The 126,740-nt window shown below is 41.3% G+C and overlaps 1 protein-coding gene across 1 annotated transcript; it reads left to right on the top strand.

Moving 5' to 3' along the window:
- Positions 1-19,828: 19,828 nt before the first annotated feature.
- C1H9orf135 (chromosome 1 C9orf135 homolog) lies at positions 19,829-114,492 on the top strand. Its single transcript, XM_038317774.1, has 6 exons — positions 19,829-19,980; positions 52,006-52,111; positions 73,319-73,437; positions 74,275-74,343; positions 96,744-96,801; positions 114,310-114,492. Exons 1-6 carry the CDS (start codon positions 19,829-19,831, stop codon positions 114,490-114,492), a joined length of 687 nt encoding a protein of 228 aa, XP_038173702.1.
- Positions 114,493-126,740: the final 12,248 nt, after the last annotated feature.

Here is a 126,740-nt window from a genome sequence, read left to right as displayed (position 1 = left end):
AGTACAAGACCTGATAAATGAAATGGAGGTATTGAAGAAAACACAATCTGAGGGACGACTGGAAATGGAAACTCTGAGTAAACGAACAGAAACTTCAGAGACAAGTATTTCCAACCGAATACAAGAGATGGAAGAAAGAATCTCGGACTCTGAAGATACTATAGAGGAAATAAACTCACAGATTAAAGAACTAAACAAATCTAACAAATTCTTAACACAAAACAATCAGGAAATCTGGGACACCATGAAAAGACCAAACCTAAGAATAATTGGGGTAGAAGAAGGAGAAGAATTACAACTCAAAGGCCCAGAAAACATATTCAACAAAATTATAGAAGAAAACTTCCCCAACCTAAAGAAGGATGTTCCTATGAAGGTACAAGAAGCCTACAGAACACCAAATAGACTGGATCAAAAGAAAGCATCCCCACGCCATATAATAATCAAAACACAAAACATACAGAATAAAGAACAGATATTAAGAGCTGCAAAGGAAAAAGGTCAAGTAACATATAAAGGGAAACCTATCAGAATTACACCTGATTTCTCAATGGAAACCATGAAAGCCAGAAGAGCTTGGATAGATGTGCTACAGACACTTAGGGAACATGGATGCAAGCCTAGACTATTATACCCAGCAAAGCTTGCATTCACCATTGATGGAGAAAACAAGATATTCCAGGACAAAAACAGATTTAAACAATACGCAGCCACAAATCCAGCCTTGCAGAAAGTAATAGAAGGAAAATCACAAACCAAGGAGTCCAACAACGCCGACAATAACTCAAGCATCTAGTGACCCTTCACCAGCACAACTAGAAGAAGGGAAACACACAAACTCTACTACTAAAAATGACTGAAGTTAACAACCACTGGTCATTAATATCACTTAATATCAATGGACTCAATTCACCTATAAAAAGGCACAGGCTAAGAGACTGGATACGAAAACAGAATCCAACATTTTGCTGTTTACAAGAAACACACCTCAACCACAAAGACAGGCACCTACTCAGAGTAAAGGGTTGGGAAAAGGTTTATCAAGCAAATGGCCCTAAGAAACAAGCGGGTGTGGCCATACTAATTTCCAACAAAGTTGACTTCAAACTAAAATCAATCAGAAGAGATGGAAAGGGACACTTTATACTCATAACAGGAAAAATCCTTCAGAATGAAGTCTCAATCCTGAATATCTATGCCCCTAATATAAAAGCTCCCACTTATGTAAAAGAAACACTTCTAGAACTCAAGGCAGCCATCAAACCACACACACTAATAGTTGGAGACTTCAACACTCCTCTCTCACCAATGGACAGGTCAATCAGACAGAAACCTAACAGAGAATTGAAAGACTTAATGGAGGTAATGAACCAAATGGACTTAACAGACATCTATAGAACATTCCACCCAAATAGGAAAGAATATACCTTCTTCTCTGCGGCTCATGGAACCTTTTCGAAAATTGACCATATACTTGGTAACAAAGCAAACTTCCACAGTTACAAAAAAATATTAGTAACCACCTGTGTCTTATCGGATCACCATGGATTAAAATTAGAATTCAACAACAATGCTACCCCCAGAAGGCCCACAAACTCATGGAAACTGAACAGTCAACTACTGACCCACACCTGGGTCAAGGAAGAAATAAAGAAAGAAATTAAAGTCTTTCTTGAATTTAATGAAAACAAAGACACAACATACTCAAACCTATGGGACACAATGAAAGCAGTGCTAAGAGGAAAGTTCATAGCACTAAGTGCCCACTTAAAGAAAACGGAGAAAGCACTCATTGGTGACTTAACAGCACACCTGAAAGCTCTGGAAAAAAAAGAAGCAGACTCACCTAGGAGAAGTAGAAGACTGGAAATAATCAAACTGAGGGCAGAAATCAACAAAATAGAAACACAGAAAACAATCCAAAGAATCAATGAAACAAGAAGCTGGTTCTTGGAGAAAATCAACAAGATTGACAAACCCTTAGCCAAACTAATCAAACGGCAGAGGGAGAACACGCAAATTAACAAGATCAGAAATGAAAAGGGGGACATAACCACAGACACAGAGGAAATTCAGAAAATCATTAGATCTTACTACAAAAGCCTGTATGCCACAAAATTGGAAAATGTAAAAGAAATGGACAGTTTTTTAGATAAATACCATATACCAAAGTTAAACCAGGACCAGGTAAATGCTCTAAATCGTCCTGTTAGTCGCGAAGAATTAGAAACTGTTATCAGAAACCTCCCTACCAAAAAGAGCCCAGGACCAGATGGTTTCAATGCGGAATTCTACCAGAACTTCCAAGAAGACCTAATACCTATACTCCTTAAGGTATTTCATAATATAGAAACACAAGAGTCACTTCCAAATTCCTTCTATGAAGCTACAGTTACCCTGATACCTAAACCACACAAAGACTCAACCAAGAAAGAGAATTACAGGCCAATCTCACTCATGAACATTGACGCAAAAATTCTCAATAAAATACTGGCAAACCGAATCCAAGAACACATTAGAAAAATTATCCATTACGATCAAGTAGGCTTCATCCCAGAGATGCAGGGCTGGTTCAACATACGAAAATCTATTAATGTAATCCATCATATAAACAAACTGAAGGAAAAAAACCATATGGTCATCTCATTAGATGCTGAAAAAGCATTTGACAAAATTCAGCACCCTTTTATGATAAAGGTCTTGGAGAGATTAGGGATACAAGGGTCATTCCTAAATATAATAAAAGCTATTTACAGCAAGCCGACAGCTAACATCAAATTAAACGGAGAGAAACTCAAGGCTATCCCACTAAATTCAGGAACACGACAAGGCTGTCCACTCTCTCCTTATCTCTTCAATATAGTGCTTGAAGTTCTAGCAATAGCAATAAGACAACATAAGGGAATCAAGGGGATTCAATTTGGAAAGGAAGAAGTTAAACTTTCATTATTTGCAGATGATATGATAGTATACATAAGCGACCCCAAAAACTCCACCAAAGAACTCCTACAGCTGATAAACTCCTTCAGTAACGTGGCAGGATACAAGATCAACTCCAAAAAATCAGTCGCCCTCCTATACACAAAGGATAAGGAAGCAGAGAGGGAAATCAGAGAAGTATCACCTTTCACAATAGCCACAAATAGCATAAGATATCTGGGAGTATCGCTAACCAAGGAAGTGAAGGATTTATTTGACAAGAACTTTAAGTCTTTGAAGAAAGAAATTGAAGAGGATACCAGAAAATGGAAGGATCTCCCCTGCTCGTGGATTGGGAGGATCAACATAGTAAAAATGGCAATTCTACCAAAAGCAATCTATAGATTCAATGCAATCCCAATCAAGGTCCCATTAAAATTCTTCACAGAGATTGAGAGGACAATAATCAACTTTATATGGAAAAACAAGAAACCCAGGATAGCCAAAAAAATCTTATACAATAAAGGTACTTCTGGAGGCATTACCATCCCTGACTTCAAACTCTATTACAAAGCTACAGTATTGAAAACGGCTTGGTATTGGCATAATAACAGAGAAGTTGACCAATGGAATCGTATAGAAGACCCGGATCTTAAACCACAAACCTATGAACACCTGATTTTTGATAAAGGAGCCAAAAGTACACAATGGAAGAAAGAGGGCATCTTCAACAAATGGTGCTGGCATAACTGGATGTCAACCTGTAGAAGAATGAAAGTAGATCCATATCTATCACCATGCACAAAACTCAAGTCCAAATGGATTAAAGACCTCAATATTAATTTGAACACATTGAGCTTGATAGAGGAGAAAGTGGGAAGTACTCTACAACAAATGGGCACAGGGACCCGTTTCCTATGCATAACCCCAGCTGCACAGACTTTAAGGGCAACATTGAATAAATGGGACCTCCTGAAGTTGAGCAGCTTCTGTAAAGCAAAGGACATTGTCACTAAGACACAAAGGCAGCCTACTGACTGGGAAAAGATCTTCACCAACCCTGCAACTGACAAAGGTCTGATCTCTAAAATATATAAGGAACTCAAGAGACTAGACGGTAAAATGCCAATTAACCCAATTAAAAAATGGGGCGCTGAACTGAACAGAGAATTCTCAACAGAAGAAGTTCGAATGGCCAAAAGACACTTAAGGTCATGCTCAACCTCCCTAGCTATCAGGGAAATGCAAATCAAAACAACTTTGAGATATCATCTTACACCTGTCAGATTGGCTAAAATCCAAAACACCAATAATAACCTTTGCTGGAGAGGTTGTGGGGTAAGGGGCACACTCATCCATTGCTGGTGGGAATGCAAACTTATGCAACCACTTTGGAAAGCAGTGTGGCGGTTTCTCAGGAAATTCGGGATCAACCTACCCCAGGACCCAGCAATTCCACTATTGGGAATCTACCCAAGAGATGCCCAATCATACAACAAAAGCATATGCTCATCTATGTTCATAGCAGCATTATTTGTAATAGCCAGATCCTGGAGACAGCCTAGATGCCCTTCAGTGGAAGAATGGATGAAGAAACTGTGGAATATATACATGCTAGAATACTACTCAGTGGTAAAAAACAATGACATCTTGAATTTTGCAGGCAAATGGATGGAAATAGAAAACACTATTCTGAGTGAGGTAACCCAGACCCATAAAGATGAACATGGGATGTACTCACTCATATTCGGTTTCTAGCCATGATTAAAGGACATCGAGCCTATAAGTTTGGGATCCTTGAGAAGATAATAAGAAGGTGAACTCCCAAAAAAGATATAGTAATCCTCCTGGATATTGGAAGTAGACACGATCGCCAGGCAAAATTGGGAACTTGAGGGTTGGGCAAGACTGGGCCAAGGGAAGATGGGGAGAGAAAAGTGTGAAGGGGAGAGCGGGGGGAGCTCGGAGGAATGGGGTGCTTGGGATATAGGAAGGGTGGATATGAGAGCAGGGAAGCATATATCTTAATTTAAGGAGCTACCTGAGGGTTGTCAAGAGACTTGACCCTAGAGGGGTTCCCAGGTGTCCAGGGAGACGCCCCCAGTTAGTTCCTTGGGCAGCTGAGGAGAGGGAGCCTGAAAAGGCCAGTTCCTATAGCCATACTGATGAATTTCTTGCATATCACCATAGAATCTCCACCTGACGATAGATGAAGAAAATGACAGAGCCCCACCTTGGAGCACCGGACTGAGCTCCCAAGGTCCTGATGAGGAGCAGAAGGAGAGAGAACATGAGAAAGAAAGTCAGGACCGTGAGGGAACCTCCAGCTGGCGACAGATGGGGAAGGTGACTGAGCCCCACATTGGAGCACTGGACTGAGCTCCCAAGGTCCCGATGAGGAGCAGAAGGAGCGAGAACATGAGGGAGAAAGTCAGGAACGAGAGGGGTGCGTTCACTCATGGAAACGGTGGGACAGAACTAATGGGAGATCACCAACTCCAGTTGGAATGGGACTGATGGATCATGCGACCAAACCCGTCTCTCTGAGTGTGGCCAACAGCGGGGGCTGACTGAGAAGCAAAGGACAATGGCTCTGGGCTCTGATTGTTCTTCATGGACGGGCTCTGTGGGAGCCTTCTCAGCTTGGTTGATCACCTTCCTGGACCTGGGGGGAGTTGGGAGGACCTTGGTCTTAGCGTAGAGTGGGGAACCCTGATGGCTCCTTGGCCTTGAGAGGGAGGGAGGGGAGGTATGGGTGGAGGGGAGGGGAGGGAAGGGGGAGAAGGAGGGGAGAGAAGGGGGAGAAGGAGGGGAGGGAGGGGGGAGGAGGAGGGAAGGAGATGGAAATTTTTAAATATAAAAAAAATAAACCATGAGAAAAAGGAAAAAAAAAACCCCCCAAAAAATAAAATAAAACTCTTTCCTTTTCTCTCAACCATAAAAAAAAAAAAGAAAAAAAAAAACAGAAGGAAAATATTGTTGGAGAATGGATCAAGATAAGGAGAAAATGCAGAATATAGTCCAACTGGGTTAGAACATTGACATTTATTGTTGATGACATCAACTGACATCATAATTAAAAACCCACAATTGATCAAGTCAAACACCAACAAGAGCAATGCATCATACAACTTGTTTTCCTTCAAAGAAAGATAGAGTGGTGATTTGGCAAGGGGTCTGGGACATAGACGATAGCACAACACCAGAAGAGAATGATCTCAAGTTGTCATAGAAACTTCTTGTTGAAGTACAGTCTTCTTGATTCTCTTGATAATGGAGGTTTGATTCAGGCAATAATTAATGCTCTGTGACTCTGTTGCCTCGCCTGTTCTGGGTGTGGTCAGTACGCTTGGAGGAGACTCGTGGGCCTGGCAGCTGTTTTGCAACTTCTCTTTAGGGAGATGTTTTATATCAATACTGTGCCAGGTGTTCTAAGACAAAGTGGAGATGCAGCGTGTCAGCAAAAAGTAAGTCTCACATGATTCTATGTTATGGAAGAAGACGGTAAAGAGGTAAGCAAAGAAAGAAAGAGATACACTTACCTTTCTGACAAAGGATAACATAGGGTTGTGTAATGGAGATAAGAAGCTGGTGCATAAGGACAACCTGACATAGGACAGTCAAGGGTGAGCTTCTGGGGATAAAATGTGATAGATGAGAAATGTCCATTCAGAAAGTGCAGGGCTGTGGGGTCCAGAAAGCTCGCTCAAAAACCATGGCACACTAAAATCCAAAAAAAAGTCTAATATGGAAACAATCCCAGGGAACTCTGCAAGCAGAAAATGATAGAACTGTGTGGTGAGAGAATAGAATAATCTAAAAGGAGATGTGGAAAATACACAGCCACATTCATATAAGGCAATGTTAGCTTACAGTGACTTAGACTTGTATTTCAAGAGCCACAAGAAGCCATTGCATTGTGTTATGCTGAGATATATTTGATGTGACTACCATTCTCTGGCTTCTACAAGGAAAATGAATGGTAGCAGAAAAAAATAATGTAGAGCCGAGCGTCCGATTGAGGGTGCCAAAAATGGAAGTAATTGGAGAAAAGTGAACAAAAGCGAAGACTCATTTTGAAGAAAGGATGAATAGGTGTTTTGTTTGTGTTTGTAACAAACAGTGGGTTGGCAGAATGGAGATGAAGGCGCTATCCAAAATGAGAACATATGAAAATAGCTAGCTTTTAGTGTAGAATATTAACTATAGCTAGTGCAGTGTGGCATGCTTATTCCTCTTACCTGAAATTTTACATAATTTGAGAAACATTTCCTTAATTCTCTGTCCATCCTGGTAACCACACTTCACCTTTGCTTCTGCTAGAAGATACCTTTGAAGATAACACATATGGCACACAGCACTATGTAGTTTGGAAACTTTATTAGCCTGTTTTCTGTTGCTGTAACATATGCCAGAAGCTGGGTACTTAAAAAAAAAAAAAGATATTTGTTTGGCTCAAAATTCTGGGGGTTCAAGCTCTGGTGAGGATAAGTCTTCCAGCTAGAACACAGCATGGGAGAAGTGAGTGGAAGGAAAGTCCCGTGTCAAGACAGGATGCCAGATGATTTGGGGGCCAGACTGGTTCTATTTATAGAGCTCATTTTTTCCAGGAATTAGCTCACTGTGTGAGATCAGCAATAGTGCTTCCGACCATTGTACCCCCTTCCCTATCTTATATTTAGTTCTATCTCTTAAGGATTCCAATACTATCAACATTACCACACTGGTGGCTCATGGACCTTTGGGGAATCTCTCAGGGTATATTGTCAGAGAAAAGGTCCAATAGAATCATGATACCCTCTTCTCCCACAGGACATCTGCCACTACACACTTAGCTTTTCTTAATGGAATTTTGAAGAGATGATGTTTATTTTCTTCATTGGCATCAGAATCTCCTCTATAATGCCTCTTGTTCAAGTCCTCCATTTGTCCTGAAGAGACGGCATCAGTCATATCCTTCCTATGACACGGATGATGAGCACCACAGGTTTTCGGGGTGTTTCTTGGTGAAATGTGTATGAGACAACTGTATCGTTTATAAAAACTCTAGTGTGTTATTACACAAACACATAGAAATGTGCACACACACATACAGAGAGGAAAGACAGACAGACAGAGAGAGAGAGAGAGAGAGAGAGAGAGAGAGAGAGAGAGAGAGAGAGAGAGAGAGAGAGAATAGTTGACGAGAGGTAGGATGAAAAGCAAGACCTAAAGGTGACAAGGAATGAACCTGAATGTGGTGCCCATGATAAAGAGAAGGAAGACGGGGCAGTTGGCAAACTAAGACACTGCTAGAGGAAGAATAAATCTTTACAAATTTTCTGAGGAGCTACTCAGTATAGAGAGCAAACACACGAATGCATGGCCAACTTTTAATCCACAAGTTTGTAAATTTAGTCATTGCACATGCACACACAGATTTAGTTACATGAAAGTTAAGACTTTTTTATAGTGATGATGAATAGTAAATAATAATCACCTAACAATGTCAGACACTTTGTGAACCACTCAGTAAAATGTTCTCCTGTTATTAGCTATCCCATTGTAGAATATTTCATGATATAAAAAATGTTTTCACTGCTGGGGATGTAGCTTGCTTAGTGCAGATGAGACCCTGGCTTCCATTCCCAGTGCTACATTAGACAAGGTGTGATAATGCACGTCTGTGATCACATCACTGGGGAGATGGAGACAGAAGAATCAGAAATCAAATGCACAGCAAATTTTAAGGCAACTGGGATATACAAGACTTTATCTCAAGTAAAGTTAATGTTGCTGAGCAAAACATCCCTTACAAATAGCATATACATGGTGATTAAGTAACAATACAAAAGATTAGGTTTTATTAATAGTGTTGGTATTATGGTTGTCCTTCTATTGTTCATCTCCTCCTTTCTTTTCTTTCTCCTTTCTTTCTTCCCCTATAAATTTAAAAAATTAAGGAAAAAATTTCTACTGTTGATGATCGACTCCATCAGGACTTCTATGGCAGGTGATGGCATACATATGGGCAAGTCTAACAACAAATAGGGAATTAGCCATGCAGAGAAAATAGACATTCATATTTAGCAAATAAATGCTGTGTAACATTTGTTCTAAAATGTGTTTTCTTACTTAGATCGCAAAAGATTATAAGTAGAGATTCGGGCTGCACTGAGGTTCCCGTTAGAGTCCAAACTGACTCTGCTCTTTGCTCAGGCAGAGTGAAGGACAATATACAGAAATTTGACTGAGGGGTTCAATTGAGCCTATGTGCATATTGTTTGTCTACATTAGTAGAAAAGAACACAGAAATTAGAGGTCTAAAACCCCTCCTTGCAAAGCAAAGGTGATGCCTTCAGTTTTCTATCCAAGTGTCTTGTAGAAGCTGAAATTCTGTTTAAGACTGAATGTAAACATGTGGCATACTTAGGGAACCTGTGAGGTGTATCATTTCACACTCATTTCCTGCCTCCTGGCCTTTCTTTTTCTGCCTCTCTTCTCTGAATGGTACCTGGTCCCAAGTCTTCTAGGGAAAAAAAGAACAAAAACAAGTGAGTCTGTTAAAAGTTACCACATGGACAGAAGATAAAAATCTCTATATTCATCTATCTTCCCAGAGTCTAGAGAGATAGCTCAGTTGGTAACTGCTTGCCTTGCAAACATAATGTACCCACGTTAAAAAAAATGTTTCTGGAGAGACAGAGACAGGCAGATGTATGGGGTTTGCCTGTCAGCCAGCCTAGCCTACTTGGTAGGGTTCCAAGTTAGCGAGAGGTCCTGCACACCTCCAAAAAGGTACACAATGCCCGAACAACATCTATGACTCTGTTTGGCCCTATACTTTATACCTGCAGGTATATACACAAGAGAGAGAGAGAAAGAGAGAGAGAGAGAGAGAGAGAGAGAGAGAGAGAGAGAGGGAGGGAGGGAGGGGGGGAGAGAGAGAGGGAGAGAGAGAGAGAGAGAGAGAGAGAGAGAGAGAGAGAGAGAGAGAGAGAGAGAGAGCCTACTCACCCAATCAGATAATATATTACACTGTTGTTCATTACAGTCACGTCAACCTTTGTCTTTGGTAAGCTCCAATTGATGGGATGAGCAGACACATGCACCTTGGGTAGATCAAGCATGGTTGAATTAACCAACGGCTCTAAAAAAAAACCCCAACACAATTATAACATACCTCAGCGAAGAGCAGATTCATCCCCAAAAGTTGCAGGTTCGATCTTCCAAAATTCTTACCACAAAGTTCTTCTTGACAGTGGACACGACTGCGTAGGGATTTCAACCAGTCCTCCTGGAGGCAGGAACCTTAGACTTGTGTAACAAGACTGGAGGAGCTCTCCGCGAAGATGCATCCTAATCTCTGTCCAGCTCCTCACTGCAGCCAGGAGCCCTCACTAAACTCACCTTTGCACGTCAGAACTAAATGAAGACCAGCAAAATCAACGTATACAAAAATGATTTATTCTGAGCTTTCTGTGCCGAGAGGTAGCCACAATTGCTTGCATTTGGGCAGAAATTCAAAGGCAGCGGTAAGAGTGGAAAAATATTATCCCCTGACTGGGGATTGTTAGCACAGGGTGATGCAGGCAGGCTAGGACAAAATGAGTGAACCTGTCATTTAATGAAGCCCTGGCCAGGTGGGATCAGTTACTATATGGGGCATTGTGTGGCTTCTGAGACTGTCACTGGAGGGAGTATGCAGCCTCCTATAAGTCTGACTAATAATAGACTGTCCTTTTCCAGGCTGGTAGATTCCCTGAGCAGATTGGTACAGATTGTGGTCCCCAGTTCTACTGTTATAAGTGATCTGACCATTGTTCATTTGCATACCCAGTATTTCAATACAGCAATATGGTTGCAAGGGTACTGTAAACCCAGGCATGGGCAGTCCCATCCATTGCCCCTGACCTTCCAGACTGCCGCATCCTACTCCAAATAGTTTCTTAGACTTAGGCCAGCAGAGCCAGAATAGGTGTTTCCTCAAAGTCCCTGGGAATCATACAACCAAATCTTTAAGTCTGATGTAAAATTTTCTGCAATTGGAGAAATAGATTGAGCCAGAAAAGCAAAACAAACAAGTGGTCACTGTTATTTCTACCAAACTACCTTCATGACCATCCTATTTTATCTGCAAACCTTAATCTTTGAGACTGTTCTCACTGTGTTCAGGTTCAGGATTGCATCATCCAAATAAAGCTATTAATGCCACTACAGTGATGAGTTGGGCAGCTTGCTGAAGGGCTCGATGACATAATGTTCCTACAGGCAAACTGCCCTTATATAGGACACTATGTGCAGAGCTCAGAGGTAATTCTGGGAATTGTGGAGGTGCTGCTTACATTCTGGGTGTGGGAGTTTGATTTGAAGGATGCTGATGTCCCTTGAAGGGAAATGAGCCAGTCATTCTCCCTTAGGGTTTGTTAGAACAGGAAGAGACTGTCAATATTGAACTGATTTTCACACATAGTTTGAAACCATCCCCCTTTGGTGGCTCTCAGTAACTTTCTCTTGAATAATAAGTCAGTGAGTAAACTTTGAAAGTTCCATCTTCCCATTCAGGTAGAAACACGTCTTCTTGAATCACCTGGGGTGATTTCTTTTCTCCCTGAGATGCCCAAGATATTCTATGAATTCCATGCCTCAAATAATTTCAAATGAGAATGAAGTCAAGCTAGTTTGAACTCAGTCTAGTCAGGTGTCTGTGATAAGCCTTCTTCTCGGGACTGCCATCTTCCTTAACGTCAAGGGGAGCATTTCACTCTTGGTCGGTGACTAGGGAACTGTATTATCTCTAGATAATGCTCAAACAACTTCACAAGAGCTATGAAGAAAACAAAACAAAAATATGATGAATATTTTTATTGTTTAAAAGTATAGTGGAGAACGGGCATGTCCCATAGACTAGGCTGAAGTGAGAAGACAGAAAGGAAACATTATATAAGAGGAGAAAAATAGTTTCATTCTATAAAATATGAATTACAATAACCAAAAGAAATAGTTTAATTTCCTTTTATAAAAAGAAAATATTGATCACTTTCTTTCTGTGAATGAACCTCATTCTAAATAAATCTAGAAGGTTAAATCAAAAAAGGTAAATTAAATAAAAGTAAATAAACTTGGGGTGGTGATGTCTGCCTGTAATCCCAGCACCAAGGAGGCTGAGGCAGGAGGATTGAGACTAGAGACCATCCTGGGCTACAGGGCATGGTCTTCTCTCAAAAAGCAAACAACAACAACAACAACAACAACAACAAACAAACCCATGAACACCAAGAGCAAAAGATAAGCAAAAAATACTCCCCAAACTTGAGTAGATATTGCGTGTTAATGTAAAACAAGAAAATTCAGGGTCAAAGCAAATAAAACAGAGCATAGGCTATAATTTAAAATCAAGATGCCTCCTGGCAAAGGGGATAAAGGAAAGGGACTCACTCACATGGTTGGAGAAAGTAAGTTCTTCCAGCCCCCTTCCACTATTTCAGCCACAAAAAACTCGCCTGGTAGCACACTCTTCTTTGCAATGTGATTTCTGCTCACTAGGCATGGCTTCTACACTGCAAGATACAATTCATCATCTTTAGGGATTGCCTTTCTTAAATGATACTTCTAAAACTGTCACTTCTTTTAATTTTCTATTACTGCAAAACACATTACCACGCATGCAAGGAGCTTCACAAAAACATTTATTAATTCAAAGTTTTGTAAACTAGGTCTCTGGGTTTTCTGGCTAAGGTCTTATAAATCTCCCATCAAGGCATCTGCTGAATCACCTTCTAATTTGGATGCTGGGAGTTGGGGTGGGAATCATGGATCGTGGTTGAATTCAGTTCCTTGCAGTTGTAGGACAGACACCCTCATTCTCCAGCCAGCAGTCAGCCTTCTGAACCCTTCTTCCAGACTTGGCTTAACCCTCTCATCTTCAGTGCTGGCTACTGCACCTTAACCTCCTCCTCTGGTTTCTTCTGCCACAGCCAGCAAAACTGTCCTCATGATAAGACTGGGGCTCCTATGTAATCTCTCTCTCTCTTTTTTTTTTTTATGAACTCAAAGTCTTGGTGTTCTTAATTACATCAGGAAAATCTCCTTTGTCGTGTGTGAGGTGAACTAAGCATCAACATCGTATCATCCTCATGTTCCCCTGGATTTGGGCACGAAATCTAAAGGCGAGTCTGTAGATTTTTAGGAGCCTCCTTGCTCCATCGACTAGAGGCTGAAATAGAGAAACTGGTCCTGAAGACGTCAGGCCTGGGATTCATGTGTGTTTAAGTCAGCGGTATCTCTGGAATTCCGAGTTGCATACCGCATTGTGTAGATCCGAGAATACCTCTGTTTGCCCTAAGGAGTTGGCTTGACTCAGTGCACTCTTCTTTGTTGTCAAGAATGTACTTGCCCAGTCACTGCCCTCAGCAGAACTTTACCTAGATACCATTGGCATTTCTTGAAGAATTCCTAGACCTAACATTAAAGCGATTGCAGGGATGGGGAGACTTTTATTTCCTTTGGGGATTTTTCTTTCTCATTCAGGGTCAGGAAGTTTTCCAGCTTCCTACCTGAGCCCTTCAGCCCCAAGGGCAATACAGAGGCAGCTTCTGGCTCAAACGCACACTTGTCTTCCTAAACAGCCAGGAATCATGTGGACGGTCAGTCCCTTATCCTGTCTTCCGGCATGAGCATCTGTGGGCGGGGCTTGTTAAGAAAAAGGAAAAATGTCCACCTTAACCAGTAGCAAAATGGCACCCAATTTGCCCTCCTCCTACTGAACTTCTTGCTCAAGGGGAGAGGAGATTCATTTACCCGGATTGAAGAACAGGAGGGAACAAAAAAGCCCCAGCGTTGTTTCTTGAGTTTCCTGGACTTCTTCCTAAGAGCTGTTAACACAGTTAAATCGTCTCACCCTTGCTACTGGCAAGCAACAAGCTTCCAGAAATCAAAGACGCCCTGGGGAGAAAAAGGAGAAATGGAAGGCTCTTTAGACCACTGGTGACAGCGGATATTTAGTCTTTAAATAATTAAGGTTATACCATTTGTACAATATTAAGGAAGGCTCTAATCTACATTTATGTTAGAGCATGTCATTACTATTTTACAAGATTAAATTTTTATCATGATAGCTATGGACGTTTCTGCCAAGAAATTTTACTTATTGGGTAGATTAGATATTAAAATAAGGGAAATGATGAATTATGGAATACTAGATGCTGAATATTTAATAAATCAATCCCACGTTGCTAGTGTAAGTTTCTAAAAGAATGCCTGTTGCATCCTAACACTGAATCAATACTAGTTAATGACAATGGCCTGAGGACAAGTAGATGCCTAACTGGTTCACAGTCCAAGTTAGAAGCACAGAGGAACCATGCTCAGATTTAAAATCATTCTAAAATAGACTGCTGTAGTTGAACTGCTGGTAATTTTCCAGAAGTCAGAGGAAAGGAAAGAAGATTGACACATTTTCCAGTTGATTCTTTAGTAGTTCCTGGGCCCTAAAATTTGGCTCTAGATTATAGGATTTTGTTTATAGGTTCAGTCATTTTTCTTTCACGTTTTTATACAACTTTGAATGGTATCAGTTTTCTCCTCCTCCCCTTCCTCCCCTCCCTCCTCTTCCTCCACTTCTTCTTCGTGCTGCAAAATGATTCTGACTCCCAAATTTACACTGCCTCTCACAGGAGGAAGAGGAGGGAAAGAAAACAAAGAGACAGCGGGGTGGGGGTGGGGGATGAATGAAGGGATGAAGAAAACAAGGAATAGGACGTTGAAAAAAGCGAGAAACAAAAAGAGGGAAAGTCAAGAAAGGACGAGGGAGAGAGCTAAGAAGAAAGGGGTTGAAGAGATGGAGAGGACCAGAACAACTAAGATGGCAGCTGGGCTCCAACACCTTCACGTCTGATAAGGAATGCATACGTGAGGATGTGGTTCACGATGGGAGGCCCCTGTGTTTGGAGAACAGCAATAGAAAAGCTATGCCATCCTTGATTAAGCCAGCAATTCTTAGTTCATCAATGATGAGCATGATACAATATAAGTACAGTTTTAAATCTATTTAAACTAGATTGGCATATAGATGAACAAATGGATTTTCAGCCATCTTAAATGCTTGTCTCTCAGCTTTGAAAGAGAGAGATTTGGTTGGGGCCGGAGAAATGGCTCAGCAGTTAAGAACACTAGCTGCTCTTCCAGAGGACCCGGGTTCAGTGCCCAGCGCTCAGCATTCTCAGCTGTCTTTAACTACTCCATTTCCAGGGGATCCGATACCCTCATACAACACACGTGCAGGCAAAACGTTAATGTACAAGAAATAAAAGTAAGCTATTCAAATTTTAAAAAGAAATGTAGGTAGTGAGAGGAGAGAGAGAGAGAGAGAGAGAGAGGGAGGGAGGGAGGGAGGGAGGGAGGGAGGGAGGGAGGGAGAGAGGAGTATATGGTGCTGATGGTGCATGCTGTGGCCTTGGAAGGTCCTGAGATAGGGCTCTCCTGGGAACTGAGCACAAGCCCCTGACTATTAGCTAGGATAGGAATGGAAGGATGAGAAAGTGGACCTCTTTCCCATGTATGTAACTGATGTGGAAAGACCAATTTTAATTGTGGATGGGAACCTTCTCTCTCTGTGTCTCTGTCTGTCTGTCTGTCTGTCTGTCTGTCTCTCTCTCTCTCTCTCTCTCTCTCTCTCTCTCTCTCTCTCTCTCTCTGTGTGTGTGTGTGTGTGTGTGTGTGTGTGTGTACTGTTTTCCTAAACTGTATAAAACACAGAGGGTAACCTCATGCTCATATTCTTTGCTCTCTGGGATGATGGATGTGATGTGAACAGATTCCTTAAGTTTTTGTTGCTGTAACTTCCCTGTTATGATGACTGTGACCTGGAACTGTGAGCAGAAATAAACTAAGTGGCTCCTGTCAGGGTGTTTTATCATAGCAGTGGGAAAGGAAACTAAGACACACTAATTGGTTTTTCCTTGGTTGAAGTTTGCTGTCCCAGTCAATTCTTCCTAGCAAAGGTTTTAGGGGTCTGAAATTTAGGGCTGGGGTGTAGCATGCTTGCCTGGGAGGCCCTGAATTTGATCTTCAGCATGTGCAGAGGGCTGAAAAGGGACTAATGTACAAAGAAGGCATTACTTGAAGCTTCAGCCTTTGCTGGTCTGATGCTGTTTGAAGTAAACTGGAGAAACTAGTGTGTTTCGATGACCTGTGACTTCACATTTGTAAACCATTGTAGGTCTTTGCCTACAAACCATCAAGTTTATTTACAGTCGGAAGGAATTCTGCTGATGGGGAACCTCCTTTAGTCAATGGCCTTTGAGAGGCTGGAGGGCGTGGCTTGGGCACCAAAGAGATATGGACCGCCTGCATACTGGCTCTCTCTCTCTCTCTCTCTCTCTCTCTCTCTCTCTCTCTTTCTCTCTCTTCCCTCTTTTTCTCCTCCTCTCTCTCTTTCTCTTTCTAGGCTCCCTGCTCTCATACCTGGATGCTGGTGTCCATTCCTGTTCCCTGTTGTGATCTGTGAGTCCCCCCTTAAATAAAGAACCCCTATTGGAGCTACTGTGGGATTACTTCATCTTGCGCCTTCCTCTTCATCTGGCATGTTCCCCTTCATTCTGTATGAGTTCCAAACCAACCCGTGATCACTGATCACACTTAAAGCCTCCCTAACAGTTTTCTGATTAAGACTGTTAAATTTTGTATTAAATATGGTTAGAGGTCTTGTCTCAATGGTGCCATTTTGTGATCCTGCATGAGAAGAGACACTTTTTGAGCCTTTTGTAAGGCATTCTGGGAAAGGGGGAAAAAGGAAAACATGATCAAAAGATATTCATCAGAAAGACCTATGGTTTGAAATTTCTCTTGAAAATGATGTATTTAGGGAACTACACATGTTAGATCAACATTTTTTTCCACACAATAAAGGCAAAGCCCAGTTGCAATAATAATAGCAGTAGTTGAAATTGAGGGCTGAACGCCTGTAATGTGTTCCATCACAAAGACCCACAAAGCCCTATTCTGTCCTATTTTGTTGATAAATCAAGAAATCAGAATTCTACATAATGTGCTGTTGTATATAAAGAGAGAGTAATATGGCTGCACACAAAGACACATCTCAGCACAAGATGCAGGAAAACATTTAGTAGACACTGAGAACAATATGGCTTAGGAAGGTTAATATTAACAAGAAAAAATATGGGGCTCGAAAGATCGCTTAGAGGGTAAGAATGAGTACCGTCTGCAAGAACTCCAGCTCCTGAGAATCGTATGACTCTGTTCCTTGAGCACCTGAATTCATGTGCACCTACCTCCCCCAATTCATACACATACAGTTAAAACTAAAATAAATCCTTATTAAAACGATTATAATCACCAACTCAAATGGGCAAGTCATTTTGGCTTGAAGAACTCCTAAATCAAACCTGCGTCTGTTTTACTTAACACTTCTATGCTGAACACCTTTGGAACCTCCACCAGAACCCACCAGGCTTCCCTCCTCAACACCTCTTCAACCTCTGCAGCCATCTGTTGCAGAAAGAGTGTGTTTCTGGGTATCTTCCACTCTTGAGTCAAATTTTCTGCTGCATGCATGTCACCATCATTTGAAACATAAGTAAAATAAACACAAAACTATGGTAGTAATGAGGTGTGGTAGTTCCGATAAGAACGACCCTCATAGGCTCATATGTTTGAATGCTTAATCACCAGCAAGTAGCACTATTTGAGAAGAAGTAGGAGGTGTAGTCTTGTTGGGAGTAGGTGTGGCCTTGTTAGAGGAATGTGTGACTGGAGATGAGTTTTGAAGTTCCAAAAGCCCACACCAGGCCCAATCTTACTCTCTTTGCCTCTCTCTCTGCCTTTGGGTCAGTATGTAGAACACTCAGCTACTTCTCCAACACCATGGCAGCCTGCATGACACTACCATGCCACCGTGATTCCCACCACGATGATAATAGACTGACCTCTGAAACTGTAAGCAAGTCCCCAACAAAACGCTTTCTTTTATGAAAGCTGTCTTGGTCATGACATCTCTTCACAGTCATAGACCAGTGACCAAGATGCTAGAGAGTTCTGTGTTGCGTGAGTCAGTCGAAGAAAGAAGTTGTCCCAAGATGAATTTGCAGGCCTCTGTGGCAGCAGGGAGGTCCAGCCTCTGATGGGCTGAATTTCGAACAGCTGTACAAAGGCGTATTTCTTGATTTGCTTGATTTGTTACACAAAGTTGTGTTTTAGATAAAGCATTTCCTCACACCAAGGTTCCTAATCTAATCTATGTGTCTCTCTAAAGGAAAGTGTCATGTGCCCTGCCACTTTAGTCCATATTGTGTACATGTGCAGCAGACACACTCCAAAATTTACCCTAGATACAGTGAAACACTCTTCATTCTGCTCTTTACCCTAGATGCAGTGACTCTGTTAGATTCCCACGACACTAAGACATAAAGGGAAAGGGAAAGTGGTTATGTCCCCTCCCCACTGCCCCCACCAACTGCAGCGCTGTTCTCTGCTTTGATTGAACAGAATTGGATAAGTGGCGCTCATTACCCCTTTTAGAGTTCACTTCTATTGCTCTTTCTATCAAAAAGGAAAGACTGAAATAGCAGCAGTTGGCACTCTGCGGGCAATTAGCTCATAACTGGAGATGATGTATTTGATTTCAGGTAGTATGGATTGCGGTGACTGTGAGTAAAATGAGGATCTTAGCCTACCCCTGGTGTGTCCACACTGTGACCAATGGCCACAGGAAAGCACTCGGAAGATGTGTATAATCAAATTTGTGAAATCAGATCCAAAATAATACCTCAATATAGACATCAATACATCTTTGATAAGTGAATCTATTTGTAATGTGAATTATTTCTTTGTATTTTCTTATTTTTTATAAAAATTACCTTTTATTTTTTTCAAAATTTATATATTTGAATCAGGAACCAAATAAATTCAACTATTCTGATTGGTTAATATGGATTTTAAGCTGTTTCAAAATGTTTATTTAGTTAGTTATTAGATGGAGCCTCACTATATATCCCCATGTTAGTCTCAAACTCAGTCTTCTTGCCTCAGCCTCATGAATGCTAGGGATGTCTACCATGCCTCACCAGGCAGGCAATCTTTCAGTACCTTCTGGTGGCTGTGGTATTCTGAGTAAAGGTCAATCCGTATCATATTCACCTGTGCATTTCCCACTGAGAAGACACAACACAGTAATGGCAAGAATTAGCGTTGTCACAAAATGTCAGAGGTTATAACGAAGAAATCTTGGTGGTTCTCTGGGAGCTGAATTCCGGGTTCTAGAAATAGTTTGGCCTCCTCCGTATTCCGAAGGGATTAAGTTCCTCCTCTGCTCCTCCCCTCCCCCACACTGCGCAGGTCCATCCCTGTGCTGTTCGTCAAAGGAAGAAGGCAGTGCTCAGCATCTGGGACTGGAACCGAGTCTTTTGCGGCTCAAACTGTTCATTTGCTGAATGGCTCTACTGTTTGCCAGGCAATAGAGGTGGGTCATTTTCCAGGACTAAGGTTTTCTCTTGCTCTCTTTTAGTTAAACTTAATTGTGAGCAGAGGTGTGGTGGTAACACATGGACCTTTAAAACGGCTACCACTGCTATTTCACCTTAAAGGATTCTCTGCACTGTCTGCCCTTATCTCCCCTTGCTCAGGTTAGGCTAGCGAGCCAGTGCAACTACAAATCCTTAGCCTGCAGCCCTCCTTCCAAAGTCTGTGCAGACTGTCACTCTCACTGCATCCTGGGAAATGTAGTTTAATCAGCAATCAGAAGCCGGAATCAGGTTAGTAACAGGGAAGAAACCCCACCTTTCATTGGCTCCTCCTTCTCTATGACCCCTCCCAGGTTGCTTAGGAGACGAGAGACACGGAATCTTGGTCTTTGTTACGCCGAACTGGACCGGTGCTGAGGGAAGTTCAGTCTGTTCTCAACTCGGGCACAGATATGGGGACCTTCAAGAGCACCTGTCAGGATTTTTTCGAACGTAAAGAGCAGTGGTATGAGATTGGACCCACGGACTTGCTGGAGCGCAAAGGCTCCCTAACCCTCCGCTCTCATCACAAGAAATACTCGAAGCCAGTGCTGGTGTATTCCTGGTGAGCCAAACACTCGCCGCTGTCCATGGGTCCAGGGAGGGAGGAGAAGGATCCGGCAGCAGGTGGACACAAAGTAACAGAGTAACAGGAAACAATAGGGGAGAAGAGAGAATGGGAAAGAGGAGAAGAAAATCAAAGAACAGAAGTGTGAAGAGATAAGAAAGATGAACAAGAGAAAAGTGGCACAGAGAAAGGAGGGGAAGCAGACCTTCCACAGAGCAGTGACCATATCAAAGCGAGCTAGAAGGCTCCAAGACTGCTCCCCAGCACACACCAGGACCTGTCCCAGTCAGTACTTTGGCTAAGAGAGAGTTTAGTTGTCTGTCTACACAGTGGGAAGGAATGAGAGTCATTTAATAGGCTTGAAAATCACCCCCTTGACACAATGCTTACGTGTAAAGGGAAGTCCTATTAGGAAGTCAGGCCCACTGGCAAGAAGAAAGGTTCCTGCAGAGGACCTGTGTGGCCAGGGCTTGGGGAGGTGGACTCACTTGAGAGCAGCCCCTTAGCAACCTACAGGTTATCATTCATGAAGACACTTCCAGCCAGAGGGAGCAACGTTTAGTCTTTCCTTGGGTAAGGCTACTGTAATTTGGCATACACAGTGCTTTTTTTTTCTTACTTGATCACACTTAAAGTTCACATAAAGATGCAGGGTTGTGTGTTCGCATGGAAAATTGAAAGGCTTGGAGAACTTCCTTTTAAGTCCATCATCTTCTGAAGATGGGGCTCTCAAGACTCCAGGCATTTGGCCTTCTTCTGTGCTTTGGGAATTCTGCATAGACTAATGCATATCTCTGTCTCTGTCTCTCTCTGTCTCTCTTTCTCCTCTCTCATTAAAGTACCCAATAGCTACAATGTCAGCACTGGAGAAAGGTGGATACATTTTTGGGGGGCATGGGAGTTTAAATGTAATTGGCCCCCATAGGGAGTGGCACTATTAGGTGTGGCTTTCCTGTAGTAGAGTAGGTTTGGCCTTTTTGGAGGAAGTATGTCACTGTGTGTGGGGGGGCTTTGAGGTCTCATTTACTTAAGCATCACTCAGGGTGGCACTCAGTTGACTTCTGTTGCCTGTAAGATGTAGAACTCTCAGCTACCTCTTCAGCATCATGTTTGCTGGCATGCCACCATGTCCCGCCATGATGATAACAGACTGAACCTCTGAACTGTCCGTTCACAGCAATTGAACCCTAACTAAAATGGGTTGGTTGGTCAAGTTTCTTACAGTAATTATTTTCGGAATATTTGTAATATTGGAGGGAAGTGGGAAGACAGACATGGAAAGGAGTTATAGATACTGTCTACTTTATGCTTTTGCCTTTGAAGAGAGATGAGTGGTTTTGACTTTAGGCCTGGGTGGACACAACCATTCCTGAACTGTTTGCGACACCTGCCATTTCTGTTCTGCAGACTCTTCGAAGGCCTGTCTACTCACTACATTTCCAAAGCCCACTCCTTCTTCTTTTATTTCTCATTCCAAAGTATACTCTCTGCCTGCAAGAAACTCAGTGTGAGAGATTATATAGGCACAAAATCCACAGCTACCCAGGGAAACAGTCTCTTTTTCAACAATAGTTTCTTATGGAAACAGACTTCTTCACATTGGTAGCGTACTTGCTTATGGCAGGGGTGGAGTCCTAAGTACTGCCTTTTGGCTTTGTGTATGTCTTACTTCATTACCCTTAAGCAAAACACTTAGCTCTTCCATGGACCTTTTATGCCACGAGGATCTGGATCATAATAGACATTGCTTCTGTGAGTTATTGATGAGAAAGGGTTTTCAACAAGACAGCACTTCTGCTGCCTTCTGCATTACTGTTGCCTTGAAGTTAGCTTGCAAGCAGCATGGATGTCAATAGCAAATGAAAAGTGTGGGGCCTGCTGAGAAAGAAGCTCAGGGGAGGACTCTACGCACCTCATTTCTGAGCGTGCATAGAGCGTTCCTGTGTTCTCAAGGGAGAAGAATTAAAGTCAACTCAGCAAGTATGAATGTGTCATATGCTTTGCTACATATCAGGGTGCAGAAAGGAAGACAAAGATCATTGAGATAATTTTTGCAAAGCACTTTGTCCTCCTTAGGGTTTCTATTGCTAAGAGGAAAAACCATGACCAAAGAAACTTCGGGGAGGGAAAGGGTTTATTTGGCTTATATTTTCACATTCTGTATCTCCATCACTGAAAGAAGTCAGGACAGGAACTCCAAAAGGGCAGGATCCTAGAGGCAGGAACTGATTCAGAGGCCACGGAGGAGTGCTCTTACTGAATCGCTCCTCGTGGCTGCTCAGTCCACTTTCTTGTAGAACCCAGGACCACCAGCCTAAGGATGGCACCACCCACAATGGACTGGGCCCTCCCACAGCAATCACTAATTAAGAAAATGCCCTACAGGCTTGTGTACAGCCTGATCTTAGGGAGGCGGTTCTCAATTGAGACGCCTTCCTCTCTGAGTAGTATACCTTGTGTCAAGTTGACATAAAATTAGCCAGTAAACACGTATGTCTCGGACAGAATAATCAACACTATGTATTACAGCACAAGAAAATAAATCCGTTAGATGAACTTGGGCTCTAGATTTTAATGACAGCCCTGTGGCTAGGTGACAAGTGATTCCATGGCTCCGGGACTAATTCCGCCATTGCAAAATAGTAGTTTTAGGATTGTTGTATGAGCATAGTAGGTGAAACCCCCATTACTATTTAACCTGGCATACAGTTAGCATAAAATTATATATATTAGGACAATTGGTGGTGTTCTCAATGGATTTTACAGATTAGTGCAGGACTTCCTGTGATTTTTTTTATGTAAATCGATGATTATTTGTGAATCAGAATCGTACTCGAGACAGCCCTCCCATCATGCTCACATGCACAGAGAGGCCAAAAGGTTCAGTGTTTCCCCCCAGTGTGTATGTTCGCAATTAAGGTGAAATAAGGCAAAACGCTGCCTTCTTTTTCCTCTCACAGATGTCGGTCTTGTGGTCTGTTTTACGCTACCTTGTCTCTTTGGCATCTCTGTGCTTTTTATTGATGATGTTATTGCTAGCATGCCCACAGACACCAGGATGAAGTGCTGCCTGGTGTCTCTAAGCACGAGAAGGTTGTGTGTGGTGTGTCTTTTGAAGAAAGCATGTGTTGGACAAGTTTTGCTTGAGTGTAAGCTCTAATGTTGATGGTGGCAAGTTCAATATTGATGAAGCACCCACATATATCAGATACGATGATAAGATGCCTTTAAACTGGTGGACAAAGGGGCTTGGGATGTAAGTTAGTAGCAGAGTGCTTGTCTTGTAAGTGGGAGGCCCTGGCCTCCATCCCTAAAGTCACAAGAAAACAAATAGGAACACATATATAAAAAGGCTCTACATTGTGACCAGGAGGCCACAGAAACCAGAGCCTGTTTCCTCTGTGAGAGATACCCGAGTGTTTTGAGACCTCTTTAGAACATGCACTATGAGACTCTTCTGTAAAAACTCAGGAAGAGTAGCATCTTCTGAAGCTGGCCACACCCTGCTGCCCTTTCACAAAACCAACCTGTCATCGAACATCTCAGCTAGCAAGGCAGCACAATATTGAGTGTACACTTACAAATGAACAAGGTCAGCAAACCCATGATGTTAGCTTTTGATGATTGCCGTATTTTATGACACATTTAAACTTTCCTTAAACTATATTTAGTGGTAATTTTTAAGTTCAGTCATTAAACATCTAAGGTCTGCGTTTACCGCTTGGGCGACCTCTCTCCGTGGAGTACTTCATCAGGAGCCTTTAATACTTGCAAGTACAGATGAAGTGTGTAACTAGAAGAAATTCTGATTAACTCTTCATTGCTGTTTAAACTTGGATTTTTTTTCCCTGCAGCTCATTATCTAACGTGTAATAGAAGGTCGGTTTGACCTCACTGAACATATTGAGAATATCTGTCTGGGAGATACGGTAAATCATGGGAGCGGATGGGTACCTCTAGTCCGTTATTAGCCCATGACACTGCCCGAGAGCACCTCCTCGCAGCTAGAGTGCTCATGGATAGAGCCCCTCACCCTGTCCCAGCCTGCTGCTTTTGAGTTAGAAATGCCTTCTCTGAAAGTCATCTTTTCTCATTCCTTTCAGTAGATTTATGGAACTGTATCATAAATGTTTCCATTAGACATTGTGAGCTGAGGGAAAATTAAGTCCTGGAATCTTTTCCCACTCATTGGAAAAATAAGAAACAGAAGAAAATTATACTTACTTTTAATAAATTCTCTCATGTGAGATGAGTATGTTCATTCATTCATTCATTTGCTTCTGTTCCTTGGCCAAATTGACAATTTGTAACAAATGATAATAATTTAAGGGGAAAAAAAATCATCCAGATCTCCATGGAGACAGATCCTGCTCCGGTCTCCATGGTAATATCTAGTTTTAAGGACTCAGATTAATTTTAAGCATTTGTAATTTTAATTGTTTTTCTTTCTTGGCTAAACCACAGACTAAAGGTCCTGAGAGTTACACTTTCCCCATGCCATGCCCCTACATCATAATAAGAAGAAAATGAGAATGAGGGAGGACGGGAAACTCCTCGTTTTAAAGATTTTTACCAAAGATAATTTGGGCATAGATAATAAATTAGAGGTAACAGGAAATTACTATTTCTCTGACACTCTGAGCCTTTTGTACCACTCTGTTCCTGAGCAGGGAGTGCCTGTGTATGTAAGGCCCTGCCCGGAAGGCAGAGAGCCGTTCCAAAGCACCAGGCCATGTTTGTGTGCTTAAGTAGAAAAATAGAATGCCTGGATTCCTTCACTTAACGTGTCGATCTTTTTGTGTTTAATCAGTGATGTCCATGGGTGCTGACCTGGAAGAGTTTAGAGTCCTCACATCACTCAGAGCCAAACTAGAGTTATGTAAAACTCTACTGGCCAACAGTTTCCACCCGTGCATTTCCGTAACACATGAGAATAAAAAGCAGAGCAAAAAAGCCCTTCCTAACCATGGGCTCCAGCTCGTGTGTCACTGAAACTTACAAGGGCCTCCTCTTCCATGGTGCCTCCAACTTTAACATAGGCCCAACACCTCAAGAGGAAGCTTATTAACCTTTTTCATGCATGACGTATATAATTCAAATTCAAGTAAGGAGGCATTAAAGGGGCTTTTTGGTCACTGGTACAGACTGAGAAGATCAAGCCCTGGAACATGTGATGAGAACACAGTGAGCGATCACTACATGTTTAGAACATAAATCAACAAAGCATTGTGAGCCATTCACCAGGAAAGACTAATTAGACACGGGTTTAAGTTAATTGAAAGTCTTTATTAACCAGTCAGCAACTACACTGGTGTCTGGGACCCCAAGTGCAATCTGGACCCTCTTTCATGGTGAACTTTTTAAAATATTTATTTATTTATTATGTATACAATATTTGGTGTGTCTGCCTGCAGGCCAGAAGAGGGCATCAGATCTCAGTTCAGATGTTTGTGAGCCACCATGTGGTTGCTGGGAATTGAACTCAGAACCTTTGGAAGTGCAGGCAATGCTCTTAACTGCTGAGCCATCTCTCCAGCCCTCATGATGAGCTTTTAAGTGCAAAAAGCACATCCCAGGTTGACACATCTCAGCAAGAAGAGTTAGCCAGAAGTGAAACTACAGCAGCCTAAAAGCAAGGTTAGCACATTTAGGGACCTTCCCAGAACTATGGACTTGGGTGGATTGGGTTTTAATTCACATTTTGGCAGGTGTTGCTTCTTATGTGTTATGTTCCCAGGCCCGAATGGTACTTCCATGATGGTGCCAGTTGTGCTAAGGCCTGGGGGCCTGTTACAAAAGGAGCAGATAGAGGGGAGACGGATGGAAACTCAGATGAGGAATGCTAGCGTTTTAGCATGCTTTTTTTTTGTTTCTAATTTGGATGACTCCTATAGGGTTTATTTAAGTGTTTGGTTCCCAGGATTCTTTGGGAAGGATTAGAAGATATAATCTTGTTGTGGGGTAGATTTTGAGGTTTCAAAAGGTCCAGTCTCACTCTCATTGCTACATACTCGTGGATAAGATGTATGTTCTCAGGTACTGCTCCCGTGCCAAGCCTGTCTGCCTGCTGCCATACTCTCTGCCCTGATGGTCACATACTCGCCTGCTGAAACTGTAAGCAAACCGCTCATCATGCTTGCTTTTGTAAGTTATCGAGGTCATGGTGTTTCTTCACAGCAATAGAAAAGTAGCTGATAGAAGCCATATATCATTGCTGTAACTTTTTATAACTCTTCCAAAACTCTGGTTTTGGAAAAACTTACCAGAATGTTCTCCTTCCTGAGATAAAGAATAGCAGTCGAACTTTCAATAAATCTGTCCTGCTTAGATCATTGTTGGAACGTTAGGCCCCCGAGTCATCTAGCTTCTTAAGATCCCGAGGTAAAAGCTAGAGCAGAGCACAAACCCTTAATAAAATGAGTGATTTTTCTGCTTAATCCAGTTCAGTAGGATAAATCTGAAACATGTTGGTCACTTCCCATATAAGTGAATTTGGAAGAACATTGCACACCAAACTTCTGTGATGGTTAACTCTCTAATAATGATTAAATACAGAATCAGATATAAAGCATGCCCTAGCCTGGGCATGGCTGTCAGGGCTTTTTGAGAGAGTTTTAACGAAGGGGGATAAGGACAAGCACTTATACTGTAAAGAGCTATTTTTATTGCTTATAAGTGTTCTAATTATATCACATGTGCATTTGTTATAATGTAAAGTAGACTGGGGACATGGAAATAAATTCACTATCTAGAGGGTAGAAAAATACAAAATTTGCATACTGGTGGGTACGGTGGCACACGCCTGCAATCCTAGCACCTGGCATTCTGAGGCAGGAAGATCTGTATGAGTTCGTCGTCTCTCTGGGCTACAAACAGGGACAACCGTTTCAAAAAAGAAAGTGAAAATTTGCATATGATCCAGATGCATTTAATAAAATTTGTTTTCTACAATTGATCCTCATAACATTTTAGCAGTTGGCTATTTCAGAAGAATTTGAACATGCTGGTGAAAGCTCATCTCTACCTTTCTAACTTTAAGTGGCTTGTTTTCGGTTAAAATAGTCAATTTCAGAACAGGGCCCACTCTTCTTGGTCCTTCCCCACCCCCACATTTTCCTTCCTTCCATTCCATTTGTGTGTGGCAAGGGAGGAGGGTTGGGTGACAGTTGGTAGTGGAGGTGGATTTGCCTTCCAGATCTGGGTAGCCATCCTTGTCCTTATTCCCCCATTCTTGTCCCATTCTTCTGCACGCTGCTGCTGAGTTTACTCTTTCCTGAAGACTTGCTATGTCTGCTTGCAGATACATTCCCACCTTGGCTCTTGCTGGTTCTGCAGATCCCTATGTCGGACTCACTCTTTCTGGCTCCACAGCCATTGGGGGGCTGCTTTATCCCTCCATATGGTCACTGACAGCCAAGATCCTAAGTGCACTGCATAGGCTCTACTGTGTTGGCTTTTCTCATCACGGTCACCATATGTGTGACAAGCAAACAAAGGATTTATTTTTGTCTGTGGCTCAGTTTGCCATGATGGCGAAGGCATAGGGGCTGCAGAGGTGAGCTCGAGACACAGCTTGCTTACGTTTGAGGAAGCCCACCCCACTGTGCCTACAGCGATCTACTTCCTGCAGTTCTGCTTTATCTAAAATCCCCACAACCTCCTACAACTTCTCCAGCAGCTGGGGACTATCTAGTCAAAAACACAAGTCTGTGGGAGACATTTCACATTCAAGCTATAACACCTGATTTGCCCAGGCAAACCTCCTCCTGTTGGTCTACATGTATGGAAGCCTTTCACTAAACTTCCATAGTGTTTCTCTTCGGAAGGCAAATTTTCAGGTTACAGTGCCTGGGAACTTTCAGCTTAAAGAAATTAGGTTTTTTTTTTACTCAACAATGCTGGCTTTTAAGTGTCCCACTCAGGACTAAAATTCTTAATTTATTCTGTCAGAAGTTAATCAGCAATGATTTATTGCTTATCATATTTCTGGAAAAAAACAATTCTAATTCATCCCAAGGCAGATGTGGCTGCCTCTGATATATCAAAAGAGGTTATTTTTTTTTACAATTTTTATTTTTATTAAATTAAAAATAATCTTGTTTTACATATTAAATTAAAAGTATTATCCTAAAGTAGTATTGTGATATGGTATTTTAGAAGAAATGTACACAGTCAAAACAAAGAATAACGTACAATAAAATGTCAACAGGGACAATGGGATCACAAGTGAGTTTTCTTGGTGCTCGTCAAAATATGCCAGTCTTTCTACATAAGAAAAATGTGCTAATGTGCTTAAGATCTTTCAAAGAATTATCAAGAGATTTTAAAAATTAGATCTCTACAGTAAATGACTGTAGACTGAGGCTTCTCGTTCATTTCCCGTCTGCCCAGACCTGAATAATCACAAAAAACTATATTAATTACAACACTATTTGGCCTATTAGCTCAGGCTTCTTATGAACTAACTCTTAGATCTTTTGTGTGTGTATATTTTATTTTATTTTACTTTTTTAATTTGTTAGATTTTTTTTTTAAAATACCAATCCAAATTCCTACTCCTTCCCCTCCTCCCATTCCCTCCACACACCCTCCTACCCTACCTCCTCTAATCCTAAGAGCCCTTTGCTTTGTGGAAGGTACATCTAGGCTGAGCACAGTATACATCCAAAGAGAATAGGATCCCAAAAAGCCAGTACATGCAGTGGAGATAAATCCCAATGCCGCTGCCAGTGGCCCCTCAGTCCGCCCCAGCCATACAACTGTCAACCACATTCAGAGGGACTAGTTTGGTTCTATGCTTGTTTCTTCCCAGTCCAGCTGGAGTTGGTGAGCTCCCATTAGCTCAGGTAAACTGTTTCAGTGAATGAACCCTTCATGGTCTTGACCTCTTTGCTCATATTCTCATTCCTTCTACTCTTCAACTGGACCTTGGGAGCTCAGTCCAGTGCTGAAACAGTGTCTCTGACTCTGTTTCCATCTGTTGCTGGATGAAGGTTCTATGGTGATATTTAAGATAATCATCAGTCTGACTCCAGGGCAAGGCCAGTTCAGATACCCTATCCTCTATTGCTTAGAGTCTTAGCTTGGGTCATCCTTGTGAATTCCTGGGAATTTTTCTAGAGCCAGGTTTCTTGTTAACCCAATAATGGCTCACTCAATCAAGATATCTCTTTCCTTGCTCTCATATCTGTCCTTAATCCATCTTGACTATCCCATTCCCTCAAGTTCTCCTCAACCCTCTCCTTCTCCCCTCTTCTTCCCCTTCTCCCCTTCCTTCTACCCCCTAACCCCATGTTCCCAATTTTGTCAGGCGATCTTTTCTGTTTCCAATTTCCAGGTGGGTCTATATATGTTTTTCTTTGGGTTCACCTTATTATTTGGCTTCTCTAGGATTATGAACTATAGGCTCAATGTTCTTTGTTTATAGCTAGTATCCACTTATGAGTGAGTACATACCATATTCATTTTTTTGGGTCTGAGTTACCTCACTCAGGATAGTGTTTTCTAATTCCATCCATTGAATGCAAAATACAAGATGTCATTATTTTTATCACTGCGTAGTACTCTAATGTGTAAAAGTGCCACATTTTCTTTATACATTCTTCAGTTGAGGGCATCTAGGTTGTTTCCAGGTTCTGGCTATTACAAATAATGCTGCTATGAACATAGTTGAACAAATGCTTTTGTAGTATGATTATCTTTTGGGTATATTCTCAAGAGTGGTACTGTCGGATCCTGAGGTAGGTTGATTTCCAATTTTCTGAGTTACCGCCATACTAATTTCCAAAGTGGTTGTACAAGTTTGCATTCTGACCAGTGATGGATAAGTGTTCCCTTTACATCCTCTCCAGCATGAGCTATCATTAGTGTTTTTGATTTTAACCATTCTGACAGGTGTAAGATGGTATCTCAAAGTTGTTTTGATTTGCATTTCCCTGATAGCTAAGGAAGTTGAACATTTCCTTAAGTATCTTTTGACCATTTGAAATTCTTCTGTTGAGAATTCTCTGTTTAGTTCAGTACCCCATTTTTTTAATTGGGTCTTTTAGAATTTTAATGTCTAATTTCTTGAATTCTTTATATATTTTGGAGATCAGTCATTTGTCTAATATGTGGGGTTGGTGAAGATCTTTTCCCATTCAGTAGGCTGCCTCTTTGTCTTTTTGACTGTGTCCTTTGCTTTACAGAAGCTTCTCAGTTTCAGTAGGTCCCATTTATTTATTGTTATTCTTATTGTCTGTGCTACTGGGGCTATATTTAGGAAGTGGTCTCCTGTGCCCATGCATTGAAGGATGCTTCCCACTTTCTCTTCTGTCAGGTTCAGCGTGGTTGGATTTATATTGAGGTCTTTAATCCATTTGGACTTGAGTTTTGCTCATGGCAATTCTCAGTCTTCTACATGTTGACATCCAGTTATACCAGCACCATTTGTGGAGGATGCTTCCTTTTTTTTCATTGTATAATTTTAGCTTCTTTGTCAAAAATTAGGTGTTCATAGGTGTATGGATTAATATCCGGGTCTTAATTCTATCCCATTGGCCAACATCTCTGTTTTTATGTCAATTCCAAGCTGTTTTTAGTTACTGTAGCTCTGTAATAGAGCTTGATGTCAGAGATGGTAATTCCTCCGGAAGTTTCTTTATTGTATAGGATTGTTTTGGCTATCCTGAGTTTTTTGTTTTTCCATATGAAGTTGATTATTGTTCTTTCAAAGTTTGTGAAGAATTGTGTTGGAATTTTGATGGGGATTGCATTGAATCTACAGATTGACATTTTTACTATGTTGATCCATTCCTATCCAAGAGCATGGAAGATCTTTTCATTTTCTGTTATCTTCTTCAATTTCTTTCTTCAAATATTTAAAGTTCTTGTCAAATAGGTCTTTCACTTCCTTGGTTAGTGTTACCCTAATATATTTTATGTTATTTTTGGCTATTGCGAAAGGTTATATTTCTCTGATTTCCCTCTCAGCTTCTTTATCATTTGTGTATAGGAGGGCTACTGATTTTTTTGAGTTGATCTTGTACAGGAAAAGTTATCTTAAAGGAAATGCAGCAGTGCATGAAAGTTAGTACCCAGCAATGCAAGGTCCTTATAAGAAAGTTTTAAAAAGATAATGCTTGGGTGGAAATGGAAATGTTATCATGCTATCTGAAATAAGTCAGACTCAAAAAATAAATTTTACATTTTCTCACCTTTGTAGAATGCCTTTTAAATAATAACAGAAAAAAAATAATTGAAAGCAGAAGGGAGGAGATATTTGGAAGAAGATTCATGGGAAGGGAAGGAATGCCCAAAGAAAGAGATTGGGGGGGGGTGTAATATGATCAAAGTATGTGACATGCGTAGATAAAAATGTCATGTATAAATCCATTATTTTGTACAACCAATGTATGGTAATTTTAAAAATGAATATGCTTTAGAGCCCTTTTCTGTCTAAAATATACCTTAATCTTCCTCAGAAGGATATTTGTTACAAACCACAATGAAGTATGTACTAAAGTCTGTTTGGCCTCTTCTTCCTTTCTCTCTGCTGCTTCGATGATTTCCATAAATGACATGCATTGCTTCATAGTAAGAATCGAGTGAGAGTCCTTTTAAAACTGAGAGAATTTTCTAGCGTTTTCCCTGTAAAGCACACATTCTCCAAGTAATTAGAATGTAGGCATAATACTTTACCTTTTTCAGAATCCAGCTCACTCTAAATGGCTTATGAATCTTTAAAATATCTTTTTAATTGCTAGTTTTTGCTGGGTAAGAATCAGGATGCATATTCATTTGGTTAGCCACCCTTCCATTCTTGTCTGTGTGCTGCCACGGTAGCTCCTACGCCACAGTTATTTTAAGTCTGCGTTTTTATTCCTCAATATACGCATGCTGCCTCCAGTTGCTTTTTGAATGAAAGTTTTTTTTTTTTTTTTGAGTGCAAAGTGCTTTTTTCCCTTTTCTTTCAAATAAAATTCAAGAGGTTCTGCCTTTTTCACTTTGGCTCCTGTCTCCCTGCCTCAATGCTATTATTTTCTTTTATGTAATTCCAATCAAATGCTCTTTTTCAAAAACCAATGGTTTTGTAGTGTGCTGGTGCCACCTGTGTGCAAGTGTGTTTCCTTAGCCGGCATTGATGAAAACAACAGTTTTGCAAGAAAGATTGTCATGGTTTGAATGTGACATGGACTGCACCAGTCTTTGGAATCCTGGTTTAAATGCTCCGTAGCACATGGTGCTGCTTTGAGAGGTTTCTGGCTTCCCAAGTGAGGCTTACCAGAAGGAAGTAGAACCCTGATGGCTGGCCCTTGGGTGATATCTTGTCCCTACCCCCTTCCTGTCTTCCTCTTAGTTTCCTGTCTGCAATGAGGTGAAGAAGCCCCTTCACACATGGTTCTTGCTGCCATAGTGTCTTGCCCCAGCAGCTGGGACAAGCAACCACAGACTGGAGCCTCTGGAACTAAGCAGAACACATACTCCATTCTCCTTGATTAGTTCATGTCGGAGATACTGCTCTAGGGGCAAAGCAAAACAAAAGGTAATGACCAACCCTTGAGAGGGAAAGGCAGAGAACAGGCGTTTTTCCTTGTGAATACACTTGAAATAATAACAATCATTGCTCTGTAGAGAGACCTCCTTTTCCAGTCAATTCTACCCTCACGATATCCTGCTGGATTCCCCAGGGCCCCCTCATCACCATCATGCTGATGTAGTCTGATTTCCCCAAGCTTTGCTGCCTTTCACATTGATGATCTCTTTCTAGATAAAGGTGTTGGGGCAGAGGAAGGGGGTGAACAGAATGTGGGACTTTGTTATAGCTTGATACAGAGAGGTTTGGACTACAGACACACACGCCTAAGTCCAGGTTTAGGCTTTTGAGACACAGTCTCACTATGGAGCTCTGTATGTCCTTACTGCATTCTGCAGACCATGCTGGACTTGAACAGAGAGATCTGCCTGCCTCTGCCTCCAGAGCGCTGAGATTGAAGCATGTACCAGGCTCAGAGATTTTATCTTTCTTTCTTTTTTTCTTTAGTTGCTTTCAGTTATTTGAGACAGGGTTTCTCTGTGTAACAGCCCTGGGAGTACTGAAACTCACTCTGTAGACCAGGCTGGCCTCAGACTCACAGAGATCCACCTGCCTCTTTCTCCCGAGTGCTGGAATTAAGGGTGAGCATCACCGCTGCCTGGCATTCTTTTTTTCTTTCTTTCTTTAAACAGTACTAGAGCTAGTATTAAACAATATCCCTGCAAGTCCCCCATCCCTGGTACCATTTCATGTGCTCACTAGTCACATCTCTTTTGGTTATAAATAGCAAATAACTTTCCCTAACTTATGCAAGGTGAATAGATTAACCCATTATATCAAGTATGGTTGGCTTCGGATCTTAGGAACAACAGGGGCAAGAGGCACTAGTTTCTAACTTGTTTCTCTGCTCTTGCTGCCTGTTATTTATCCTCTCATGGAAGGCTAGGGGAAGCATGAAATTGATCATTTACATCTCTATCTCAAAAAGAAAGTCCAGCTTTAAGGTATCTTCAGCTCCAAACTTAAAGACCCTCAAGTCATTTGTATGTCCCTGAATCAAGTATCTGTTTGGGATCCTCTTTCTAAGCAAGATCAATCGAAACTTGGTACCTCTCCGGTTGCCATGGAGACTGATACACAGGAGAAGGAAGAGATGATGGACTTGAAGTCCCAGTGACAGCTACTGTTCCAGAGAAGGATGCCATACCCCATGCATTCAGTTTTATAGCAAATGTTTAGAACAAAATGCATTAATATATTAGATGTGATAAGCAGAAAAAGAAATCTTGTACTTAGATTAGGTAGGAACATTTTTCTGGTGCTTTGAAAAAGTTATGAATAAATTTGAATATTGTGATATTGCTTTTGATAGACATTGATCTTTCTTTTTTCTGTTTCTTTTCATTTTGAAATACAATTATGCCTTAATTGTTATTAGTCACACTTTATATTTTCTTTTCCTGATTTAAGCTCTGGTACATTAACAAAGATAATTGATTGGCAGGGATACAATATGCTTCTTTGGTAATATATTAGATCTTTAATCAGATTGTTAAACCTTCAATAAAATGGAATAACTAATATAAAGCTATTTATCTCTAAATAAATTTTAGTGCAAATAATTTAGTCTTCTTGCGTAGAAACTATTCAAAAGATTATTTTGAAATTGAAATGTAAGAGTAAATAACTTGTCATATCTTTTTCAACACTTACTAGCTGTAGTGGTGCAAGCCAGGAATTCTAGTGTTCGGAGTCAGGAGGCATGAGAGATCAGGGCCAGACTGGGCTACCAAGCAAGACCTTATCTGAAGCAAGCAAGCAAGCAAACAAGCAAGCAAGCAAGCAAGCAAGCAAGCAAGCAAGCAAGCAAGCAAGCAAGCAACCAAATATAAAAAACACACCCCCAACTTTTATAACAACTTTTCACTCCCACCCAAACAAAAACAAAGCAAAAGGCCACAATCTAAAACAAGTAAAAGTAACTTTCAAACATTTAGGAAAACTCCAATTGCTTACCCAGGACCCAGAAGTATTAAATAAACTCAAACAAAACAAAACAAAACAAAAAGCCAAACTTTCCCCCAAATATGTTCTCCTGAGATGAAGAGCTCTTTTGTGGGTGTCATTTATTTAAAGTCTATTTACTAGTGCTGGGGCTGTAACTTGGTGATAGTTTTCCTAACATGAACAAAGGCCTGGATTGGATTCGTAGTGCTGAAAAACAAACAGAAACAAAACACAAACAAAAACCAGTCAAAATATATTTATTGTTATGTGTGTTAAAGGCAGACTGCGAGTCCAGAACTTCATATCGACCATCTTTGCTATCCTTTGGATGCCAAGGACTGTCACCATGAGGCAGCAGTGGGGAGGGCTAAGTTAGTAATTGCAGTGCCTACCGTATGTGTCATAGCTAAGGCTAAAATAAGTAAGAGGTCCTGGTTATTAGACATGGATCAGAATACAGACCCCACCCACTGAGGTTTCTAGGTTCTGGGACTCAGAACAATAAATTAGAACAGAGACTAACAGTGATAGCTATAGACAGTTTATTAAGAAAAGAAAATGGTTCTCTTGAGGGTGGAAGTTGGCCAATGAACTGGGAAGACAGATGCTCAAGAAGAGCCCAGGGTCAAATGAGTTCTTGTGCTTTGTAGGTAATTTTCATAGTATCTGCCTTGTGTTTGTATACTGGTGCTCTTCTACTTCCTACTCTGTTGTAACATAGCCCAGGTAGAGAAGGATTTCTATCTGTGCCAATTGGCTTCTTTCATATGTTAGTCTCGCTACCTCTCGCTCTGTATGGCCACTCTGCTGTCACAGTGGGAACATCCAGGAGAAGCATGTATCTTAGGCCTGGTGGAGGAGATAAAGCTTCTCAGTGGAGGTCATCTTGCCCCTGCCATCCACAGAAGAACTAATGTTTGGTATGTTAGTAGTTCTCAACTTAGGCTGGCATTCACTTCTTTCCCAAATATTTGGAAATGCATGCAGGTATTTTTGCTATGTCATGACTGCTGTCTTGTGTTGTACATGATGTAAGACTGAGTTTGGCTATGGCATCTTACTCTTTATCTATCTATAATGACGCCACATATCCTTGGACCTACAGCCTGATGGGTGAAACAGCATAACTAGTGAGCATCTAGAGATATTACATTGAGGTTAACTAGTTTTTATATGGCCATTCTTAGCATGAGAATAGGGCCATTGTTAATCAATCCAGCAATCCATTCACTCATGACCAGGCAGTTCCCTCTCCTTATTGTGTAAGAATCTTTCATTTTTTAGAACTCTGGGGCCACTGGCCTCCTTGTAGGGATGCAAGTCATAAAATAGCCAATTGATCATTGCCGGCTTTCTCCTAGAGGGTAAAATATTGTGGCCTTACACCAAGACCCTGAAAAAGGTATTGAATAAATTATTTTGAAATTTTGGGGAGCTAATGGAGTGGCTAAGAAGACAGAGGTGGTTTTTGCCTTGCTTGACAGCCTGAACTCAATCCCCCGGAACTGGTATGCTGGAGTTTGACAGCTGATTCTTCAAGACTGTCCTCTGACCATAGGTATGTGCACTATGTGTTCAATAAGTAAAATAAACGTACATGTAATTAATTCAGGGCTGAAGAGATGGTGTGAGTCTTTGCTGCATAACTGAGAGAAGCAGAATTTGGATCCCAGCACTCACATAAAAAGCTGGGCACTCTGTGCAAGCTTATAACCTGCTCTTTGAGTGGGGTAGAGATGGGAGGACCTCTTCCAGACTAGCTGAGAAAATGGGAGTCCTGGCTTCAGGGAGAGATCCTGCCTCAAGAGATACACACACATGTACACACATACACACACCCCACAAGCATTAGGAAAAGAAAAATTGTCTGGAGGGTGTAGTTGGTAGAGTGCTTGAACTAGCATGTGCAAAGTCCTGGGGTTGAGGTCATTCTCTGCTGCATAGCGAGTTTGAGGCTGGCCTGAACTTTCCTGCCTGAATTCAAAAAAACTTTAGTCTACATAGATGGCTTCACTTTTGAAATCGGGCCTTTTCTTTGTACCCTTTAAAAAAATAGAAGTGTTCAGGGAGCTACCTTTGGTTGGTATATACTTATGTCAAAGTCAGGGTGGTGACTTCAGCTTGATTTACTGGCCCGTTGTGTTAGCTAGCTTTGTGTCAACTTGACGCAGCTAGTGTTATCGAGAGGAGGGAACCTCAATTGAGAAAATACCTCCATAAGATGCAGTTGTAGGGTATTCTCTTAATTAGTGATTGATGTGGGAGAGTGTTATAGGAGACCACTTGTTTGTTCCTGGCTGCCCAGACTCCCAAAATAACCACTCAGAAACTGTATTAATTAAATCACCGTTTGGCCTATTAGCTCTAGCTTCTTATTGGCTAGCTCTTACATCTTAATAACCCATTTCTATTAATCTGTCTATCATCACGTGCTTGTGGCTTACTGGCAAGGTTCCCACTCATCTGTCCCTAGCAGCAGCTACACGGCATCTCCCTCACCTTGCTTTCTTTCTCCCAGCATTCCATTTAGTTTTCCCTGCCTATCTCTATTCTACCAGGTGCAGACTGAAGACAGCTTCTTTATTCATTAACCTATAAAAGCAACACATATACAGAAGGACTTCCCACATCAGGAGAGGTCAGCCCACTGTGAATGATGCCTTCTGTGAGCTGGTGGTACTGGGTTCTTTAAGAAAGCAGGCTGAGCAAGCCACAAGGAGCAAGCCAGTAAGCAACTCTGTTGCCTTGGCATCAGCTTCTGCCTCCAGGTTCCTGGCCTGCTCTGGTTCCTGTCCTGACTTCCTTCAATGATGAACTGCTACAACGTAGAAGTAAGTGTAAGCCTCATAAACACCTTCCTTCCCAGCTTACTTTTGGTCATGATCTCATCAGAGCAATAAAAACTAGGGCACCCGTCCTCACTGTTCCAGTTTCTGACAGTGCCAGAGCATAAATAGGCTGGAGAAGGTGTGTCAAATGTCCTGCCATGTGTCAGGCACAAATATGAAGTATCTTGCCCCTAGAGAACCTCTTGGGACTGATAACGTCCTGAAGGACAAGTATCTGCCACTTAAAAACTTTCTGTATATCTTCCCTAGTAATCATCCATTTTGGCATTTTGTTTCACTGGGGGAAGTTTTAGTAATTTTTTTCTTCTTAATTTCTGTATATCATCTAGTTTTCTAAATATATTCACACAGAATTATGGAAATGTAGGCTTTACGACTTCTATTTTAAGGAACATATATTCCATATATACAGATATGTAAATATATGCATGTGTGCATACACACGTGCACATGTGTATGCATCAGACTGACCTTGAACTCTTTATGTAGATGAGGATGATCTTGTACTCCTGTTCCTCTTGCCTCTGTCCTCTGAGTTCTAGGACTATAGGTGGACACCCTCCCCCCCCACACACACAGTTCTATGCAGTGCTGTGGATTGAACTCAGAGTCTGGTGCATTTCAGGCATTACCATCTGAACCATATCTCATCCCCTAAAATGACATATTAAGCTATAAGTCCCATTCACACTGATCACTCCTTGAAAATGCACATCTACCACCATGACCAGCTTCCTGTGATATGTGTGCACTCTGAGCCTTCTGGAGCCATAAGTCACAATAAACCCTTCTTTCTGTAAGTTGGCTTGGTCATGGTGTTTTCTCGCAGCAGCAAGAAAATAACTAATACTCTCCCCATTGAAACTCTTTTCCTCTAAACCTTTCCTTCCAGACATTCCCCAAGCCTTAGCATGAAGCCCCGGCAAGCACTAAGCTATTTTCTGCTTATATGGTTGCCTTTCACTTCACAGAAGCAGAACTGTTGAGTGGATGGATTTTTGTGACTTAGTACGTTTTCAAGGTTTATTTTTTTTTTTCTGCTTGATAATATCCTATAGTATGGATAATGTATTGTTCAGGTTCCAATCTCCCTGCTTTCCCTTGACTGCATTTTATTTACTAATTTATTTCTTGATTCTGTTGTTCTTCCATGTTTTTTTAATTTGATGTTTTATTTTGAAATTTTCCTATTCATATTTAGTGTTATTAGTACTTACATACTTAAAGCACTGGCATTTTCTCTGGGCACTACCTTAGTTAGATCATATATATTCTTGAATGTTTTTGTTGTTGAATTGTTTTAGGTGAGGTCTGTTTAGGTTTACTCTTCCACAATGTAGTCCGTTATTGAAGGGAGTCAAGGCAGGAATACAAGCAGACCAGGAACCTGAAGACAGGCGCTGACGCAGTAGCTACAGAGTGCTGCTTTCTGTCTTGGTCCCCATGGCTTGCTTAACCTGCTTTCTTATAGAACTTAGAACCACCAGCTCAGCGATGGCCCTGCCCACCTTGAGTTAGGCACTCCCACATCTATCACTAATTAAGAAAATGTCCTACAGCCGGGCGGTGGTGGCGCACGCCTTTAATCCCAGCACTCGGGAGGCAGAGGCAGGCGGATCTCTGTGAGTTCGAGACCAGCCTGGTCTACAAGAGCTAGTTCCAGGACAGGCTCCAAAGCCACAGAGAAACCCTGTCTCGAAAAACCAAAAAAAAAAAAGAAAAAAAAGAAAAAAAAAAAAGAAAATGTCCTACAGGCTTGCCAGCAGCCTGATCTTATGGAAGCAATTTTTCAGTTGAGGCTCCCTCTTCTCAGATGACTATGACTTACGAAGCTGACATAAAAGTAGCCAGTACAGACACCTTTCCCATGACCTCTTCTCTGCCCATCTCCTACTTGGCTTTCACTAGGTTCTGGCTCCTTTTAAGTAGCCCACACACATGGTATAATCTGGGGCTTACAGTACCTGCTTCTGCCAGTATTTGAGTTTCACTTTTAAGTTTTTCCCCTTTTTCCTGCTTTTGAATGATTTTTCATAAGAAAATGAAAAAAAGTGCGTTCTTTAGCTATGTTTCTGATGAAAAAGAAAATCCCATTTGTTTTGGTTTTGAGTTTCTAATGTGTTGAGGAATCTACCTGACTCTCCAGGGTAATTTTCTTTTAAAGTCTTAGATAGCAGAGGATTAGAAATAAAATGAATTGCTCTGAAACCAAATAACCTCCTATTTTCTGTTCAATGTGGCTAACACATGGAATCACAGCAATGCACACTAAAATGGACATTAGACTCTGTTATTTTCTAGAATGCTGGTGAGATTAAAGGGAGGGGAGTTGCACAAAGAAGTAAATGGTGTTTGCTTGTTTGCAGCAGGAAGGGCAACTACTTTTCACGCCAGGTAACACTCCCTAGAGCAGTGGTTCTCACCCTTCCTATTGCTGGGACCCTTTAATACAGTCCCTCATGTTGTGCTAACCCCCAACTATAAAATTATTTTCATTGCTACTTCATAACGATAATTTTGCTACTGTTTGGAATCATAATGTAAATATCTGATATGCAGGCTATGTCACTCCTGTGAAAAGGTCACTTGACACCCCCCAAAGAGATCATGACCCGCAGGCTGAGAGCCAGTGATCTCTGTGTCCTTTGCACTACAGTGGGCTCCACTGAATGTATAATTCATTTTTAAAATCTTTCCCTTGAGTCTCTTTCCTCCACCCAGAATACCTTTTTGGTTTCTCTTGTTTTGTTTTTTGTTTTTTTTTTTTTTTTTGAGTCATGGGCTCTCACTCTGTAGCCAGAGCTGGCCTTGAATTCATGAACCTCCTGTTTCCCTGTCTCAGACGCTGTGATTCCAGGCCTGAACTACCACACTCGGCTCTGAGTGTCTTTGGCCAACTAATACTAGCTATTTTTGGAGGGGAGGTCACAGAAACCCTGAGAAGCATGCTGGAAAGGGAAGATAACTGAGGGCTAGCTGTCTTGGTTTGAGCAGGACGGCTGTCATCACTTCTACTGGACATCAAATCATGAAATGTGTCCCAGGTAGTCTAATCAGTTGTACTGTCACCTTGCCTGATATGTGTTTTTTCAGCTGTCCATAAGCCATGTGTTTGGCAGTCAATCAGACTGACATTTCCTTAACTGCTTCCTGTCTCCGACTGCTCTATTCATTTCTTTGCTCACAATATTCTCTATGGATTTTCTTGTTTTTGAAGATTGTCTGTGTAGGAAGTTTATAACAGTGATATGTCTTGATTTGCATGCCACTCAATAGATGTAGAATGAAGAAAATACAGCATTTCCATCTTCGCCAGGTAGTTTTCTCTAAAGCACAGTTTCAACTGCAAATTTTAGGATCGCGGTGCAGAACTGCAAATCACAACATAGGATACACCGAAAAACAAAGTCCCTGTTCACTACTCTAAGATGTCACGATTCCTCTCAAAACTGTAAAAGCGCCTTCCAATGCCGCAAATATATCTAAGTATCCTTGTCAGTTTAATGTATAAACTGGTAAATGACCCTAGCTTGGCCTATTCATCTTTTTGCTTATGAAATCTTAAAAAGGATCGTCAAATCTCTTTGCAGCATTTGCTTCTATTGGTTTTAAGTTTCAAATGTGTCTGGGAATATAGCCGACTCTCCAGGGTAGGTTTCTTTTAAAGTCTTGGGTAGCTGAGGATTATGAAACTTAATAGAAAAGATATCTCTCTTCTTATTTGTACTACATTTACATCAGAAAATACAATAGCTGACAGCATAGCTGTGGACTACATTAATAATTCTGAAGCTTAAAGTTAATATATTCTGCCATCTGGAGTCTTAACTAAACATTTTTAACATCTTTGAAATCTGCAAAGGAAATGTGTCTCTTGTCAAGCAACCAGAAGCTGGAATTGGGCTCAGAATTTCATTGTTTCCATGTCAGATACTTCTCATATTCAAAACCCTCTGCAATTGCTGTCATGCATATGTCTAGTGAGAGTGTTTCCATCCAGCCGGTAGGCTTAGAATTCCTCTGGAGACTGGCTGGTGTTGCAGAGAGCTAACCTGTCAGTAGGCACGATCACTCCCTCCTGATGGGTGCTTTTGAAGACTGAGCCAGGATGCTATTTCTCTTTTTGGGCACATTTGAAAGCCCTTGCTTTCAGCATTTATATTAGAGCGGCAATAACAAAATGTAGGAAGATTCAACCCGCCCATCAATCATAAAAGATCTAATTGCTTATAACGTGTCAGGCCTTGCAAGTCACCAGATCAAAAAGATGAATCAAATATAATCTCTTTCTAAGAAATCCTCAGTCTCATGAGAGCTGGATACATTAATGGATCATTCTAGAACAGTGTGAAATGTGGTACTGAGGGGACAAAAAGTTTCTTTGCAAACTTCCATTTCCTCCCAGTTCTTTCTAGACACAAGATTACGGAAACCCTAGTGTATAACCTGACCCCTTTGCTAGACAGGAACCCTATGCTCTAACTCCACCTTTCTTCTGCAAGCAGGGATTAGGGTTCCCTGTGGTGGGGTGGGCTGAAGGGAACTGTGGCTTCTGATCTCATCTGAAGCTCTGAGATAATTTGTTGAGCCTTAAAACTCACATGGAGTATTATGCAGGTTTGTATAAGAGGCGCTTGCAGATCTGTAGTCCGTAGCATCATCTAGAGGTCACGAGGGAGTCCTCAAGCTCCCACAGAGCCCTAGGTACCAGCTCAGCCACACCCCTTTGATGAAACAATGAGTTCCAAATGAGTCAGGCTCAAGATGTAGGAGGAGGATGGAGGACTGGAGGGCACAGGTGATTGTTGGTGGCTAGATGGATCTTTGGCGCATCATCCAGCATGCTGGTCTTTGCCCTGAGCCCTCGACCACTGACACCAGGGTCAGAATTCCTGTTGTCGGGCTGCTTTATATATAGCTTGCATTTGAATTCTGTCTCAGCTGTCTTCTTTCCATTCCTAATTCTATTTATAATGCTAAATACAAAATTATAGTAAACATCAGTGTAGGAATCAAGCTGGCTTTCCTTATAATTCTACAACTAGGCAGTGTCTCATTGTGGGAAACAAGAGTCTTCAGTTGATCTCAACCCAGATTTTTTTTCTGTGAGGAAAAAAAGAGTTGAGAAAACATAATAAAAAAAATCATTGGTCATTTCGAAAACTTCTTTAGGGCATTAAGACGGGGGAGGGGGATTGGCATTTGTGATTTCATACTGACTCAGGTGGCCTGGGCTCTCCTGTGCTGGCCACATTTTAAAGCTTAGTTGGATTACATACCATCTGGCACAGTCACCCCATTCTTGTTTGGTCTGGAGTGTGACACGGAAAGCTAGTCCAAAACAGTGGCCTCCTGTAAACTCTTAGCATTTAAATACCCTGTGGGTGTGGTCTTGAGTAGCTCTGGGGAGGGGTCATCATTTGGCAGGCTTTCTCTGGGTGGAGTCTGAACTGAGGCAGCTCCAGGGGAGAGGGCTTGGGCTAGAGTTCCTACCTGAACATTCCAGACTCTTTGGATATAAGGATGCCAGAGGCTGAGGTGAAGATGTTCCCTGGTAGAGTTTTGGAGGTCACTTATATATACTATCATATCATCTGTGAAAAGTGATAGTTTGATTTCTTCCTTTCCAGTTTGTATCCCCTTGATCTCCTTTTGTTGACTTATTGCTCTAGCTAGGACCTCAAGTACAATATTGAATATATCTGCAGACAGTGAACAGCTTTGTCTTGTTCCTGATTTTAGTGGAATCATTGTTTGTTGGCCCTCAGCTTGCTGTAAATTGCTTTTACTGTGTTTAGATATGTTCCTCGTATCCCTGATCTCTCCAAGACCTTTAACATGAAGAGGTGTTGGATTTTGTTGAGGCTTTTTCAGCATCTAACGAGATGATCATATGTTTTTTTTTTCTCTTTGTTTCTTTATATGGTGTGGATTTCATTGACAGATGTTGAACCAACGCTGCATATCTGAGATGAAGCCTACTTGGTCATGGTAGATGATTTTTTTAAATGTGTTCATGGATTCTGTTTGCCAGTATTTTATTTGGTATTTTTGTGTCAGTGTTCATGAGGGAGATTGGTCTACAGTTCTCTATCTTTGTTGCATCTTTGTGTAGTTTGGGTATCAAGGTAATTGTAGCCTTGTAAAAGGAGTTTGGCAATGTTCCTTCTGTTTCTATTGTGTCAAATACTTTGACGAGTATTGGTGTTAGCTCTTATTTGAAGTTCTGGTAGAATTCTGTGCTGAAGCCATCTGGTCCTGTACTTTTTTTCATTGGGAGACTTTTAATGACTGCTTCTATTTATTTAGGGGTTATAGGTCTATTTAAATTGTTTATCTGATCTTGATCTAATTTTGGTATGTGGTACCTGTCCAGAAAATTGTCCGTTTCTTTTAAATTTTCCAATTTTGTGGAATACAGGTTTTTGAAATATGATCTGATGATTCTCTGGATTTCCTCCCTGGCTGTTGTTATGCCCTCCTTTTTATTCCTGATTTTGTTAATTGGAGTATTCTTTCTCTGCCTTTGGTTGGTTTGGATAAGGTTTTGTCTAATTTGTTGATTTTCTTGAAGAGCTAACTCTGTTTCGTTGATTTTTTTGTATTATTCTCTTTGTTTTTATTTTACTGATTTCAGCCCTCAATTTGATTATTTCCTGGCATTTTCTACTCCTGGGTGAGTTTGGTTCTTTTTGTTCTAGAGCTTTCTTGTCCTTTGTTAATTTGCTAGTATCAGATTTCTCCAATTTATTTCATTTAGTGTCATGAACTTTCCCCTTATTATGGCTTTCATAGTGTCCCATAAGTTTATGTTGTACATTCATTTTCATTGAATTCTAGGAAGTCTTTAATTTCTTTATTTCTTTTTTGAGCCAGGGGTGATTCAGTTGGGCTATATTCAGTTTCCATGAGTTTGTAAGCCTTCTGGAATTTGTGTTTTTATTAAATCCTATCTTTAAGCCAAGTATCCAGTAAGATACAGGGGCTTATTCCAATTTTTTTTTGTATCTGTTGAGGTTTGCTTTGTTACTAAATATGTGGTCAATTTTGCGTTTGGGTGGAATGTTCTATAGATGTCTGGTAAGTTCATTTGAGTAATGATATCTGTGAGTTCTCTTATTTCTCTGTTAAGTTTCTATCTGCAGGCCTGTCCAGTGGGGAGAGTGGGATATTGAAGTCGCTATAAGTGTGTGGGCCTTGATGTGTGAGTTAAGTTTTAGCAATGCTTCCTTTATAAATATGGGTGTTGCTACCTCTCTTCCTGATGATTCTGGACCAGGGTCAAGGGCCTCTGCTACACGCTCCCTCTGTCTCTGAACCTGGTCCTACACTCCCTCTCTCTCAGGTCAAAACAAAATTCTATTTTCAATAACAGGAAAATAGAGGGAAAATAGCCATAGCTACCAGGTTTGCTTGGTAGAACACAGTCTTTTAGAGAAATAGCTCATTTTTTAAACAAGACTTTTTTAATTGATTCATTGGGAATTTCATATTATGACCTCAATCCTACTCTTTTTCTAGTCCCTCCATGTCTGTCCTCCTCCCTTGTATTCTCTCCTCTGAAAAGAAAATAAAAATAGATAAAACAAAACAAAGCAAAACAGAAAAACACTTCTCTCCTCCCTCTTTCTCACCTCTTCATCACACATTCCTTTGTCTTAGTGGTCTTGGGAGCTGTGGTGTGTCATGAAGTACACCCTCCTGCCCAAACAGCTCTACTTGCAAATGTTCATTGCATTGAGTTGTTGGTCAGGTTCAAAGCTTCTGTCATATATTGACTACTGGGCCCTCACTGAAACTTCTCTCAGTTATCCTCCAGCTGAGTCATGGAGATCCTGTGGCTATGATTCCCCAGGACAAGACTGGTTCCTTTATGAGTTCCAGCAGACACAGATGGGGTAGATGTTGAGGTGGGCCAACTCAAAGCCCTGGATGTGGTCTTGGGTGGTTGCTGAATTGGTTAGTCCTGGTCTCCAACATGACCACACTTCTCAGGCAAGGGTCACAGCCACCTCTTCTGTGCACAGGTTATTGGGGCCAGTTCTTCCTCCCTGCTCATGGTGAGGGGTGGGGCCAACTCTCCCATTATGGCAGCTGGTGAGGGATGGAAGCAGTTCTCCCATGGCTGGGCCACTGGGGCCATTTCTCCCAGGGCTGATGAGAGGTGGGGACATCTCTACACAGAACTCAGACATCAGCATGACTTCGGGAGGCAGTCCAGACCAACGGCATCCACATGAACCCCAGTTGGTAACATGTTCCACGGACATCATCACAGATCCTGGCTGTAGTAGGGTCATGCCCTTGGCTACAGCTTGGTCCTAAACCATCACCATGGCCTTGAGAGGCAGCACATGCCACTCAGATTAGTATGGTCCCAGCAACCCCATAGACTTTGGACAACAACATATGCTCATTCTTTTAAAATTAAATTTCATTGTGTGTTTTCATTGTACACTGAGTTTCATGAGGACATTTTCTTATAAACATGTGATACTTATTTAAGCATGTTCTCCACAATCCCCCTTTCCTCTTTGTCCTCTTTTTCTGTTTGTTTCCTTTGTTCCTCTAGACAGTTTGCTTCTACTTTCATGTCATATGTATGTGACTTTATCTATCCATGTAGAATCTAGGAATAAAGAAATGAGAGAAAGAATATATATATTAACATTGGCTTCATTTGGCTAATATGATTACCTCCAGTTGTCTCTGTCTTCCTATAACAGTTTAGCTTCACTCCCTACGGCTGGTCCATTCCTCTGCTACTGGACACCTGAGCTGATTTCATGACTTCGCTATTGTGAACGGCACTGCAGTGAACACTGGTGTGCACGTGTCTCTGTGATGTGTTCACTTAGAGTCCACTGAACAGAAACCCAGGAGTGATAGGAACAGATCACACAGTGGTTTCATTCCTAAGTTTTGACAGTGTCCACTCTGGCTTCCATAGTGACTGGACTCGTTTGCACTCTCCCCAGCAGTGTGTGAAGGCTCCCTGTCCACATCTTTGCTAGCATTTGTGGCTGTCATTCTACTCTGATGAGACAGGATGCCAGTGTAGTTCCAATTTGCATTTCTATGGTGCCTGGCCAAGTTGAATGTCTGCTTTTCCATGTGTTTATTGATCACTTTCTTTTTAACTTTGGAGAACTGCCTATTTCATTGTTTTGTTGTTTGAGTTCCTGTTGTTGGGATTTTTGAGTTCTTTGTATATGCTACATAATATTACTCCTTCGTCAGATGAATGGATGCTAAAGATTCTCCCATACTTCACTTGATGAGCTATTTCCAATTGACAAATGGGAATGAGAACATGAAATTAATAAGCTTTAGTCTTATTTCTTGAGTGACTAGAGCCCTGATGATAAAGCCTTTGCCTATTCCATGAAGGATTTCCTCTAATAATTTCAGAATTTTATGTGTTATATTTGAAGTCTTTTATATATTTGGAATTGATTTTTGTGCTGAATGAGAGATAAGGATCCGATTTCTTTTTTTATAGTAGACACCCAGCTCTCCCAGCCTCATTTGTTGAATGATTGTCTTTCTTGCCCTAATGTGTGTTTTTGCTATCTTTGTCAAGAATCAGGTTCTTGGAGCTGTGTGGGTTTATATCTATAATGTCCTACATACCTGCTTTTGTGCCAGTACCATGCATGTTACCTTTTGCTACTCTGCCTCTACATTACAGCCTGAAATCACATATGGCAATGCCCTTCGCTGAGAATTACTTTGACTACACAGAGTCTTTTGTGTTTACATGACTTTTTAATGACATATGTTGTATTATACTTAGGATTGTTAAAATAGTTCCATGTTGAAAAGAAGCCAGACTACTCTGTTGCTTTCCTGTGAGTGCTTTTATATATTTTATATAAAATCTTCATAATAACATAATGAACTAAAGACAAACATTTCTCATTTATTAAGTTTGAGTTTAAAAATGAGTCTAAGAACTTAAAAAAGCTTCTGGTTTTAGAACCAGGACAGCTCCCAGATTTGGAACACTTTCTATTATTTCAAAGTAGTCCAATCCACATACCAAAATGTGCTGCCCTTATTTCACAACAACATCCGTGTCCTTTGTCTTGACTACAAGATGGATCAAGGTTTTGTAGAGCTTATGCGTTTGAAGCAAAGTGGGTAAGGTTTTGATTATGTTCTGCTAGTTTCTGAAATACTCTTCAGAATTTAATATTTACACTGTGAATCAGTTTTATCTAAAAAGAATTTTAATATCGTCTGTTAATTAAATTTGTTCTTTGACATTTCCATCATGTATAAAATGCAGTTTAATTCTTCTCCTGCCCCACTCCTGTGAACTTCCCCTCTTCCCAACAAGCCTGTTCCCCACATTCATGACCTTTTGTTTTGTTTTGTGATCCATTGAGTTTAAATAAAGCTGTTGTTATGACCATGGGTTTGGAATTATCTGCTGGAGCCTGGTGGACTCACCAGTGAGTATGCAATCGCAGACAATGATTCTCTGTCATAGACTCTTCAGGAGGGAGAGCTAAGGCTCCATGAACACGCTGTCTAGGTTTGTATCAACTTGACACAAGATAGAGTCATCAGAAAGAAGGGACCCCCAAGTGAGAAAATGCCTCCCTAAGATTGGGCTGTAGGTAAGCCTGTGGGGCATTTTCTTAGTGTTTGATGCCACTCCTGGGGTGGTGGTCCTGGGTTCTATAAGAAAGAAGACTGAACAAGCCATGGAGAGCAAGCCAGTGAGTAGTACCCCTCCATAGCCTCTGTGTCAGCTCCTGCCTGTGTGAGTTCCGGTTCTGACTTCCATCAGTGAGGAACAGTGCTGTGGAAGAGCAAGCCACATGAGCCCTTTCCTCTCCAAGTTATTTTTGGTCATGGTGTTTATCACAGTGATAGTAACCCTAATTGAACCAATGAGTTTCCTATCCCTCCATCATACTATTGACAAAGCCAGTCTTGCTCAGGCTCCAGTGGGAGGAATCATGGCAGCTGTAAATTCAAAATTTCAATGGCTATGCCATGCCCTGATAGTGGCACTGTACAGCTTTTCTCCCTGTTATCCATGTCACATTTTTTTTTTATCCTTTTTTCTGTGATGTTCCCTAGCCTGGAATTTAGTGGCATAGAACACCTATATTCAAACGCCTTTGGCCTTGAGCTAATTGCAGACTAGCTCCTTTCAGATTCACATCTGGACGGAGACCTGTGAAAGACCCTGGACCTGACCAGCAGGGCTGGCCAGTGACAGTCTTTTTGGTAATCCAAGGGTAGCACCTTTTCAAACACGATTAAATTTACTCAATTTGAAAGAACATAGGATTGCTTTTTTTAATGGTGACTTTTTATGTTAAAGATCTTATTCTTAGAGTTGATGGATGACTGTTTGTTTTGGATGTTCTCTTCAAATACTTGAAATGGGTCCCACCCATTTCCGGGGAAGACTGACTGCTCTGGGAAGCGCTTTTGTTTGAGTGAGAGATCCGTCTGTTCTCCACAGCTGTCTCAACCTCTGTGCTAATGGCATGTGTTTCCAGTTGTTTCTTTTTGTGGTGGGCACTTACCTGAACATCATGAGAGTTCAGCAGTGTTATTGGCAGCTTCTTGCTCGGTCCTGGCAGCATGCCACTCTACCTAGATTCCACAGCTAAAACTGTGTTTGGTTTTGCTTTGGAGGCAGAGCCTCACTTAGGCTGTCTTCACACACATCAGTCCTCTGCCCTCGGACTGCAGTAGCCAAGATTACAGATGTGTGCCTAATGTGTTGTGAACTCAGCTTAGAGCATCGGTGACGCCGGCTCTTTAACAATGAAATGTGTGGGAAAAGATGGTGCTTTCAGTGAAGGTGTGTGGGCGAAACATGTCGAGGCTGGACCCCAACATTAAGGTGCTGGGGATACGGGGTGTGTACATCAGAAATATAAAACTGGACCCAATCTCACCAAACGTATAAAAACAAACAAACAAACAAACCCAACACGCAAACAAACAACAACAGAAAGCAAACAAGCAAACAGAAAACAGCTGCAAATGGATGAAAAATCCCAGTATGGTAGCATGTGCCTGTAGTCCCAGCACTCAGCAGCCCCAACCGAAAGGACCAGGAGTTCGAGACCAGCCTTGTCTCTAAAAACACAGAAACAAAAATAGTTTTAAAAAAATTAAAGATTTAATTATAACACCTGAAGTTTTAAACTACTTGAAGGAAAAAGTTTTATTGTTACTCTGGTGGTTTGAATAGATATGGCCCCCATAGACTCAAGTGTTAATGCTTGGCCCATAGGGAGTGGCACTATTAGGAGTAGTGGCCTTGTTGGAGTGGATGTGGTCTTGGAGGAAATATGTCACTATGGAGGCAGGGTTTGAGGTCTTTTAAGCTCAAGTCTGGCCATTGTAACACAGTCTTTCCTTCTGCTGCCTGTGGATCAAGATGGAGCACTCTCAGCTCCGTCTCTGGCACCATGTCTGCCTGCACACCTTCATGTCTTACCACGATGATAATGGACTAAACCTTTGAAGCTGTAAGCCAGTCCCAATAAAATGTTTTGCTTTATAAAAATTGTCATGGTCATGGTGTCTCTTTACAGCAATAGAAACCCTAAGCTTCTGTGATCAAAGACCCGACAAAGGCAACTTAAGAAAGTTTGTTGTGTCTCACAGTTCAGGGAGATACTGTATATTATACAAGAGGAGGCATGGGACAGGGGGATAAGGGAGTGAGGAGAGGTTTAGAACATGAACTCTGACTGGTCATCGCACATCTTCAGCTAGAAATGGAGAGCAGACAGGAAGTAGGGTCTAGATGTCAAAACTTAGGGCCAACTGCCATGACTGTAAGCACCCACCTCCTAAAATGTTCTATAATTTTCCAAACAGTTGAGGACCAAACGTTCAAACACATGATCCTATTGCAGAATTTTATACTCAGACCACAATTCTGGGTAATTTATAAAACGAAAGCTCATAGCTCTTAAGGTTGGAAGTTCAAGACCAGGTGATTGCACCTGCCAAGGACCCTAGGCCTCATTACAGCATGGCTAAGCAGAAGGATCAGATAAGAATAGAAGAGGCAAGTGTAAGGGGCGGTTCTCCATAAGTCTGCTCTCAAGATAGCTAATCCAGTCTCTCAAGAATGAGAATTTACCTAGTATTACCAAAACTCTCTTCATTATGGTTTCTATTGCTGTGAAGATGCACTGTGACCATGGCAACTCTTACAAAGGAAAACATTTAACTGGGGTGGCTTACAGTTCAGAGTTTAAGCCATGATCATCATGGTGGGACATCGGGGGGGGGGCATGCAGGCAGGCATGATGCTGGAAAAGAAGCTAAGAGTCTTACATCTTGACCCACAGACAACTGGAAGTGAACTGAGACACCAGACAGAGCTTGAGCATAGATGCCCTCAAAGCCCACCTCCACAGTGACACGCTTTCTCTAGCAAAGCCATAGCTCCTAGTAGTGCCACTCCTATGAGCTTGTGAGGGCCAATTACATTCAACCTGCCACACTAACTCAGTAAGGAAAGGTTCCAATACACCTCAAAGACCTAGTTGCCTCTTCTCAGGCCGATCTCCCAGCACTTCCACTGAGGAAATCTAATGTATTTTTCATTAGTTTCAGAGGGAATATACCATTTTCAAATCTCACCAAGTGAGGTCTTACTGATCTCAGCTGAGTAAACAGATGATTGGATGTGCTTTTGAGTATCCCATGCACAGTCCCTGCCTTGCATCCCTGAGGGTCCCTTCTGCCGATGCTTGGTCTCAACTTCCTTTGTGCAATCTAAAACAGCTATAGGAAAATTGACTTCGCTTGTCAACCACAACGCTTTCTTGTCATTTATCACACCAAATCTCTCTTTCTCTTCCCCCCTCCTTTTAAAGTTAGCCCTAACCTCCTCTTAGCCAAGATGACTGGAATACTTTTTCCTCTTCCACACATACTTTAAGAAGTGGGGCTTTGTGGCTGGAAAGTTGGCTCAGCAGTTAAGAGCACTGGCTGCTCTTTCAGAGGTCCTGAGTTCAATTTCCAGCAACCCCATGGTGGCTCACAATTATAGTGGAATCTGATGCTCTCTTCCGGCATGAACTCATACATGCAGATAAAGCACTAGAGCACTCATGTACATAAATAAATCTCTAATAAAAAAAAAAAACGAAGGGGGTCTTTGTCGCTTCGTTTTTAGCTGGTGGTTATCAGTTTCCTCGGGGGTTCTTTGGAAACTGGGACCACGCAGGTTATCAATCATGCAGCCTGCCTTGTTTGAGAAACAACATAATTAAAATTCACGGTAGAGAGACTTTCTAAAGTGACAAGTTGCTTTTTAAAGCTATTCCCATATCTTATTTTTGAATTTACTGTCAGTAATTAATTTACATTATTAAATCAGATTCAGTTCACTGGAGCTACTGAATAATTACTGTGTTAGTTAAGCAGTGTTTCTATGACAGTGTATGTTTTTATTGAATGTGCCAAGTTACTTTTAGGGAGTAGTCTCAGAGTTCCTTGAAAAAGGGGTGAGAAATACATCATCCATCATAAATTTGACAAATTTATGATTAAGCGAATAGCATGAAATATATCAAATTTAAAGTTTTTAAAAATCAATGCATGGTCAATAAGGATTTTTCCTAGTAATGTTTTAATACTTTTTTTTCCCTGAAGGCACCGTGACAGAGAAGCTTTCCCCAAAGATTATGATATAGAGGGTCCTGAGACAGTGAAGAAACTGTGTAATTCAACATATTGGCGGTTTGGAACTGACTGTCCAGTAAGTAGCTGCTGTTAAATTTCTTTTGCTGAAATCTCTGTCATTTTGAAACAGTGAAAAGTATTTTCTCCCAATGCTGTTAGTCACTAGTGACATTAATTAGGTGGCTTGGTTGCAGTACACTTAGCAAACCACTTAAGGTTATTGGCTGAATTAGACGCAACAAAGTGCTTAGCATGCTGCCTGACTGTATTAGTTAGCTTTCTGCTGCTAATAAAAAAATATCGGACACAGGCTACAATGAAGCCAAGACGTTTATTTCGATTCCCATTTCTGGAGGCTTAAGTCCAAAATCAGGTCACCCCACTGGTCTGATAAGAGTGGCATGTCATTGGGGGGAATGCATGTCAGGGTAAGTAGCCACATTTTAGGGCAGGAATAAGAGGGAAAGTGAAACGGGGCCACCCAATCTCTTTTGAGAGTATACCCTCAGGGGCCTGATGGCTCCCTATCAAAGGAGTCGCTCACCTCTTTAAAATCCCAGGTGCCTGGCGGTTCTACCAGCGTGGGAGGATGCAGTGCTATGCTGCAGCCCTAGGATCTTGGTGGGACAGTAGCATCTTGCTGGATACCTCCATCTTCCAGAATAATCCTGTGAAACGGGTTTATCTCCATTTTATAGTGGCAGGGAGAGAGTCTCCTGAGAGCTGAGCTGTTCATTCAGAGTCACACAGCCAGGGAATGGGAAGGTGAAGTTTGAACCAAGGTCTCTGAATGTTTTCCTTTTTATATACTTTTCTCGCGGTAGGTGTTACAAGAAATTAAACCTGCTATTAATAGGATCACAAAATTTTGGGATCCAGTGACAGAATATGCATCGTCTAAACAATTCCTATTTGAATCAGGCAGAGTGGGTTAATGCTTGTCTGCCTGAGTATCTGTCTAGTCAACATAAACTTAGCAGCCTAAAAACTCCTTGTTTTTAGGAGAGCATTTGATGCATGTCATAAGGACCAGTGTTAAGATCTCACTACCTATACAACAAGCGGGGCACCTGTCACTCACCTGTAACTCCAGCTCCGGGGGAGACAGAAACAAGATCAGCTTTGCCAGAAAGAAAGAAGTGAACTCCAGTATCAGGAGTCCCTGTTTTTCCCAAAGTTTTGGCAGAGGCCTAAGTCTGGAGTGCTTTTTATTTATTTATTTATTTTTTTCCGAGCTAGTATTTCATGTAGTCCTGGCTGGCCTCACACTTCCTATGTAACTGAGGATGACCTTGAACCTCTGATCTTTCTTTCCACTTCCCACTATATTCACCTATGAATGCCCTTGATATTTGTCCAGAAGCACAGAACCTAAGAAGCTGGTCTGCCTAGGCAGGACCATCTGAGACGTCCAAACCAGAGTAAATCACTACTGCCTGTTAGGTTTTTGGAGAGGCTGCCAAACTATTTGAAAGGGGATTCGTTTACCTGAGGATTGCTAGTTCAGAGAGACATGTGTCCTGACATTTCAAAAATGTAGGACCCTCATCGGTGACACTATCTTGAGAACTTTAGGGAGGGGTGCTATGCCTAACGTGGCAGAACGGAAGCGAGATGGAGCCAGATGCCCTCAGAGTTGCCAAGTATCTCTAAATGTGTTGGCCTGGACGAGTCACAAGATAAAACCTGCTGGAGGCCTCTGAGGAAAACTGTAGGACCAGGGATGAGAGCCAGCAACCCAGCACAGGAGACACACTAAATGCCAGCACTCGGGAGGGGAATCGCTGTTGCTGCAGTGCTAGGCCAGAGGACTAGCGGTGTGCTGCAGTATCTTCCTAAGCGAGCACACTGTCTCCAGAGTCCAGTCAGAGGCGTGTGGCCACAGCAGGAAGAACTGTCTGGTGTTACCATGCTGGGAAGGAACAGTGAGTCACCCTAAACCCTCAACAGGTAGCAATGGGAACTTCGGAATAATATAGAAGAATAGAAGGAGGGGCCAAGAAGTATGGGTAGTCAGTCTTGGTCAAACTGTGGTCCTGTTGATCATGATCTCAGGTCTGGCTCCATGAGGTCCTGCTGGCACAAGGGAAATCATTATGGCACGAAGGGTGGTAGTTCGCTTCCAGTCATGAAGTGACTGCTTCTGCCCGGAAGTGGGGGGCCAGACTGTTAGTCATAGCGTGTAGGCAGCAGGGCTACTGCTGTGGGGATTTGAGATAAGCTGGGAAGGACTCAGATCATAAGCTGTGGCAGTAAAACATAATCGGTCAAGACAATGTCTGAGTCTTCCCCTCAGGGAAAGAAATGATGAATGAGTCTGCCTCGATTTGGGCTTAAAGGCCATCTTCTAGTAAAGACAGACCAGGTTCATGGCTTTTTATGATTAGACCTCTGTTTCTCAAGCATTGGGCTGTGCTGCACCTTTAACTTTAACTACAAATGGCTCTGTACTCTCTGCCTCTTGGTAAACTTGCCAAACCCCCATTTGGAAACCACCTACCCCTGAGCTATAAAAACCTTATCTTCCCCACAGCCAGTGCTGACATCTTGGACCCCTGCCTCATGGGGAGGCAGCCCATGTTCACAAATAAAAAGCTTGCTTTAATTCATGGCTTACTTTAATTTGCCATGGTGATTTGGGTCTTTCTCCTCACATCTTTGGGACTGACATAAAGAACATGTTAGACGGTGTTCTGGCTCCCTTGTTTGAGCCTGGGAAGGAGTGGATAGGGAGCCAGAGGTGGCACTCTGCCTGTCTCCAGCAAGTAGCAACTGGAGATGCTTAGTTAAAGAATGCCCAAAAGCAATCTCAAAAATGTCCTAGGACAGGAGTTGATTTTGAATGTCAGCCAAACTCATGCGCTGTGGCTCTTGTCGGGGGAGTAAGGGCCATGTAACATTCCGTCTTTCCACCCAGTCTCTCCCCTTCAACTAGACCTGGCTGCATCCATGAGTAGAGAAGAGAGAGGGCAGAGCCCTGTCCTTGCGGTTCTACACTCCCAGGCCTGTAGCTCTCAGATGAGAAAGGGGTATTTGGAGCAATAAATAAAAGTGCTGATGTCACTGAACTAGGTACTTTCATAAATGGAATTATAATCTTTTGGAGACTTGAATGTTGTTTCTGTCCTGTCATGTTCCACAGCCTTTCAGCCCCAAAGCAACACACAGAATTCTACATTAATTATAGACTGGTTGGCCAATAGCTCAGGCTTCTTATTAACTAATTCTTGCATCTTATATTAGCCCATAATTCTTGTCTATGTTAGCCACGTGGCTTGGTACCTTTCCAGTGAAGCAGTCACACCTTGCTTCCTCTCTGTCTGGAGGACGACTGCAGACAGCGTCTTTCCTCTTCCCAGCATTCTCCTGTTCTCATTGCTCACCTCTACTTCCTGTCTGGTTGCCCCACATATACTTCCTGCCTGGTTGCCCCACATATACTTCCTGCCTGGATACTGGCCAATAAACGTTTTATTAAAAGTAATACAAGTGACAGGATAAAAGACCATTGTCCCACAGCACTTGAAGGGCCCAGAAAAGCTGCAATACTTTTTTTTGTCCTAAGAATTCTATCAAATTAAAGATGAGAAGGCACAGGGTGTGGTGGGCTGAAGGGGCAGCTTGGCCAAAACAGTGTTGTGGCTCGTCCTGTCAGAGTTCAGTGTGATAGCTCAGTTCAAAAGGAAAAGCATCTGGCTTCATCCTCCATATGACTTAGGCATGAAGCATCTGTGACCTGTATTATACCAGAAGAAAGTTGAGACCATGTGGAATCAATCATTGTTCACGGTCAAATATCTAAACAGTATATTCAAGTTGGCACTAAAGTCTAATGTCTGAAATATTGCTGCTGTGAGGAACAGCTGCGGGGAATCCACGGAATTGGTGAACTAATCACTCACTTGACTTTTCTATCTGAGGGAGTAAAACTTAATTCTCTGGGGCTAGTGAGAAAGGGAAGGGAAACACACACACACACACACACACACACACACACACACACACCACACACCTCCACCATGTCAGGATCTCACCTTGGGTGCTGATTCTTGACAAGCCTTCAGCAGGTCAGAGAAACCAAAGAGGAGATACAGAGCAGGTGAACTGCTAGACAGGAAAACAGACACACGAGGGCTTTTTTGAGGGGCAAAGCTTAGTTCTTCACTTTGTCATTTCTGATGCTTGTGCTCTATTCTTTTTCTGTTCCTCAACTCTGATGTTTCCCTTCTGTCTCTCTTGATGTCATTTTTCTAGATGCTTCCTGATGTCTTCCTTCTGCATCTTTCCTGGTGTTTTCCTTCTCTCCTGTCTTTTTTATTCCCCTTACAGCTTATAGATCCCAGGAAAGTCTTTTAAGGAGTATAAAAATTGAAATGTGGTTACATTCTATTTTTTAAGTGAATGATTGCAATTATTACAAGTAAAAGACAGCACGTTTTCCATATGCCTTACATGATTAAACATTTTACATATTACAGGTGAAAAGCAAGTTGTCTCAAGAACCCACCTGCATTCATACCAAAGCAACTTGTTATAGATTTAACAGAGTGTAAGCAAGCAAGCTATTTTTCGCAGCCAGTTCTTTTGCTGGCAGGCTGTATTTTGCAGTTACAAAGAAAGGAACAATTACTTTATTATTTGTCTCAAAGGGAAATCTTATAAAAAAAATTTTAAAGGAATCACAAATCTAAACTTTTAAATATAAAAAACAACCTGTCAGCTCTCTTTTAAATCATCAGGGTGCATACCCATTCATCAACAGTTTTCTATATTGGGAAGCTGAAGGCAGAAATGGGTGCAAGAAAATAATCATTGCCTTTGATTACCAATCCATCCTAGCAAGAAAGATACATTATCCAGCAATAGTCAGGCTGTCATTGTCCTTGTTTCTTAACCTCAATGAGTCCCTCACTCAACTATGTGCCTTTCTAAACCTTAAATTGTTCCCCAAGGTTTTCTACCTCAAAGCCATTAACAAAACACCTTGACCAAACCTAACAATTCTACATGCCTAAATTCTTTCTAAGGGTGGTTGAATCATTAATCTGCTCCAGCAGCAACACTTGGAAAAAGTCAATCACTATTATTTTAAGTATGAGTAACACTGCCCAGTGAGGGGCTAGAAGTCCCCTGAGAGTTTTCATGTGACCCATAGATGACGAGGGATGTGGTGATGTGAAGGGCAACAATCAGAGTTATGCTCAATAATGTCATGATGTCCTCAGGACTTGTAGTCCTCAGGGCTTTGCCTGTCCAAGGCTCACTCAGGCATGGCTGTGTCAACCACCCAGCCATTTTCCATGAGTTCTAATGCTGCTTGTTGGTCCCCTTTCATGACTCCTGACACAAAAATACTCTTCCAAGCTGCCACTTGCATTTGTCACACTGCTCCACAATGAGTTTGTTAGCTTGTTGATCTCCATACACTGCATCCTGACTGCTCTGTAATCTTGCTTGATATAATACACATTTCATTGTATATATCAAGATCTCTATCATCTATCTATAAATGCATATACATGTACATACATATACATGTATATACATATGTATCACAATATGTTGAGACTTTGATGTTTTGCACGTGAGCTTCAGCTTTGTCCCCTTCTCTCAAGTTATGTGTGCAAACACCCTGGCTAGCTCTTTCCCATCTGTTTCCCCCCACACTCCCCACCCAGAAAGCTTTCTTAACATTTTCCTTTTTTTGCAAGATTTCTGCTGAGTGGCTGACTCTTGTGTCCAAGAACATTTCTGTTTAGCTAGTTAAAAGTATGTATGCTTGAATTCCTTGGCTGCACGGATTACTGTGGGCATCAGTTATTTGTAGAAGTTTCCAACAGGACTCTGTCTGTATTTTGGTTAAGGCTCTAAGAACAAAACAAGTTTCATAAACTGAAGCTTGGGATCCAAGGTGCCCAAGAGGAGTTTGAGAATCTGGGTAAGGCTGTACTCTAGGTTCATCTGTAAAGCTCCTTATAGACACAAAAGCAGAAGAGGAGGGAGCTGGCTATGTGATTGTTAGGTTAACCAGAGCTCATGAGTCCAGGTCCTAAGATTACCTCCAGGGTTCAGGTCAAAAGCCACAACATACCGAAAGGAACTTAGAATAGTTCTAATCTGAGGGGTTATGGAATAACTCACACACATCAGCTCGAGTCATGCTCTTTATTCTTCTGTTAGCTCTAATTCTTCCTCTGCAGCTTCTTGTTCTCCTTTTTTCCAATTCTCTGTTTCAAATTTCCTCCGCTTTTATGTTCACCTAACTTAAATACACTTTTTTTTTAAACAGGAGGCTTGAAGCAATAGTAAAAAAATTTACAAGAGCTGCATCTCATTGGTCAAAAGCACATTCATTTGGGAGGGCAAAAAGGGCAGAGTCCTTTACCATGGCAACACAAAGTTTCAAGGTTTCTGGAGTAAGACTGGGCCCAGAGGGCAGGAGCGCAGTGTCCATTGAGACAAGCTTTGAGACTTGGTTGTTTATCAATTAAAGAACTGACATGATGTTTTTAGGATGCTTTGTGTTAGTAACCTTGGTTAGACACCTGTGTATGCACAAATTTAATTGATACTACTAATAAAAAACCTAGATTCAGATATTAGAGAATGAAAGCTGAAATATCAGAGAGACAGAGAAGCCATTCACTGCTCTGTTTCTTACCTCTACAAAATCCTCATACTGAAAGGGACTGAGCTCCTGTCTCTATGAATCCTCAGACTGAATGGGCTATCCTGTCTCTACAAGTCCTCAGACTGAATGCCTTGAACTCCTGTCTCCTCTTGTTTTATATTCCTCTCTCTGCCCAGCTATAGTCCTTCCTGTCTCTACCTCCTTACTGTTGGGATTAAAGGTGTGTGACTCCCAAATGCTGGGATTAAAGGTGGGAACCACCACCACTTGACTGCTCCTCACTACAAGTGTAGCTGAGGGTGGCCTTGAACTCACTGAGATCCATCTGTCTCTGTCTCCCAAATGCTGGGATTATAGGTATGTGCCACCACTTCCTGGCCTCTATGGCTAACTAGTGTAGCTAGCTCAGCATGCTGATCTATAAGGCAAGCTTTATTTGCTATAGCACAAACAAAATATCATCACACCTGGGACTCTGACCTTGTGCACTACTGTAAAGTTTTAAACTTATGATCTATTTACAGAAATATCTAATATAATTTGAATTTACCCTGAGGTAAAAATGAGCTAGTTGTGTGCAGTTTGTCTTAGAGGAGACATTTTTATTTTCTTGTGTTAGTCTGAATGAAAAGAACAAAGTAGGCTATTGAGTGCCTTACAATCCTCATAGGACAATAGATCTAGTTATGAAGCATATCCTAGTATATTTTTTACATATCAAAATCATACAGCTTAATGAGAAGTCATCTTCCTGACTATCTATGTATATGTGTGCCCATAAGATTGAGATGTAATCATGAGATTACACATACATATCATATGAAATTGCACACTACAATGCAGGTATGGGGGAGACACCATAGCTGCTTTAGCAAATGCAAAATTACAGACAAGAGCAACAGTTTCCAGAGTTGGCGGTCCTGCAAGCCATTCCTGGGTGGGATTCTCCTCCATCTAAGAATCATTCCTCTGGTGGGTTGACATCTGAATACCAGTTATCACCTGCTGTATGCTTCTATGGCCCTCAACACTAGGAGTGGAGTAAGGATGTCCTTGGGCCAAGAAGTGGCTTTTGTGAGTCAAGTATGTGCCACAAGGAAGGAAGAAATGACATGTGGTCATTTCAGAACCTGTCCTCATGTGTGATGGAAAGAAGACCACCTAGATTTCCAGGGTAGAAGCAAGGTATTATTTCATTTACATTTCTCAGAATTTTGTACAGGACTCCTGCACTGGCATAATTTCCATCCTCTCCCCCTTCTCCAACTCCTCCTGTTTTTCCCCACCTCAAATTCATGACCTGTGAAACGATATTTTAAAATCCTGCCAGAATCATCTTGCATCATGAGATATGAGACCTTTTATTCTTCCCAGAGAAGATCTCAAAGCTACCAAAGAATTCAAAGAAGGTCATCTTTTAATAGTTTTAAATGTCAGGAATGGATGGTAAAGCATAGACATCCCCAGAGGCAGCAAGAACTTGATCGCACCCTGCACTAATTATTAAGTCTGCCTCTCTTCTGCCCCACATCCCAATACCCTGCCATCAGCACCTCTCGTCCCCACTCACACAAGGGTGGTCTGGAGAGCAGGGACCAATTCCAAGAGGGCAGGAAGACAACTATGCCCCCCTGTCTCCATTGAAGCAGATCAGGCCAAAGCAACCCCAAGACAAAGATTCTTCAGCTTTAAACGAAATGTGACCTTTGTATAAGGGACTGAGCATGAAACCTACTTAGCAAGACTCTTCTTGGGAAAGAAACAGCCAGAACTGGTAGCCAGAAAAGTCCTGGGGCTAGTTTTCTATTTCACCAAGCATAAAAAAGGACCAGCTCCTCCAAATGAATGAGGAGGGGCAGTAGCTGGAGGAGGAAGGATGCTTGTTTTCCAGTTGATCCCAGGAAGAAGTCTTGTTTACAAAGATCAGTTACAGATTTGCATATAAAAGAGGAGCTCAGTCTCTGAACCCCCTCTGTTCTTCGTCAGCACTTTGGGTTTCTTTGCAGATCACCAACCATGTTTCAGACTTAGCTGTAGTCTGTCTCTCTCTACTAGAGTACAAGCTCTATAAATGTAGGATCATCACTCTGTTTGGTTCCTTTTAGAGCCCAATTCCTAAAGCAGTGCCCAGCACATTGAGTCTGTACTCAATACATGTTTATTGAAGGAAGGAAGGTAGGTAAGAAAAAAGGACTACATTAATTAACTATTATTATTATTATTATACTTATTTGTGTGTATATGTGTGTATATATACATACAAGGATACGCACACATACTTTTTACCTGGTGAGCCAACTCTGACGTTGAGGTGGGAGACACTGGATAAATAAAGACCACTTTTCAAGAAGTGGTTTGTGATTCCCCTTAAACTAAAGATCTTATGTATGTGGAATTACATAAAGTTCAAGAAGAAAGTAAGGCACCTGTTACCAGAGGTCTGAAGAGGAAGGGTGGGAGTGGGAGAGGGTGGAGAGAGTGAGTAACTTAGTATAAAGTGCCAGTACATAGGGGGAATGAGTGTTTGTGTCCTATTGCAAGGAAACAAGTTCATAGCAATGGGCTTTCACAATAAATAAAAAGAGAAGGTTCTGCAAGTCTTTAAAGATGAGGCAATGGATATAATAATTATGCAGATTTGGTCATTGTACAATGCAATGAGTTGAAACATCACAGCCTACAAATTCATACAATTAGTATTTGTCTGATAAAAATATTAAAGACTTTAAAAAGAATGACTAATATAGTTAAATATGAACTATGTTGGTGGGAAACATGGCATTGAAATTTAATGACTCTAAAGGGGAAATAAGAAGAAATAATTGTATCATATCTCAGACACTTGAGTATAACTCACTTGGTTAGTTCAGATATTTGCCTTTGACTTAGTAGATGGTAATTTACAGTGTGATCTTAAAGATGCTTCATGTGACTTAGCAGATGGTAATTTGCCATCTTAAAGATGCTATAGTCAAACTTTCTTTGAGTCACCAACTCCCAAATAATGATATGGAGACTTCTTTTTTTTTTTTTGGTTTTTCGAGACAGGGTTTCTCTGCAGCTTTTTTAGAGCCTGTCCTGGAACTAGCTCTTATAGACCAGGCTGGCCTCGAACTCACAGAGATCCGCCTGCCTCTGCCTCCCGAGTGCTGGGATTAAAGGCGTGCGCCACCATCGCCCGGCTGAGACTTCTTATTAAGAATGAAAGCTTGGCTTTAGCTTAGGCTTGTTCCCAATGAGCTCTTTGATTTTTTTTAATGACTAATTACTTTTATTTTAGGTGCATTGGTGTTTTGCCTGCACACATATCTATGTGAGGGTGTTAGATCCCCTGGAACTGGAGTTATAGACACCCAAATAGCTCTTAAAACTTAAATTAACCCATTTATATTAATCTATGTTCTGCAAGTGGCTCATTACCTCTCCTCAGTACTTAGCCATCTGATTTCCTCTGTGTCTCACTGCTAATTCCTCACAAAGTTCCTGCCTCTCTCCAGAAGTCCCACCTCCCCTCTCCTGTCTAACTATTGGCCATTTATCTACTTATAAAACCAATCAGAAGGTGCCTTTCCCCCTACATTGGGCACCTACTGGTGTTTTTAACTAAGTTTCTATCATTCTATTTACCAATAAAGATTTGGGAGTCAGATGTTAGAGTGAATACCTGTAGCTCAGGGAGGTCCAGTAGCAACTAGCTGACCTTCCTTTTGGGCCAGAGACCCATCAAGAAAGTATCTCTCCAGCCATCCCAATCCCCCCCCCAAAAAAAGACCGTGAAACTCTAAGTTCCTCCCTATTTCTTCCTGTGTGTCTCTCTATCCATATTCCTGGCTCTTCCATACTCTCTAGCGTTAATTCCTGTCAACTAGTTGCTGGTTCTGCCCCCTGTTCCAAGGTTGATTTTGTTAACTCAGTCTTGGGGTTTCACAATGTGATCAAATATCCTGCAACAAGATACCTCTTGTCTTCCTGCCCAAATATCTGAAGGAAGCACACAAACCAGAATCTTACAGACAAATCCCTTGAAGTGCCATTATCAAAGGAAGGCATTGGGCAGTGGGCTGCTGAGCCAGGGCCACCTCTTGTTTCCTGCCTCTGCATCCTCCTAATGTGAGGTTGATGGCAGCCTGCTGTGCATCCTCTCCTGGAACTCCTTTGGACCATCTTTCCTAGCATCAGTATAACTGCATCTGCCTTTCCTCTTTGAGGAGTTCTATATACATTTTGGCCCACTGAGTGGTCCTTGCCTGACTTCTGGTGCATCTGTGGGTTTAATTCTTTTACCAACTTTCTTCTCTGCAATTTCTAAGGATTTGGGACAGGGATGAAAGCAGGGCACCCATCATTTAGATCAGATCACTCGCCTTTGATGTCCCATTTAGGCACCAGTCACCAAGTCTTAATTTAGCACTGGTATGAACTAGTTTTCTTTTTAAACATATATCAGTTTGTTTAAACAGGGATAAGGGTTACAGTTCATTAATGGAACTTAAATGGTATCTGCAGACATACATACACGGTGGAACATACACATATCTGGAGTCTTTTGCCTCCACTATCTGTTTATATTGCTTCATGGAAGTATTCTTTCCATTATTCCTATAAAATCTTTAGTTTTAGAGGTAGGGGTAACATGAGAGGAGCACAGAAAGGAGAGGGGGGCTTGGAATAATACAAATATAGTACTCATATTTGGAATCCTTGAAAATTTAAATTTGAAAATTCAGCTCAGCATTGATCCACTTTCAACTTGCTTTTCCCCCATTGAGTCAATGCCTACACAAAGTAGAACATAATTTATTCCTAATATTTATTTCCTTTCCTTTATTTAAATATTTTATTTGTTTAAAATGATCTTACAGAACAACGTCTGGAGAGATGATAGCTCAGTGGTTAAAGCCCTTGCTGAAACCAGGTTCAATTCCCAGTACCCACACGACAGCTGACAACTTCCTAGAACTTGAGTTCTAGGAATTCATTGCTCTGACCTCCACAGGCACCAAGCACACACATGGTACACAGATAAACATGTAAGCAAAACACTTAAACACATCAAAATAAATAAACAACCAAGCACACACACGGTATACAAACATGTAAGCAAAGCACTTACAGACATCAAAATAAACAACCAAATAAAAACCAAAAGTAACAGGTTCACATGTGGTATTTTCATAATACTTAATTTAGCTATTTCTGTCTCTGTCCCACATTGTCTCCTCATTTCTGTCTCCTTTCTTTTCTTTTTTTAATATTTATTTATTTATTATGTATACAATATTCTGTCTATGTGTATGCCTGTAGGCCAGAAGAGGGCACCAGACCCCATTACAGATGGTTGTGAGCCACCATGTGGTTGCTGGGAATTGAACTCAGGTCCTTTGGAAGAGCAGGCAATGCTCTTAACCTCTGAGCCATCTCTCCAGCCCTTCTGTCTCCTTTCTTCACTGTTCCATTTTGCCTCATTCTTTTCTTTCCCCCACAGAGGTCTAGTGTCTTCCCTGTACCTTTCCTTGGAGCTACTTCTTTTTTCTTTATAATTTCATGGATTTCTTTCTAGTTTCCTGGCCTTTACATATTTACTCCCACCTAGATATAAATATTTAACAGTTATATGCTAGAATCTGCATATGAGAGAGAGCATATGGCATTTGTCTTTCTGAGCCTGGGAAACATTGATTAACACAATATTTTCCAGTTTCATGCTGTTTCTTGCTAGTTCCATTTTTCTTTGTGGTGGAATAAAATTCCAATATATATATAATGTATGTATGTATGTATGTATAATATCTGGTACAAGTACCATCAATTTTATGGTCAGATCATAAAAAGCCTATTGGTCGTGTTCCAATAATTAGAATATCAGATCGAAGTGATAAATTTCATGTAAGGCCAAAGCTTTTCTCTGTTAAGGTATGCAGATCACGCTGGGTCTGGACCAGACTGTGGAAGGGGATGGGATGGTGAAGTATAGGGTACGATTGACTGATTTTCTGTTTACCCCCCTGCTCTACTCCCCCCACCACCACTCCAGACAACTGAATAGCTAGAAGGTGCTTTGTAATTGTCTACTATCAATCCCTTAACCAAGACTATCTCATGACAGGCAGTGATTTTTTTTTATATTTCAGGATGATCAGAGAACAAAATAGAGATTACCCAGGATTTATTTATTTTAGGGGCAAGAAAACAAAACAAAACAGAGCAAACAAAAAACCAGAAAACATCTTATAAAAGCTTGCTTGAACATGTAGCAGGGAAAATGAAATATTTTTTCTGATTGTATTCTATGAATCTTATTTGTTCAAAGCTGTGCTGGTTTTACTGGGGAGGGGACCTTTGGAGGGTCCTTTGGGGGGGACCTTTGGAGGGTCCTTTGGGGGGACCTTTGGAGGGTCCTTTGGGGGGAACCTTTGGAGGGTCCTTTGGGGGGGACCTTTGGAGGGTCCTTTAGGTCCTGAGTGAAACTAGATGTGGAAGCAAAGCTAGGGTCTCCACGGGCAGCATAGCTGCTGAGAAACAAGAGTGGCCTTTTTGGTGATCTATTATCATTAGATATTTATTTATTTATTTATTTATTTTTTTATTTGTTTATTTTTTTTTTGCTTTCTCAAGAAAAGGCTTCTTTGTGTAGCCTTGGGTGTCCTGGAACAGAACTAGCTTTGTAGACCAGGCTGCCCTCGAACTCACAGAGATTATCCTGCCTCTGCCTCCCGAGAGCTAGGATTAAAGGCGTGCGCCACCACCACTGACTTTTTTTTTAAATAGTCAAAGCAGGTTGTGATTTTCCATTTTCAACTCTTTTTAATTAAAAATATTTAATTCAATACATTTTGATCATGTTTTCCGTTCCCTAACTTCTGCCAGTACTTCCCACTCCCTCCCCATCCAACTTTGTGTGTGCTCTCTTTCAAAAGCAAGCAAGCGAATGAACAGAAGTCACAAGGAACAAAAATAAAAACACAAGAAAAACCAAAAATTAAGTGGATAAATCCTACAAAACACAGAAACTAAAATCAACACAAATAGACAAAAGACCAATACAACAAAAGAATGCCAAAATACAGAAAAGTAAAACGTACACAAACATATCGTTGTGTTTCTTTTGCATTGGCCAGCTACTCCTGGGCATGAGTTATTATAGTTATTATACCTAGGGAAACTCTGTTGGAGAAAATCAGTTTTCCCTTTGCCAGCTGGTATTGATTACAGATATCTTTGTGACTAGGGGTGGGACCCTGTGTCCACTGGGACCCTGTCTGTCTTGGACTTATTCAGGTATTGAGCATGCTGCTACAGTTTCTGTGCATTCATGATAGGTCAGTCCTGTTGTGCCTAGAAGACACTGTTTCCTTAGAGTCATCTATGACCTCTGGCTTTTACAGCCCTTCTGCTCCTTTTCCTCCCTGACATTGTGAGGGGAGGGAGGAATTTGATGAATAAATCCTATTTATGACTGAGTGCTCCAAAGTCTCTTACTATCTTCACACTGTCTAGTTGTGGATCTCTGTGCTAACCCTAATTTACTTCAGAAAGCTTCTCTGATGTAGGCTGAGCAAGGCACTTATCTATGGGTTTAGTAGTATATTGTTAGGGATTTTTTTTATTGCTATGTTCCTATAGCAGAATTATAGTGGTAGAATTTCCTTAAGTCCCTGACCTATCTAATCTCAGGTCTTGGCTCTAGCAGAATGTGTTCTAGCTTATGGACTGGGCCTTAAATCCAATGGAAAGATTGTTGGTTACTACCATAACATTTGTGCTCCTGTTTCACCAGCATGTTTTGCAGGCAGGTCAGTTGTAGGTGTTTTGGGTTTGGAGTTGGGTGGATGATTATCTTTTTCCTCCAGTAGTGTGCAGAGTAACTTCCAGTATCATGAATGCTAGTAGTAAGGGTGAAGCTTCTAGTTAGGCATCAGATTGATTTCCCTGTGTTCAATGACATAACGTGTTGTCTTCAGTAATGGGGCCTTACCTGCAGTTGGAGAGAGCAACCCAAAGCCTTGGCAATAGCCTGTGATATTTGGGGGTTCCTTGAGGACTCTTGTAACCCATTCTTAGAACAGGAGGTTTTACTTGGTGGCATGAGATGTCTAGTTGTTGCATTTTCTTCCCTATTATTTGGTGACTCCACTTAGATTCCTTCTAAAGAAGCTTCCACAAGAGTTTTCCATATTATTTTTTCAAATGGCCTTTAGTGTTAGTTATCCCTCCCTATATTTCCTTCTTTACCCTTCTCTGTCACCCTCTCTATTTAATCCTGCTTTTCTAATTTCACCTTTATCACTCCATAACATTATATTTCATTTCCCCTTCCTAAAGAGATCCTCTACTCCCACCTGGTTCCTTACTAAGTACCTGACCTCTGTGGTTATGTAGATTGTAGCACACATATGAAAAGTTTACAAGTTAACATCCACATATAAGAGGAAATGTACATTAAATTGTCTTTTGGGGTTCGGGTCACCTCATTCAAGAAGACTGTTTTTAGCTCCACCCATTTGTCAGTAAATTTCATTTTTCATAGCTGAATAATATTCCATCTGCATACCTGTACCACATTTCATCGTCTCTATGTCAGCTGATGAATATGTAGGCTGTTTCCAATCTCTGCTTATTGTGAATGCAGAATCTCCTTATGATTCTCTGGATTTCCTCAGTTTCTATTGTAATTCCCCCTTTCATTTCTAATTGTATTAATTTGGATCTTCACTCTCTGCCTTCCTTGGTTAATTTGGCTAATGATTTGTCAGCTTTGCTGATTTTCACAGAGAACCAATTTTTCATTTTTTGTTTGTTTTGTTTTGTTTTTGTTTATTTGTTTCTATTCCATTTATTTCAGCCCTGAGTCTTTTCTTTCCATCTGCTCCTTTTGGGTATCATTTCTTTTTCTTGTTCTAGAGCTTTCAGGTGTGTCATTAAGTGGGTAGTATGAAATCTCTCTAGTTTTTATGTAGGCTTTCAATGCTGTGAACTTGCCTCTTAGAACCACCTTCATCATCATCCATAGGTGTGGGTATGTTGTGTTTTTATTTTTATCCATTTCTAAAACTTTTTTAATTTTCTTCTTGATTTCTGTGTTGACCCGATTTTCCTTCAGTAGTGAGTTGTTCAATTTCCATGAATTTGTAGACTTTCTGTTTCTTTTGTTGTCATTATCCAGCCTTTACGGTGGTCAGAAAGAATGCAGAGTGTTATTTCAATTTTCTTAGATGTTGATACTTTCTTTGTGTCTAAATATGTGGTCAATTTTGGAGAAAGTTCCATGAGCTACTGAAAAGAAAGACTATTCTTTGGTGTTCGGGTGGAATGTTCCATATGTCTCTGTTAGGTCCATTTGATTTATGGCATTATTTAATTCTGGTATTTCTCAGTGTAGTTTTTGTCTGGATGACCTGTCCACTGGTGAGAGTAGAATATTAAAGTCTCCCACCTTACTCTGTGAGAACCAAGATGTGCTTTCAGGTGTACTGGTGTTTTCATATGGACTTGGCTGTCCTTATGTTATAAACATAAATGTTCAGAATTGCAATATCCTTTGATAAATTTTTTAATGAATATGTAGTATTTTTCCTTATCTCTTCTGAGTAGTTTTAGTTTGAAATTTATTTTGCCAGACGTAAAATGGTGACACCTGTTTGCCTATTGTATCCATTTGCTTGGACTACCTGTTTCCTTTGTTTGTCCTTGAATGAATGAATGAATGAAATTTGTGCCCTAGCAATGCTGTAGCATGCATGGGCAGCCTGTATATGGCGGTTCTGTTGAACTTGTCCATATTGGGTTTAGTGGTCTAAGTTGATGAGGATCAGTGATCAGGTCTCTTCCTCAAGAGGGCACCAGCTCTCATTACAGATGGTTATGAGCCACTGTGTGGTTGCTGGGAATTGAACTCAGGTCCTTTGGAAGAGCAGGCAGTGCTCTTAACCGCTGAACTATCTCTTTTTCCTGAAGGTGATGCATATCCTTGATGATGAAGTGTCTTTCTTTGATCAGTAGAAAGATGGGTCCTAGTTTCTAATACAATCTGTGTTAGTCTGTGTCTTTTTATTGGGGGAATTGAGACCATTAATACTGAGTTATCAATGAGCTATATTTATTGATTTCTGTTATTTAGTTGTAATGGTATGTATTTTTCCCTCCCCTGTTATTTACTGGGATTATTTATTCCTTGTGTTCTCTTGAGTGTAGTTAACTTCTTCAAACAAAAATTTTCCTTCTATGACTTCTGTAGAGATGGATTTGTAGATAAATCCTGCTCAAATTTGTTTTCTAATCATAGGATGTTTTTCTTTTTTCGTCTATTGTGATTGACAGTTTTGCTGAATATAGTAGTCTGAGCTGGCATCTGTGGTCTCTTGAGTTTGTTAGAGCATCTGTCCAGGCCCTTCTGGAATTCAGTTTCCTTTGAAAAGCCAGGTGTTATTTTAATGTGACTGCCTTTATATGTAATTTGGTCTTTCTTGCTTTTATAATATCTTTTCTTTATCCTTTCTTTGTTTTTAACATTGAGTGTTTTAGTTATTATGTGTTGTAGGGAATATTTTTTTCTTCCTGTCTACGTGGTGTTCATTTGTACCTTGAAAGGCAATTTTTACTATTGAAGAAACTATTTTTCAAAACTATATCCTGTGCTTTCAACCTGTGTTTCTTCTCTTTTTTCTATCCCTATTATTTATAGGTTTTGTCTTTTTTATAGTGTCCCAGATTTCCTGAATGTCTAGTGCCTGGATTGTTTTTTTGATTTATCATTTTCTTTGACTGCAATATCTTTTTCTTCTACCTTGTCTCCAGAACCTGAAATTCTCTCTTCCATGCCTTGTAATATGTTCATGAGCTTATCTCTGAGGTTTTTATTTAACATTCTAAGGTTTTTATTTCCATTTTTATTTGTTTGGGTTTTCTTTAGTGTTTCTATTTCTTTGTTAAATATACTTTCATGTCTTGGAATATTTTCATTATTTCATTCAGCAGTTTGTGTTTTCATTAAGGCATTTATTCATATTTTTTTTGAAGTCCTTGAACATATTTGTAATTGTTATTTCAAACTCTTTGTCTTGTGCTTCAAATAAATTGCTTTTCTCCCAGCCTATTGCAATAGAGTTGCTGTATTCTTGAAGACACATGTTGGCTTGGTTGTTCATGTTTGTATTTTTGTGTGCTGGAATCTAAGTATCTGGAGTTATGATAACTGAGGTGTTTCCTGATGTGTAGGTATCTGGTCTTGTCTTTGTTGGGTGGGTGTTCTGTTTGCTTGTCATTGCCCACTCTGGACCCTAGGCAAATGTGATGGCTACCTGTGTGGTAGCTGGTAGAGAGCGTTTCTACAGGTCTTTAAGTAACACAAAGGAATGGAGATGGGCTAGAAATCAAGGCTGAGAAGAGCAGCAAGAAAGAGCTCATGGAATCCTGGGTGCACATCAAGAGGCAGAATCCCCAGGGGATGGAAGTGGAGTGGGAAGTGGGGTTCCTGGAGGCTACAGCAGGATTAAAAGGAATTCTGGAGCTTATGGAGTGAAATAGCTGGTGATTGTTTTTTCTTTTCTTTTCTTTTCCTTTCTTTTCTTTTCTCTTTCCTTTCTTCCCTCCCTCCCTCCCTCCCTCCCTCCCTCCCTCCCTCCCTCCCTCCCTCCCTCCCTCCCTCTCTCTCTCTCTCTCTCTCTCTCTCTCTCTCTCTCTCTCTCTCTCTTTCTTTCTTTTTGAGACGGGGTATCTCTGTAGCTTTGGAGCCTGTCCTGGAACTAGCTCTGTAGACCAGGCTGCCCTCAAACTCACAGAGATCTGCCTGCCTCTGCCTCTGAGTGCTGGGATTATAGGCATGTGCCACCACCACCTGGCTCTAGCTGGTGATTTTTAAATAGAGAATTTTTATAATATCTTGGTATTAGCTGGTGATGAAGATTTTTTTTTTTTTTGGTAATGATGCAAAAATCTTCATCCTTGATTAAAGTGCTATTTGACAGGCTCAAGTTACTGATCAAAGAGCTCATCTTTATTCCAGAGGTAACATGCTTCTCATGGAGACCACACAGAGCATTTGGGAAAGAACTAGATTTCAATGCTTTGGTCTCTTAGAGCTAAATGAACAAGTAATTGAAAAGAAGTGGCCAGAAGTATTTGGAGGGGGGAGGAATTTTCTGGAAAGAGAGTGAAGGTAGTGAGAGCACAGCTGAAAGGATGAACTCTAAGTTCGGGCCTTGAGGGTATAACCTGGAGAACAAAAGTGTTCCCTGAAGGCTGGAGTTTCGCTCATACTTGCCAAGATTACAGGATAGAAAGTCCCAGAAGTAGCCTGTGGTATCAGAGGGAAAAACCTGACTTGGGAAGTATTTGTACTTCCTTTAGAGGAGTCAAGCTTTTCTAGGCCCTAGGAACCAAGAAGAACTCCCAGTGGAGGAGCTTCTGAAGCGAACCAAGCCACAGGATGTAAGCCACACTGAGCAGGAAGGCTCCCCTCAGGTGTGTAGCCTGCAGGGAAGTCATAAGTGAACCTTCTCATCCCCTCTAACCTCTTATGCAGATGTCGAATCTACTGGGTTTTCTTAAATGCACCACACATGGGTGAGTTTATTCTGGAAATTTAGAAATTGGGATCCTTAAAAAAATTGACTTTCCAGAAAATAGGAAATATTTATGATATTTTGAAATGAGCTTCTTGTAAATATTTGATTTTTTTTTTTAAAAAAAATCACTTGATTCAAGCTAGGCTTTATTATGCAAATCAAATGGAAATTTTAGTGATTATCCTGTGAGTTTGTGCTGTGTTGATTTAGCTATCTCATGCACCAAATTGCCAATCTCCACTTTGATAAATATACATATATATCTCAAAAGACTTTTGAACATATGGAAGTGCTTTTATGAATTATGCTTATATCAGGTTAAAAATGATTTTTCACATTAAGATGGCTTAGGATTAGATATGGTTCTGAGCATCCAAGCCCAGAAATCAACAGGGGCTGTTCACATAAGGTTTTATTGTCTCCTGTAAAAGTCTGGGGGATAGAAGACCAGAACTAGTATGGAAATTTCACAGACTGTCACAGGAGATCTATCCTGATAACTTTCTGCTCTGCATTCCTTGGGTAAGATCCAGAATGACTGCTGGAAACCCATTACAATTAGCAGGAACAGGAATATAGAAGATTGTCCCAGGAAGCTGTATAAGTGACTTCCACTAATGCTCCATGGTGCAGTGCATACATTGTCTACATGTGAAGGGAGGCTGGGAAATGTAGTCCAGCATGTCAAGAGTCCAGCTGAAATGAGAGAGTCTTATTGTTGAAGAGGAGGAAGCATGACCTAGTGTCAGTGGGTGACATTTGCTTTACTTACATGGAGATTTTGAGTCGGCTCTGTGGCCAGACAGCGTCTTCACCTCTTTCTGTACCACTTGCTGTATTCTGACTCTGGTGCGGAGTTTGAAACTTTCCATGTCTGGAAACACCTTCACTTCATACAGTCTTCAGAGGGTTGGGAAATGAATTCTTAAAATCTTATACCTTCAAACAAAATGATGGCTTCTAACTCACCTCCACCCCAAGAAACATTTAAATATGTCTTCTTTTTGTTGCAATATACAAGGCCTGGTCTAGTTTTCCTTGCTCCTGATTTGTGAGCAGGAAAATCCAAGAAGGAAAAAAAAAAAGAATAAAGATAATGGTGTACGGATTAGAACAGAGAAAGTAATGTGGGGAAGCCATGTGAGTCAGGAGCTTGTGGTCTTCTGAGATCAGTGATTGGAACAGCCAAGAATCTAGAGAGCCATGGCCTAGATCAGGGGACCATGACCAGAGACACTGGTTAAAATTGCCTTGAATTGCTACAGCAGAGACTGCTAACAACCAACTCTCCTGAAGCCTGTGGCCATAGCTGTGATGATTTCTGCAGTGGAAGACTTCAGGTTTCCTAAGTTCTCCCACTCTTTTTAAAAATTATTTTTATAAACATATTCTTTGGGGTGTAATGTATTCTGGAGTTTGGCGGGCTGTCTTGGGAAATCTTGTCTTCTGGGATAGGAAAATATGTATTTTCTTGGTGATAACTTATGCTTCTCTGTTTCATATTTCCAAAATCCTGATATCTTAGTTTGTATGGTAATAATAGTGAATCATAAGCTTACCACAGTCTTCCAGCTCTTGAGAATAAGAACTTCCATTCCTAAGGTCCTCTAGATGTTTCCCACCATGCCCATGGTCTAAGTAGATCTTATAAATTTCAGATGATCCCTCACGGTAATAATTGATTGATAATCCACTGAATTATCTTTGGTAGAGGATGGACAACACAGAATATGATGGTGTTTGAAGATCTGGAAGACCTCTAGGGTTTTCTTAGAGAAATTAAAAAGTACACCAATCCTGAAAGGGTTAAAAGAGGGACAACTGGGAAGAATTGGTACCTAATTGAATGAGCACTTCCCATTTTATGGGAGAAATGAATTGATTATTATTTCCCAACCACACACCAGAATTGCTAATTTTGGATACTTACAGTGAGATAGTCAATACCTATGAGCTATTTTTTTAAGTTTGAAATGTCAGCTGGAATCAGTAATTAAAATTAGAATGTGCTTTAGTAGGGAAATGTTTTAGTGCCTGACCTTGCTGGTGATTAATTAATTTTTCTTGCATGTGGCTTTTATTTCTCCAGAGGTGGATATCAGAAACACATGAACAGATGTCCCAAGCTTTTTTAAACAGAGACTTGGTGCAAAGTAAGAAAAAGGCCTTAGTAAACGATGAAACAATATGTTCCGGGATTCTGGAAAGGTACTCATTGTCTCTTCTTTTGCTTGTATAACGCACAATTTCAGGAAGGGTTTATATTCACCGGAAAGAGGCAGGTAGTCCCAGCCATGTGCCAAGGACTGAGTCACAAATGTTCTGGTTTCTGCTGACTCACTATGCTGTTTGCCATCATTTACCATGGAAGGTTTTACTTACCCATGGCTCAACTAAAACTCACATTTTATTGATATCGTTTTCTGGCTCAGGGTTCTTACTGTTTGGGTTTGAACCTTGCTTCTACAATTTACTTATAAAAGGTATTTGGCATCTATGATCTTGTTTGTACTCATGTAAAATGGAAGTAATTTAAATGCTTACTTCAGAGCGTTCTGAAGTTTAGGAGAAATAAAGTATGAAACACGCCTAGAAGTATTGCTTGCCAGTCAGAATTAGGTAAGTTGTCATTGACTAAGATTAGTTGCTCTTCTGGTCTTGCAGTCTGGGTATTGTTAAGTCTGATTTATAAGAGATTGCAGGTATTTCTTTGTGTGTATTTCTCCAGAAAGAGACAGAGTGAGTCCTTGAGGGTAGCATCTCTATGTAGATACACCTGCTGTCCTACACCAGGCAGAGTGCCCCTCCAGAGAAGTACGTAGAATAATCTTTGCTTTATTATTGTAATTATTGGAAAACACAATCAAAGTAATGACAAAATATTAAAACTTCTTGTTGGTTTATTTTAGTTTTCAAAGCATATAAATATCACAAACTTTAAAACTTTTTCTGAAAGTCATCAGTTCCAAATTAGTTCTGAATGGCTTTAAAATGTCAAATGTGGAAGTCTGATGTGTTTCTTAAAAGACACTGTCTTGCTTACAGGGATCCGGAATTGCCTCCCGCGGGCTTTCGGGATGTTTTTACGGGATCCCCACCAGATCAGAGAAATCCGTAAGTTGTCCCTAAACTGCTGCTGATTGTACAAAATGTTGATTCAACAGCTTGTTTACTGGGGTGAGGGATGTTCCAAAGTCAACAAAATGTCTTTTATGTTTTTAGACTTTCCTAACAACAGATCTTTGTCTGTAAAGAGGCATAGTAATAATTAACAAAAATGACAGTTATAACTATAATGACACCAACAAATAAAACTGCACTTATTCGTGCATCCTCCTACTCTCCAACAGCCATTTACAGACTTTATTTTTTTCTATTTTATTTTATTTTATTTATTTTATTAAAAATTTCCGCCTCCTCCCCGCCTCCCATTTCCTTCCCTCTCCCCCCACTCCCCTCCCCCTCCCTCTCCAGCCCAAAGAGCAGTCAGGGTTCCCTGCCCTAAGGGAAGTCCTCGGTCCTTCCCCCTCCATCCAGGTCTAGGAGGGTGAGCATCCGCACAGGCTACGCCCCTCCAAAGCCAGCACATGCAGTAGCATCAAAACCCAGTGCCATTGTCCTTGGCTTCTCAGTCAGCCCTCATTGTCCGCCATGTTCTGGGAGTCCGGTTTTATCCCGTGCTTTTTCAGTCCCAGTCCAGCTGGCCTTGGTGAGCTCCCATTAGATCAGCCCCACCATCTCAGTGGGTGGGTGCACCCCTCGCAATTCTGACTTCCTGGAGCACCGGACTGAGCTCCCAAGGTCCAAAGGAGGAGCAGAAGGAGGGAGAACATGAGCAAGGAAGTCAGGACTGCGAGGAGTGCACCCACCCACCAAGATGGTGGGGCTGATCTATTGGGAGCTCACCAAGGCCAGCTGGACTGGAACTGAAAAAGCACGGGATAAAACCGGACTCCCAGAACATTTGCAGTCTTTAAATGATGGCAGGATGGCACATGCTTATATTGCCAGCACTTGGGATGCTGTGGTATGAGTGTTGCGGATCCCAGGCCAGTTTGGCTTACATAGTGAGACCTTCTTCCTAAACAAACCAAACAAACATACGCTGCAAAAAAAAGAAAAAAAAAATCAATTCATAGAAAGCTGATGAAACCGTTCATGGCCAGAGCAGAAAACTGAGCCCCGTGCGCACACACTTTCAGCTGAGGTAATAAAAGACGATCTGTGTAGCTGCTGCAGCTCTCCCACTGCGAACGCGTGCCCTTTTCACAGATCGCTACGTGGTATCCTTTGCTAACTTCCATGCTATTTGTCCGGCTCCTTAAAATTGCTACCTAAATGTAGAGCTGGAGAGGTCTCTTGTTTTTAAGCGTAAGAGAGCCAGGGCTTACTTTTGACTGGATGGAAATCCCCACATGAAGGAAGCTTCATTCAGGCAAGAGTTACAAAGAAATTGGTGGTTAACAGTACCTGAACCCTGCTAAGATGCCTTTAAACAAAGACACTCATAGTAAGGTTGTGTGTTGATCAAATGTAACCAGAGACTTGTGGGTACTTCATTCACACATGTAATCTTGGCAGTTGTGAGGTGAGGCTGAGGAAGGAGGATAACATGTTTGAGGCCTTCTGGGCTAGACAGTAGGGCTCTTTCTCTAACAATATGGGAACAAACCTAAACCAAAGGACATCGGAGCACGGGAGGATTGCAGGGATCTAGCCTCCCATTTCCTCCCATCTCTTGTGATGGTTCAGTATTTGCTAACTGGGTGTTTGTGCCAGTGTCCTAGAACATAGCAATGAACAAGGCAAATCGACGGTTATAGCAAGACATGAATATTTTTATGGGTAAAGAAATTTATTTATTTGAGGTTAGCAAGAATTGTCATTGCAAAAATAATTCTGACCCAATCATTTTTCTAAAAAAGATGCCATGTTTGTAATGTATAAATATGTGGAAGCGTACTCATGATCGGAGTGTCCGGTGACATATTACAGGGCTCACTATGGTAACAGATGTGGGCCTCGTGTCCACTCTGCTGGATGCTTTCCTCTATAGACTTGCTTGAAGTCAGGAGCATCTCATGGTTTATTTCTCCCTTTCTGTGCTCTAGTCTGCAAAACCTTCATTTGGAGATGGAGTTGCCTGTCTGGGTCCTCTGATTTTCTTGGCCTTTTTTCTCTCTCTTACTTTGTTTTGTACCATCTTTCCTTTCTTTTGAATTTATCTTTTGTTACCCGAGTTCACACCCGAGGGATATTTTTCTTCTGCATCTAGAATATTCATAACTATTTTTCATTGTTTCCTCATGCACATATTCTGCTTTCTCCAAGGTGCTTGTATTTTTTTCCCGTTTTTTCACTTGATAGAGTTGTCTGTCTATCCTGAAGGCATGTTTCTAGACTGGTAATCAGTCTTTGACATTTATAGACTTGATCAATGGTGGGACTCAAAGCCTGTGAGACTTTCTGACCTGGAGCTTCCCTAGAGGGGACGATGCAGGCCGTTCTTTCAAAGCACCAGCATTGTCAGATTCCTAGTAGAGGCTCCCAGTCTTCCAGATGAAGGGCGAAAGGTCTTTGTCGTTGAAGACCAGGGCGATCAATCATGTTGGAACATCATTACCAAGTCTACCTTAGAGCATCTCTTGCTTGTGTTGTTGATCAAGGACTTTCTCTTTTATCCTTTACCGCCAGTGAGTCTCCCACTGAGGAGGGGTGAGGCAGTTGCTAGGCTGTGGGAGACTTGGGAAGGAGGCAGCAATTAAAATTTCACCACTAAGCAAATATTTCCTCTCAGCTCCTTTTGCTGATTCCAGGATAGCTTTTCCAAGTCAGATTCCTCTTCTTTCGAGCTCTGAAGGTTTTTTCTCCTATTTCCTCTGCTCTCTGTGTTCTTGTGGGCTCTAATTTCTAAAATGTTCTAAAAATAAAGTTTTTAAAAGTATTTTTTATTTTTTGTGATTATAATTGCATTATTTCCCCCTTCCCCTTCTGCCCTCCAAACCTTCCTATATACTTCTCCTTGTTCTTTTTCAAATTCATGGCCTCTTTTTTCATTGTTGTAATATCTGTGTATACATATGTGTGTTCATATACACATATTTATACATACATGTATATATGCATATATTTATGTATTTGAGAATATATATGAAGCTTTAATGGAGTCTTCGAGGAAGCAGGATTAATGTGCATGCCCAATTCTGAAGTCATGCAGTCTTTCCTGAAAGGTCATCTTTTCCTGAAGATCTTACCTGTACCCCCATTCCCATGACCTGGTTAGGTCCCTCCTTTTGGATATCCACAGCCCTCTTCTGTCTAAACATCACTCATCTTTGTGTGTAATGGTTTGGATCACCATCTTCCTCAGTGAGTTCCATGCTCTGAGGAGCAAGGCTGTCACATCCCCATTTCCTAGGTTCTGGCATGGAGAGCCTGAAATGCTATAGCTGTAGCATTGTTACGTCGTCAACAAACTGTCTGTTTTTAATGGTCAACAGCAAATTATAATGGAAGAAGAATGCCTCATTCCTATCTTATTTGATTTAGAGATTCGAGGCATGCAGATACAAATGTTTTCGATTTTAGCTTCTGAAGACAAGTCTTCTAGAAATCAACACTTACTAGTTTGAATTGCAAGAACTGCTTGCTTGTGTAATTTGATTTGTGAGTATGAGCAAGGAAATAAACATATGGGCAACTCCATCCCTCTTCAACTAATTCCATACGTAATTCTTCCTTTCAGTGAATGTATATTAATTACAGGAGGCCACACAGTAGAATCCTGTGGTAGCCTGAAATCTACTCTCGTGAATATTAAAACTTCTTTCGCTGTTTGCTGTCGTACAGCTGTGGAAGCTAAATGTCAACCTTAAAAAGCAATGAATAAAAATGAGTTTGTTCAATGGACCAAAATAATGTGCTTCAGCTTATAAAAGGAAAGCTGTATTCATAATGTAAATTTAAGCTTCATGTTATCTCTTAAGGAAAAAAATTAGAAAGTGGGTATAGCCTTACTGTTTAGGGTCCATTGTTACCTTAATTTCTAGATAGCACCATTTATGCTGTAATGGTGTTGGACCGTCTACTTCATTTTCTCATAACTCAGCTCACGGCTGCTACATCACTTTGCACCAATATGAAGAGAACACTATTTATTCATAAGATGGTAAAAGATACCTCAGTGAAACACTGAATATAAGGACAACTACAATATTTCATGCCGCAGTCTTGATGCTACCGATTTTAACTATGAAAAGAGGCTCCATTAGGTAATGTCTTCTTCACATGCCATGGACTAAGGAAAGGGGGGGAAATTGTACTAGAGAAATACGGTGGCTAGTCTTGATCTGTTGATTTGATGGCATCTGAAGTCAACTAAAATAAACTGCGGAACACTCCTGTGAGAGATTTCCTTGATCAGCTTATTTGAAGCAGGAAGACCCATGCTAAAATGCAAATCGCTCCTGCAAGTGGCCACCCTGCATTGAGGTGAGAACCAATTTCTTTGGGGCGTCAATGTAGACCAAAACCCAGCCTCGCTCCAGGAATGCTCCAGACTTTCAGCTCCATATTGGGACCAATAGGACATCCAGCCTCAGGTACTGAGCAACTACCTGATTCTCACCCTCTCCAGTGTGACACAGCCATTGGTGAAACACCCAGATCCACATTCTGTAGGACACTAATAGCTCCCCCTTTAACAGACATATTCATTCTGTCACTTCTGTTCTTTAGAGGACCTCGAGTAATACAAGAAAGTAATCCATGAAAGCAGATGGAGATTAAAATTTATATCAAAGACATAAACCTGAAATGACATTTATAGACTTGGAGGCTGAATTAGCCAGTGTTTCCTTTTTTTTCCAGCCATTTTCTTTCTTACCAATGAGTTTCCCAAGACACTGGCCATGGTTGGTGATAGGAGTGTTGAAAATCAAGGATACTCAACGGTCTCTTAGAAACCCACAGTGATCTTTTGCTTTAGGCAGCTGAGACACGTCTTGAATATATATTACTGTTACTCCATGTATACAGGCAGTCATGTATACAGAAGAGACTGACGGGAGGCACAGTTCCCTAAGACACATAGGGAAGAGAATAGAAGTACATATCTACTGAAGACACTGATTTGTTTTTCTTTGCCTTCCCACTTCATTATCAAGCCTCTAAAGCAAGTTTAACTTAATTTAGATATACTATTTATGAGGCATGGGAAACTAACTTGTGAGTGGATCCTTGATTACCTGATTATCTAATACGAACTCATTTTATGTGAAGGTCTTAGTTATCAGAAGCTGTATGTGTGTGTTTACATACACATACGTATCTACATACACATAACTGTGTGTGGTATTGTGATGAGGCTATAGGAGAAATTAGGGCTACCTACCTACCTCCTCCCTCTCTCTGTCCCTCCCTTCCTATTTTTATGGAGTGAGAAGTATGCCCATAGGAGCTGGTGCTGGGTAGAGAAATACCCAAGGAAGACTTTGCACAAGGTCAGCTCTGAGTCCTACATCTTGCCAGTGCTATCAAATTTCACTGCCTCCTGTAGTAGTGACTGGTACATATTTGTTGAAATTTTATTATAAATGTGTCTTGTTTCCAGAATGCAGATGAAAAAAAATAAAGTGTATTTGTCACTGGGTAGCTTTTGACACTAATAATCATTCTTTCTTAGACAGAGTACAATTTGGGCAAATAGAGAACCTGGGACCTACTTCTGGGACTGCCCACCACTGACGAGGTGACCTTGCTCTTGGCTAATAATCCTCCCTCGCTTCCATCTGGAGCAGGAGGGGTTGAACCAAATGATCTGTAACATCCTTTTCCTGTGCTAATTAATGGCTATAAGGGGAAAGGTGTCTAAATGGACAAATTAAATGAGACCAAAAGGTAGCGGAGGCAGTTAAGTGTCCGTTGTTGGCAGAGAGCTCCTCTCTATGCCTGTGAAGTGGTCTCTTCATGGTAGCAGCAGCAAGCTCAGGCCAGAGTTTAACTGCTCCCAGTTTGCTCCTCTCATGGGGCAGCCAGCATTTCTAAAACCTGCAGCACTCTGCAGAGCCAAAAGGGACGGCATATAAATCACAAGAGTGCTTTTGTTCTCTTTGTCTTTTCCCTTCTGCGAGTACTAGGCAGTACATTTATTTTCTTTTCTACTTACTGTGACGACTTGTCTCTCGGTGAAATACCAACTAGTTGCTGAACGTATTTCAAGAAGGAAAACACTGTAGAAAAATGTCCCTGTGAGGATGTGGAGTAAATAATAACAAAGTGCGGCAAGGAGGGTGGGGGTGGGGGAAAGACCACGGAATAGAAAGGAAATAGATCTGAGCTCCATTCTTGTCTCCATCTGCTATAGAACTGTTAACTTTAATGTGTCTAGGCTTGCCTCCCCATCCACTGTAATGCAGCTAGGCCATGCAACGGATAGACCTGTTTACATAGGCTTGCTTCCATTCACTGTAATGCAGCTAGGCCATGCAACGGATAGACCTGTTTACATAGGCTTGCTTCCATTCACTGTAATGCAGCTAGGCTATGCGATGGCCAGGCTCATTCTGTCCATTTCACCCCCTCCCCACCAGCCCAGGTGTTGGTCACCCGGTCCAGACTTGGACATTTGGAGATCATGCTGTGAAGTAAATGGAGTTTGGGGACAATGCCTGTTTCAAATCAGCTACTTTATCATCTCTGATCATTTGGTGGCATGAAGGGGCTCAGCTGGGGTTTCTGTTCCACGTGATGTCAGAACCGCTATGCTATCCAAGACGGCTCACTTCCACTCTTGGTAGTTATTCCTCTTCTTGTGTAAGAACTCAACCGGAGATGTCAATACAGTATGCTGTCACCTCCGCGTGACTGCTCCGTGCATCTTTAGTTCCACTGTAGATCAGCTGGAGTCTAAGAATCAGAAAGCAGAAACTGCCAGTTTTCTTCGGGTTTGTACTGGAAAGTGTGGGATCTCACTTCCGCAGCCCTGTTTGTCATGGCTATGACAAAGCAGCAAAAAGGGAGCAAAGAACTTCTGCTTCTTCCTGACTCCTGCAGAGAGAGGTTGACTTACTGCAGCCACCAGGCAGGCTGGCAACCTCAAGAGGTAATCAAGGAAGCCTAACTTGATCATTCCTGATTGTCTCATTGAGCAGGTCTGGAAACCCAAGAAGCTCAACTTTGTTGATGGAACTTGAAAAGCTACTGTAATGGACTTAGAGAAGATAAATTGAGGGGAAAGGGGCAGAACGAATCAGTCATTGGCCAACTGTTAACTCAAACCTCGAGAGCCAAGAGACGGTATCACACGCTTTGACCTAAATTTTGTTTTCAAATTATTTGAATTGCAATGCAATGACAGCAAACGGGACATGATATTACTAGGTGCTAAAACAATCCTCGCCAAGGCACACAGCCCAAATTCCAGATCAGATCAGGACTTGTACCACTACCCCAAATCTTGCTGTTAGGAAGAGCATCCCGCTGATCTGCCAGCAGCATCCATCAGCTAAGCAGGGGTACACTGTATACAGGAGCAGTGTGAAAAGAAATAGTAGTTAGCTGGCTTTGAACTCATTTCAGCAAATTCAGCCAACTAGCAAGGCACCAAGCAACACACTCCGGGCTGAGAAGGATGTTAGCATGATCCCTGCCTCGCAGGGGAAAATGTCAAGCTAGAGTCTATGAATGTCTGAATAATCAGTATCCCCATTTGTTTAAAAATGAAATTTTTCATTTGAAGATTTGGAGCTTGGCGCTCACAAAGATCAGTTTTCTATGCTAATTTGACTGGGCCCATGGATACCCAGAGAGTTAGTAAAACACCATTTCTGTGTATGCAGGTGGGGATGTCTATGAAAGAGATTAGCATTTGAATTAAGCCGAGTAAGGCTGTTCCGACCCATGTTGAGTGTGTGCCCTCCAGTCCATGGACAGCCCCAACAGAACAAACAGAACAAAAGCAGAAGGACCAGATCTGTTCTCCTCCAATTAGGATGCCATGGTCTCCCATCCTCGGACACCAGAGCTCCTTGTTCTCAGGACTTTGAATTCTGAACTCATATCCCATCCCAACCCCAAGTTCACATGTCTGCTTATGGGCTTATACCATCAGCTTCCCTGTATCTGAATTGCATCAGTGGCTTTTCTGGTTCTGTGTCTTGCAGAGAGCAGGTTGTAGACTTCTTGTCCTCCGTGTCAGTCAATTCCCGAAATAAAACATCCTCATACAAAAACAGTGCCCGTGGGCTCAGGGCCTGCCCTGCCTAAATATGGCAATTATTATCTCCAAGTTTACAAAAATAAAGTGATGTACAACAAACTATATATCAAAATTCTAGTTGTTCTATTATTCTTCTGAATAATAAGACATCTCAGACAATAAGTTTTGGTGTTAATAGATTTTATTAGTTAATTAATTGATTAATTAATTAATTTGATGGAGGAGAGTTATCTGTCTATGTTACTTTCATTGGTTAATTAATAAAGAAAACTGCCTTGGCCCTTTAAGAGAACAGAAAATTAGGTAGGCGGAGTAGACAGAACAGAATTCTGGGAAAGAGTTGGGGAGCCGCTTCAGGCAGTCGCAATATGCAGCCGCCATGCTTCTCTCCAAGATGGACGCAGGTTAAGATCTCTCCTGGTAAGGCACCCCTCGTGGTGCTATATAAATTACTAAAGATGGGTTAAAGCAAGATATGAGAATTAGCCAATAAGAGGCTTAAACTATGGGCCAGCCAGTGCTTTAAAAGAATACAGTTTCTGTGTAATTATTTTGGGTAAAGCTAGCCGGGTGGCGGAACACAGCCCGCCGCTTCCTTCTACGTTAATTTATTTTGGGTGTGCTCACATGCCACGGGATGTTTGTGGACATCTAGTGACAACCTTGGGGAATCAGTTTCCTCTTTTCAGTAAGTGTATGCTGGGGATTGAACTCACATCGTCAGATTAGGAGGCAGGTGCCTTTACTTGCTGAGTCATCTCACCAAATACAAATGTCTTAGCTCAAATCCTGGCTTGCTGTTAAGCACCAGCTGTGGGATTTCTGACTATTGCTTCAGTCTCTGTGCATATGTTTCACTTTATAGAGAATGATGAAATCAATTTAGAACGCTCTTAAGAGTAATGAATTAACATATACAAGGCCATTGGAATAGTGTTGATGCATAATTAGCTATTTGGAAGCATTTGCTTTTATAGTTTTACTCTCATATTTGCAAGTTATTGGAGCCCAACCTAAGCTTGAATAATAAAGAGGAACACTAGCATATACAACAGGGTGTCTTCAGAATTCTTTTGACTTACAGTTAGCTCTTCCTCTGAAAGAGAATGTTGCAGAAGTGAGATTCCAAACGTTCCATTGCAGACCTTAAGAAGACTGGCAGTTTCTGCTTTCTGATTCTTGAACTCCAGCAGCTAAACTGTGAAACTAAAGACACATAGAGCAGTCACACAGAGGTGACAACACACTATATTGACATCTCCAGCTGAGTTCTTACTCAATAAGAATAACTATCAAGAGTGGAAGTGAGCCGTCTTGGATAGATATCACATAGAACAGAAACCCCAGCTGAGTCCATTCACCCCACCAATGATCAGAGATAACATAAAAAGTGGTTATTTTGCACTAGTAGCTTTGAATCTACAGAAATAGATAATTGAGATAATCTTCATATCTCTAGGTACATTGTTTCTGTAGTTATTTCTTCCCCAATATTAAAAGTATAGCTATAGTTTTATCATTTCTGAGTAAAGATGCAGGAAGACTGAATGTTAGGGGCTCATAATCTAGTAAATCTAGTGAGAGAATCTGGAAACTCTGAAAATCCCCCCCTCCCCAAAAAAAAGCACAGGAGAAAAACTCCTTGACTTTGGTCTTGAGGATAACTTAATGAGTAGGATGTAAAGGCACAAACACCTGAGAAAAAATTAAGTAAAAGATATGTCATCAAACTAAAAATCTTATGCACAGCAAAATAAATAACTAGCAAAATGGAAAGGCAGCCTACAGATCAGGAGAAAGTGTTTATAAGTCATATGGGACACGGACTTAATATCCAAAAGAAGCAGTAAGCCCTTTTATCACTTAAAAGTGACCTAAGAATTTCAATAGCCATTTTTCTAAGATAGACATACATACAGATAATAATTATATGAGAAAGTGTTCAACATGCCTAATCAGGGAAACATAAATCAAATTCAGGGGCCGAGAATTCAGTCAGTAAAGTGTTGGCATGAGTACCTGGGTTTGATCTCCAGCACACAGGTAAAAAACTGGGTATGGTGCCGTATGCTTTATTATCTCATCCCTGAGGAGGCCGAGGCAGAAAGAGCCCTGGAGCTCATTGGCTAGTGAGCTTAGTGCGTGAGACCCTGTCTCAACAAATAGGGCAGCTTGCTTCTGAGAAACAAACCTACGGTTGACTTCTGACTTCCGTATGCACATGCGCACACATGTATCCATGTACACAGAATCAAACCACAATGAAATACCCCCACGTCCCTGTTAAGATGGATATTATCAAAGTGACCAAAGTGACAAATTTGGGTATGCATATGGGAAACTGGACCCTTTATATGCTTCCAGGTTTGTAATATTCAGAGGATATTAGGAAAAAAAGTGTGGAAATTCCTCAGAAAGTTTCAAATGGAACTGTTTTATGATGTGTCCATATACACATACATATATGTAATATCCAAAGAAAATTAATTAATAACCTACAGAGGGATCTATACACTGGATTTTACTGTAGCACAATCCACAATAAGCAAAGATATAGAAACAAGCTGAGAATCCTTTGATGGGTAAATAAATAGACATTGTGGTATAAATATTCAGTGGAGTATTATTAGCCTTAAACATGCAAGTTCTGTTTTGAGAACATAAATGAAATCAAAGAGCATCCTGTTAAGTAAATTATACATACAAAAAACGTGCTGTACTATCTCATTTATATGTGGAGTCTAAAAGGTTGAATTCATGGAAGCGGTTGTAGAAGGGTGTCTACCAGGCCCTGGGAGGTGAGAATAAATGAAACAATGTTGATCAAAGGATACGAAATTTCCACCCAGAAGGATGAATAGATTCCAGAGATTCATTGAACAGTTAGCCGTTGTAGTTAATACTTTAGGACTGCAGGTTTGAAATTTGCTGAGAGTGGAACATGAGTATTCAGACCACGAAAGTGAAAGACAACAGCGGGAAGATACTTTTGTGAGCCTGACTGTACTCATTTCACTGTGTTCGAGGAAGGCAAAACATCGCAGTACACAACACACCAGGGACACAAGCCATCGTTATTCAAACAGCCACCACAACAAAGCCCAAGATGGGTGGTGAAGAGTTTCACATTGTCACAATGGGGGCCTTCACACATGTCCGTCATTTCCTTATATCCCACGCCTGAGTTCCAGGTAGAGATGACACCCGAGCTGCAGATGGATGGGACAAAAAGATTGGAATCTAACTGCCTGTGTCGGGTGAGCCTAACCTTCATCATGTAAGTTACAGTTGTCATTTACAGAGTATTTGCCGTCACTTGAGGTCTTTAGCTGGTCTCAGTGGTACTAACACATTTGAGGCAGAGTTAAAGTTTAAAGAAAATAAGGACTTTCTTTAATTACAGAAACTTTTGCTGCTGTCTATATTTGAGTCTGCACTTTTCATTTACATCAATACTTAAAACACACACACACACACACATATATGTATATATATGTATATATATGTATATATATATATATATATATATATAGCCAGGCGGTGGTGGCGCATGCCTTTAATCCCAGCACTCGGGAGGCAGAGGCAGGCAGATCTTTGTGAATTTGAGGCCAGCCTGGTCTACAAGAGCTAGTTCCAGGACAGGCTCCAAAGCTACAGAGAAACCCTGCCTCAAAAAAAAAAAAAAAAAAAAAATAGATGCTTTATTCTTTCAAATAGCTTCAAAAAATTAGGAGCAAGGAAATTCTTCCAACATATATGTTTGATGACTGTCTACTTTGCACCAGGAAAAAATTCGACATTGGTAGTATAGATGCAAAAGACAGTCTCATTTGTCTGCTGTCTGAGGCAGGAAAAGTCATGCATTCTGGTGCACTGGGGAGGCAGAGGCTCAACTAGAAGTAATAGAAGACTTAGCTAGTAGTTCCTGAGTAATTAAGGGATACATTTGGCCACCAGGCATGAACTCTAAGGTCAAGGAGTCCAAGACTGCGATGGTGCTAAGCAATGTCTTAAGGGACCCGAGATGAACTCCTTTTCATCTTTATAGTCTCAGGGTGGTTCCCATGCTGCAAAGGCAAAGCTGTTCTAGAAGGAATACGTGATGAGCTCAAGGAAATGCCTCTTTAGAATCTTTATCCCATACCTCGCGACAGGCTCTGGCGGGGTCACCTTGGCTCCAGTATTGTTTTAGGCTTCTAGGTGAAGAAAAGAGAGAGAGGGCAGGCTGGGATAGTTGAATGGATCAACCTGCAAGGTGTTGCATGCTGGGAGTGAACCCGAGATACAAAGGAGCGATGTGACTCAAAACTGGGGAGGTTAGATGTTTCCAGCTAGAAGAGACACTCGAGCAGCTAGACCAATGGGAGAAAAGGACATTCTTCATCAGAGGGTAGAGGATGTGTAGAGGCAGAATGAGCAGGGCCCATCATGGGCTGAGCTTGCATCCATGACAACTGAGTGAGTGGGACTTGAAAGCTGTGTGAAGGATTTGGATTTGATCATGTCAGTGATGGGAAAGGTTTTCAAGCACTGGGGAGACCTCAGATGTTTGTGTTTGAGAGAGCACAAAACTGGTATAGATAGACAACCGAGGCTGCCGTCAGGAGTCTCTTGACTGTATCAAGGGAAGTCAAAATAAAATCCCACTCTTTGGCAGTGACATTGTGGCAGGAGAAAAGGGTACGGCTTTTTGATACACCGAGAAAGAATTGACATTTACTGGATCGCTGGTTAATTATGAGGATAAAGTGGTTTCAGGTTGCTTCCTAGCCTTCCTGCTTAGGCATTCAGGGGGCATGATGACATTCAGTGAGGCAACATCAGAAGCCAGGAGACTGACAGAACAGACAGATCCAAGAGAACAGACAGATCCAGGAGACTAGTGAAGAGATCCAACCCCAGTTGCTAACATTTGCTGAGGCAGCATCAGAAGCCAGGAGCCTGAGACTGGAGAACAGACAGATACAGCCCCAATTGCTAATATCAATATCAAAGCTGGTTCCTCTTTCCCCAATCCTTCCCCTTTCATCTATCCTCCACCTTAACAGCTGAATACTCTCTTTTAAGAGTCGTGAGATAACAATGTCATTGCAGTATGTTTTAGATGCCGTAACAATTCTCACTAGATAGGGCTCAGTTGGGTGTGGTAACTTTCCATAGAACAGGAAGGGATCTAGAAAGCAGTAGAATTTGGTTTTGATTTTGTCTGCTTCAGTTGATGGCATCATCAAGCCACTGTGTTCCATGCTTCGTTCTGCAAACCATACCTTGTCCTTCAGAAATTCCACATGTGTTGTCTGCATTCTGTCCTTCCTAACAATCACCCAAGGTCATTTGGGTGAGGTTGCTCTTAACTGTGTAGAGGAAGAAATTCAAGCAGAAGAATAAGGAATCAGCTTCCCCATGAATTAATCCACTTATCAATTTCATATATATTTATGGAATAAATATGAAGGGGCGGTGTTAAGATGCAGAGTGTTTAAAGGACTGTCTGAATGTTCCAGAATGACTTAAGGGCAGAACAGAAAGGAGGAAATTTGGGCCATATCATTGTGTTTATGAGAGGAGGGGAAGGATGCTTACAAAGATGCTAGGGAGTTTTAGCCGGTACTGGCCTTGAATCAGGGTTAACAGTGGATTCAAATTGTCCTGCACTTCATCTTTGGCTCTCTGTCACATACTTATTAACCTTTTAGGGAGTAGTTTCTAAACATCTGCCTGTATTCTGAAGCTGTTGAGCAGCTACTGAATTCCATCTGACTTAATCAGAAGGTAGATGCAGGAAGAAATGACAAGGGCATTCAAATAGTTCAACATAGATTGTCAGCGGAAGTTAGTACCTCGTGTCTCAGACTAGTCTCTAAGTTGTCATACTGCCAAGGATGGCCTTGTCCCCCTGATCCTCCTGCCTCTACCTCCCAAGTCTGGTATTGTAGATCTGGACCACTGTGTCTAAATTGACATGAGGTGTAAAGGCAAAATGATGGTTAAGGACGGTATGCAGTTTCCCAGAGTGCAAACACTTAACCTCGCACCCATAACATGGAGACTGTCAGTGGCTAGACTGCTCTTAATAATAGGTGCTCCTAGCTGGGCAGCGGTGGCGCACGCCTTTAATCCCAGCACTTGGGAGGCAGAGGCAGGCGGATCTTTGTGAGTTCGAGACCAGCCTGGTCTACAAGAGCTAGTTCCAAGATGGGCTCCAAAGCTACAGGGAAACCCTGTCTCGAAAACAACAACAACAACAACAAAAAAACCAACAAAAAGAAAACAAAACAAAAAAGGTGCTTTTATTGTTGCAGGGAAGAGACTAATTTGAAATTATTTATTTCTTTGAGACACTCATACTTAGAAGACAGCATGAGATACAGTAAGTGCACTGTATATTTGTTCTACCTTCTGGGAAAGGAGGAAAGATAATAGTTCTCCTTGCCTCAGACAACATATGAAAGAAGCACAATTAAACTTTAAGGATTTCACCATCTAGAAGAACTCTGTGGGTTGGAGCACAGCATCTTATCACCCGTTCACATTTCACCTGGTGTTCATGCACATGTAGATATTTTAACGAATGTCATGGCTCTAATGATAAATATCAGACTTGCTCATCAGAAAATATCTTTAGTTATTCTCTGCACCTGTTAAAGGTCAATGAGGGTATGTGTGCCAAATCGTGGGAGGTACTGGCTGAAAGCCAGCTGTCCAGCTTCCAGATAACCTGACAGCCCATCATTGTCCTCATGAATCCACCAGCATCTGCTCTTCAGTTTTACATTTCCAGAAAGGTCATTTTTATCAGCATTTATCTGACTCATGGAGACTGACTTGAGCTCAATATACTCTCTCTCTCTCTCTCTCTCTCTCTCCACACACACACACACACACACACAGAGAGAGAGAGAATTCTAACTAGTTAATTTATAAAGAGAAATGAAAGTTTCTCTTTTATTTTATTTTATTTTTTGCACATCCTAATGAAAGCATTCGCCCTCTGTGGAAACCATATGGGAAGCCAGCTTTTGATCAGAATGTTTGGACTCAGTGCAAGGGGAATTGGTTCTATGATTACAATGATTAATAGCCGCACACTCTGGAGTGGGACTCTTGCATTTGTAGGTGACAGAGACAGGAGGTCATCTTAGGCAAAGAGTAAATTTGTTTGAAGACCCCATAGTACAACTAGAAAGTCAGTGGGGGAGCCTGCAGTCAGGACTCCAATCCTGAGGCTTTGTCTTCCTGATGGCTTTTTCTATGAGGTAGAGACATTACATTCTATGGCTCCTGTCACAAAGGAGTGACTGGCTTTTTTTCTGTCAGTTTCTGCTAAGGGAAATCCCAAAGGAAATCCTTGATAGCATCAGCCTGGGTCTTTGGACCTATCAGCTCTAGTTGGGAAATGGAGAAGCAGGGCAGACCCACATGGCACAGTTTGCTCCCTATGATTCCCAACATGACTTCAAGTCACCATAGGCTGCCATTGAGTCTGGTCGGAATACTGACAATGAGATCTTCCAGCTCTTCTCTAGACCAGACAGACCTACCATAACCCCAGGTTCACCGGATTCCTGGATGCTGGTAAGGACCAGGAGTATGTGATTACTCATTCTTTCACACCTTCATAAACATTATAGAGGCTTTAAAGTAATAATCTAATGGAGATAAAATGGGATTGTGTTGCTAGGTTCTAACGTCTTCCACACAGACACCTGGAATCAGGTAGAAGGCTGATGGCAGACTTGTTTATTTAACAACGGGGGGGGGGAGGGCGGGGGGAGTGAGGCAGGGACTTATATACCCTCCCAGCACCCAGGCTGGGTGACAATTGACAGCTGACATCTCATGCTCATCTCTCATTGGCTAGGCACGATCAAGGAGCTCTGATAGCGCCTGTTGCTAGGCACTCAGAAAACACTGCTTGGTTGCTCCTCATTGATTAGGCACAGACAAGCCCCTTGGCAGCTCCAGGCAGACTCCAGGTTGGCTCCTTTTGGCCTGGTAGGACCTTATCTTCCGACAGCATGGCACTGCTGTTTCATTTTACATTCACCAACTGCTAGATTTATGGATAAATTGTCTAGCATCAGTGATCCTTCCTGATTTCTTTTGCAAATTGCCTGTGTGTAGCCTTGGTTAATTTTCCTTTGGGATTTTTTTTTAAGCACTGTTTTACAAGACTTTAAAATGTCTTATTTTGGGTATTCTATCTTGGTAACATGTATGAAAATGTCTTCTCTAACTTTCCTTATAGCTTTATGTATGATATTGTTTGGCCAGTAGACGTAAAGACATACGAAATGTCAAATTGTTCAACCCTTAGAAGCTCTTCTCTCTCATATAATACCCATGCAGTACTTGCAACATAAGATTAGCTCATTGTTGCCTCATTGCTTCATTCACTATTTTGTCATTAAGCCCTTTCTCTTATAGCCACCCAGCCATGCTTAGCGGCTTGATTTCTGAGCCCTGGAGTCTATCCTGCGGGTTTATTTATAACTCCTGAAGCAACAGCACTGCCTTAATTACTGTCATACTACTCCTTTGGACCTTTGTGGAGTGAGTTTAACCAGCTCATTCTTCTTTTCCAAATTGTCATCATTCAATTTGGCATTTTATGGAATTCTATTTCTATTAGATTTTTTTTGTCAACTTCCATGAGATACCTTGTGTTTTGATTCATGACAATTAGATGGAATAATGGCCGCTATCAAAGATTCATCTCATTCATTCATAAGGAATTATTCTATACCCTTCATATATGTAGTATAGAGCTTTGGTTATATGTATTCTTCTAGGCTGTTTGGGGAGTTGTTACAGTTGTGAGAGCTTTCCACTTACACGTTGCCACTCTTTGTTCACTAGGACAAGGGTAAACTTCTTCGTATAATGATCTTATATCTGACAACCTTGTTGGGACTTGCTTGCTACATTTAGTGAATTATCTTGGATTTTAAAAATCCTTTCAACCTTGGGAAGTAAAATCTTGCATTCCCACTCGATTATTGTGGGACACTCGTTTTTTTGTTCCTTTTTTTAGGCTCTGCAGTACATCTTTAAACCGAAAGGTTGGTGGAGGGTTCAGGCAGTGGTTGGGAGCATTTCTGGAGGAAAGGATCTTCATGAGCTTAATTTCGATTCTCATTTCTCTCATAGTAATATTACCTACTTATGCTTCTTTGAACTGTGTTGGATTTTCCTGGACTGGAGGCAATCATGGGTAATCCCATCCTGTTGATCTTACTGAGGGAAATGAGAAGTGTGTGACGTTTGCTCATTATCTTAGTTCAAGAGTGCCATCTTCTGTCAGACCACTGAAGCAGTGTCTAGTTGGCTCTGGTGACAGGGTGAGAAGTGGGAGGCCTGCTGATGCTGTGCTGATGCTGATGCTGGTGCTGATGCTGAAGCTGTGCTGATGCTGATGCTGTGCTGATGCTGATGCTGTGCTGATGCTGATGCTGATGCTATGTTGATGCTGATGCTGTGCTGATGCTGATGCTGATGCTGTGCTGATGCTATGTTGATGCTGATGCTGTGCTGATGCTGATGCTGATGCTGTGCTGATGCTGATACTGATGTTGATGCTGTGGTGATGCTGATGCTGATGCTGTGGTGATGCTGATGCTGATGCTGATACTGATGTTGATGCTGTGGTGATGCTGATGCTGTTGCTGTGCTGATCTGATGCTGTTGCTGTGCTGATGTTGATATCTGCTGATGCTGTGCTGATGCTGATGCTCTGCTGATGTTGATGCTCTGCTGATGCTGAGGCTGATGCATCATGCTGTGCTGATGCTGATGTTAATGCTGTGGTGATGCTGATGCTGTTGCTGTGCTGATGTTGATGCTGTGCTGATGCTGATGCTGATGCTCTGCTGATGTTGATGCTCTGCTGATGCTGATGCTGTGGTGATGCTGATGCTGTGGTGATGATGCTGATGCTGTGGTGATGCTGATGCTGTTGCTATGCTGATGTTGATGCTCTGCTGATGCTGTGCTGTTGCTGATGCTGTGGTGATGCTGATGCTGTTGCTATGCTGATGTTGATGCTCTGCTGATGCTGTGCTGTTGCTGATGTTGATGCTGTGGTGATGCTGATGCTGTTGCTGTGCTGATGTTGATGCTCTGCTGATGCTGTGGTGATGCTGTGCTGATGCTGATGCTGTGGTGATGCTGATGCTGTTGCTGTGCTGATGTTGATGCTGTGCTGATGCTGTGCTGATGCTGTGCTGATGCTGATGCTCTGCTGATGTTGATGCTCTGCTGATGCTGATGCTGTGGTGATACTGATGCTGTGGTGATGCTGATGCTGATGCTGTGATGATGCTGATGATGTTGCTGTGCTGATGTTGATGCTCTGCTGATGCTGATGTTGATGCTGTGCTGATGCTGTGGTGATGCTGATGCTGTGGTGATGCTGATGCTGTGCTGATGCTGATGCTGTGCTGATGCTGATGCTCTGCTGATGTTGATGCTCTGCTCTTGCTGATGCTGTGCTGATGCTGATGTTGATGCTGTGGTGATGCTGATGCTGATGCTGATGCTGTGGTGATGCTGATGCTGTTGCTGTGCTGATGTTGATGCTCTGCTGATGCTGATGTTGATGCTGTGCTGATGCTGATGCTGGTTCTGACGCTGATGCTGATGCTGTGCTGATGCTGATGCTGTGCTGATGCTGATGCTGATGCTGTGCTGATGCTGTGCTGATGCTGTGCTGATGCTGATGCTGTGCTGATGCTGATGCTGTGCTGATGCTGATGCTGTGCTGATGCTGATGCTGTGCTGATGCTGATGCCGTGTTACTGTTCCAGGATCCTTAATTTATTTTATCAATTCCCTTGACTCTCGTAGTTGCCTCTCTCTGTTGCAGAAATGGTGCCTTTCCAGAACTGTCTTTCTGATTCTTCCTGCTTGGAACTGTGGTTCAAATCCTTTGATCACAGTATCTCCCCGATCAGGATAGTATGATGTTTCTAGAGGTGATGCCCATGGTGTTCTGTCTAACCACAGGCACTTGTAACCATCTGACCTTCTGTAAACCCTGCCAGCACTCTGGTCCAGTGTGGGCTTTGATCTCACTCTATGGACAATACCTATCTACACACAAATTGAAACTTACAGAGTCAAAGTCTAAATTATAACAAGATGTAAAGGTTCTGTCTAGTTTTTATTTACAATTCTAGAACCAGAAAATACCTAGTCCTATGAAATAAACTAGAGTGTTCTGGTAAGTTGAGTGGGTCAGGCTGTTTTGATAGAGAATGCTGAAGAAAGCAGAAACAAAGGAGCTGAACTGCCTGCTACAGTTTTTTTCTTGTGAAAGTAAAATGGGTTGGGTCCCCATTTCCTTGGGATATCGTATAAGCAACTTAGTTGGAGCTGGCTGGCATGGAGTTTTTCAGGAGCAGTTCCATTTTGATTTGGTCTGTTTCAAGTAGTATTTTCCATGTTCCATTATGCTCTCCTTAGGGATAAGTGTGTAGCTTAATTCTCTTTGTTGTTGACCTGTCTTTGTGTGTGGTATTGGAGGATTTGTGTAGATTTAGGATTAAGAAACCAAGGGTGGAAGGATGTTTTACAGTCTTCCTCTGTGACTGTGGATTTATCATTTATCTTTGAGAATCCTGCCTTTCTCTGCTTTGCATATATTAAATATTTAGATTCTTATGAATGTTATTGGTGAGTTGCTCTTTTAATCATGAGTAATGGCCCCTATAACTAGTGTTTAAGTTTTGTCTTTTACATATGCGATTACCAGAAGAGAATATCTCTTGGCTAATACTTGTACATATGTTTACATATTTTTCACTTTCAAGATTTTTTTGAAAATAATTTTAAGTTTTGAAGCATATAGGTGGGCCTTTAAGAAGTTGTGCGATATTCAATTTAGGGCGAATAAGTATTAAATCCTTTACTGATAAGTTTTTCCTACTTCTTTAATCCTTCCTTCCTTCTTTCCTTCCTTCCTTTCTTCTTTCAAGTTGGTCTTTCAAATTTCATTTACTGATTTGAAAGTAAAAAGTTGAATATCTTGATTCACTGCCATTTTTATTTATCCTTTGACATTTCATACATGTATTCAATTTACCTTGATCACATCCAACCTCCTCACTACCCCTGTGTCCCTTCGTGTACACCTCCCTCCCACCTCCATCTTGCCTTCTGCTTCTACTCCTTCCTCCTCATCCTTGTGTTCTTATAACAACCCACTGACCACTGCGTCCAGTTAGTTCTGCCTACATACTCATTAGTGTGGGGCCGTCCACCAAAGCATGGCCACAGCCACGAAGAAGAAAGCTAACCTCCCTTCCCTGCAGCCCCAGAGCTGGCAGCTCTTCTCCCATTCATGCTGCAATGGTGACTGACTTGTTCTTGTGCAGGGCTTTTGCTAGTAACCACAGCTGCTGTGGTTCACAACTGCAACGACTATGTCAGGTCTAGAGGACAGCATTCAGAGGAATTCCTCCCCATCTTCAAGGTCTTAAATTTTTTTCTACCCCGCTTCTCCGATGTTCTCTGAGCCTTGGGGGAGGGGACTGATATGTAGGCAGTTTAGTCTCTTGTTCTCAGCACTTTTGACCAGTTATGAGACTTTGCATTGTTTACTACCCACTGCAGAAAGAAGCTTCTCTGACTAAAGTTGAGAGCTGCATTATTTTAGGAGCATAAAAACAAACATTTACAAGGCAGTCGGACAGCATACTTATTTAGTAAAACAATAGCAGGTTCCCTCCTAGGGGCTTTGACCTTCACACCCATGGGCTTTTTTTTTTTTTAATCAGGTTTATAGTACCAGGCATGAAGTCCACCCTGTGGAGCAGATCTCAGTCCAACTTGAAAGTTATTGGTTATTCCTATAACAGTCATGCCACTATTGCTTCAGTGGGGAGGTTAGTATTTTAGGATGCAGAGTACACCACCAGTAAGTTCATTGATGGCTTTTCTCCCCCACGTGATCTATAGAGGATCTTCTAGGGTCATGAGGGCTATCTAACAGAAATAATATCCAGGTCAGTTCTTGTTTGATTTCCTCTATGTTCTTCAACCAAAATGCATTGTATCTTCAGCATTGTGATTTTACCATCTAACTACAGGGGACAACCAGGAGCAATAGCAGTAGTTTGAGATGTTTTGGGGGCCCTGGGACCCCCATGACCAATAAATAACTTCAGAGGGATCTATCACACACACTGAAATTTTCATTTACTATACATTGTCTTCTAGGGGAAGCATTGTTTCCCCTTTAAGGCTACCAATGTTCAAACTTCTTTTTAATTAGTTTACAAAGCAGTAGGTATTCTTAATACAGTCGTAGTTTTAGTTAAGGCACTTCTGCACCTTCCTCCTCTTCATCCCTTTATCTTTATCTTTGTTTGAACTTTTAACCCTAGCTTGCTCCTCCCCACATACTTCAACTTTCACATCTCACATGTTCTTCTATCCATTTCTCTCTTTCAAGGCTTCACCCCTCTCATGTGAACTTCTATTTTTGTTCTTTTACTCAAGTGTATACCAGTATATCTAAAGGGATCTAAAGTGTATATCTAAAGGGATTGTTAAGCTACAGGCTGCTGGGCCCTGCCCAGAGAGGTTCTCATTCAGCAGATTTGGGGTAGGACCTAACTAGTATCATATTCATGAGTTTCACATCTGCAGATTCAAAGAATCATGGACTGAAAACAATTAAAAGAAAAACAACTCTATGTTGAACACATAAAACTTAAAAAATATATTATTGCTGAAACCATGCTATTTACTTAGTGTCCAAATTATTTACTTAGCCTTTACATTATGTTAAGCAGTATAAGCAATCTAGAGATGACTTAGAATGTATATGAGAATGTACATGAACACAAATTTACAGAGGGGACTTGAGCTTCCACAGATTTGGGTATCCACTGGTGTTTTCCTCCAGAACACAGGGAAGACTATCCTCTAACTGCCAGGCTCCCAGGTGCTACACTGTTCAGGAAGCAGCACAGAGAGAGCTGGCAGCAATTGGTGGCTACCACCAACTAAATCTACCACCTGTATCCACTCGACTGCTGGAGCTGGATTTTGTTATCTTCTTATTGCATGCTCTTGCTTTCCAAAGAAGCTAGGTATTTTCTTTGACCATCCATTCCTATAATATGGGTGAAAACACAGTGCAGCTTCATTTCTATAGAAGAATATCTCCCTTACCCAAAGCTCTAAACAGAGAAACCCTTGCAAGTTTCTCTGGGCTAAAAACTGGGGTTTTTGTTTTTGGTGGTGATGTGGGGTCATTCCTTTTCTGATATCTTGACTTCTTTTTCTTTAGGTGTGCTTTAACAACATACTCTGAGGATTACACTCCACAGTATAATTATCAGCCATCTGTAAGTACAAGAATCATATTCCAAGTCTACTCACGTAGGTGACTCATCACATGGAGTGCCTAAGTGGAGAGCAGGGATTTCTAAGACTTAAAATGTCTTGTATTAATTAAGAAATACTTGCTGCTTGTGAGAATCAATAGAATGTTTTATATCTGTGATTTAGTTTTGGAAATTAATGGCTCTTTTACGGAAGAAAATATCTAAGGTTTTTTATATATATATATATATATATATATATAAAAGATATATTGATCATTCTCTCCCTTGCTTATTTATTATTTCCACCCTGAACAGAACTTGCATGGAATGAAACCACCTTTCTACTTACTTTTATCTTATGAGCACATAGCAGTATGGAATTTAATTTAGCTCTGGGAAATTGAGTTTTGATTTCTTTTGAAGTTCAGTTTAGATCTTAAATACATACATATACTTTTCTTGAGACAGAGATTTTCTGTGTAACAGCCCTGGCTGTCCAGTTTTTGTAGACCAGGCTGGTCTCAAACTCACAGAGATCCACCTTCCTTTGCCTCCCGAGTACTTGGATAAAGGTGTTTACTACCACTGCTCTACTTAAACAATTAGGCAGCAGAACTACAGAGAAAGGCCTCACTTTTAAGGCACTTGAGTAGCCAGTGAAAAGTCCTAAGTTGAAGCCAAGAAGGAAGAGTTAGAAGAATAAAGGGGGTGGAGACACAGGAAGGAAGACAGAGGAAGGGAGAAAATATACCACAGAAACTCAAGTGGCTTCCTCCTGGCTTTTCCTTGTGTATCTTAGCCAGTAAAACAGCTATGAGGTAAAACATTTAACTACTGACAAAGAAGATTTTAAAAAAATGCCATTATTGTCTCAAATAGTGTGATTATCTACTTAGAAGAACCAATATGTGTTGAACTGTGAAGCAACAAGGATGAGTATGACAAAACTTTTCCAGCTGGGCGTTGGTGGCACACACCTTTAATCCCAGCACTCATGAGGTAAAGACAAGCAGATCTCTTAGAGTTCGAGGCTAGCCTAGCCTCCAAATCAAGTTCCAGGACAGCCAGATCTGTGACACAGAGAAACCCTGTCTCAGAAAAACAAAACAAAAAATATTTTCTCCATACAACACAAGTCAGTAAATTATAAAAAGGAAAACATACAAATATAGCAACACAACATAAAATACTTCCTTGGAGAGAGTTTTCTCCAAGGATCAGAGCTGTCAGGTGAGTGATTTGGTCATCAGAACAGGACAAAAAGGACCTTGTGCTACTACATCACCTTTTGCAGGGAGGGGTGGGGAAGGAATACTGAAGGTCACAGCTTGAGACAGAGGAAACCATCCTGGGTGTCCATCTTGGTTAAGGCTGGAGTCTATTTGCAGCTTCCGTCCGCTGCAGCTCCTGAGAACTCAAGAAGAGGATGGAGTTGTTGAGTTCATTCATTTGCTTGTTTAAGACAAAAACAAAAGATCCCAAGAACTGATACCGGAATCATGCACGAAAGAGAAAAGAGTAGAAAACTGATTATACATATGATGTTTACTATAACTAAAACACCAATGGATTTTTGCTTTTTATCAGAATTTAGGAGTTTAAGAATTATTTGAAAGAGCAAACAATAATCAGATGGAATAATGTTTTGATAAAGTTGCAAAACCAATTTTGCTTTTATGCGTTAGAAAAGAATTTATGATACCACCTTTACTGTATGTTTCTTTCTATCCTTTTTCTTATTGAAAATAACTCAATACATAAAAACAGAAAACATGCTAGCTTATCGATGGATATATTTAATACATATAGATACAATTATTACAAGAGAATTGTTAAAGACCTTACAGAAATGAGCAAAGAACATGTATAGGCAATCTATATGGTCAGAAATACAATTGACCAAATAAATATAGGTAAAAGATAAAATTTAAAAGAAATATGAGTTAAATTAAGTTTATTTGCTAATAAAATTGACAACATTTTTAAAAAATGATGAGGGAGGAAAAAAGGTGGAAGGAGACTGATACTTTTATTTGGTGTTAGGCAGGGGATACAATGTTTCATCTTCCTGGGAAGGAGTTTGCCAGTTTATATTTCTTTACTGTTTAACCCAGTAAGTCTTATTTAAGGAAATTTCATCAAATAAAAATAATTCAAAATAAGGATAAAATGTATAGTCACATACGTTAGTCAGTGTATTATTTATAATAGCAAAACTTGGAGAGTGCATAAGTATTTAGTATTGGGATACTGTTAATCCATTATAATCACTGTGCAGCTTTTACATTGTTCATGAATAGCACTTAATAAAACTTCACTGAAGCTTAAAAATTCACATAGATATTACATTTCATCAAAACTTCATAAAATATAGAGAAAATTAAAAACTTGGAGAAACTCCCAAAATGTTGACAAAATTGACCATCAAATATGAAATTTTAGTGATTTCTTTTAATCCTTATATATTTTTTAGAATTTTCCAATGCAGCAGGACTTATAATTTATGATAAGATGTACAGTGCCCATACACATGTGAAATCTTATTTTTAAAGGCTAATGAGATGACTGAGTAGCAAAGACTTCAGTCAGCAAGGCGGACAGCTTGAGCTCCCCCTAGAAGCCACATGGTGGGAAGGTGGAAGGAAAGAACTCAGACCCAAAAGTGTCCTTTGACCTCCACATGCATCATGCTACATGATTCCCCCTCCACAATAAACACAGGAGATGGCTTTAAAGCACAAGGAAACACATGATTTAAAAATGAATTTCAGGCTTATTTTCTTCTTTTTCATAAGATCTGGTTCTATCTTCAAAAACAATGAAGTTGTGAGTTCTAATGTCATGTCTGTTGTGTGATAAAATGCCAGTGAGAACCCTCGCGATAGCCCATCATTGTGGGGAAGCTACAGCAGCAGGAGCTTGAAGGAAGTCATACCATGCTACCTTGTTTATTTTTCTATTGCTGTGATAAGGCAGCATGCGAAGATGAAGTTTGTTTGGTTACAGAGGGTTAGAGTGCATGGCTGGAAGCGTGGCAGCAGGCAGGCTCAGCTGAGAAGTAGCTGAGAGCTTATATCATCTTGATCTACAAGTGTGAGACAGAGACAGACAGACAGAAAGAGAAATAGATGCATATAGAGAGGAGAGAGGGGGAGAAGAGAGAGACTGAGAATGGCAAGGATCCTTAGAAACCCCAAAAAACTGCTCCAAGTGACACACCTCCTCCAATAAGGCCACACCTCATAATCCTTCCCAAACAGTTCTGCTAACTGGTGACCAAATATTCAAAGCTATGAGCCTATGGGGGCCATTCTCATCCAAACCACCACACATACTTACAATCAAAGGCAGCCAGAAGCAAATGTTGCCATCATATCTGCCTGCTGCTTTTGCTCAGTCAACATCCCTTACCCTATTATGGTTCAGGGACCAGTCCGTAAAATGGTGCTGCACACATTTAAGGTGGATCTCTCATCTCAATTAACAGTCATTCCCTACAATCATGCCCGCATACCAACTTGATGTAGATGATTCTTCAGTAAGGCTGTTGTTACCAGCTATTTGGGTAACACAATTGGTCTTGAAAGGTTTAACGAAAAGAAAACCAACACAAAGTTGGGTGTGTAGGAAAGTGAAGGTAGATCTGGGAGAAGCTGGGAGTGGGAATATGATCAACATATGTTGTATAAAACTCAATTTGGAAAAAAATTTCCAAGACAATTATTCTAGGTTGTGTCAAGTTGATAGTGAAAACTACCCACCTGATTAAAACCTACAAACTGCGAATATAAAGAATGTGAACCATATTTGCGGAGCACGGAAGTGTTTAGCCATTCATGCTTTTCCCAATGTCAGAATTCTTCCTAGTATTTCTCATTTGCTTGCTTCCGTGGTAGCTGCACAACACGCAAGGGCAATTGTCTGACTTTAGCTGTTCATTCATTTCTACTTTGATGACAAAATAATTGATTTTGAGGCCCTATTTTAGCACTGTTTTTCATAACACATCAGTAAGTGTTTATGGTATTACATTGTGATTTTTTTTTAATTGTGACTCCTGATGATTAAAACACAGTGGAACAGCACGGAACTCTTACAGTGAAATCAGCAAGCACATGAACAAGTGCATGATTCACAAAATACTGACAAGGAAGGGAGGTTATGTTACCTTGTTAGAGATGTCATCATGCAGCCTTAGCATGAGTTGGTTCCCCTACTCATTCGGCCTATAACCTTTACATATGCAATTATTGAACAATTTTGAAAGCGTTTAGACTCATGTTATTTCAAATGTTTGTGAACTGAGACTTTATTTTTATACTGGTCTCTTGCATCAGCTCAACCCATATTTGTAGGGAAGAAAGTAGGAGATAAAGGAAATGCAGTTGGTGAAGAACCGAATCAGCATCCTTGGGGTGTGTAAGCAAAGGAATCCTTTCTGTTAGAGACTAACAACATGAAAATGGATTTGAACAGAGAGAGGACTTCTGTTTTGTGGAATAATTTGAGAAGTAACAGCATTGACTCTTCTTTGGAAGTCTAGTAGAATTCTTTGCTAAAACCACTTGGCCATGGATTTTCTTTGATTGGGAGACTTATTATTACTGCTTCTGTTTCACTAAGGGTTATAGGTCTGCTTGACTTGCTTATCTGATCTTAATTTAATTTTGGTAAGTGGTTTGTGTCAAAAATTATTCATTTCTTTTAGGTTTTCCAATCTGGGGGAGTACCGGTTTTTAAAGTATGTACTTATGACTGTATGTCCTCAGCGTGTTATGTCTTCCTTTCATCCCTAATTTTGTTAATCTGGATCTTTCTCTGCCTTCTGGTCACTTTAACTAAGGGTTTGTAAATCTTTTGATTTTTCTCCGAGAACCAACTCTTACTTTCAATGATTCTTTGTTTGTATGTTATTGATTTCAGCCCTGAGTTTGATTATTTCTTGCTATCTACTCCTTTGGGTGTGGTTTCTTCATTTTGTTCAAAAGCCTCTGTTTCCAACCTATGCATTGTGACCCCTTTTGGGGGGCGTCTTAGTTAGGGTTTGCTTATTGTAACCATTGATGTTGAGAGTTTTTAGTGAGCAATATTTATTGTGTGTTTCTCTTTTTTTGATGTGTGGGTCTAGGATTATTTATTCCTTGTGTTTTCTGGGATGTGGTTAAGGTTGATGTTTTCCTCCTAACACCTTCTGTAGGGCTGAATTTGTAGAAAGATGGTGCTTAAATTTGGTTTTATCATGGAATGTATTATTTTCTTGATCTATTGTGAATGATAGTTTTCCTGGGTATAGCATAGGTTGGCACCTGTGGTCTCTTTAGAGTTTGTGAAACACCTGTCGAAGCCCTTCTGGTTTCACAGTTTCCACTGAGAACTCAGCTGCTATTCCGATAATTCTGCCTTTACATGTTACTTGGTTTTTCTTCCCTTGCCTCTTTTAATATTTGTTCTTTTTTTCTTTATGTTTAGTGCTTTGATTATTATGTGTTGTGGAGAATTTCTTTTCTGGTCCAGTATATTTGGTGTTTCTGTATGTTTCTTGTACCTTGAGAGGCCTCTTCTTCTTTAGGTTAGGAAAATTTTATCCTATAATTTTGTTGAAAATATTTTCTGTGTCTTTGATCTGAGTTTCTTTGCTTACCTCTATTTATACTATTTTTAAATTTGGTCTTTTTGTAGTGTCTAGGATTTCCTCTATGGTTTATGTCTCTCTCTATATATATGTATATATGTATATATATATATATGTGTGTGTGTATACATATGACAATTATATAAAATTTGTCACATTGTCATATACATGTATATGTCATATGTCATACATGCATATGACATTGTGACAAATTATATATATGTATATATACATATATATATATAATTTTCTTTGATTGAGATATCCATTTCTTCTATCCTGTCTTCAATGGCTGAGATTCTCTCTTCAGTCTCATATTCTGTTGGTAAGACTTGCCTATGAGACTCCTGTTTAAGTTCCTAAATTTTTCATTTACAGATTTCACTCAGTTTTGTTTTTTTTATTTATTCTAATTCCATGTTTAGGTCTTGTACTGTTTTATCCATTTCCTTCCACGGTTTGTTTATTAGTTTCTTTTTTAAGGACATCCATCTAAAGGCTATTTTGAGTTCTTTGTCTTGTGCTTAAGCTATGCAATGCTCCGGGTCTGCTGTAGTAAGGTGCTGGGCTCTGGAGACGTATTGTCCCGCTGTTTTGTTTCACACTAGAGTCTAAGCATCTGGGTTTGGGGTGATTGTAATGCTAGGTGATTCTGGTCTTGTCTTTGTTGGGTGGGTGTTTTGTTCCTGTTGCCCTTTCTGGTTCTTAGCGGAATGCAGTGGCTATGTGTTGCCTGGCAGGAAAATCTTAGGGTATCCTGCCCAGTGTAGTCACTAGAGGTTCTGGATAAAATGTGGTTTTAGGTACTGGGAGCTGACACTTAGAAATGGGAATGAACTGGGAGTTGTGAGGGAACTGAATTTGGAGGAGAGGAGGGATAAGGGAAGATCAGCAATTAGCCCATGCGTTTCCCTCCAAGTTCTCCAACTCTTAAATTCAGTTTTTGATATGATTTGACTCTGTATCATTGACCTTGTTCCATTATAAAAGAATTTAATTTATGATCAAGTAAACTTTTGGATTAACAACTTTGGCAGGCATTTCATTCTGTCAATTTTGACACTGGATAATGTTTTCATTCGCCATGCATCTGGTGAGTCACTAGTGTTGCATGATGGTATCATAGGAAAGCCCAGTTCTGAAGAGCCACAGTGTTTCCGTAGGAAGGTGGCACCACCGTCCTGGTTGTCACTTTTCTCCTAGGTAGTCAGGGGCCACACCCCTTTTCCTCTAGGCAAGGCCACAATGCCCAGTTCTGCTTCAGAGAATCTAGGACTGGAAGGGGTTTTACTCTCTTCTTTCCAACTGTTTGATTTCTGCAGAAAACACATGTGTCTTTTATAAAGGAGAAAAATATTTTAAAATGGAGATCTTCAGGCTTCAAATTAACACTTGATATATTATGTCATTTGGCTGTAAATACAACTCATTACCAAAGAAAGATGCCATCATATAACACAGATTAAGGACTAAGAAAAGAGACATGTGTGTTTCATGTGATTGCAATGCTAGGACTAATGTCAGTGGCTGGTGTTCCATAGGCTGCTGTGAGTGTTACTGCCTGGAGCCTAAATGCTCTGATGTTCCTTTAAAAAGTTGGTTTATCTTTTTGAGTGTTTGTTCACATAACTCTTCCTATTTTTCCCTAATCAAAACCTTATTAAGTTGGCTACATTTGTTAATTGTGTAGCAATTTCTATTTGTAATCACAGCCTCAGCTCCTTTATACCTTTTGTGAAATTTCCTTGTGGTTGAGTGTCTAGAATTACACAAATGAGTTTTTCCTTTATAATTTGTATTCAGTAGAAAAGAGATAGTCAATTCTACTTAAATATATAATAAAATGCATCCCACTAGTTGCATATTTAATTATTGTTATATCAACTGATAATCATTATTTCTAATATAGACATTGAGAGGAATTGTCATCCAGTAGGAATCAACTCACTGAAGTTAAGTGAAGAAATAAGTAAGGTCTGTCACCAGTGTCACCTAGAGTCACCCAGGGTAGATAGGGCAGATTCCTTCTCATTTCCTCCCATGACAATAGGGTCTTAATTCAGGTGCATAGGAGTCATAGAGTTTTTATACATAATGTATACTAAAAATAACAAAAAAAATCCTTACAGGCAAACTATAACAATATATACTTTGGTTTTGTCCAATGTGACATTCACATCAGTATGCTTGCTGCTTCAAATGCCCTTTAAGAGTAATGAAGTTCCCCAAATGAGTGTACTTCAAGCATACAAGGGAAGGATAGCCTTTGCTGTTCTAATGCCAGGTGGGTGGTGGCTGTCATTACAGTGCACACACGGGTAGTCCACAGTGACTGATTTGGCCAGGAAAGAACCCATTATACATGTTTACAGACGAGCTAGGTGGACGGATGGAGACTGCTTTCAAATTAGAGTACAAAATTAGGCAGCTAACAATGTCTCAGAAGCCTGGTCTTCAACTGAAAGTGACCTTGAAAAATAAAACTACCAAATAAAAAAGGGACCAAGGAAAGAGTGAAATCAGTAAAAATAGACCCTTAGAATGGCCTGCTGGAAGGTTTGAAAAACTTGGCTGAGGCTTAGGTTGACACTGACTAAGAAAGAGCAGAGTCAATTTGTCAGGGAGGAATGATGCAGGGGGTAACAGTATACAGGGGTCCCCACGTTACTTCTGGGAGAGTCAGTCGTGGTTTCTTCTTAGAATATAGGTGACTGAATTGTGCTCCTTTATCCTAAAGAATAAAAATGTAGCACCCAGGAAGCATGGGGTGTGGGGGAGGGATGGGCTTGGGCCAACCCATTATGTAAGATACTATGAATAGTGTGTGTTAGCCTATATGACAAAACCTGTCGCTTGTCTTTCTTGTAAGTGGAGATCAGTTGGGAAACGTACTCACTAAGAAGACTATTGTAACATCCTAGGCTGTCTTGCCATGATCCATAAAACAGAAAGAAGGAAACAGAACAAAGGGATGGGAAAGAAGAAACCTCCTCAGCCAGTTTTCCCCAGGCTAGGCTTCTGTATGCTCTCCCTGCAGGTCGGGGGTTTCCAACATATAACTGGGCTATTTAGCCCTCAGCATCCCTTTCTTCTCTGCCTTTTATCAGCATGGTTTTTTTTAATTCCCTTAATCCTTTCCTAAGCAGCATATGCTAGGGTGACTAGAAATTGATCCATCCTACTGTATTTTGTTAGGGTCTTGCTCTGTTGCTTCTTTCAAAGTTAGTGTTATTGGCATCCACTGAATCTTCAACCTCTCTGGTCCTCGTAGATCTACAACACTCTCCTCGCTGCTCCTCTCCTGTCTTCCATGGCTTCTCTTTTGATTCAGTCATGGGCACTGCTGATAGTTGGGCTCCAGAACACTGCTCCTCCAGTGTTACCCAACCTCAGAGAATTCATCTGCCCCATTAGCTCTGCACCCATCATTCTGGGTGTACAGTTTTTAATGATATAATTTAAATCTCACAAGAACATTTCAAAAATACATATAATTTCCGTTAGAGTCAGCAGCTGTTTATCCTCTGAAGATGGGCAACTAAACCACACTCCTTTGTTCTACATCAATCAGCATGCAAGCCAGAACAAGGACACGCAGCTTCAGTACAGTTTTCCACCGCAGGGAAATTCGTGGAGTACAATTATGTAATCCACAGTCCACAACAGATACCATCCATGGTCCCTGGAATGTTCTCTACAGCTATTTTCTCCCTGTCGATGATCACTGCTGTGTGTAGGGCACTGACTTCTCTCCAGGCCATCTGTCCCATCACGCCGTCTTCCAAGTAAACATTTCGTACTGATGCCATCTCAAATTAGCAATGTCTAAAGTGTGACTCATAATTTCCTCACAAAAGAAGTCCTCTGCCATATCCGTGTCTTATTTCTTTTAATGGTGTTACAAATCTCCCTGTTATGCGGATTTGATGCCATGAATCATCTTTGATTCTTTGTACCCAATTAGCCATGAAGATGTTCTAAGCTCTTTCTGTGAAATGTCCCTTCTCTATATTCTGCAGGAGCCTCTGTGCATTAATGCTTATTACATCCATATGAAGCACATACTTTCCAGTTATTCTTATCTATAAAGAGCTCAGAAAGATCTTTCCATTACTAGTCCTGCCTCAGAGAAAGAGGTGGAAATCCTGGTCTGGATAGCACTGAATACTGGGCCTGCCAACAATCTGTACTAATTCAAATGTCTGTTCCTACATAGAACTCTAAACACTCTTCCCACACCCACTAAGGAAACAGTAGACAAGGATTTTAGTATATGCTGAACATATGAGAACTGTCTGCAGCTCGCGTTTGAAGAGGAAGTGGGTCTAACTGGTAGCTAGCCTTCTTTCCAAATCTATTGCAGTGGGAAACAATGCCTCTCTCCAGATCAAACCTCCTTTTGATGCCACAACTTAGTTACTATAAGGAGTAGTCAATCTAAATCACCCCCTCTCCCCATTTCTCCTTTTCTTTCTTTGCCTTTTCCCTCTTCTGCATCCACTTGAAATTTTTGTAAAGACAGGATCTCACACTGTAGCCCTGGTTGACCTGAAGTCAAGGCAGTTCTTGTGCCTTAGCTTACAAATTATGGGTATTACAGAAGGAAGCCACTGTGCCCAGCTCATGGGTATCACAGGAGTCAGTCACTGTGCCCAGTTCATGGATATTATAGAGGTGAGCTGCTGGTATAGGCGGTCCTTCTGTTTATGTGCTGCTTTCATTGGTTAATGTATAAAGAAACTGCCTTGGTCTAGTTGATAGGGTGAAACTTAGGTAGGCAGAGAAGACAGAACTGAATGCTGGGAGGAAGAAAGTGGAGTGAGGAGAGATGCCATGGAGCCACCAGAGACAGACATGCCAGATCTTTCCCGGTAGGTCACTGCCACATGGTGATACACAGATTAATATAAATGGGTTAAATTAAGATGTTAGAGTTAGCCAATAAGAAGTTAGAGCTAATGGGCCAACCAGTAATTGAATGAATACAGTTTCTGTGCGGTTATTTCAGGTGTAAGCTAGCCAGCGGCACTCCTTCTGAAACAAGCAGTTGTGCCCAGCTCAATCTTGAAAATACTCTCACTTTCTCGAAGATCATTTCCCATGCCCTGTGTGCAGTGAAGAACTAAAAAATCAGAACCAAGACTACTATCCTGTCAAAGTCTTTGTTCTAAGGTTGGCCTGTCTTGCATCTGGGAACTTGGTTTTCAGGATCACAATTTTCTTATCAGAATGGCTCCGGGTGCCAAAGTTAATCACGCAACACACATGGTCTATGCCAAACACCTGTTTTTCTTCTGGAAGTATAAAATTTTGGTGCATGCAGACTGGGATTGGATGTGACCAGTGCCCAATAAAAACCCTGGTCTTGCATTTCTAATAAGCTTCCTCTGTAGAGAGGCTTTACCCCTTGTCTGGGATAACAGTTCAGGGATCTGCACCTGGTATCCTCTGGGCTTTGTCCCATGCACCTGTTCTCAATGCTCATTTTGCTTTATATCCTTCTGAGATAATAAATCACAGTTATGTGCAGATACACAACTGTGAGTCTTCCTGGAAAAGCATCAGACTCAAGGGCCACTGGAGGTTCCTGATCCAGCTTAATCTTGTCCATAAAAAAGAGGAGAGAAAGAAGCGTATTAAAAATGACTGTAATCTATGCTCCAACCCACATGGATGATTGCCTTTTGCTTAGAACCTGAGTCTGCTTCCTACTTCCTACCATGGAATCTGGGTGAACTGTGCCTCCGTTGGAAATGGTGCTGCTTGGCTTTGGAGGCTGGAAGATGAAAAGGATTGTACATTCCTCATGATCCACTATGTGCTGTGTTCATTCTCAGAACTTTGGTCACCACTGAGGAAGCACAAGCAAGCACACAGAAAGGGCCCGTGTGGTCATTCCAGCCAGGAGCCTGCAGCAGATAGATCCCAGTGGAAACCTGCGACCAACTACAGTGAGAAAACATTCCCAGGCCCTGACCCTCAAGGCACCCTCAGTTTTCAGGTCATCCCTGTTTGATGCCCTAGACATTGTATTAAGAGGTGCTGTCTTTGCTGCAGCTTACCTGAATTCCTGACCCAAAGAATCTAGAAGTGTTGTAGGTGTTGGACAATGGCCACTGTGTTATGCAACCAGGGCTGGTAATGTTCCTTAAGGGACATCTAAGGACATCTAACTAGAGAGAGAGGTACATGCTTAGCATCAAGATCCCAGAGAAGGCCGGGCGGTGGTGGCACATGCCTTTAATCCCAGCCCTCGGGAGGCAGAGGCAGGTGGAACTTTGTGAGTTCGAGGCCAGCCTGGTCTACAAGAGCTAGTTCCAGGACAGGCTCCAAAGCTACAGAGAAACCCTGTCTCAGAAAAAAAAAAAAGATCCCAGAGAAGAGTGGCGTTTACATGTGGTGTTCTCTATCAGGGTCTGTATCTGGCAGGTACTCTGGCTTACCTTGTGCTCTTTCCTTGTTGTCATTAGTGGCTAATGTAGATCAGTGTGGAAATTTGCCACCTTTCTAATCTTGGAGATGGCTTGACCCCCTTCCCATGCTCATGTGTACTGTAGATGCCTCAGACGCCTCTGTGACTCACGTCTGTCTCTACTCCAGTGCTCAGCTCTGCTGTCTTCATCAATCCCCCCTTCTCAGTTATTTCCAGCTCTTGGCCTCACCACGATACCCAAAGTGGCCCCAGATGGGCGACTCTTAGAGCTCCTTTCTGCCTGGTTAGCCAAAGGAAGTGAAGGCAGTGTGAGAGGTCACCAATTTTAAGAATTCCCAACTGGGTTGGGGCCAGGAGACCTCTATGTTTTTCCGTTTTTATTATAATTTCTCTACTACACTTCTTTTGTCCAGAGCAAAGGAACCCTTCATGGTTAAAGAGCAGGCAGGAATGGGGGAAAAAAACAGACTTTTTCTGCTGTCCTGACTTTCTTCTCTTTCAGGTTTTCTTCCTTAGGTTCCTTGGACTCTATCTTCTCTCCTCAACTCTTCTGTAAGCCATTGAAGTAAAGGATGTTTTCTGTATATATTTAAGGAAGCCCCATGTTCATTTACAACAAGGCTAATATCTTGCTGGGGGAAAAAATCTTGTTTTGCATGCTGCAAGCCAGCATTGCTTTGTTCTTTGACTGGTATTGCTCTGAAACGCAAATGAATGGTTCCATACACTGAGGGGAAACACATTAATGATGTTTAAATCATCTCCCCCTGTTTATTGATCTGCGGGTGCTCCAGATTGCTTGCTTGTTCAGGACTCTTACTACCCCAGCTTTGCCTTTGCATTTGAGCTGCAGTCACCGTGGGTTATCTGCATTTTTTATGTTCCATCTCAAGGCTTTTGTATTATACTTTGAAAGGGCTCCCCAATTTACTACTCATTAAGGAATTTAATCTTCCCAGTTCCCGATCATTTGCTTTTGTTCCTGAATGCCTGTGTTGTTGTTGTTCACCTGTTCTGTGTTTGGATCTTTCTGACTCCCAGGCATCTCCCTGGTCACCGGTTCATCCACCGTTTGCCTTCACTCCCATTTTCTAGTGTGTGCTCTCTTGTCATGGTTCTGACTCATTTCCTTGGTCCAAGGGCCTCAGTGTTCTCATAATGCATGAGAAATTGTGTCAAGATGCTTTTAGCAAGATGTACAAAATCTCGCTTAAACTGAATCAGGCAGTGAAGGCAATCAATTGGCTCAAATTTTTGAAACATTTGAAAGGATCAATACAGCAATGTGTCCTGTTTCCTGCAGACTCTCCGATGTGTTCGTTACAAGTGTTGGCTTCTGGGGCTGGAGAGACTCTGAGTTTAATCCCCAGTACTGAAAGTAAATAAAAAGAAAACCAACTTGATCTCATGATATACTGGCTGGAGGGAAGCATCCAGTCAGAATCTGGTCTTCAAGCTTCCCCATTCGGGTTGGCAAGGTCCCTAATGATTTGTTCTGATCTTTGAAGACCTGCTGACTTGAGAATGGGGTGAAAACACACCAGTTTTCTTAGGAAAACTAGACTCTGCCCTACTTCTGGACTGAGACCGTCCTGTTTCACCGTTACCTCCGCGCTGGGAAAGGGAACTCGCAAGAGCTGGGGTGAGCTCTCAGTATTTTGTGGGAAAGATTGAGCTTTCCTTAAGTTCTCTTTAGTTTTCGGACCTTGCTCTGGTCACTTGAAATGGGCAACAACAGGGGTAATTATGCCACGGAAGCTGGCTACTGTTACACACACACACACACACACACACACACACACACACACACACACACACTGGGTCATTTGTGCAACTGGCAGGCATGTTGGACTGCATGTAAACAGGCAGCCATCGTTTTAATGGGTGTCTCTAACTTTGGAATCCCACACATCATTGCACTTGTTGATTTTAAACAATGGTTCTACTGAGATATAGTTCACACGCCACCGAACTCCTGCCCTTTGAGCGTTTGGCTTGTTTCACTTTGAGGAATGCTTTCACTCATGCCATAGCGTTCATCAGTGTTTTATTTCTCTTGGTACTGAGCAATATCTGTTTTCCCTCCGTCAAGAGATGCCATGTGAGTTACTGACACCCAGTTCCAACCACAGTTCTTCTTTTATTAAGAATTTTTAAAAATAAATCTTTTCACATTTTACATAGTTATCCCTGTTCCCACTCCCTCCTCTCCTACTCCATCCCACCCTCAGAAAGGGTCAGACTTCCCATGAGGAGTCAACAAAGCCTGACATTTCACTTGGAGGTAAAACCAAGGCCCTCTCTCTATGTCTAGGCTGAGCAAGGTATTCCTCCAAAAAGAATGTGCTCCTAGACGCCAGTTCAAGCACTAGGGATAAATCCTGGTCCCACTGCTAGTGGCCCCACAGGCTGCCCAAGCCTCACAACTGTCCCCCACATTCAGTGGGCCTAGTTTGGTCCTATGTTTACCCCACTACCAGTCCAGAGTCAGTGAACTTTCACTAGTTCAGGTCAGGTGCTTTTGTGGGTATCACCATCATGGTCCTGACCCCTTTGCTCATATTATTGCTCCTCTCTCTCTTGGGCTGGTCTCAACTGAAGAATGGATAAAGAAAATGTGATACATTTTATAAAATGAAGTACTACTCAGCGGTTAAAAAAAAACAATGACATCTTGTAATTTGCATGCAATAGATGGTACTAGAAAAGAACATCCTGAGGTAACCCAGAACCAGATAGACAAACATGGTATGTACTCACTCATAGTGGATATTAGGCGTAAAACAAAGGATAACCAGCCTATAGTCTACAATCCCAGAGAAGCTAGGTAACAAGGAGAACCCTAAGAAAGACATACATGGATTCCCCCTGAGAAGGAGAAACAGAAAAGACCTCCTGAGAAAATTATGTAGGGGGAGAAGGGAGTGTGAAGGGGGGAGGGGATAAGGGACGGGAGGAGGAGAACATGAGGGAACGGGATGCTCAAGGGGAAAGTGCAGTGAGGGAGAGAAAGGAAAGAGAAATTTTGATTGAGGGAGCCATTAAAAGACTAGCGAGAAACATGGCACCAGAAATCCCAGGAATCCACAAGGATGACCCCAGCGAAGACTCTAAGCAACAGTGGAGAGGACGCCTAAAATGGCCTTCCCTGTAATCAGATTGATGACTCCCTTAATTGTCATCATCAACCAGCAACTGATGGAAGCAGATGCAGAGATCTACAGCGAAGCACTGGGCCGAGCTACCAACTACAGTTCTTAAATCCATTCTTTCGATCACCAAATGCAACAACCCAGAGAGAAAGCCCTGCACCTCACTTGGGCTAAACAATAGAGCTGTCCCCGGTTGGTGGTGTGAATGCGGGTGAGCTAGACCAAGGGTGTGAGAATAGGAGAACTGGCCCTCTTCCTGGCTGTCTGCTGCATTGAGTGAGCTAGCCAAGGCAGTGCTGAAAAGCTCTTCCCGGTGGTGGCAATGAGGGAAAGCTAGCAGCTGACTAACCCAGCTACCACCCCGGCCCAGAACCAGGTAGCCCACCCCCAACCCACCTCATCTGTGAACTGTTAGAGCACTCAAAGGAGCTGGGCCTGCCAGAGCCAAAGCTACAGGATCTCCATGACACAAAGCAACAACAGGATATCCAATAGCAGTCCCAGTGAGGACCCATTGTCTTTAGTGCAGCAGAAACCAAAGGCCTTGAAACAGACCCATGAGTCATTTCAATGAACACTTGCAAGTAAAGGTATATGGACTAAAGAGTTTACTGTGTGACTCACTGGGACACACTACAGCTTCCATGCCAAGATTTGTTGTTGTTGTTGTTGTTGTTGTTGTTGTTTTCACTTTTAAACTTTGTTTTGGGGGTAGGCTGCAAGGTCAGAGGGCAGAAGCAAGGGTGACAGAGAGATGAGAGGAATTGGGATGTATGACATGAAATTCACAAAGAATCAATAAAAAGTTTTTTTAAAAATCCAGTATTTTCTATCTCTAGTCTTTTAATGCTTATACTGCTAGAATTATTTCTCTAAGATATAGCACTCCGACTTACCAGTTACCTCAGAAAAATATGTCGCCCTCTCTGCCTATGAGATGGACACACAGTCCTTGCGTTTGAAACTTTCTTTAGTTTGATCCCAGTAAGGAGAGGAATGAGAAGATTCTGCTTCCTCTGAATGGACAGTTTGGGCCAATAATACAAAATGCCACTTAAAGTACTTGTATGTGACTGATGGACCATGTATCCTTCCATCCCTCCAATTAGCCTTCAATCCATCCATCCATCCATCCATCCATCCATCCATCCATCCATCCAACCAACCAACCAACAGGAAAGACCCTCCACCCTGAGAATAGCATCCAGTGGCAAAAGCCAAAGTCAAAACCATGTAGAACAGCATCATGGATATATCGTATGGCTCTATGATGTCATAGTTTATGCTTTTGGAAAAACACTGGGTCTTGAGTCAGACAGATCTGGTTTGTAACCAGTCTCATCCGCTTAGCACTGGCTTCCTTTACCCTCTCTCCTGGGGCTTTAAGAAAGTCTTTATTTATGTGTAAAATGGGAGTAAGAATCAAACCCCAGTATCCCATTATTGGATCAGAAGACATCCACTCTAACGTACTGTGTTCAGTCTGATACAAGGCACTCAACAGATAAGTGGACACTGCAGTTGAACATATGGTTAAAATGTCAATATAAAAAGAAATCTAAGGTGAGAGTATCTTTGGTGTTCTTTAATTGTTTCCTAGCTTGAGTGGTTCCATTTTCATCTTGCTCTGGTGGTTTATAATTAGAACTGATTTAAAGCTGAGGTCAGGTGATCAGTTCTTATCAGGCTTTATGTTGTGGATCTGTCATCACTCCTGGTATGGTCAGGGAGAACCAGTGCTTTCTTGGAAAATGGTCAACGATAGCATCATATTTTATCACTAGAAATATTTTTAATGAAGTGGCCTAAAGATAAGCTTCTTAAACTATATTGGGCTGTTTTGAGTCAAATTTCTCATAGGAATAAACCTTGGAGATTGGCATTTACCATTACGGGAAGCATGATTTAATAATTATTAAAGACTTAACACAAGATACTGTTCTTCAGAATAATCCTGACTTGTCAATAAAAGATATTGAAAGTAGTTAATCCTAATTACTTTTGTTTTCTTTAGATTATCATAATGCTTAAATTGGCTTCCATGCTTGTACTTAGTTTAGAGAATTTGTACATGCATAGCAAGGTCCATTTTCAGTCTTATAAACCAAGCTACTGTGAGCTAGTTCTTTCAGGGTTTGAACCTCTTATAATTGCCTACCCAGTGTTTGGTTGTTCTTCATTGAGACATTTGGTAAAACCAAATTAATCAGCAGTTGAAAAATCACCTTTAATCACGAGAACCAATTTTTGGAACTTGATCCCTTGAACGTACGATTCAGCCACTGAATGTCATTTCTTTTTCCTCTTTGTAGCCTTGCCCGCCTCAAGATGAGTACTCCACGGTCTACAGGAAGTGCCGTTCACAGTTCACAGACCTAAATGGCTCCAAAAGATTTGGCATCAACACGTGGCATGATGAGAGTGGGATTTATGCCAATTCAGAGGCAAAACAAAAACTCTATTCATTGGTTGACAATCCTATTGTCCCACGTTAAAAGGCAATATATATGCCATCAGCCTCTCAGGTTAATGAAAAATAACAAATGTAGCAGCTAATAATCTCCTTTAATAAACACAAAGTCTTTTGATCTAAGGAAACGTTTGTATTCATATTCTCACGAGCAACCCTATATTTCCCCAAATTTAGTATGTGTACCACTAAAGTGAGGTACACTATTTTAGAATATATTTTTGACTGCTTTCTTTGTTGTATGGACTATGCATTTCTTTCATTGCTATAAAAATGGTTAAACCTAGAACTTGTGATTGTTTAGCATGTAGCTAATTTTAATTACATTTATTTATTACTTTTATTTATGTTTTGTTTTTATACCTCTACCACAGTTTTCCCTCTCCTCCTCCCTTCCCAGTTCCTCTCCCTACCTCCATCCTCCCCATCTTCACTTCTTCCTGTTTATCTTCATAAAGGGACTCTCCCATAAATATCAGCCAGCATGGTATATCACCTTGCAGTGAGACGAGGCACCTCCTCTCCTATTAAGGCTGAAGGAAACAATCTGGTAGGATGAATGGATCCCAAAAGTAGGTAACGGAGTCACAGACAGCCCCCTTGCTCCCACAGTTAGGAGTCCTATAGGAAGACCAAGCTACACAACTGTAACATACATCCAGAGGGCTTAGGTCAGTCTCATGCAGGCTCCCTGGTTGTCAGTTCTGTCTCTGTGAGCTCTGTAAGCCCGGATTAGTTGATTTGGTGGGTTTGAGAGCACTCTGGCTGTGACATCTGTCACCCCATTTATCGCCAGAGTTTATTCAGCTGATCTGGCTAGCTAGGAATGTGTCCCCTTCCTCCCTTACCGTTACATGTGTGCATCCCTCCTGAAGCTGCAAACTCTATCAAAGAGGATAAAGAGGAGGACAGGTCTTGTCAAGGGTGGACACATAGGTGCTCTCCCCCACTAGAACCTCCAAACAAACTATTTTTTTTAAGTGAGCCAATTTTATTTTATATTGGTGGTTCTGAAGATTGCATGCAGGGCCTTGCACATGCTAGGAAAATAGTCTACTACTGAGAGTCATTCCTAACCAGTTTCTTCCCACTTACAAAACTGTAGTGAAAACACAGTAGTTATTGATATTTTTGCCATGTAATATGTTTCAATACAAGTATACTATGTTCAGCCCTGTGTGGCAATACATGCCGATGGTTTTGGCACTCAGGGGACTGAAGCACAAGGATCCAGTATTGAAGGTCAGGCTAGGCTACATAGCAAGTCCTTGTCTCAAAAAGCCAAAACCAAAACAAACCAATGAAACAAACAATACCAAAAATCAAATATATAATGTATAATATTCAAGTTGAATAACTTGTTTTCTTCAAAGATTTATCATTTACCTGACTGTGTTATAGAACACTGAAGCAGGCTCCTCCCTTCTAACTGGTCTTATTTTCTGTTCTTTGTCTGTCCCACTTCTCAGCCCCCTCCTAGCCAGGTGACCACTATTCTCATCTCCACCTTAAAGATAAGTTTTAAGTGTGTAAAAATTTAGGTTAAAGACAGAGAGTTAAAATTTGTACAGCACTGATCCTACAGTGATGTTGTGTGTGTGTGTGTGTGTGTGTGTGTGTGTGTGTGTGTGTGTAACCCACAGGCTTTCATTCTTCCATGGTAGCTCATTGCGCCCCCATTTACTCAAGGTAAAATCTTTTTGAGTCTGTAAGATAGAAGGGATCAGACAGTGAGACCTTTGGAGGTGGTTGGGAAATCCAATCAGGTAAGATTCAATTAAAAGAAATCTTAGGACTATCTTGACCTACCTTCCCATAGATGAGGTCCTTTATAGTACCAGCAACCTGGGGCTGCAGGACAAAGTGGCTCACACAATAGAAGTACTTTTTTTCTTTTCAGTTTTAGAGGCTGAAAAAGCCTCAAATCAAGTTTCTGACAGGCTTTGTTTACAAGGGCTCATTCTTGGTGTTCTCTTATGTGGAAGAAGGATGGGCTTGCTCTCTTCTTACAAGACCACATATAGTTGGGATAGATTCTACCCTTATAACCTCATTTAACCATTATTACCTCCTAAAGACTATATCTCCCCAACAGTCATGCTTGAAGCTTAGGGTTCTGCATACAAATTTGGGCAGGGCATAGAATAGCACACAACTGTTGGTCAGGGTTCATATTCTGTATTCTAGCTGATGTTTTAGGTAAATTTGAATTTTTATTTCCTCTGAGGATGGGTTTATTTTGTCAACTTGGCTTTCATTTCCCCTCGCTATTTTATTACTTTATTTTTTTGGTCATGTATGTATGTGGGGGGCGTACATGTATGTTTGTGTGTATTGGACAGTTTATGTGCACATGAGTGAAGGTTCTTGTGGAGGTCAGAATCATCAGAGTTCCTGGAGCTGAAGTTATAGGCACTTATGAGCCACCTGAAGTGGGTGCTGTGAATTGAACTGGGATCCTCTGCAGGAGCAGAATATGCTCTAAAAGCTGATACACAGATTAATAGAAATGGGTTAAATTAAGATGTAAGAGTTAGCCAGTAAGAAGCTAGAGCTAATAGGCCAAACAGTCATTTAATTAATATAGTTTCTGGTTATTTTGGGGCTGAGCAGCTGGAAACAAACAAGCAGTCCACCTACTATAAACATGTAATTTATAAATGTGTACATTATGCATTAATAAAATATCAAAACAGAAATTAAGCTCTCAGTATGGGTGGAGCTTGTGATGGAGCATGAGCTAGTCACATGTGACCATGAGGCCGTTGCTGTGTTAGGCAGGTCAAAGAGTCATGTGAAGGACATGGAGGCCCTTTACTGGCTCAACCTGTGATATAGTCAGTGAGGACCAATCGTAGTGGGGATGACCTCAGCCTTTATCTGATTGCTACCATAATTCCTATAGAACTAATGTAGGGAGCACGGTGACACTCGCCTTCTCTAGTCGCTCTTCCTCCCAGGAGCTTTTGCCCACATGTTTTATGCTTTAGGTACTTTTCTATTGCTGTGATAAAATACGTGAAACTTAGAAAGTAGTGAATTTGGGCCTCATAGTTCTAGAAGGTTAGAGTCCATGACCATCATGGTAGGGAATCTGACAACAGGCTTAGTACTGGAGGAGTAGATGAGGGCTCTCATCTTGATCCACAAGCAGGCAGAGAAAGCACATTAGGAATGGCATCAACTTGTGAAACTTCAAGGACTGCCACCAATGACACATCTCCCTCAACAAAACCTTCTCAAACACTTCAACCACCTGGAGGCTAGGTATTCAAATATGGGAGCCTATGGGAGCCATTCTCATTCCAACTCCTACACTTTAATAAATCTTTGTTACCTCTGCTAGCTCCCTTGTCAATGATACCTTATTTCTGGGAGAGACAATAAACTTAGAGATGGCTCAGAGGTTAAGAGCACTGGCTGCTCTTCCAGAGGTCCTGAGTTCAGTTCTCAGCAACCACATGGTGGCTCACAACTACCTATAATGAGATCTGGTGCCCTCTTCTAGTGTGCAGGCATACATGCAGGCAGAACATTGTATACATAATAAATAAATAAATAAATAAATAAATAAATAAATAAATAAATATTTTTTAAAAAAGAAGTTACTGTCTGGGGTGGTTTTGGTGAGTATTATCTTCTTTCCAGGTAAAACTTATCAAATCAGAGAATGACTCTATTGTACTCAAAGAACACACATTGGTGTTGCCTATACTGTGCTAACTCTTTTATCTGTTAACTCTAGTTCAGCGGTTCTCAACTTGTGGGTCACAACCGCTTTGGGGTTGCAGATCAGATATTTACATTATGACTCCTTGTTATGAAAGATTCTTTTTGCACACTGTGAAGATTTGCTGCTTTCATTGTTTTAATAAGGTGCAAACAGCCAATAGCTAGGCAGGAGAATATTAGGTGAGACTTATAGACAGGCGGAAAAGAGAGTATGAGAATGAAGAAGGGTAGAGACATGGAGAGAAGCAAGATGAACTTGCCATGCTGAAAAATGGTACCAAGCCACATGGTAGTACATAGATAAGAAATATAGGCTAATTTAAGCTGTAAGAGCTATTTAGTAACAAGCCTAAGCTATCAGCCAAGCATTTATAATTAATTAAATGTCTCCACCTCAGTTATTGGGGAGCTGGTGGTCCCTACAAAAGCCCCACCTACAATTCATAACAGTAGAAGCTTTAGCTTGACATAAAACTAGCCAGCACAACAATCTTTATTTAGATCCTTTTCCCATACTCTAGTTGGGCTATTTATCTGTTTTAGATTCTTCTTTATATTAAATTTTGTGTAAGTGTCTATGGGAGTTTTTGTGCATGAGCGAAGCTGCTTATGGAGGCCAAGAGGGCATGAGATTCCCTGGAGCTGGACTCAAGGGTGGTTTTGCTCAATGTGGGTCATGGGAACTAAACTCAGGTTCTTTACAAGGACAGTCTGTGCTTATAACCTCTGAGCCATCTTTCCAGCCCTGTTACTTATTTTTTTTAAGATCATAAACTTTTGAAACATATTTTTTAAGAAAAGGGACATAATCTGAAAAAATATTTGACTTGAGAAGCAGATTAAAGACTTTATTTAGAATTAATCATCTAAATTTATGTTTAAAAGCAACAGGAAATTTGAAAGTAGCTTGAACGTTTTTAAAGGTAAAGATGCAAAAGAATGTATACTACATGTACTATATTATGTCAATATTTCTGATAATGATGTGGGAAGTCAGGAAAAGAATATTAAGATTATTCACAAAATTCTGTAAAAGAGTTCTTTTCCATCACATTCCTATATGCTTTTTTTTGCCAATAACTTTCGAACTGATAAACTTATCAGTATTTCTGCTGTGACAGAGCCCTAAGAAATTCCCGATCACCATGTAATGAAAGCTTGCCTTTCATTTTAGAAGAAGTGTGAATACTGAACAAGTTGATATAAATGTGTTCTCTTCTAGAGATAATACACGTGTATCACGTGCATGTCTCTCTGTATAAATTTATATGCATTAATTTACATACTGTATAATATGTTTTATATTGTGCAGAAAAAGAGGATTTGTAATTTTTCTGTTAGCTTTCTTAACCACCTGGAAACATACAGACTTAGAACAGCAAATGGTATTTCTTGTTTGGGGAGTCCACTAGGTGGGTTCTCTAGTCTTGTCTCACTGGGTTGGATCTAGAATGTTCTCGTTCTGATATCAGGCTGCTGGCTGAAGGCTGACAAAGCCAGGGGTGCCCTGGCCATGTGCAATCATGCAGCAGAAGAGGCAGGTCCCGACTACACAGCAGTGCTGACAATAGTTCCCAAGAACAGTGGATAGGGATGTCTCTGTGCCTAAGGACTTTTCAAACATCTGTTTGTGCCAAGTTCACTGAGTCTGTGTCAGAAAATGTCGGAGACCAGCCAAGTCAGCGGGACTGGCTTTGCAATGATGCTCTTGAGACGGAGGGGCCGTTTGAATGTTTTCAGTTTATCACAGCATCGTTGCACATTTCCCAGGACAAATTCTTTATAAAAAAGGAAGGATGCTTTCTTCTATTTAATATTTCAGTCAAGGATGAGAGACAGACTTTCCTTCATTATCTTAAATTAATGACATGATTTGGTCCTTTTGGGTGACTTCAGGCTCACTGATCTTGCTCTAACTATAGTGAAACTTTGGTTAGGGTCAAGACGGTGCGTGAAGAATGTTTGCCACAATCTTCTGCGGCTATGAGTGAATGTCCATAAAGAGGGAAGTCTGGGGTTCTGTTACCTTTTATTAATATCAAAATCCATGCACAATGATTCCAAGAAAGAATGAGGAATCCAGGCATGTGACCAGATGCTCCGTTGTTCCCGCTGGGGAACCAGATCTCTGCCTTTTTCCCAAAAGGAGATGGGAAGCTTCAGTCCATGGCTTGCTGCCAGCTCAACCACCATCCAAGAGATCCCCAGACCCCTAAACCCCGGTTCTTATTGGATCAGGCATTCCCAGAGAAGACCATGCCCATAGGGTCAAGCTGCCCAATACAATTAGTTATCGGACCAAATTCCCACAACATGCTCAGTTACTGGATGAAAACACAATCGATATGATTTGTTTAAAATAATTGATTAAGTAACATGTTTAGCCTATCAAGGATTTAATGATCTTGCAAAAAAAGAGAGGAGCTGTAAGGTTACCTTAAGATGCCCTTACTTCCTGTCAGGCAAGCCTGACTTTTCCAGAACAGTCAGTCTACTGAGACTGTATATAAAGTAAAGCGTGGCTGCCGTGTTTGGGATGGATATTCTGTGCGGTACACTTTGCCTCAGGAATGTCTCCCTGACATCCCCGCAGCAGATACATGGAACTGTAAGTGCTCGGAAGACTGCGGGCGGGGTTCATCTCCTCTGTACTCGTGGTGTATCAGCTTGAAAAGTATTTATGAACGAAAGACAGAATTTTGTCAACGTGTATGTGCAGTCTTCCGTGCTTAACTTCTTTACATTATTCTTACAAGTTACTTTCCTGCCACAAATAAGCAGCGTACATTAGCTGAACCAATGAAGCGAAACAGCCAAAATAAGATGTGGAGCTAGATGTAAATTTGATTTGCCCAAGATATTTATAGCTATAACTCCATAGATGGCTCAAGGTTAATATAGAATTGGGTGCTCTGCGTGGCTGCAATGGAATAACGGTGCCTTCGGTTTTGCTTTGCAGCTGTTGCGCCTTCCTGCCATCTCCAGCGCCCTCTGCAACTTAGGCTTCACCAGCAAAGCATCATGTACTTCTCCACCCTGGGCTTTCTATGGGGCACCGGATCTGCTACACGTGGCCTGGTCAAACAGGTTTTCCCTGGAACCTTAAGGCCTCTCTCTTGCATTCTGCCTGCCTGTAAAGTCAATTGGAGTGACAGCCAGGGCGCCTTGAACCATAGCTGCAGTGGCTTCTGGTTACCACATAGCTTAACCTTGGAAAACAATTCCCAGGCTGGCCCCTTTCCAGTAGGGCACCCTTTCAGCTGTCTGCCTGAACTATATTTTCAGGCACTCTCCTTTTGCATAAAAGTCTTTAAACTGTATTTGCCTTTTTTGCATCCTGGAGCCAACTTTGAATGAGGTCTTGCCATCAACACACTTTTCCTATTGTCCCAGTGCAAAGCGTGAAGCTTCTAATGACACTAATCTAACAATTACAGTCGCCTTGTCTGCAACATAATGTGCTTACTCTTTTCTTCACAGTTTACTGCACATTTTTTACTTCTTTTTGTTCCATTTTTTTTACCCAACTCTGTGAAAAGCTGACTAAAATAACAAACATGTCATAGCCTGAATGTTATACCATCTTCAAATTTATTTGCCAAATAAATTACTCCATTGTTTTGGAATTCAGTCTTACTAAAGTTTTCAGGCCACTAGTGAAACATGCTGTAGGAACTCCTACAGTCAGTAGTTACCCACCCACTGGGCCGCGGCCTCTTATACTATTTATGCCAATGTAGAGCATGCATCCGGCCTCTTTTCCAGCTGCTAGATTCAGTTTCTGATCTCTGTTCCAGCAGAGGATTCTGATTTGTGAGTCTACCCCTAAATAAATAATCATCTATTTCTCAATTCTGAGCTAGTGTGGGATTTCTTTTAAGCGTCCTTCTTAGAAACAAAGCCAGATTCTTGGCCAAAAAGGAAGACAAAGAGCCTCTACTTACTCTAGTTACCAAATAGTCCTTGTTTCTGCCTGAGTCCTCATGAGCAAGGTCTTTGCGGGATACATTCTATCAGTATTCTGGTCTTCTGGATCTCACCGTAACAGGATGGTCCATGAGTTCCGTCTACGTCTTCAAACCTTTCCAAATCCCTCCCACAGGCCAGCCTAAAGACATAAAATCACATGTTCAATGGTATATTTATCACAGCAATGACTGACTCCACTGCTGGTGACAGTTTTCTTATTACTTTTTGTTGTGGCAAAATACTTGACGAAGCAAGTTAAGAACAAAAAGATTCACCTTGGCTTGTGGATCTCAAGGACCATAGTCTATCGAGGAGGGAGGTGAAACGGAGTCCCTTAATCCTCTCTGGTGTGAGTGTGGCGCCTCAGCTTGCTCACATGGCCACAAACCATATGGTGATTTGAGAGGGAAATATTTTCTATAGGCTCCTGTATTTGAACACTTGGTCCCTGTTGCTGGTGCGGTTTAGGAAGGTATGCAACTTTTAAGAGATGGAGCCCTGCTGGAGGAAATACATCACTGGGGGAAGCCTTTAATGTCTTATAAGCTGGCTCCACTTCCTATTCTCCCTCTGCTTCCGGTGTGTGGCTACAGTGTGATCAGCTGACCAGCTTCCTGTTCCAGCCACTCTGCCTTCCCTGTTTGTCACCACACTTTCCCCCATCATAATAGGCTGTATCCTTTCTGGAATTATAATCTAAAACAAATCATTTTCTACTTTAAGTTGCCTTTTGTCAGCTATTTTATCAAACAAACGAGAAGAACCTAACAAATACCAGGAGGCAAAGAACAAAGAAATGAACTAAGGCTTAGATAGAATTTCAAAAACCTTGTTTGGGGTAACTGCAAACCAGGACACAACTCCTAAAGGCACCATCGCCTCCACATCATACCGTAACTTGTAGGTGGAGAAAAAGCCTGAGGCTGCAGTAGGGTTGTTTCAGATTAAAGCCACGGCATCCTGAATCTCGAGAGTGTTTTGAACAATACCGTAGCTATAGGATATTTGGAGAACGAGAGGCTGGTTATGGGAGGGGTATGGACCCTTTGAGGACCAGGGACAGATCAGTTTAAAAGGATGTGTTTGGATATCAAGTTGACAAGGAGTGGGCTTGTGATTCTTAATCTTCATTGTCAGGTTGGCTGAGAGGTGCCTAGGAAATAAATTCAGCACACCCCAGGGGCTTGTGAGGATCACAGAAGGAACTTGGAAGCTTTGTAAATGTGGGCCTTGCCATCTGATTGCATGAGAAAGAGCAAAAAGTTACTTGTGCAAGCATTCTCATTCTGCTTGCCTGCTACCATGGGGTGAGTTGTTCTCCATGCCATCCCTACAACAATGAAACTCTGAGGCCAAATAAACAATGCCTCTTTTGATTTGTACATATGCCATTCTATCACAGTGATGTGCCTAACATAGACACTAACCCATTCTTGAGGGCTGACTACTCTGATGACAATTTCTTAAAGATGTCAACTTTTAATATTATGCCAATAACTATTAAATTCCAACATAAATTTAGGAGGAGACAAAGAGAGAAGGCAAACAGTCTGGAGTCTCAATGTGCACCATTTAAAAAGATAAATTTATAGGGGAAAATAATAACTCAACTTTGACGATTCTGGAAGATAAGAGAGTTAATTTATCCTCCCGAGTTTGTTAATACTAATGAACACTGTAGTTAAAAGTTAATTGTGACATCTTAAAATATCATATATCTACATATTTCACTTTTTAAAATCTTTATTGTCCTAGAATCCTTTGTAGAGTTTCCAGGGCACTAACTAGAACAACAACAAAAAAAGTAGGTCACTTTTGTTGGAAGAGAAACATCTAAGTTTCATGAGTCAAGAGAGAAAGAATTCTGGCCGCTCCAAATACGCTTGTGAGTGGTCCCTTCTGGCCTTGATGGTGCTTAAAGGCTCTTGTGTGGGTTCAGCAAGTAAAAATGAGGGATGCCTAGTTACATTTGAATTGCAAATAAATGTAGCTTCTTGAGGCAGGTGTGACTCTTGTGTATATAATATAAATACATACGCTTATCTGAATCCACGTTCAACTGGGTGTCTTGTATTTTATCTGGTAGTCTCACTCTGGCTGGCTTCCCTCGGCATGATGAGAGAACCAGCAGGAGACATTGGAAGTGAACTGAGGACAGTTTTCCAGCATGTTCCCTTCTGGCTGATTGCATCCCTTGGCCGGTTACACCTGTCTATCAGTCCTCTGCCTTCGTGTGGTGGAATCCTCTTTTCCTGCATGTTTCTTGCGATCCAGGGGAAACACATCTAGCGTGCAGGCTCTGGGTCCCATCTCGTTTTGAGGCAGCATTCACTGCTATTTCTCTACTTGGTTACATTTCCCGTACTACTTCTATGCCCTATTAAATACTTCTTAAATAGCGTGAGTAGGCGTGCTATTTCCTACCTGCTTGCAGAAACAGATGCTCTCATAGAGACCCAGTCTCTGGGTGTCTTTCTGGTGTCAATAACTTCAATTTCTCACAACATTGGGAATGTTGAGTCTCGGGCTTGCATGAGCTACTGTGCGCTGCTCTTCCCTCCCCAGCATCAATACCACTGGTGTCTTTACCATACCTTAATGCTCCAGCAGTTGCCTAGGGCTGGCTTTTTCTTTTGCTCCCTTTACACGATGTCCTAGTTTCAGCTATTACAAAATTTATGTGAAACTGTGAATTTGTTCGTTTAGTTAGCATGACATCAATGAGACAAGAATGTGTCCATATGATGACACAAAAGCTTTAGACATTCCAGAGTGTGATGAGGTCTCGAGAAACTGGTTAGGAAGCTCTACAGTGGTTATGATGGCAGTCTTCTATGTCAAATTTGCTAAGCTATGGTGCCTATACAGCCAAACATCATTCTAGATGTTTTTGCGAGCGTGTTTAAGATGAGACATATTTAAACTTGTGGAGTTTGTGTGAAGCAGATTGGTCTCCTACCTGTGGACAAAGCTCAGTCAGCATGCTGGTTTGCATCTGTCAACTTGACACAAACTGGAGTCACCTGGAGAGAGCTAACCTCAGTCTTTCATGAGATAAGCCTGTGGGCACATCTGTGGTGGCACTTTCTTGATTAACAGAGGGCCCAAACCCCTGTGGGGATTGTCCTTTCTGGGTAGGTGGTCCTGAGTTGTCTAGGAATGCAAGCTGAGCAGGTCATGGGGAGCTATCATAGTTTCTGCTTCGGTCCCTGCCTCTAGGTTCCTTCTTCAGGTCCTTGCTTTGGCTTCCTGTGATACACACCATAAGCTGAAATGAACCCTTTCCTCCACAAGTTTGTTTCGAGCAGTGTTTTTATTACATAACAGAAAACTAGGGCAGCCATCTCGCTGACGGCTTGGATAGAACAAACACCAGACCTGCAAGCAAGAAGGAATTCTTCCTGAAGTGGTCTTTGGACTTGGACTCCAATCTTGGCTTTCCCAGATCTCGAACCCTCTAATCTGCCTGCTGGTTTTGGTCTTGTCAGTTCAATTACTACTATAGGATACACCTGTTTACAAACTCTTTTTTTTTTCTGCAAGAGGTAAACTTCTCCTGGGTTAAACAATGTCTCTCTCGTGATCTCACGCCACAAGGAATCTAAGAGCAAGGTCTGTTTCTACCTAGCGCACTGTCCAGGTCCTGGGGTTTTCTTGCTTCTTCCTTCAAATTGGTTTTGTGACAGTTGAAGATGTTGCAGGTGTCACAATCAGGCCCAAAATATTCAGAGAAAAAAAGTAAGATTGAGTTTGTTTCTTCCATCTGGGAATCCTTCCCCAGGAGCTTCCTTAGCATACTCTCTGCCTCGTGGTCCCTGTGTGGGTTGACCTAACAGGACTGGAGTTTTCTTACCTAGGGCTAAGGCCAGCTTCTTCCGGATTCTATTGGTGGGCACTTGAGGGGAAGCAAGGTTCTCCTGATAGGAAAGGGAAGAGCAAGCAGATTTTGGAAAAGCAGTCAGCAAAGGCCTTCTAAGGGCTCACCTAGATGTTGAACATGGCTTGATCAACATCCAGGGTTGAGAGGAACAGAGGCAATCAGAAGGAAGTAAGGTCTGTGTATGCACTTCTGGAAGAGTTTTAGAGAGGACACACCCAAGTGCGTACATGGGCGCCTCAAAATCATCCAAATACTGTTTTAATGTAGGCAAAACAGAGGACTTGCAGGTTATACTTATTTTATTCTATATTCTTACAGTGGTGTAATGATTTAACAAGACATTTTTACATTAATATTTAATGGCCTGGATTCATGTAAGTGACTAGTGAGTGTGTCATTATTGGAAATGTGAAAAATACGGATAAATTCCCAATTGAATCTCAGGCACTGTAAGAAAAAAAATGCATCCTTAATGCACCTTGAGCCAACAAGTGTAACCGAAGTTGTAACTGGCAAGTAAAGGGAGGTACAGAATGAATGGCAGTAAGTGTGTTTACAGCATTGTATTCTTTAGAAGGACTTGATTCACAGCCTGGTGGTGGTAGCGCATGCCTTTAATGCCAGCATGTGGGAGGCAGAGGCAGTCAGATCTCTGTGAGTTCAAACAAAGAGATAATTCCAGGACAGGTTCC

This window comes from Arvicola amphibius, chromosome 1 (assembly GCF_903992535.2).
Source record: "Arvicola amphibius chromosome 1, mArvAmp1.2, whole genome shotgun sequence".
Taxonomy (NCBI): Eukaryota; Metazoa; Chordata; class Mammalia; order Rodentia; family Cricetidae; genus Arvicola; species Arvicola amphibius.
This window is presented reverse-complemented; position numbering and strand designations above follow the sequence as displayed.

Excerpts from the sequence above, each read along its gene's own strand:
- C1H9orf135 (XM_038317774.1), top strand. The coding sequence starts at position 19,829 with ATGGGGACCTTCAAGAGCACCTGTCAGGATTTTTTCGAACGTAAAGAG. Across the intron at positions 19,981-52,005 it reads CCAGTGCTGGTGTATTCCTG|GCACCGTGACAGAGAAGCTT; the intron begins GTGAGCCAAACA and ends TTTTCCCTGAAG. Across the intron at positions 52,112-73,318 it reads GGTTTGGAACTGACTGTCCA|AGGTGGATATCAGAAACACA; the intron begins GTAAGTAGCTGC and ends TTATTTCTCCAG.